The 121896-nt window shown below is 34.1% G+C and overlaps 2 protein-coding genes across 9 annotated transcripts; one reads left to right on the forward strand and one right to left on the reverse strand.

Moving 5' to 3' along the window:
* The first annotated feature begins 8025 nt into the window (after positions 1-8025).
* On the forward strand, positions 8026-30071 carry LOC145670537 (uncharacterized). Of its 8 annotated transcripts, none has more exons than XM_081739331.1 (4): positions 8026-8121; positions 19486-19597; positions 23716-24241; positions 29301-30071. In XM_081739331.1, exons 3-4 carry the CDS (start codon positions 23853-23855, stop codon positions 30031-30033), a joined length of 1122 nt encoding a protein of 373 aa, XP_081595457.1. In that variant the 5' UTR covers positions 8026-8121; positions 19486-19597; positions 23716-23852; the 3' UTR covers positions 30034-30071. The 8 variants fall into 8 exon arrangements, with proteins under 8 accessions (XP_081595457.1, XP_081595462.1, XP_081595459.1 ...); XM_081739336.1 differs by having other exon boundaries at positions 23841-24241; XM_081739332.1 differs by lacking the exon at positions 8026-8121 and adding an exon at positions 8163-8617.
* A 23715-nt stretch (positions 30072-53786) lies between these two features.
* LOC145670536 (uncharacterized) lies at positions 53787-97607 on the reverse strand. Its single transcript, XM_081739327.1, has 3 exons — positions 97283-97607; positions 67759-68305; positions 53787-55384 (listed from the first exon to the last, which is right to left on the reverse strand). Exons 2-3 carry the CDS (start codon positions 68238-68240, stop codon positions 54139-54141), a joined length of 1728 nt encoding a protein of 575 aa, XP_081595453.1. The 5' UTR covers positions 68241-68305; positions 97283-97607; the 3' UTR covers positions 53787-54138.
* Positions 97608-121896: the final 24289 nt, after the last annotated feature.

A 121896-nucleotide genomic window follows, 5' to 3' on the forward strand; every position in this document is an offset into this window, starting at 1 on the left:
ACTCAAAGTTATTCCTTCTTCAGTTCTTTTCTGCTTGGTACAAAATTGAATAGATCGCACAAATTTATCCGTTGCTCTGTTACGAGTTATTTGACCTTTTGACCTCAATAGTCAATATTTTCGTACATGTAGTTGATGATCTGTTACTAAATGAGGAACCAGAGTTTGCTGTGGTGAAAAATAACTGAAATATTGATTTTTAAAAATTTAAGTATTTCTGGACTTTGTCAAAATTCGAGGGGGTGATTTTTAAGTGTTCCTCATAACCGCATGCATGATTGATTATATTTTAAATATACGTTGTGTTGAATATGTTCATGAAAACCAGAGTTCGTTGCGTATGTGGCTTCGTTTACGAGTTTGACCTTTTGATCTCGATGGTCAGCACTTTTGGAACTTGTAGTAGTTGATGGTCTGTTACTAAATGAGGAAACGTCATCTCAATATGTGGCTCCGTTTTCGAGCTATTAGATTTTGAGTATTTTAACCTTTGACCTCGCTGGTCATTATTTTGGAACTTGTGTAGCGCCCCAGCGGGCCCTAATCCCTGGGAAGCCACAGCTAAGTTCAACGCCCAGTGCCGGAGCACCGAGTTAATGATTAAATGAAAGGGGGTCGCCACCTGTGAACTAATAAGAACACAGGGAAAAAATAAAATAAAATTAACATGAAATGAAAAATCAGACAAACTGACTAAATCAAAAACAAACTGAAATTAAAAGCAACGACGAACGAATCCAACCTAAGCGAGACTGCTGCCTGTATACTCTACGAGTATACAGAGAGCAGTCCTTTTCTTGTGCTGTAACCTCTATGTTTACTAACAAACTGAAACTCCAACAATCAATAATAGTTTTGTTAGGTTTGGCTTCTCTAAAAGTAAAGAATGGGATTACTAGGAGTTATGATTTTTATTTAACTATATCACTTAGCATATAAAGTATTTAGTAAGCAAACGTATGTGTATAAGTAAGATTATACAATTCACTTACTCAAAATAACATGGAAATTGATATCGTTATTAATTGTGCATGTTCATGAACGAAACAGATCTATGGTGGTTAATAACATCAAAACACGTTCATTGGATGATACAAATGCGTAAGTGGAACACAAATAAAATAGTAATACATTCCGATTATATTGGTTAAATCACTATTATTCTAATACACACTTATAGAAGCTAGCTTGAGTACTCTTCAGTTAGAAACCACGACTAGTCGGGTGCACATATGATTACCTATATAATTATTGGACATAATATGTAACTGTTACTCAATACAAGTGGGCAAATTGACTTTATATTATTGAAAAAAACATCATGCTTTGGTAATGTCACACACGTGCTGATTGTGACACTCGCAGACGTAGACAACAAAACAAAAAGAGAGGGACAAACGTATAATGTAAATAGAAATAACATTGCAAATTAAAAATACGACAAAAACCCATGTAATCTGTATGATATCTTTCATTCCATTACTGATTCGAGGATGTGGCTAGGATACCCTGCGGAGAGATTAAGTAAAAGGAACTTGAGAGAGATCAAAATAACTTCACCCAGTGAATTGAATCAGCTACGAACCAGCCGACATCAAAACGAGCGGACAAATGAAGCACCAACCTGTGCTAGGCGCAGAATCAAATTGAATGATTGACATACTCGTAACTTAAAAGTAATGAATTACGGGACAAATAAGGATTCTCTGTACTATTTCACGCCTAGTGCATTCGTGAGGCGTTGAACTCACAAGCTTAGTAAACACAACCATCTGCAATAACGATATATTAGTGCCTTACACACACACACACACACACACACACACATATATATATATATATATATATATATATATATATATATATATATATATATATATATATGTCCTCAAATGGACACAAACAATACACACCATAGAGATAACTGAAAGTGTCAGTGAATTAATCATAGCATCTGTGCGAAGCGGAGCGACTGGTCTACTGCGAGGGTAGGCTTCTGCAGACGTTGGGTACTTACCCTGGTGTATAAACAATAACGAAGTATACTTCTTTTTCACACTAAAATTTACACATGATGACAAGATAACAACACTTCTAGGAGAACAAAATAATGCGCACTAAGCACATGCACTAAGGCATCACTCGTTTACCTGCTGCAAAAGACTAAACAGGTGACAGAATTACTGGTGAAGTTCGGATTTCCACGAAAATAAACGGTTTCTGAAAGATTGGATGAACGAAACTCTCGCTGAGAAGAACCTTGCGAGGGCAGGAAAAAGCTGATGCACTACCAACATTCCGAACTGTACAAGATAACTCTGGTAACGCTGCTGCTATACATTGGGTTCTTGTAGCTTAATGTTCCTATTAGGCACATGTAGAAAAACCAAAATCTCAATCAGGATACAAAACAGGTAGCAGGGAATATATACATAAAATCCTGGATGTGGAGAACTATATACACTCCGGGCTGGATGCAGTCTTTCCAACTAGAGATTCCTTACTTCATTCTTACTTTCACTTTACGCACATCTAAGAAAGTCCACTCCACTCATGCGGTTGCATGATAATTTGCTGCTGAGATCCAAACTCATACTTGAATAAGTGGGAGAAGCAGTTCTAAGACAACAGGAGAATGGCAGCACTAAGGCTGATAGAGCAGCCTAGTTTATTCACTGTAGGTACACTCTTCATGACGAGACCATTCACGTTGTTCTGGTAAAATAACCATTGAGTTTTTACCATGGGAGAAGAGATGATTGATGGATGATTGATGTGAGACGTGCCGGATAATCTGGCCATTGCGTTTTAGGTTGATCGTGTCATTGGGTTGGGGGCCACCGACTGGAGTTTAGATGAACATGACAAAGCCTTGAACTTCACTAAAAAATGTGAATTATGAATGCTGTGCCCCCAACACAACCTATTATTCTTCCAAACTACTTCAATCACAACTAACCCAAGGCTGTAAAACGTTCCACATAGTTATATGAATCTTAAACTCACTGTAAAAGCTTCGATGTGCACTCTAAACTAAGATTTGATCGTAATTAGTTGACAAGCGGACTTAACTACATTTTAAAGATCGGACATCTTGCCGTGTAGTACCCAGAGTTCCTTGCGCGCTCCCGCGAGCATGATGCTTTCTCAGGGTTGCCAAATGTGTTTTTCTTACAAGTTGTACCTTGTAAACTTTACTAATTTTACAATTCTACTAGGATGACATAGGGGCGTTACATTTGCAGTGGTTGATGAACTATTACTAAATGTGGAAATACCACCACAATATGTTGCTCTGTTTACGAGTTATTCGGGTTTAAATATTTGACCTTTGTCCTCGATGGTCATTATTTTTGGAACTTGTAGTAGTTGATGAAGTATTACTAAATGTGGAAACACCACCACAATATGTTGATCTGTTTACGAGTTATTCGGGTTTAGATATTTGACCCTTGACCTCGATGGTCATTATTTTTGGAAACTTGTAGTAGTTGATGACCAATGACTAAATGTGGAAACACCATCTCAATATGTGTCTCCGTTTTAGAGTTATTAGGTTTTAAGTATTTTGATCTTTGACTTCGATGGTGATTATTTTTGGAATTTGTAGTAGTTGATGACCAATTACTAAATGTGGAAACACCATCTCAATATGTGGCTCCGTTTCCGAGTTATTAGGTTTTAAGTAGTTTGACCTTTGACCTCGATGGTCATTATTTTTGGAACTTGTAGTAGTTGATGACCAATTACTAAATGTGGCTCCGTTTCCGAGTTATTAGGTTTTAAGTATTTTGACCTTTGACCTCGATGGTCAACACTTTTGGGACATGTGGTCTTTGATGACCAATTACGAAATGTGGCTCCGTTTTTGAGTTTGACCTCTGTTCTCGATGGTCAGTAGTTTGGGGACATGCTTGTGTCATTTCTGCTATGTTAAATTAGGGATTGGGAACGAAATTAGTGCTACGTTAAAAAAGGGGTAAAACGAATACACTCCTGTTATGTGCTAAGTTAACGAGTACACCCTCATTATTGTTACATAGTTGTGTGTTCGTAGTTTCTGTGTAATTTCTGCTATGTTTAAATAGGTGTTGAACGAATACAGCCCTGCTATGTTAAATAGTTGTGTGTTCGTAATCTTATGTACACCCCCTTTGCTATGTTACACAGTTATTCATTGTCTGGGGTTGAAAAAATGCTCATAAAAGGGAATGAATCTTATGTATTCTCTGCTCTGCTATGTGTTCGAAGTCTCAGTGTAATTTCTGCTATTTTAAAATAGGGGTTGAAAAAGTGCTCATAAAAGAGAACGAGCCCACCCCTTAAAATGTACTCATTTTTATAGTTAAAATAGAGTTGAAAAATGCTCATAAAAGGGAATGAATATTATGTATTCTCTGCTCTGTTGTGTGTTCGTAGTCTTATGTAATTTCTGCTATGTTAAAATAGGGGTTGGAAAATAAGCCATACTCTTTTACTAGTTCTGCTATGTTTAAATAGGGGTGGAAAAGTGATCATAAAAGGGAACGAGTCCACCCCTTAAAATGTATTCATAAAAGATTATCTGTTCTGCTATGTGTTCGTGTATTCTCTGCTAAGTTCGAATAGGGGTTGGAAAAGTGATCATAAAAGGGAACGAGTCCTAAATTGTGCTCATAAAAGGGAATGAATACACCCCCAAAAAAGTGCTCATAAAAGGGAACAAATACACCCCTAAAATGGAGGTCGTAAAAGACCGTGGGTGGACGGTCCAAGGTGCTCGATTTCTCGTATCCCCCCCTGTGTCCCCCGGCATAGTGTGTGAGGCGGCACTGGGAAGTTCATTGTCTGCTTCAGGCGGGACTGAGAAAGTGGGTAGAGGGTCAGTGGCGCAGAACGTACATTTTTATACTACTTTTAAAATTAGTTTTCTGAAAATAAATTAAATTTGCAGAAAACAGTAAGTGTAAATTTCCACCCCACTTAAAATAAACAACCAAATTTTGCAAATATCATGCTTAACAATACACTATTACAAATTCATCAAAGATTAAATTTTTGGGTTTATACATATCAGACACCCTTACATGGGATGATCATATATTGTCACTTACCTGGAAGCTAAGTCAAGTGTGCTATGCAATTAAAATACTTTCTAACGTATTAAACCTTTTAATCTGTTTCAATTGATATTGCGTTACGAAATTTTTGGGGGGGGGGGGAAACACGTAAAAGTAAAGCAATATTTAGGTTACAAAAAGGATTGTAAGTATAATTACCAAATCAAAATATAATGAGCATTGTAGGCCAATATTTAAAAAAAACTCAATATACTGCCGCTATCTTCTCTGTACGTTTTCCATCTGCTGTTGGGGGGCGCGGTGGCTCAGTGGTAGAGCGTTCACCTCTGGTGCGTGGGGTCCCGGGTTCGATCCCCGCTCCCGCTAAGTGAACTTTGTGGTGGACAAACACCGTGCTCGTGGGTTTTCTCGGGGCTCTCCCGTTTCCTCCCACTTTCTTCATTCCACCACTTCACTCATCTCTCATCATCACCGTCTCCTTTAGCCTAACCGGCATAAGCGTGGGACGTAAAACTCAAAGATTTCATTTCATTTTCATTTTTTCCATCTGCTGTTATTTGTAAAGAAAAACCTAGGCCATATCCTCACTCGACATAGCGATCGGCACGAGTACAACACCAGAAATACAGAGAATCTTTCCTTAATAGCCCACAATACATGTATTTATGAGAAAGGTCCTAACATGCTGGCATTCTTATGTATAACAAGTTACCAAGGGAAATTAAAATTATAAATCCTGAAACTCATTTTGAAAAAGAACTTTACAATTACGTTATGCAACATTGTTTTTACTTTCAGTCTATGTTCTTCCTGTCCATAGACTGAAAGTATTTGAGAACAGGATCCTGAGAAGAATATTCGGACCCAGGAGGAACGAGAATGGGGAATGGCGGAAGCTTCATAACGAGGAACTACATAGTTTATACGATTTACCCAACATTGTTAGGGTCGTCAAGTCTAGGAGGCTTAGGTGGGCAGGTCATGTAGCTAGAATGGAAGAAAGTAGAAACGCTTTCAAAGTCTTGACTGGTAGACCCATAGGAAAACGACCATTAGGAAGACCTAGGCGCAAATGGGAGAATAATATTAAGATGGATCTCGCAGAGAGAGCAATACAAAGTAGAAACTGGATCCAATTAGCTAAGGATAGAAGTCAGTGGAGAGCTTTTGTGAACGCGGCACTGAACCTCCGGGTTCCATAGGCCATAGAGTGAGTGTGTGTGTGAACATTATTTTTATTCAGCAGACGAATATTTAAACAATAGTTAAACTAAAATAGTAAAGTAAATAGTTACATCAGTTTATACAAGTTTCTCGAGCATACTACGATAGATTGTACAAACTGCAGGTACCAAAATCAATGTCAAGGTAGCATATGGTGGAAGTACAGTACTCAATATTTATTTAAAGTTTGCTGGAAAATATGTATTCAACAAATTTGTAATTACTTTAATGCATAAGTAACATCCATATATATGTAACACTTATTATATCGACTTCATGACAAGTCCTATATTAACCTATACTCTGTATAATGAAAAGGATGCAAATAAATACAAATACAAATACCAATAATCAAACGCCTGCTGATGTTGGTCCTCGTGTGCGAGTGTGCTAGCGCAACTGGGTAGTAATGATAATCCCTTTTTGTGTAGGTTCAAGCCCGGCCCAACGAAAGTTATTAATTTTCTTAATTTTATAACACTTTTATCATCAAAATAAGATAAGAATAATACTAATTTGCCCTTTACGTATTTTATAATACATAAAAAGTAATTTATTTACGTTACGGAACAGCCAGGGGTTAGAAGCCCCGCCGGGCTCCTCTTCAGCTTTAGCCTCATGATAATACCACGTGACATTACGTCTGACTTGGGTGGTCCAACTTCGAACCTCACCCGCTTCCTTGTGACCAAATCGCATATTTTTTAAAGGTTAGTGTTTTGAAATATATATGCCTCATTTTCTTACGAAATGTAACTCAAAGATAATTATATTTTTATTTTTATCAACACACAAAGTGACAATTTTCTTGTATTACTATATTACACAATACATGCACATTAAGGTTTGGATAATCGCAAACTTCAACTAATCAAAAACGTGTATTTTTTTCCTATCGTCGTGCATGAAAAAAAATGCTCGTCGGACATAAGGTCTCATTCCGTAATTTCTTGCGTCAACGCAAAGGAAATTTTCCTTACATTTTATAATTACAGTCAGATGTAATTGATTTTGCATGCTTTTCGTACTGTATAACGGTGTCCGTTGATTTTGGGAGTACTCTGCGTTGTATAGTGTCGAAATTCTCTGGAGTTCTGCAGTGGCTGTTATATTGAGTGCCTCGTGTCTGGTGGTGCCCCGTGAGGAAGAAGATTAAGTGGGCCTTGCTATATACACCTACACTACACTTACACTTTCTGTTACATTTACACGTACATACATTCCCTTCCTTTTTATGCGCTTTCTTTTTTCACTTTATACCTCCCACTTACCTTTAATTTTTTGCCCTGGTTTTTCGCCCTCTTTCCCTGTCTGAACTTCTTTCCCGATTTTGATCTTTCCCTTACTTTGACTATTTTCCTAACTTGTGCCATTTCTTCCCGTTTGTGTCCTGTATTTTATTCTATTTTGATTTTGAATCATAAACCCTCTGTTTGAGGTACTCATTTGACCATTTGGCAATTGTAGCACATATGACTAGTGAGCTGGTGCACCTACCTATTTGACTGATAATATTCATAAGACAAGACAAATTCGCAAAAATCCCAGTAGGAAAGCTATCTTACGTTTGTTAAATTGACACGTGTTTCATAAAAGATAAAATAAATATTGTAGTTTATTGTCTTTAAGGCCTAATACATTATTTTGAAAATTTTTAACCTAAAATTTAATTCTTACTTTACCTACAATAAAACTGCTCAACGGTAGCAGGTGCGCGAAGCAAATACGGTGGGGACTATTTCTCGTTGAATGAGAATTTTTCTATATTTTTGAGGTCTTTTTTTTTTTTCGTCTGTGTCAATAAGCAAGTTTCCTTTCTCCTTAATTGAGAATTATGGTAATTAATATTAGAATAGCAGCAGGAGGCCCTTTAAGACCTTGTTCCCTACTAGTGTTCAAAAAAATATGATGTACAATCAAACGCTAAATTTTGTAAAATCATTGAAGTTACTATGTAAACTATCTAAAACGAAGATTTAGTTTGCGTTGAGGAAACTTATGGAATGGGACCCGCATACTCTAAGTGGGTTGTCTTGCGAACTGTAAATAAACATGAAGGTTTTACCGTGCAGATTTACTGTAGCGATCCGTACATTAATTTGTTGCATATATGATTTGTTTTCCAGTAAATCGACTCTATTTCTTAAACAATTATTTTTAGGAGGTGGGCTTTCCCCTTTGTGGTTTTGCACTTTAGAAGTACTATGCACGGAAATAACTATTGTGCAAAGGACTAAGTTGTGTTAGATGGCCACAAACAACGAATGCTATTTTACCGAGTCAGGGCAGTTGCGCAGGAGGAGTGCGTTAATTTGGAGGAAGCTTCAGGGACGGTGAGATTTTACAGAATCTATATTACACCACAACCATGCTACTTGAACTTTGGAGCACCAGCAGAAGGAATTGTTGAAAAATTATGGCATTACTCGAGCAGACGGTTCTATTAAATTTTCACACATTTATTGGATTTTCCGGTTTCTTGTAGAGCATGCACTAAATGAGGAGCTAATGCATCAAACACGAACCAACTTGTGCTAGGTGGTCATTAAAAGCACGATTGCTATTTAACCGAGTCAGGGCAGGAGCACAGGAGGTTGTCAGACCGGAGTGAGGGGGTGCGTCCGTAGGAAGCAGCCGCGCCTGCAACGGGGGCATACGCATAAACGAGGATACTGGAAAAATACGGAAAATATCCGCAATAATTTTTCATCTTCAAAAACACTTAAATAATCGTAACAACTCTTTACCTTCAAAAGTCTTCACTGCTTTTCCTAGTACAAATGGCCCGCTGCGAGGAGAAATTCCTGCACACTTCGCCTAGTTGATTTTACGTTCCAACATACCATGACTCTGCAAAAACTTTAGCATGTGAGCTCTTTACCACACAATTCTTTCCATTATATCCATCGCAAATATCCATTGCTAATACAAACAGAACATTCCCGCCATTTATTTCCACCTTCTTCGCATTCTTGTATTTTTCCGCTGCAGTAAATTACTCTTAAAATACGTTCACTACCATACAAAATGTATTTCAGTATGATATCTAATGACAGAAATGACTTGTATTCACACTCTACATCTTTTACAAAAAGTGTTTGAGATCGTATTTTACCTATAAATTTTGTTTTTGGGAGTGCCGTCTGGTCAAGTGAAATCAAAGTTATAATTCTTTCACTAATTTCCTTTTTATTGTTCCTTAAAATATTTGCACCGGACATTATGAAAACTCTCACTCGGCATATATAAATTTCAAGGGGACCTTCAGAAGTAATCATTAAAAATTTTCAATTCGTTTGCGATTTTGTTATAAATACGGCTTCTGGATGTGTGGCATAAAAACTACAATGCAAAAAACCCAAACCAATTTGTGCTAGGGGGTTACTGAAAAGCACAAATGCTCTCTAGCCGAGTCAAGGAAGGCGAACCTAGTTGGTTCGCGCCTTAAGCGCGGTGTTCTCACCGAAGGGAGCAGGCGCATAAACGAGGGTAATGATTTTTTTTTTTTTTTTTGGCAATAAGGGTTTCTATAGCATTTGTCATGGTTTCATACTAGTAAAGCTCCACGTGTGAACATAAAATACACCTTTTGTACTTTTGACAGAAATATACCGCCAGGGGAAAATAGGATCTTTCATACAGTCTCATTTAGAGTACTTGTAACGATTTTGCACTAGTAAACCATTTGTAAACAAAAATATAGCTGTATTACTTTGTGTTTAATTCTGCCGGCTGCGGAGATTTGTTCTTTATAAACATGTCTTTTGATACAAAGTATTAAATTTTACCTGTAAATCTTTCAAAATGTGCTGTGTCAAAACTACATCAGCACCTTACACATTGGATTGTGTATTTATACGTTACTATGGACCTTATAGTTAGTATCCCGATATATTTTCATTGGTTGCGTTTTCATATTCGAAAGTAACAACACATGTCTTATTTAAATTTCAAAAATATATCATAATATATATGGTGATTATATATTGTGTTCAAATGTTGAGCATAACGCAAGGACAATTCTGTAGTTGCGCGACATGAGTAAGTAAACTGACTTCAGATATTTCAATGTACTTCACTTGGTATAGCGTAGTGAATGGTATTTTAAGGGCGAATCCATGATAACAGATTAAACTTCCGTTAGTTAATTTTTATGTAGATATGCATCTCCCAGTTAAGAGCATAACATATTTGAAATATTTAAAAACATTTCTATTAACATAGTATTAAAACTTGTTCTGGAAATTGCAAAATTGGTCTACAAAAATGTGGATCCGTGCAGCAAATCAGCACTGGCTTGATTAATAGAGATTCAAATTTGGTAGTCAAATTTCAAATACCTCAAGAGTGGAGATCAAGAATAATCCGTCATTTAAAGGGAATTTTTTATTCGGTTTTTTGTGTTAAATAATGCTTTAAACTTTTCTTAACTATTACTCTATGCGTGTCCAAATAATTTCATCTTTTTCTTGTTCATCTCAATCATAACGTGGGTCGGGGGGTAACGTGGAAATTTTGAAACTTTTCTTTCTCTTGGGAGAGGTGTTTTATAATTTGATAAGGTCTCTTCTTCGTAACTGCATCTAGATGTACTATCCTTGTTCTACCTCTTCCTGGTTTTCTTTCTTCTTTTCCATCTATTAACACAATCGGAGTGCCGATTAAGATGGCCAAGCATGCCATTTCTTCATTTTTCTATTATCTTCATAATCTGTCGTCCTTCACTAGCTTCGTTTAGTATGTTCTTCATTCCTCTTCCTTTGTTTCCATAATATGCGTAGCATTCTGTCCCAACACTACATTTCAAATGCTTCCAGCTTGGATGTTTCAGCTTTTCTCAGTGACCACGTCTCTGATCCGTAAAGTGCCACGCTCCATACCAGTGTCAATAAATCGTTTTCGAAAGTCCAACGAGACATTTCTTGATGTTAGCAGTCGTCTTTTTTTATTTAATGCTTGTTTGGCCTGCGCTAATCTGGAACTTAGATCTCTCTAAATAATTTCATAGAGATCGATAATATGCATGGAAACTGACGTATCTTGGAAACGATTACATGGTATGCAGATATTTCATCATTCTAGTACTTCAGAAATTGTTTCTGAGGATAGAAATTACATTCATAGATGCAAATTGAAAAACAACTTTTTCAGCAGATTGTTGCAATATTTTTATTGAAATGGCATAACCGTGTTTCAGACCTATATAATAATTAAGCTCAGTTGCTTTATTTAAACTCCAAAGTGGAAATGAATTTGTAAGTTTGTTTTTCAGTTTTTCAGCCTAGTACACAATTTTTGTACTATAAATGGAAACTTTATTAATTATTTCAAGATGTGCAAAAACAACGAGTCTTCATATATTCATTATTCTTTGAAAAAGAAAAAACAACAATAATCTGCGTTTGATGCAAGAGGTAAGAAATGTAAACTACGTTTTGTTTATGATCTGCGTGTAAATATTTTGCATTCGATTACTGTATGTGGATATTACCAAACCAGGCCCTCATATTGTAATAATTTGTCTTCCAATTTCGACTTCATATGATTACAAGCATATGTGAAGAAGGCGTTGATAAATAACATTGAAACACATGGTAACTTTTAAGATTGTATTTACGTAAAAGACCTAAGTGCATAAGGTATGGATACAGGGAAATGAATCAGTGTAATGTAGTTCTTCTAGAAATTTTTCTGGAAGAAGTTGTGCTAAGGATAGGGTTGCCGGATCTTGCGTCTTTTATCGAAAGTTTTGTTTTCCAGATGCCTATTACGTTTTTTGTATATTTCCCTCAAAACGATTTCTTGCAATAAACGAAGGAAGTCTTACACTTAAGTCCAAAATGTTTTATAAGTTTGTGGTATTTTTTTTTTTTATTGGACAGAGGGACTCATTTTCAGAATACTAGGCTGTTTAGTTTTATCGAAAATATAAAATCCCGCATGGCTTTATTATGTTAACCGGTGTTAAAAGGAGGATTATGCTTGTTTTCCTATGTATCTGTATCTTTCCATCCGATAGTACTGTTAAAGTTATTTCCGTAGTTTAGGGCTTTCGGAGAAGTTTTGAGACTAATGACAGAGTTTATAGGCGTGCCCACCAAAAATTTTCTAGGGTGTACACTATCCTTCTCTCAACATTGTGAGCCAAATTTAAAGAAAGGCTAATGGCATTGCACCCCCCCTCCTATTTTCAAAATGTCATAACATGAATTAAAGTGCTGCAATTTAGGATAGATAAACCCTATCAATGGTGATAACAGGTTCTATTCCAGCGATTCGAAAAATTCTATTTATAATACTGTTGACAATATTTATAAAAATTAATGGGGTTTTCAGGGTGATTATATTGATCTGTAGGTTTCATGACAATACAATGAACTTATGATCAGTGGCTAAATATATTACTCAAGTTCATGTTTTCATTTATGATTTGTATTATTTCCCATTTTGACACTGAAATTTGGTCTTTGTGTCCTGTTAAGAAGCTCCAACCTGCTGATAATATACATATCTTGCCATAAGAGTCCAAGAAACGTAGATCCTTCTTAAAAAAGCCGCAAAAGCCCAGTTGCTGATCCTGAAGATGTGTTGACATTTCCGTCAGTCTTCATCTTTTTCAACGTAAAGGGAATTTCTTCATGATGTTAAACAACTCCCATTATTAGACTGAGTCTACAAACTCACCTAGCGGTACACAAGGGTTTAATGTTTACAGTGTCTGAGACGAGACCACCAGCATTAGCCTCGATTAGAGCAGAAAATCTTGACCTCACTGAAAATGACTGCGAAAAGAGTACTCCTAGTCCATGCACCCACTGCAAAGAGTTTCTCACTTCCTCTGACGCACTACAGGCACCCTTAATAACAAGATTAGTACTGTGAGCTTCACAATGAACGTACAAGGCAAGAAGTTGCTCTTTACATATGATAGATGGAACACGTATGTTTGCACCACTCGTATTTCCATGGCCATCGTAAGCTTGTCCTCTGAGTTGAACAATGGGAAGATGGAGTTCCCATCCAAAATAACTGAAGTTATAAGCTCATCAGTAGTTTTCCTTATATAATGTAGAGCCCAAAAAACTTTCATGAGAACAGAGATCTTCATTAACTCACCTGGCACAAATACTTAATTATTCTTCACCATTCACATCAGGGGAACCATCAGACACGATAGAGATCAGAGGAGGGTTTGAGATTTGATTTTGTTCTGAATTTTGACATCCATGAAATTACATCTCTTTGTGTTTACCTTTATTCAGCTCTTCAATTGTCGAAAATCTTCAAACCGAAGGCTCATCAACTGAAAGAAATTCCTGAACGGGGAGTCATATCCTCTAAATGCAAGTCCTCGTCTTGCAAGATAACGTAGGAATATACTTGAGATTACATTTCTTCCGGGAATTTCCTGACTTTCAGTTGTTCATCTAAAATTTGTCTGTTTAGTTGGTTTTCTATTGTATTTGTTATATACGCCTAGCGCAGTGCAGTCAGTTTATGGTATTCTGAAGTTTCGTGTATACGGAATTTCTCTCTAGCCTTCTTCCAGTTGCAAAATCCTACAGTAGAGAAGTCGTTTTCCGTGATTTTAGTAAGAACTTTTCAAAATTGTTTTTCAAGATGTCCATGCAGTAAAAACAGAAAACGACGTTAATTTTGTTTGGATCGACGTGCAGCCACGGATGAAACGAATTTGGCATAAATTTCAATGTTCGACCTTTCAGAGACTGTTGTGGAAAATTTGCAGGTAATGCTAAAATCTAATTGGGCTTTGAAACTTTGAAGGGATGGGGAGAATCTGAACCACTTGGTAGATGTGGAGAGAGATTTCTTCTATAGACACTGACGATGATGGTGACCGATACAAGATTTGAATCTCCATTGTCAGTTTGAGGTTGTAATCCATCAGCTCAACTATCATTTGAATTATTTTTTCTCTCCTTCAATAATTTCACTGCTTTGGCCCACATGCTGTTTTGTTTTCTTTTTCTTATGACAAATTGAGCCATTTCAAACAATAAAACAACACTAAACAAAATACAACAGATGAAAAATTTCATATCAACGTTATTTTCACAGTAACACTCATGAACACAGCTGTCTAAATAAGTTACTTTTGGAGAAAAGATGCTGCAAAACATGTCCTTTCAAAAACAGTGGCGCACTCGAGCACAGCGCAATTGGCGAAGTTTAACAGTAGATTAGAACACTCAAACAGACCTACGTTGCCCGCACACAAAGAAAAAGGTCTTTTTAGGCGGTTTTGAGTTTTATTTCCGAAGATTGCCCAGATTGGAGGAATAATTGTGGTATTTTTAAGTGAAGCCGATGCATCAAGAGTCAGTATATTATATAAACATATTTTCACTTTTCTGTTTGTAATGCTACAAGTATAGAGGAAAAGGAATGTTTTTAGATACTTAGAAAGCGACATTTTATTCCTTGCAGCTACCGCTTTCTTGGAAGACCAGAGATAAAATCTAAAGGCAGAAATATTTGAAACAGCGTGAAACTTGTGATAAATACTAATGAAATTCGAATTATGTTTTCTTTAGAAGCAAGTTGTAAATCTTTCACAAAGCGGTAGCTGTTCAAAATAAAGGAACACACTAAGGATTGCGTACTTTTAATTATAATCTACAGTTTTCATAAAGATACTAGCTCAGCCTGCGCTCACTATACAGCGCATCATTCACATATGAGCAAAGATCTCCTTGTCATTCCTCACCACCACATCTGTCCCTCTGTAGACACAAGTGAAGGACGTCTTCATAAAAATCGGGAAGGGGCGTCATAGATGGGAGATTTTTTGATTATTTTTTCAATATCTTGCACCGTTTGCAAGATTTGAGCTTACATCCGGTTGGAGTTTCTAATTCATGTATCATATGGTCAGTGTTTTCTTTCTTCTTGCATGCAATATATAATGAGCAAACACATATCAGAATTAATTACAATATCAGTGGTAGGCTATATGATGTTCATTGGGCCAAACACTCCAAACAATAAAGATTTATCTTACACTGGGGAAATAGTTATGCTTCGTTTTTCATTATTGTTTAACCATGAAGCAAACTCCGAGGAGATATATTAACCTCGTCTAGAAATAGGCTGTGTTGGGATGTGTAACTCGTAGGATATAATGCTTTACTTTTCAAAGTTTCAATACTTCTGTGTTCTTCTTAAAAATGCAATAAAGAAATAACGTCCATGTAAAAAAATATTCAGTTAGAACTCAACAATCTTCACAAAATTTGCAATCGATCAGTGAAAACAGCAACTTTGTAGAGCTCGTGGTTTCCGACATATCATTGTTAAAAGAATTGCCACAAACATATAAATTTTCCTTGACCACAAACATATAAACGTAGCATTTTAATATATAAATATTTCAAAATTTTCTTTTTGCTGCAAATGAATTTGTGCACGCTTTATGGTAGTTTTCGATGTAGCTAATGCAGTGTCGCTACATACTGTACATCATTTATGTACCCTGGTAGTTTTTACAGAATTTTCTTCAGGGAAACTAATTCCTGTCAATTCCAGGAATAACTAATTGACAATCGACGTTCCGATTCCAGTATTTCACCATTTTTGAAGAGATATTTTGGAAATAATTCCTCCTATACAATTTTCTGGGGGCGGGAACAATCCCCTCCTGGAAAATTTTGGGGGACGCGTCCCCCTCATCCCCCTGGCCGGCATGTCCATGCAGAGTTAATAAAATATAAGTAATTGTCTAAATACACTAATTCATGTATTTTAATACTGTTTTATATTTATTTTGATTATTCAGATATTGATTATTTCTTTCTCATTTTCACATATTCAGTAGCTAATGTTGGTTTTATTGCTATCACAAGTTCACTCGGGATTTTATTTCAAGACCTTCACTAATGCATATATATATATAAGTAATTGTTGAATTATCAACTATGAATATTATCATTGCCATGTGTAATGTACTTAAATGATTATTTCAGTTCTGTATTAAAAGTCATGCATTATATCGAAAGGCTATTATGTTCAAAATCTATATGTTAAGAGATGTGTAACCGATCTATGTAGCTAAATATGTGGAGAGAAAATGCAACATGTTGCATTTTTATCTCCTATGTAATAAGCACCCTTATGTTTAAAGGAAGTTAGTTGTAGCATCTTAGTCTATGCCTGTGAATTTGGTCTCGATCATATGGCAGTTTTGATCGATCTAATATGCTGATGTCAGGAACAGTACCTAGTTTCAGCTAATAAAAGCAAAACTTCAACTGGTTGTGAAATTTGATATATCCTGCAAGGATATTTTTACGATATCAAAGCATTTAAAACTGTTAACAGATGCAGTCTTTATTAAAATCAATTAAAACCAACAAAGATTTTTGTAGTATATTTGGTTGGTTAAATTTCGATGAATGTCTCTTTTAGCACCATGGCTATATGAGACGAAATCGTACAACTTAACCCATATCTTCCCAAATTTTTTTTTTCTTGATTTTTTGGGTAGATTTTCGCTTTACTTTGTCTATTTAGAGTCGGACTAACATAAAAGAAGTGACAATTTATTTTTCTGACCGCTTACCTGTGCGTAATAGACCGCTCCAAAAATGAGGCAATTTGCACTGGAGGGTAGGTGACATGAAAAGTACCAGTAAAGGCTAGCAGCATTTTCACTATATAGTTACAAGCAAAGAAACAGTGAATTTGTACGTTTTGTTTTATTTAGCACATTATGTCTTATATTTTATAATCTGGAATAAAGAAACATTAAAAATTGAAAAAAAAAAGCATATTTATAATTGAGCTGTTTTTGTACCTTTTGATACTTTCATCAATTTTCTCATTATGTTAGGTCCTTTCTTATTAAAAATCAATATATATTTTGTATGAATGTTATAGCTGTATATCGTTAACTGACATAAAACTCAGATACCTCAATAATAGGAACTCTAGTCATGGTGGCAGTAGAATTTTATCGGATATTGCAATATGCAATATGGATGCATATAGATAAGGACATTTACAATATTTGATTATTGTATCTGCGTTACCCACGTTTAAGATAACTTTAGACCCATACACACACATATATATAACGGACAACATTCCGTATCAGTGAACGCAAAAGTTGCGGATTGGAACGCAACGCAAAAAATACAAGAAGTAATTATGGCTGGTAGTCGATTACCGGGATCAAAAACAAAATTTATGTTGAGTTGATGCAAACGCTACCGAATAAGACTAACAGAACAGGCCGGTAACCAGCTAAAAATGTAGTGAGAGATGAAGTTAGGGGGTGCCGATCCACCATATTATAGTTCATTAGCAAGCCTACTATGAAAATTTTAAGGGGCCACCAAAAATTTAGGGAAGGCCCGACCTCCCAGACCCTCCTGGTTACGGGCCTGTCACGGGCGGCAATATGTAAAAAGTACATTGCAATATAAAATCTACCTAACAAAATAGTGAATTGCACCCGTGGAATGAATACTGTTTACATGAAGTCGAAACAAATTAATTAGAAGTTGAAAGATTAATGGTTTAGAACGAAAAAAGACCCTATTAATCAAATTGGGGGCATTTAATAGTAGTTTCTGCTTTTGTTTCGATAATTGATATAGATATAATTCCTTTTCTCAGCTTTTCGTTGCGTTGCAACACAAAACTTTTGCGTTGGCTGATACGGAATATTGTCCATTATTTCATTTGTGTGTGTGCGTCTTTAGTTATCCTGAACGTGGATAATGCAGATACAAGAAGCATAGATTGAGAAAATATCGTTTTCTATTTACATCCAGATTGCAAGTATCAGGTAAAGTTATGTAAACCAACATAATTCCATCATGCCTACAGTTCCCATTGCCCCATTATTGGGGCGCTTGAATTTTATGTCAATTAACCATATAAACTATAATATTCGTACATGTTTATATATTGTTTTTGAATAGAAAAGGACCTAATGTAATAAGTAAATGAAATTGAACAAAATTAAAATACTAAAAGGTAGAATAAAACCTCACCTTTTCCGAGTCCACATTTTGTTGAAATTCCGCCAAATTCATTTATTTCCATAAGCACTTAATAAACAAATAACAAGCTGAAATTGCGGGTCTAGTGTTGCTAGATACCAAAGCCATCTATTCATAAAATAATTACTATTAAATAACATAGTAGGTAAAAGAGAAAAAAGTAGACCGCCCCATTTTTGGGACAATGGGAAGATATCGGTTAACGTATGATCTGAGCAACAAGAATTTTCAGCGGAGATTCTATTTTTTGTGTGTGTTTTATTTCTTGTAAGTATTTTTAATAAGACAGCCAGTTTGGTATTAAAATTGTTCTACATTACTATTTGAAATCATATAGGTACTTGTTATATGTAAATTCTGATTATGACCTATTTTTCTGATTGTTCTTCCTAAAAATCAAAATTCTTCCTATCTCTCTCTCTTTGAAAAGTTAGCACTCCTAGCTGAGGATGACAGCAACCATTTGCGGAGACGTGTACTCTGAATCAAGAGTAGGGTGTTTTTAAATAAGTACAATTTTAATGGGTATTTGTGTTGAATCAAGATGCAATTCTACCATAAGTTATTTACGTAACACAATGTGTTTGGTTTGGTCATGTTTTATTTTATTCAAGTTATACGTAGTTGCAAAGCTAGAATTAGCAATATTCAGACATTGACACCTTTTTATCACGAACTTTGACGGTAGCTATTACGTACAAATTGATTCTGCGTTTTGGGTTGTGCTTGTGCTTATAATAACTTTAAGGTAGAAATCATTGTATTTGATTTTAGGTTATCATCCCTTTTCAGCACTGATGCCACATGTGACTGGTATTTGGACTTTTCACTTTAAATATGAAGACAGTGTTCTTTTATGCTTGACCTAGAATGGAAGAGTATGGGATGGCCAGCAGAGGAGGGTGGGATACCAATTATTACACTCTGTAAATACTTATATTATTTGGAGAGTAAAACAGAAGCAGATTCCATACTTATGAATTGAATCACGTGAGCTAGAAATTGTGTTAAAGCTGTATCGCTACTATTTGGAGATTATAACCAGAAACAGATTCCATAGTTAAGAATGTAATTACGTGAACTAAAAATAGTGTTAATGCTGTATCACATTTATTCAGTGTTGCATAGAATAATTTTATTATTATTATTATTATTATTATTATTATTATTCACAGATACAGCAAGATCTACTTCGTGGCTAAGCGGTTAGCGTACGCACCTTTGGTGTAGGAGGCCTGGGTTCAATTTCCGGTGGGAGCTCATGTGGTTCGTATTCCACGTTAATCAGTAAGTACCGTCTTATATACCCTCGTTGCTGAAAGGGGCGTTAATCACAAAATCAACAGAACACAGTATATAGCAAGTAAATAAAGGGTGAGACAAGTTATAAATATAATCCAATATTTGAATACTGTACTCACTTCAAATTACTGGGGTTCAGTGGAAATAGCCTCTCAAAAAGTATCGTTTAGTTGATATGTATGTACTACGTGTGACAATTTTCTTCAAGTACATGAGATCCCTGTAAGAAATTCTTAATTCGTACATGACTACCTAAAACAAAGCAATAACAATAAGGAACATTATTATTAAATACTAAAAATGTAGATGAGTTGTTTGCAGCGTACATCCTGCGGAGATCAGTTTCTATTGCAAACTTTCTGCACTGTGTAGTATGCAATGTTTATCACGTGCTCAATTTTCACATTGTAGACAGTTCTTTATGTGTATCAATTCTGAAGCATTTTTGTCCTTTAGGAAGAGGTTACTGAAACGTCGGGGGAAGACTTCTTGTCCGTAAACAAGAGAGTTCTGTTCATTGGCATATAAAGACCAAGAGTTTCTATTTTTCTATTATAGTGATTGAATTCCTTTCTTCTCTGGTTTTTAGAGTTTATTTACTTATTTATTTATTGAAGTTTAGTGCCTCTTTTTAGCACTTAATCTATATGGGACGTGGACCATACAGTTTGAATTAAAACCTGAACTACTGTAGTGCGTTCAAAATCCAGTGAGATCCTACCGGGAATCGAATGCGGGATCACCTATTCGAACTCGTTTTAAGGTTAAAACAGAGTGAAATTAGTATACGACATACAGTCTCTCAAGGACTTTCTTAGATGGAACGATCCGGAAAAAGTATAATAGTGTCACAAAATCGCGCGCAATATATATACAAAAATATAAATGTGTACGCGCAATAGGTATGTATGTATACGCGCAATAGGCATTTGTTTATATATATATATATATATATAAGGTGCACCATGTATAACATCCAATCTTGATGACGGAGAATCCAAAAGAGGGAAAAAATGAAATTGCACGAAGGAGTAAGTTTACTGAAGTTTGCATCACTGCTTAAATCATATAGTAAATTGCGAGAATTTCTTGTAATTACAGCTGCTAAAAGCTATTGCTGTAATGCTATAAAAGAGAAGGAAAACAACAATCGTTTTAAAAATTTTCCACAAATACTCCATTTCCAGCAGTGTTGCGAATTAACAATATTTATGATATATCAGGAACGGTTTAGATATCGAAATGCTGTAAACGGCAGAATAATTTGTACGGCCATTGCAAATCATACAAGTAACTAGTTATATTATTTATCTAAGCATTTTTCGATATAAAGCCTTTCAAAAATGTGATATTTTAAAGCCCTAGTAACTTAGTTCCTATTCATTCGAAGCAAGTCATATTATACCATGATATCCAGTGCTGAGATACTTTCGATGTGCATTGTGCTGTTCATTTCTGTTGTGCTGTATATGTGATAGAGGCTACCAAATGTGGGATGTGTGATACTATAACCCTTAGTTTGCAACACAATAATAAATGTCGTATATTAGGTTCTCGTTTTACATGTTGATTTAAAATATGTAATAATCTGCAGTAGTACAGTTTGAAGAAACATAATTTTATATTGGCTTGGCAATTTGTTGGGTGTTTCTGTTTAATATGTGCAAAATGTCATCCTCCTTATAGTTGCTTTATGCAAAGTTTCAATTTTCTCCCTCTTTTGGTTTCTACGTTATTAATTTTGAACATTATAAATGGTGCCCCCTATATATATATATATATATATATATATATATATATATATATACAGACTTGTGAAAATTATTAGACTAAAGTTTGAAAAATGAAGAGCCTTAAATACAATTTTAAATAAATCCTGTATTGCTGCATTCTTTCACCATGTTCCAAGCTGTTAGTATTTTGTATGTTTTCTTTCTGATTTTATTACCATTTCTATATGCTTTGACATATTTTTCATTAACTTTATACAATTATTTTTCACTTCCTCATCGCGATCCCATATTCTGATAAGTGCTTAAATGAGATCAATCGTGGTGGTTATCCTTTCTCTTCTCTTTTTAACAATAGCATACAAGTTTTCGATAGTGTTTAAGTCGGGACTATTTTCTGGCCGTTGAAGAACCTGAATACATTTTTTCCCTAGAAAATTAGTTACAGTCCTTGCTTTATGGCATGGGACCCAATCGTACATAAAAACAAAGTTCCCATCCGGAAACTATTCCTTTATTTGTGGGATAAGTTTGGTTTGTAGCACCTTTTGATATTGTTTTGTGTTCATCATTCCTTTGACGAGATACAGTCTGTCAGGACCATACACTGGCATACAGCTCCAGCCCATGACAGACGTTGGGTGCTTCAGTGTTTGGGAAACAGTTTGGAGAAAATATTTTATCTTAAGATTTCTCGAACATATTGGTTACTTTCCCCATTTATGGAAAATATTGATTTATGTGAGAAAAATACCTGGAAATAATATAATGCATCTCAGTGTATTTATTTTAAATTTTATCACAATTTCATACACCAAACATCATATCAGAGGGGCAACTGCTCTCTTAAACCCTTGTACAATGAAGTTAAAAATTATTCAGGTGTACCACACCACCCCAAAGATGCCCAAATTGACAAAATATACAGGATAAATACGTTTATTCAAGTGTACCACACCACCCCAAAGATGCCCAAATTGACAAAATATACAGGATAAATACGTTATGTTTGGTGCCTTACTTTGTTCCAGTCATCCTTGAGTCAATTTTTCTTTTCCTGTGCCCATTCCAACCTGTTCTTTGCCTTGTTTGGGGGCTTCGCGCTGGTAAGCCCGCTGCACATAATCGTTTCTTAGTGTAGACGGAGATATGTTACTTACGTACGCCTTTAACTGATTTGACAAATCCTTGCTAGTATCTCTTCTATTGAATTTGACCACCTGTAATACTTTCCTTTGAACACGAGGGCTGATTTTCGGTTTACGACTACGTTTATTTGAGCTTATTTTGTGTGTATGACTCACCTAGCTTCAAGGCCAAACTTATTCAATTGACTGTTTTTAGAGAAATAGGCAGTTTTCTAGCTATTTCTTGCTGTGTGTAACGTTTTTCTTTCGCAAGACATTCAGTTAATGCATTTTTTTGTGTCGATAAGTATTTAGTTTTGCTCATAATTGACACCTCCACTAAACCTCCGAATACAGATTAAAAGAAATTTTAATACTCTTTTTGCACAGAACTTCAACTACAAGTAACACTTAAGAAAGCAAAACTTCACGTGTTTTGCACCTAATACACATTAAAATATTATTTGGAATACTAAAAACATAATAAAATGCAAAAGCAAACTTGGTACAACGTATATAGAAAGGACAAACTCCAGTTCATGTACTAATAGAAGTATACAATGATGCAATTGTTTGCCACTATTGAAAGTAAGAAACAAAAAGAATCATTACTTTCTATTGCCAAGGTGCACATAAAGTCCAGAACATGCTTTAGCTTTAAAAATGTCAACTGTACATAATACAAATGTGGAAAAACTAAACATTTATAGAAAATTCTGAAAAATCGACGTTTAGTCTAATAATTTTCATACGTCTGTACATATATATATATATATATATATATATATATATATATATATATATATATATATATATATATATATATATATATATATATATATGCGTGTGTGTGTGTCTTATCGTTACTTAACTGATAGGAGATTCTATTGTCTGTCACTCTCTTTTAGTGAGTACTAACCATTGAATTAATACTAATATTGCAGCAGGAAGCAAATTTATAAATATGCAGGACATTTTCATACCGTCTTACGACTTTTTAGTCTAGAAGTACGCTATCAGTTCCCAACGTTTGTGGGTTTGATTTTGTACCACCCTGTACATACTAAAAAGTGATTTAGTGTAAAAGGTGAGTAGTTTTATCTAAAAATTTAACTCGAAACGATATCCACTGTGATAGCTTTTACTTTGATGATCCGATAATTGTACTTAAAACTTTTACTTGACTTTATTTTTTCAGTGATATATTTAGTAAATATTTCTTTATTTTATTTTTTTTTTTTTTTAGGTTCTGTTAAAATGAATATCTCACTAAAAGGTGACTAAGGCAGTGGTAGATTTGAAGTTAACGTTTTGCTAAAAATTAAACAAACTATTGGGTATTATTTACCTATAATACTTGGTTTGTTGCAGTTTGATGTAATAATGGGTGACGAATATCAGACGGAAGACGAATCACGTTTAATGGACTCTAATAAAATATTCATTAAAGTTGAATCTAATGAGTCGTATTTTGAAGAAGATATGGAGGAAAGAGAGGTTATGACATTCACAGAAATCAGTGAATCGAAAGAACCATTATCGAAAGAAGATTATTGTGTTATGGGTGAAAGCGTGTTATGTGACACGATATGCAATTTGGATTGTTTAGTAAAACCAGAGCCTGAAATTAAAGAAGAGGACGTCCAGTTAAATGATTGTGACGTCGAGTTGAAGGTAGAAGGTTGGGATGTATTTACACAATCACCTGAGTCTTCCTTAAGTGAGAGTATCAAAGAAGAAATAAATGATACATTCGGATCTCAATTTGAAAGGTAGTTTACATATTTTGTATAATTTATTTATTTAGGTGTATAATATATATATATATATATAAGGTGTATAATATATATAAATATTTATCAATTTCTTTCTTTTTATATATATTGAGCTGAAAAATGTATACTCTGTTAAACTGTGAATAACTTTCAAATGAATTGAGGATCATCCTTTATAAGTTTTCTCCATCGTTCAACATGTTTTTTGACGCCTTGAGATTAGAAATATTCAGATTTTTGTCTCGAAGTCGTCTTCTAGCCATGCCTTAAATTTTACGTCAGTAAAAAGCGATAACCGTGTAAAGTGATTGAAAGAGAGAGAAATTTGGCTGCTCCAGGTCTGTAGAATGTATAGGATGTGGTAGCATTTTCGATTAAAGTTCTTAAATCGTGAATATTTTTTACATACTGGCGGTGTGAAGACGAATATTGTTATATTGCTACTTTGCCTTTGCAATTTTATTTTCTGAATTACTTCGTTAAATTAATACAGTGTTAAACGTATAGCTGCGCATTAAGTTTTTAGTTGTGCTCAACCAGTTTGTAATGAATTGTTCCTTCTCAGTCGCACGTATACAGAACTTTGTCTTCCGAGAATGAAGGTCTTGTTTTGCTTGTTTCTCGGTGTTAATACTTCCTTTTGGCTGGTTCATTGACATAAAGGTATAACTTTTCTTTAGCAGTGATAATGCAGAAAAGAAAACGCTCTTCGTGACCATATTGTAGGGTACAATATATACCGTATTGTTTCTTCCAGAATGAATTAGCTCTAAGGAAAGCAGTCTACAGAATATTCTCTCTTTACGTAGAACACAACCAATATCAAATAGTTTTACATGAACAGCTTAATGCCATCTAAGATACTATAATAACGATAGAACTCAATCCTTCAGCACTATTTTTTATACTATTTATGCTTCTGTATGTTGCTTATAGATCCACCGAACAAACAAACGTACGTGATCCCACGATTAATATTCACAGAAAAAAAAACTACACTTGTAATCACCATTGACTGCGCAAGATCACTGATGATCTATTACCAAACAAATTACAAACAAAACCCATAGCACCTTGTCCGATATTTCAGTGAATTGGTCCATCCAATTATTTTACTAAGACATGTATTGAGTGATGTCGAGCGAGCAAAGCATTGACGAGCGTGCAGCATTGATTTTCGTTGCTTTCGTCTCAAGTTCGTGGCACCGAAGCGCAGTTTTAGAATCTTCTCCATTGAATTATGGTAGTACACCAGTGTTTTGCTCACAATCCGCCTGCTGCACTAATTCTCTGGTAGTTTGACATGGATTTTTTAAATCGGTGATTTAATGGCCCTTAATTGATCTTAAATAGCCATCCAGTATATAGTTCGTCCTTCAAGTCAAAAGTCTCATTTTCGACGGGCGAAAATTAACGGGGAGCAATACTTTTAATGCATTAGTCATTTTTTTTTTATACACAACACACATCTCACACAAAGCTTCGGTGAGCTTAACACCTCAATTAAATGCAAAAGTCGCGTTGTTTCGAAAATGTTCAGTTTTATCCATTTGACATTCCAATGCTCTCAAAAGACAAAAGTTAATAAAATTTAAAACTGGAGACATAGTGTTTTGTACAGGAAGCAATTTGCTCCTAAAGAAGATAAAATAATTTTCCTATGCGTTTAATTTCTGTGCATTTTAAAATTATTCCCGAGCCCAGTATTTTTATCAGTTATAATTTATTATCGCTACTTTAGAAATCTGAAAGTGATTTATTGTTCTTAAAGTTATTTAATGACGTGACACTATGTATATTAAAAATTAAAAATTGAAGTTATAGTATCGTCAATTTGCTGTCAGCATTTGAGTGCTTCAGCTGGTATAGTTTCGATTTTTGAAATTGATTGTTTTGTTCCACAATAAAATGTAATTTTGAATATCAAATTATTAATTTATTGATTGAACCCCTCGTTATTTGTCTGCAGAGAATGCTTATTAGTGTTTTATTTCTAGTTACAACATGGTGCAAATCGTTCTTCGAAAATCCCAGAAGACTTTTGTTAAAATGTTTCTTTCTCCTTCTTTCTTCGGACATTCTTCTTAGAACGATTTAGGCGATTTTGTTTCTATTTCATAGAAAAATATACAAGTAGCAACCGTGCAATATAGCGTAAAATTTTCTTTAGTAAAAAAATCCAGAAAGGAAGTTTGTTGGTGTGTCATTTTTTTAAAAATGTTTTCCTACAAGATATTTCATGATTAAATACTTTACTAACTACCTTAGAATATAATATAAGGTTTTCTTTCCCATTGGGAAAGAATACTTTTCCCTATTGATTGTTCTGACATTTTTTTAAAGAAAATGCTTAGTAACTTCAGGTCGTATTTTATAAATAGGTATTTCCAGTCCTGCAATATGATAAATACATTTGTTTCGATAATAGTTCAGAAGAGATTGTGTATTTGTAGGGTGAATTTTTCTCGGTCGACTTACGGAAACTGTTCAACGGAGTTCCTTATTATGCCAACTGAGTTTCTTATTAGTTTACAAACTACTCTGTTTCCACAGTATATTATTGGCTAAAGTTACACTTAGAGACGTCAACAAGGCAATTTTCAATAGGAAAGGTATGTCCTTTGTCTGCATCGTCATCTTTAATTACAAGGTCGTGAAACTTAAAATCAAAATGTTTCGATCATATTTGTTTTGTTCCATTATTATTATCTTTATTAGTCCGGAAATAACATGCCTTGCTTTCCTCTAAGATAAACACATATTATGGTTGGTATTATTCTCTGGAATGTATGCTTTGAGAATTGTACGAAGTTTTTTTTTCTTTCTGTGTTGAATCCTTCAGGAGATGTTCTTACTCACACAGACGGTTGATACATGCTAACTGTATTCTCAGATTACTTGTTTTCTGATCTCTTTCTTCCTAGCAATGTTCATTTCAATTGGAGCACTTCAATGTCCCTTGACCTTATAAATAGCATAATATCATTTTTTCCCTCTTTTTCTTCAGATGTTTTTGTGTTAACATGTTCCGAATATAGGTGATTTTCTTACTCCGTTACTACGGTAAGTGGTTTGGGATGATGACAGGCCTTTGTTTCCCAGAATTGACCAGAATATTGTTGCTAGAATGCGGTTGAGTGCACGTGTTTAAAAAATTCTTCATTACCGAATAATTGTATGCAATTGTGTCTAGCAATTCAGATCAGAAACCATTTTTGTTTTTAATCCGGGAAGCGTATTTGCCATGGCTACAATAAGAAAAACTTGTAGCGAACTGCTGAGATGTATGCTTTATGAAAACAGTTTTCTTTAGATAACAAACGTCTTAATGTAAATAATGCGGAAGTGCATCCCTTTTCCTGAATTTTGCCATCCACCAGCTTGCGGTGTTAATCGGTATTTTCTTGTAGGTAGAAATTTTCTTGTTTTCGCTTTGCTATTAAATAGTTTCATTATTTTTAAAATTATGCTATAAAATACTGGCCACGAAAACCGTCTGAATTTGCAACCAAATAGTTTTGTTTAAAATAAAATTAAGATGTTTCCTTCTAATGAAAGCTATAATTAGTGAGATTCCACAAAGCTTAATGTTTCATATTATAAAGAGTAGATGTTTCTAAGTAAAATTTTGAATTTGCCCAGTCGGAACTTTTCTTGGAATGACTAACGAAGATATATATTGATCCGTCATTGCAGAAAATGTTCCGACAGGACGAATTCAATATTTGATTAGAAACATTGACTCTTTATAATATGAACCGTTAAGCTTTGTTGAATCTTACAAATCCTGACTTTCATTGAAAGGAAACTTCTTAATTTTATACACATGCAATAAGTTCAAATTGCATCAAAAGAAACACTGCTTATCATTAATTTTGGTCCATAAAATATAGTGTATACTTAAAATAGATTAAAGTCAAATTTTCTGAAGTTTTTACTTGTTTCCACGGTCTTAACTTTCCTGGAAACACAATATGATATCTGAACAACAGAGTGATCAAAATGAAATCGCATAACTGCGAGCTTGTTTATCTAACCCGCTCGCAGAGCGTAAATTCAATCTAATTTTGTTAAGCTTTTGCTTTTCACGGTCTGAAAACTTTTAAAGATTCTATTTGGGACCGCAGTAATAGATTAACTGGAAGTGACATACCACTGACCCTTTTATCCGTCGACTATAAACGATACACCCTTATAATTTGATCTAATCTCTGAGTTATCCAGTTAGAACGACAGCATGTATTATTCGGCATGCATGTATTATTCTTTACCTGCACCATTTAGATATTTTAATCAAAGGTGTTATAAACTAGCCAACTATTTAATTATTTTATATAGGTTAGAAGAAGAAGTTATATATATTTTTAAGAAGTTATTATTATATAAATGTTTTGTATCTTAGAATGTTGATTCTGTAACTATAGCAACGATATAACGTATGGTATTAGGATGGCTGTAAGCAGCCTAGTTTTAACTATACAATGAATACATTTGAATAAGCAATATTTGCTGTTTTTGTGCTAATTTAATACATGTGCAACTCACTTATTCGAACTAGGGCTCAACGATTACGTTGTACAGTGTCTGAAATTTTCTGTACATACTAATTTGGACCTTAGAAATACATTGTGGTGAAATTTGTATCGAGAAACTACAATTTCTTTTTTCTCCGTTTGGCTAATACAAATCATAGATGAATTTTTCGGTAGTTCTATTTTATGTTTCTCGTATCATATATAATAATTCCGTAGTTTCTGCCTTCATCACCAGGTGCATATCGTATACGTAATTCAGTTTTAAGATGGAAAAATAACTATTCCAAAATATTTTTTTGAAGTACATCACTCGCAAATGATTGGAATCTAAAACATATTAGATCATAAATCTAACGCACTTCGCTGTCAAAACAAGATTTTTAAAATTATTTATTTTTTATTTGGTAGAATACTCAATATATTTCCTTATGTCTTTGGATGCTGCCCTAGCTCGGCTCCTGGATCTTCTAGATGTTTGTTTCTTTATTTTCTTACGAATTCCATAAACATTTTCTTTCCAGGAAAGGGAATACTCTTCTTTCACAAAAGGAATCATATTTTCAATCATGTGGGAAATCAAATACTTCGGTGGAGTGTCCGAAAGAAATTGCAGTAAGTTCAAATTTGGCAAAAAACCTAAGAAATACCACTGAAAAATCTCTTATTTGCCAGGAGTGTGGTAAAGGATTTAGACGTAAATCACATCTGGTAAGGCACAAATTAACACATACGGATGAGAAACCTCATACATGTGAAAAGTGTGGGAAGAAAGTTAAGTATAAATTAAATTTGAGATACCACATGTTAACACACACAGACAATAATCCTTATACATGTCAGGAGTGTGGGAGAGGATTTAGTCTAAGATCAAATTTAACAAGACATATGATAACTCATACCGATCAGAAACCTCATATATGCCCAGAGTGCGGAAAGAGATATAAGGATGTATCAACTTTGAAAAAGCATATGTTAACTCATATACGTGCTAAACCTCATATTTGTAAGGAATGTGGAAATAGGTTTAACGATAAATCACATTTAAAAACTCACATGTTAACACATACGGATGACAAAGATTATGTGTGTGAAGAGTGTGGGAAAGGATTTAGACGAAGAACAGATTTGAAGAGACATTTGGTAACTCATACAGATGAAAAACCTTTTATGTGCAAAAATTGCGAGAAAGGGTTTAATGATAAATCAAATTTCAGAAGGCATATGATAACGCTTCCATGTAAAAAAGTCCTATAAATTTGAGAAATGTGGAAGTAGATTTGATCAAATTAAAATTTAATAGTTTTTTTTAACAAGTACAATTGATATTGTTGTGTTTCATTTTCGAGTGTAATGTCTGGTATAATAGATAAGGCTAATGTAGCTTATAAGCGTGTCAGAGAACCTAATTTTATACCAAACTCAGGAACCAGATGCTAATAGATGCAGGTAAAAATTCTTATACTTATCAGGAATTTGGAGGACAATTTAGTGGGGAAAGATCAGTTGTCGCCATATTAGCTTATACAGATGAAGGACTTATCAATAGTATGGAAACAAATATAGTCAAATTTGAATAAAACATATGGTATCACAATCTAGGGAAGCTGATACTTGTGAGCAATATAAAAAAATCGGTCATTGATTACATTTAGAAAACCATATGTTCACTCACCTGAGTGGAATTTGATACCTACGATGTGTTTTTGGAACACATTTAGAGGAAAATGTTATTGAAAGCCCACTTATTTACATATGCTCATAATAGACTTGTCTTCGGTATGCGTACGGTTAAGTCGAATATGCAGATCTAACCGTAGCTGACGTGTGTAGACAGGGAAATATTAAATCTCATATATGGCAAAAATGTTTAAGATTCCATCAGGTTTGGAAACCCACGTTTGCATAACCAGGAGAAAAATCTAGATTGACCATCCTGGTCTATTAGTTAAAATTTCCTTTCGTTGAAAGAAGTTCGGATTTAATTCACATTGGGACAGAAAAGAACGCACCACCGGTATTGAAATTATATCATATTATAAAAATGTTTTTGCATAATGTCGCTAAAAAAAATAAAAATTTATCATTAAGTCTGGTAGATCGTGAACTTTTGGCTATTGTTCCAATTTTTGAGGAAAATCCCTTTTGAGATATGTTGTGGATGTTCAGTTAATAACGTGTTAATTTATGAAAGGAGAGATTTCCATTTTTTTCGAGTATATTATTAAACTTTTCATACATAAATCGTTCCGGTGTGTATCTTATACCATCAAGTTAAACTACAAAAGCTTTTATGAATATTTGAGTAGCAATCATTGTAAAATACCTAATAATCGACAGCTAAATCAATCTATGTAAGACGCTATACGAGTTGCACGATGAAATAACATTAAACACATGATGTGGAAAACAAATGTTAATTTGCTAGTACTGAGCTATGGTTAGAATTATGCTTTCACTACACCTTTAAATTTCTAATAAAAGTTTCCCAAGCATACGGTAGTAAAATACGCTGTCACAGGTAAGAAACAAGACCATGAAATTCCAAAACAATCCGAGTCAAATCCCATTTAACAAGGTGGTTTTAAGAGAAGTGGGTGCTGGAAACAAAGTAGGCATCAGGCTCCCAGCTGACTTCCAATCTGTTGTTCAATGTACTTAACAAGCTGATTGTATATTACAATTTAACGCGGACCTAATTCGGTGCATCGAGTTACGGCTGGCATTGCTATTTAATAATAAGAATGCCAAGTGCTGCAGGTAGAAAGTCATTTTTTTAAATAAGGCGAAACCTTTTTTTGCCAATGCCAACTTCATTTTTTATGTTTTGTAGACACGTTTTATAAGCCAAATCGAAGTTTCAAAAACGGCAACAAAACTAAAAAAGAGGAAATAAGGGGTAGCGTGTTATTAAAATTAATCTCAGTGTTCCTTTATTATCGCCGTTGGAATCTTTAGTATTGTTTTGTAGTGGATACATATTCGCTTCCTCGATACAAATGCAAAAACACCAACCAACAGCAAAACTTACTGAGTACATGTATTACTTTGTTTCTGTACATACAGTGCATGCATAGTGTTTTGAAAATGTGATAAACTAGTACAATTTACGTGTGAGCATAATATCTTATTTTCTCAATAATATTTCGCGAAGTACTAAATCGAAGGCTTTAGTTTGGTTATTCGGTCTTTATTTTAAAAAATATTTGTGTGCATAATTATCAATTACACGGTTATAGAGATTTTTTCCGTGGAACTTATTCACTGATTGTAGTAGTATTTTGTCTTCTGGTTTTAAAAGCATAAATCGTTCATTTGTATCAGTTTTCGTTTTCCGGAAAATGGGGAAAACATTTTTTTATAATAAATTTTCCCTATTTAATTTGGCGACATTTTCTGCTGCGTAGTTGCAACATTGTGTAAATATTTTAATAAGTGGATTTGTATTCATTGTTATGACTTTTATTTATGATTTTGCTGCACTTGGAAGGTGTGGGAGTTTATGCTCAGGAAATATACAGTTCTTATTGTTGACAGACAAAGATAAAAGTCTGTTGGGGGAGTTTATGCACAGGAAATATACAGTTCTTATTGTTGACAGACAAAGATAAAAGTCTGTTGCTAGATATTACTTAAAGATTTCTTCTTTAGAAAGTACTTGTGTGAGTATTGTGTGCTTTTAGTCATGTCGAGAAATTGCCTGAATAACTGTAAAAGATTCTATTACATATGTGTGTGGAGTGACTTTTAATGCGAATATTACATATAAGACCGGTTGTGAAAATATTGTAAATTTACTTTGAGTGCAAAGTGGGGTATCAGGATAAAAATCTGCTGCTCATGTGAGTTGTAGATTTTGCGTAGTGAATCTTCGGAGGTGGTTCAATGGAACACAACGCAATGCGATTTGTTGTGCCAATGGTGTGGCGTGAGGAGAAATACCACACGTTAGGCTTAGTTTTGTTTAATAAACGTAGGTCGGATAACCTCAAAAACCAATAAGTCAATCATATACCAAGATTTGCCTTACGCTGTTCGATGTGTTACCCACAGCAATAAGTTACCTGTACCTTTCCACCGAGAAAATAGTTGGATGATTCTGATGAATGTACTACTTCCGTAGATAATGATTTCAAAATTGAAGAAGAGCTAGATCCTAACTATACTGAAAAATCGTCGAAACCGCAATTAATATCTAAAAGTGAATTAAAGGATCTTGTTAGGGATTTGCACTTGTCCAAGTCCGAGATTGAACTACTATCTTCGAGACTGCATGAGTCGAACCTTTTTGAGAAGAAGACAAAAGTAACTTACGTATCGCTTTTATGAATGTGATATAGTTTAGTTTTTTGGCTCTCAGGAAGGTTAGATGTTCTGTACAGATGTTTGAAGACTCATGTCTACGTTGAACGTTTATTACGATGTGAATGATTGGCGATTATTCATTGATTTTTCTAAATTCACTCTGTAAAAGCCATGTTATTACACAATGAAAATAGCTACCCTGATATTCAGGTTGATTATGCTGTAGGTATTAAGGGAACATACCGTCGTCTATGATTTAATATGACTTAAGTAACATTTCACCAATTTTACAGGAGAGACACAAAACTGTTTAAAAAAATAACTTCAGCCTCAATATACGCGGTATTACTTTGAGGGAATAACAGAGCCATTTTCGTGATATAGGTGTACTACAGATTGTGCGCCATCCTATACTAATTCTAATAGTATCAAAAACTCAAATTTGTCAAAAGTGGAGATACACACTGTTGAATGTCAGACGACGATACGCAAATATGAAGCTTTTAACATTCATGGCACGTTTGTGGTGATATTAAAGTTGTTCTCGGTCTGCTTCTGGTGATGCAATCAAGGTATACGAAATAACCTGCGAGGGAGTTGTTTACTCGTAGACAGAAAAGAGTTACGAACCTCTTGTCAAACCGCAGAATGTGTACTTACCACCATTACATAAAATTTAGGATTGATGAAGGTTTTCGTCAAGGTTCTGGATAAGGAGAGTGATGGCTTCCGTTACCTGAGAGTACTATTTTCTCGCATCACAGATGAAGAAGTTAACAAATATTCGTTAGACCAGAAATAAGAAAAGTGATGAAAGATTCACAATTCGATGAAACCTTGAGCGAAAACAAGAGACCTGCATGGGTTGCGCTGAGGAATGTGGTAAGTTCTTTTCCGAGAAACAGAAAATCTTTACAGCATGCCCAAATTGTTGAAAAACAGGTACTGAGTTTTCAAGAAATGGGTTACAAAATCTCTTTGAAACTTCATTTCGTCGACAACCACTTAGACTTCCTTCCCCAGAATTTAGGTGTAGTGTCAGATTAACACGGTGAAAGATTTCATCAAACAATTCATGTGCTGGAAGGTGGATACTCGCGGAAACGTAAGGGGTCTGTACAAACGAAAACGCCCATAAGAACATTTACCAGTTTGTGAAGCAAGACAGAGAATATGAGAGTGCGTACAAAAGGTAACACCGATAAGATCATTTTGTGAAGTAATACAGTATTCTTACTTTATTTCACTCTGTATGTTGTCTTTCACTAATTTAATTTTAATTACATACTTTTATGTGCATTTTAAGGTAATGTTTACATGGACATTTAGGTCTTTGACTCATTGTAAGTAAGGGGTGCGCGGTGACTCTACTCCCTCTTTGTGCATCAAACACACACAAAATTATCAGGCGCATGCACGTCCATAGGACGTTCCAGGAGAACGAACCTCTGAAAATACTATAATTCAAGATGTCACGAACGAACTCCTAACGTATTAAATACTTAAACTAGTTAATGTGACTGGGGTTGTGATAACCTACCTTTATGCAGCAGATCAAGTATGATTACAAACAAGTCTTAGATGTATCAATGGCGAAGCATATAGCGAATAAAGTTAAGCTCCTCTTAAAACCGATTTGGAGAGCCAAACAACACATACCTTATGCACTACATTGTTCGTTCTGATCAAAACTAGCGCTACAATATACAGAAAAATATGAATAAAATATTGAATGAGTTGTGAATCTCATTGCATACAGGGTTCTGATTGGAGCCTATGCTCTAACCCCGCTTATTCATTACAAATAAGTGTTGATCCTTTAAATGATTTCAACATGTAATGCAGCTACACACGTCAACCTAAGTGCATTCAATATAAGAAAGATGTTTTCAATATACGAAATGACAATCGATGTTTGCTCTGGTCTGTTGTACGCCCCTGTCGGGAAAGCGATACTCTCGAAAGTAAGTTGTTTCGTGCGCTACCCTAACCAGCTGTTTTAAGTTGGTCACAAAATTTATATCATGGGGGTCAAGGTGGAACAAAATGAGCCCTTCGGGGCTTCTAACCCGTTTCTACTACTACTACTACTTGTAATACTACAATTTATCTGCACAAAAGTAAGTAAATTACTTTTTTGAGTATTATTTTTATCTTAGTTTAATGAAAAAGTGTTATGAAAATATAAAAAATAAAGAAACTCCTTCGACTTGTTTGAACCCATGCCAAAAGCGATTTCCGTTACTAACCGATAGCGCTAGCACCGTCGGCCACAAAGACCAACAGCAACAGGCGTTCGATTTCTGCTATATGTGAGCTATGTGGCAAGAAACGGAGAACGCCAACAAATCGAAACCGTGTATTTAGTTCCTACTTTCGGGAGTATTATTCTCCCGAGATAGTCCTTCTGTTTTGTCCACACTGAGACCAATTGCTAAGTACCAAACTGCTAATCAAGTTAGTTACTATGTTCTACTTTGAGAAAATTTTGCCTACATTTCAAGGTAAGGCATTTGCTGTTATAGATAAGTATATAGACAACTTACATCCTGACAAAATCACATCAGTACATGTATTCAGTGTTCATAATGAAACCGAAAGCATTATTTCTGGTTATGGGTAAGTAATATAGATGTAAGTGAATGTAGTGCGTTACTCATTGATCTTTTCTACTCATTGATGGAGAATACTATTCACCTTGGTATTTGATTCATAATTTGTTGCCCTTAATTAGCACACAAGTTACCAAGTATAAATGTAGAATATCTATTTGTAGACGATGATTACTACGTTTCTACAGCAAACTTTAGCTGAAAAAGCATATATCATTGTGTAAACGACATCAGGGTACAGATCTGATTATGCCTACACCAGGCGAACAGATTAAATACAACAAATATAAGGCGTTATTAAAGCGTGATGTTACAATAGTTGCTGACTTTGTATGCTTTCTGAAACCTTTAGTGGTTGTGAATCAAACTCAAGAACTTCATTTACACTTCAGAAACAACTTCACGAAGCATGTAGCTATACTTATATAATTTTTTGCTCGAACGACGATGCTGTAGATCGATAGCGTATGAGGCTAATTATATATGGACGAAACAGTGAGCACTCTCCAAAAATACCCCAACATGGAAAATGAGCTGCGAAATGACGTGGGCAAGCTTCGCCAGACTATTCCATTATATAAACCAGTGAATGGGAAACGAACGAATACAAAGTGTTAACTCATTGCAGATTACTCAACGAAGAATTTGCAGAAAATAACCCAAAAGTAAAGCATCACTACCATTTAACAGGTGAATATATTGATATTATCTGTAACAGCGTCATGTCGTGACTTGAAGATACAGAAAAGGCGTCATGTCGTGACAATTTTCTTACACAATTTGAGTCAGGAGACACGGATCTATTCATTAAGAAACTAGGGTTCACACAGGATGAAATCAAGTGATAACCTGGAATGAGATGTCGTATATAAGGTTATCGAGAAAGTTTGAGTTTGAAAATCAGAATGATAATTGAATTGAGTTGCGTTTCCTTGATTTATATTAGTTTTTAACCAGACAGTCTTGACAATTTTGTAAGCAGTTTGGATATCAACGATCTAGAAATGACAGTTGCTTTGATGTAGATAAGTTAGATTTAGTCAACTACAAAGGAAAATTTTGGTATGACTATCTCAGGGAAGATAGGCCAATATCTCCGCATGAGTTAATTGGAAAAGGATTGCCATATTTTTCAGAACGCAGTGAATTTATTTCGTATATATATAGAGTACTGCCTACAGTATAAAAATACACTATGAACTATCAGATCTGTACATTTAAGACTGAATCATGAGACTACTAACTATTTACACTAAACAGGTTAGTCTCATGGGGTTCTATAGCATATGTTTGATTCCAAATGTAACACCTAAAAGCAACACATTTAAGTACATAGGACGAAAATATATTGTTCCACCAGGCATCAACTATAGACACAAACTTAACATCCGAGGTGTTGGTGAATAAAATATCATTCATAAAATGGAAGTAACTCCATTAGATAGCGAGATTAATTTGGGAGATTGCTAGGGTTCAACGATGATGTAGAACATGCTACAGAATAAACACGCATGTTGGACAGTATCTCCCTAAAATCGTAGTGATTGAGACATTGAATGTACACTTAATATACCTCATGCCGTAAGCGTCGGTGTATCAACAATGGGCAACTAGCGACATCTCGCCAAAGATTAGCAGCAACGATCAACGATGGCCCCACTTCCGTCTTGAAAATTGTATCACCAACAGCAGACGCGAAGAAATGCCAATCAACCACAAAATTATTCAACCAAATATGTTAAATCGCCAATATGCGTGATTTGTTTATATCAAGGTGAGTCTAGAAAACACTTTTAAAAAAATGTACCCCGGGGTGGGCGCAAACCACCAACCCTATCATTAATTGGCGCGTGTTCTTTCATTTTGCCACGCAGGCGATGACTACCTGCCTTGTAAGGGGATAAATTATGCTTTTTTTTAAAATTTGGCTAATAAGAGTGGTCCTCTAACCGTTTATATTCGACGATAACAGTTTGGGATCAGGTAAAATGCGTTCGGAATAATTTTATAACAAAATGACGCGCGTCTGTTTACTTTATTTCATAGTCTTCCCATATTTACTTTATGATGATCGGCGACAGTTGCCATCAAAATCCATACAATTATACACGATCATCTCAAGATTTTTCACTTCATAATGTAAAGGCAGGGGTTACCCTTGACCCCGGAGCTCACTTTAGAAACAATTTTGCAGGAAAACATAATATATAATAATAACTGCATGCACATGACTGGCGATAGTTCGTGTTGGATACTTCGCGATTATCCGCGACGAATCGAAGGAACACGGACCAAAATGAAGTCCTCGCTGCTAGGCTGTCGTAACGTCAACACTGCGACTCTAGATAATTGTTTCGACTCGACGAAACCATGCCGCTAATAGAAAACTAGCGGTAATCCTTCGACGTGTCGATATATCGACGATCGACATTTACCAGCAAGTGGACCAATAGGCGTTGGTGTCGTTTACGGCATGGGGTAGCTTGAGGAGTGCTTATATCAAGATATGAATACATATGTAAAGAAAGTACATCACAGCTACGTTTAAACCTCTCACTGATTTTCTGAACCCATTGTACACAAGCCGCGTTTTCTATTGTCCTTTCCGATTCAGGACAGTCATACGTGACACTTCCTCTTACGATATCTATTTCCCAACTGGGTTTTCAACGTATTTTTGTCTCCAGTTGTAAATCTAATTTTACTTTTCGCATACGTTCATCAACTGATCGTTCAAGCGGTTGATTTGAAACCACTACACTAATCACATTTGCACTGGACTTTAATAATTGACGCACTCAGAATTAGAAGTTGTTAAGTTTGGGAAGAAATGTTAAGTTCACGAGAGATAACCTGCAATACAGGACTATACCAGTATTAAATATTAAATGAATCAGAATACGTTAAGTCGTTCAAATGATATACCTACCCTTGGGAAAGGAGTATTGAATTCGGAAGAGAAATTGTTAAGTTCATATTTGGGTAGATGTTGTTAAGTCAAACTCGTTCCGCGCCTACTAAATGAGCAGCGCTGCTGCTTTGCCACCAGGGGGCTTACTGCTTAGTGAAAAGATGGTTGACGCCAAGAAAGATTCGTGTGACGATGTCACAAGTGAATATTCATATGAAGATACTGGTTCTGAATATACCTCTTCTGGTGACTAAATATGTAGGGGAGTTAGGATTAACAAGTAGCAATGATCGCGATGGTGAGGGTGCACCTTCCGCATCAGCTACAGGTGTAGGTCCAGCGGAACAAACATACCATGTCTAATCTGACACCAGGGTCTTCTGGACTGTCGAAAGCAACATGTGGTAAAATGAATACTCCCGTCCATGGAAAGAAGACACGAAGAGCTTCGGGAAAATGTTCGCAAAAAGTTAAAATCAGCTGGCAAAGCGTACATAGGATAGAAAGGGAACGTTGTGGGAACGCGTGTGCAAATTCAAGATTTTCAATGTAGGTGTGATGTGCAAAGAAGTCTCTGGGGATCAGAAAGACAGGATATTCACCTATTTCAATTAACTGGGGAGTCACAAGCAGTAGAATGTTTATCTCTAGGGTGCCTTTGGCAAAAGCCTGTCAAGACTCGTCATCCTCGAAAGCCGGATACCAAGAAGCGAAAAAGCACGTACGAATACTACTTCACATGTGATGCTGTGCAAGTTAAAGTGTGAGCGAAGGCATTTCATGCGGTGCATGAATTAAAGCAAGGAAGACTGAATCGGAAAGTTCGAAGTTTTGGGTTATTCGCCAACTGATGAGAGAGAAGGAAGCATCCGCCGAAACATAAAGAGCCCGTATATGTGCGCCAAAATGTTGAAACAAATATTCACGCAAAGGAAAGTCACTAGTGCTGGAGGAACAAGAAAAAATGTATTATTTAAATAAGTGAAGCAGCACCCTTTTAGCTAGCTCAGAATATTATACTTTTTGTACTATTCAGATAAACGAAGGAATAAATTTGGGTGGCCTATTTAAATTTGTACCAACCATAGACAAAATGTTATTTAAATAAGCGAAGAAGGGCCAGTTTTAACTAGCTCAGAACTTCATACCTTTTGTACTATTCAGATAAACGAAGGCATAAGTTTGGGTGGCCTTTTTAAATTTGCACCAACCATAGAAAAAATGTTATTTAAATAAGCAAAGGACCATTTTTAACTAGCTCAAAATTTTACACCTTTGTGCTATTCAAATAAACGAAGGAATAAAATTTTTGTGGCCTATTTAATTTTCTAGCAACCAAAAAATTGTATTATTTAAATAAGCGAAGAAACGACATTTTAACTAACTCGGAATTTTGTATCTTTTGTACTATCCAAATAAACGAAGGAATAAATTTGGGTGGACTATCTTACTTTTGTATCAACCAAAAATACGTATTATTTAAATAATCGAAGAAGGACAAGTTTAACTAGTGATCTTTTGTATTCAACCTAACCTACATAGTAGAACATTTTATAAATGGCTATGAACTATTTTTCTATAATGAAAAAAGCTATGATCAGGAAATTTATACAGCAGCCAATGGGCTTTATTACTAACATTCCCTAATTGAAAGTTGGTTAATTATGAGCCCATTTGGTTATAGTGTAACATTTTTAAATTTCAGTTTAACTAGCTTAGAACTGTTCTATTTTGTAGCTTTTGTATTGACCAGAACAATTTCAAAATTTAACTAGCTTAGAATTTTGTATCCTTTTATACAACTTAAATAAATCAAAGATAATTATTTTAAAATTTCTGTGGCCGATCTATTTTCTATCAACGAGAAAAATTGTATTATTTAAACAAGTGAAGAGATGCCATTTTAACTAGCTCAGAATGTTATACTTTTTGTACTTTTCAAATAAATGAAGAAATAGATATGTATGGCCTATTTTTTTGAGTCCACCAGAAAAATGTATTATTTAAATAAGAGAAATAATGTCATTTTAATTAGCTGAGAATATTATACCTTTGTGCTATTCAAATAAACGGATGAATAAAATGTGTGTTGCCTATTTAATTTTGTAGCGACCGACCAGAAACTTAAATAAGCGAAGAAAGGTCATTTTAACTAGCTGAGAATTTTATACCTTTGTGCCATTCAAACAAACGAAGGGATAAATTTGGGTGGCTTATTTCAATTTCAATTTGTTAAAGTAAAGATGGTCCATTTTAACTAGCTTAGAATTGTATACCTTTTTGTGCTATTCAAGTAAACAAAGGAATAAATTGGTGTCGTATTTTAATTTTCTATCAATACGAAAAAATATTTAGAAAAGTGAAGGTCCACTTTAACTAGCTTAGAATGTTATACCTTTTTGTACTATTCAGATAAACGAGTAAATAAATTTGGGTTGCCTATTCATTTTTGTCAACAAGAAAATAATGTACTATTTAAATAAACGAAGAAATGTCATTTTAGAAACTCTTAATTTTATACCTTTGGTACTATTTAAATAAACGAAGGAATAAAATATGGGTGTGAAGTGTGTTTGTACCAACCAGAACAAAATGCATTACTTAAAAAGTGAAGAAGATCCATATTAAATAGCTTAGAATGGTATACCTTTTTGATCAATTCAAATAAACAAAACCATAAATTAGGATATTCTATTTAGTTGTGATGCAGCATTTTCTAATTAGAATTTTTTACTGTTTTGTATACTTTTGTACCAAGCAGAAAAAATTTATTATTTAAATGAGCGAAGAAATAGAATTTTAAATAACTCAGAATTGTATACCTTTTGTACTGTTGAAATAAGCTGAGGAATAAATTCGGGTTTGCACTAGCTGGGAATTTTATATCTTTTGTACTATTGAAATAAACAAGGCATTACATTTGGGTGGCGTATTTAATTTTGTACCAACCAGAAAAAATGTATTATTCAAATAACAGAAAAAATGCCACTTTAGCTAGCTGAGAATTTTAAACTTTCTACTATTCAAACAGACGAACGAATTAACTTGAGTTGCCTATTTTAATATTGTAAACCCGAAAAAGTATTTAGAAAAGTGAAGAAATGCAATTTTAACTAGCTCGGAGTTTTACACTCTTTTATAGCATTTAAATAAACGAAGACATAAATTTGGGTGTTCTATTTAATTTTATACCAACCAGAAAAATGTATTATTTAAAGGACTATTTTAACTAGCTCAGAACTTTTTACTTTTTATACAATTCAAAAAAACGAAGGAATAAATGTGGGTGGCCAATTTGATTTTGTCAACCAGAAAAATAATAAAATAAGCGAAGGAGAGCCATTTTAACTAACTCGGAATTTGTACTTTTTTACGATTTAAATATTCGAAGGCTAATCTATCTATTAAAATGCTACAATTGCAATTAAAAGCGCCAGAGCTCCAACCTATAACTTTGACTTCCAAATCTTTCATTTCCGGTTATGTGTGATTTCACGTTTAACAGAGACAAACATTTTAAATACGAGTGCTTTAAACAAACTAGATCTTTTTCATAAAGTTTATGATATAAAATTATTGTTCAAAACCTTTGTATTTTAATAAGATTTCTTTAAAATCAATGCACGTGGATAGTGTTTCCACCTTCCGAGTTCTTTTAAAATATATGTCGTGGACGTTTATATGTTTGTGGTCAATCCTTTCGACAACGAGATTTCGGAAACTACAGACTCTAGAAAGGTGACGTTTCACTGATCGATTAAAAAATTGAGTAGATTGTCCAGTTCTAATTGAATATTTAAGAAACATGGCCATTATTTCTTCATTACCTATTTTAGGGTACACTGGAAGCGTTGAAATTTAAAGAAAAGTATCATATCCTACGCGTTATACATTCCAACACAACACTGTTGTATATAAGGGTTGAATATGTCTCAGGTGTTTGTTTCATGGCCAAAAAATAATGAAAAAGGAACGATAACCATTTCTACAGTCTAAACAGTAAGATGAATCCTTATTTTTGGAGTGATTTGCCCAATGAACACCATATATAATTGCCATTATAATTAATTGTGTATATAATGTACTTGCTTATTGCATACTGCATGCAAGAAGAAAGAAAACACTGGTCATGCATTAGTTAGAAATTCCAACCGGAAGTAGGCCCAAATCTTGCAAACGGTGCGAGATATTGAGAAAAAATAATCGATAAAATCTCCCCTTTATGATAAACCTTGCCGATTTTTTAAAACTTCTTTCACCTATGTCCTTAAAGGGACATGTACAGATGTGAGAAATGAGAAGGATATTTATGCTCATATGCGAATGATGCGCTGTGTAGAAAGCGCAGGTTCAATTAGTCTATTAAAATGCTACAATAGCGATAAAAACGCCTGAACTCCAACCTCTAACTTTGAATTTCAACCCTTTGGTTTACGATTATTTGTGGTTTCACGTTCAATAAGGTCAAATGTTTAATAGGGTATGTGTACTTTAAATAAATTATTTAAGTATATCTTTTTTTTTATAAAATTTATCTTTTAAAACTATTGTTGAAAGCCTATGTATTTTAATAATTCTCCAAAATCAATGCAAGTGAATTATGCTGCCATCTTTGGAGTTCTCTGAAAACTATACGTTTGTGGAGGTTTATATGTGTGGCCAATCCTTTCGACACTGAGATCTCGTAAACTACAGGCTCTAGGAAGCTGACGTTTTCACCCAACGATTGCAAATTTTGCGTAGATAGTCCAGTTCTGATTGAATACTTAAAAACATGGCAATTATTTCTTTATTACATTTTTTAGTTTACATTGAAAGTGTTGAAATTAAAAAAAACTAAAGCATCATATCGTACGAATTATACATTCCAACACTACCTTATTGTATACGGAGGGGTTGCATATCTCTCAGACGTTTCTTTCACGGTCAAATTATAATGAAAAACGATGGATAACCATTTCTCCGATCTAAGTTGAATCTTTATTCTTTGGAGTGTTTTGCCCAATTAACATTATATATCACTGGCATTATAATTAATTTTCTGTGTAATATAATTGCTTATTACATACTGCATGCAAGAAGAGAAAACATTTATCATACATGAATTAAAAACTCCAACCGGAAGTAGGTTCAAATCTTGCAAACGGTGAAAGATGTTGAAAAAGTAATCGAAAAGAATCTCCTCTTTACGGTATATCTTGCTGATTTTTATCAAGACGTCTTTCACTTGTGTCTGTAAAGCGACATGTACAGATGTGAGAAATAACAAGGAGATTCATGTTCATATGTGAATGATGCGCTGTGTATAGAGCGCAGGTTCAGCTACTTATTTTAAAATTTGGGTGGACTATTTATTTTTTGTACCAACCAAAAATTGTATTGTTTAAATAAGCAAAGAAGGACCATTATAACTACTTCAGAATTTTGTAACTTTTTGTGCTATTCAAGTAAACGAAGGAATAAATTTATGTGCCCTATTTTAATTTTGTACCAACCGGGAAAATGTAATATTTAAAGAGGTAAAGGACGTCCATTTTAACTAACTCAGAATTTTATATAATATTTTGTGCTATTTAAACAAACAAAGAAATAAATATTGATAGCCTATTTAATTTTGTACTTACCAGGAAAGATATATTATTTAAATAAACGAGGAAGGGTCATTTTAACTGAGAATTTTATTCCTTTTTGCGATATTGAAATGAACGAAGGAGTAAATTTGAATGTCCTGTTTAGTTGTGAAGAATTTTGTACTATTTTGTATATTTTTGTAATAACCAGAAAAATATATTTTACTGACCTATAATTAATCATAGAATTTAAACCACAAGTGCTTTTAATGGTAATTGAATTCAGACTATAATCGAAAAATATGTAAATAGGGGAAAGTAATTTTATATATTCAATTTTACTTAATTCTGTATAACAGAGTTAATTCTGTATACTATGAAATGTTGCATTGTTAGCTGCAAACAGTCTCGTTTAACTCTTAAAGGTATATTATTATTATGTTTTTGTGTGTAATAAAAATTCAATTGCGGCAGTCATTTAAGCGACGTGTTGAATGTATTAGATTGTTTAAACAAAACACTGCCACGAATGGTTATTTAACATTTTTGTTGTCAATATAGTGAACACCTTAAGCTACAGCCTGATGAGTGCTACTTCGTTCCTTTATTTAACATGAGGCTCCTTACTAGAGTGGAAGACATCAGGCCTTCATGGTATTTTTCTTTTTATTCGCTTTGCTTTAATGTGTAATTTCATCAGGAAAAAGCTGTATAATGAAAAGCAATGGAAATATTAAACTAATTAATTACTTGTGTAGTACATTATTTTGTGTTCTAATATTCAGTGTTCGGGGAAAATTTGGACTTTTGCGTGTATTCTGTCAACCTACAATTGAACGTAAGATTTAAACCGCTAAACACGTATCCATTAACCATTTAACTATAAGCCTTACTAAGTAACTGGAGAGGCAGTTAAATTTTAAAGTGGTTCTCTTCTTATCTTTTATGTAGCAGTTTTGCTCATAACGAAATTGGCGTATGAGCCAGTTTTTTTTGGTCACAAGGAATATCACAACAATGCATTGTTTATTTAAATAACATTTTTCGTGGTACAAAAATTCGAATTTGAAAATGTAGTACCATAAGCTAATGAACCGCAGGACTTTTAAATTCTTTTTTGTATATTAGAATGGTACAAATATTTTCTTAGTGTTAGAAAATAATACAAAATTCAGTGTTAATAATGTCCCACCGTAACTAAATGACTCTTCTTTGTTTCATTTGAATGGTAGATATTTCCTTGGTAATAAAAAGTGTAGAAACAGCAAAAATTCTCATTTAAAATTCGTATTTCAGAATGTGATACCAGGGCTAAATAATTGCACAAAGTTTTAATAAGATTTCTCCTTGAGGAAAAGCTACAAAAATGGCCCAAAATTTGAGCTAGTAAAATTTTGATTTAAAAATTTACATAAGAATTGGTCTGCAAATTTCAAAATGGTCCTTCTTCGCTTATTTCAATAATACATTTTTCTAGGTAATACAAAAATATACAAAACAGTACAAAATGCTGCACGACAACTAAATAGGCCACCCAAATTTATTTTTTCTTTTATTTGAAAAGCACGAAACGGTATAAAATTCTGAGCTAGTTAGTTCTTCGTTTATTGCAATAAGACATTTTTAGTTGGTACAAACTAATAGGCCACCTAAATTTTAAAATACTTCTCCGTTTATTTAAATGGTACAAAAATATACAATTCGGAGGTAGTCGAAATGGCTCTTCTTCGTTCATTTAATAATACAATTATTTTTGTAGTTGGTACAAGGTATATAATAGGCCACAAAAGTTTATTCCTTCGTTCATTTAAATAGTAGAGAAGGTTTAAAATTCGGAGTTATTTAAAAAGGCATTTCATCGTTTATTTAAATAACACAATTTTTCTTGTTGACGCAAATGTAAATAGGTAACCCAAATTTATTTATTCGTTTATTTGAATAGTACGAAAAGGCATAGCATATTAAGCTAGTTAAAATAGACACTTTTTGAAATAATAATTGTTTTTGGGTTGGGAGAAAATAAAAATAGGACACTCAAATTTATTCCTTCGTTTATTTAAAGATAAAAAACCTAAAATATTCCGAGCTACTTAAAATGGCCCATCTTTACTTTTTAAAAATAAAGCATTTTTCTGATTGGCACAAAATTCTGAGCTAGTAAAAATTGCATTTTTTTGCTTTTTTAATAATACTTTTCTGGTTGGTACAAAATTAAATTAGGACACTCAAATTTATTGGTTCGTTTATTTGAATAGCACAAAAGGTATAAAATTCTGAACTAGTTAAAATTGTATTTCTTCTCTTATTTAAACAATACAATTTTTGGTTGTTACAAGAAATAAATTACTGCACCCAAGTTTTAAGAAAATATAAAGCGTGTTCACTTAAATGGTAAAAAGGATACAAATTCTGAGTTAGACCCAAAATTTAAAATAATTATCCTCTGTTTGTTTAAATGGGAAAACAGTACATACCCTGAGTTAGTTAAAGTGGCTTTCTTTCGCTTATTTAACCCCTTCAGTGCGTAATTTTCAGATGCGATCCGCTCTAAAAAGTTTTTTTTGAGGACTTTGGATGTTGATTCTAAATCTATTTCAAAATCACTTATATCAGAGACACTAATTAATAACTCTTTCTCGATGTCAGCATCGTTGAAATATCGTTTTGAACCCATTACTGTGCTGTCTGCTCTCAAACAAAACAAAGAATGAAAACTGTATTTGACGAAGCCCAAACTCTATTTTAATTTCTTTCTTCTTCCTCTTCTTCTTTTAATTAAGCAACAATTGAAAGTAGCTGAGCGCAAACTCGCTAAATATTGTCGGGATAACATTACTCATAGTATGGGCAAGTATATTTGCCATACGTAATACAAAATAACCAAAGCAAAATGAAAGCGTATATGTACGCCATCCGCACAGCAAATGCGTTTTGAAGATACGAGTTAACTCGCCACCCACACTAAAGGAGTTAAATAATATAATTTTTTTCTGCTTGGTACAAAATTAAACAGGCGACCGCCATATATTCCTTCGTTTATTTGAATAGTACACAGAGGTAGAAAATTCTGGGCTAGTTAGAATAGCCCTTTTTCGTCTATTTAAAAATACATTTTTGTGCTTGGTACAAAATTAAATAGCACACCCAAATAATTCCTTCGTTTATGTAAATGGTACAAAACGGTATAAAATTCTGAGCTAGTTAAAATGGCATTTCTTCGCTTTTTAAACAATACTTTTCTGGTTGGTACAAAATTAAATAGGCCACCGAAATTTTTTGCTTCGTTTATTTGAATAGTACAAAAGGCAGAAAATTCTTAGTTAGTTAAGATGACCTTTTTTGTTTATTTAAATAATAAAATTTTCTGGTAGATACAAATACAAATAGTCAACTGAAATTTATTTCTTCGTTTATTTGAATAGCAGAAAATAATATAAAACCTTGAAGTAGTTAAATACCTCTTTTCGGTTATTTAAATAATGTATTTTTTTCTGGTTGGTAAAAAATTAAATAGACCATCGAAATTTATTCCTTCATTTATTTGAATGATACAAAATATATAAAATTCTGAGCTAGTTATAATAGCATTTTTCACTTTTTTATATAATAAAATTTTATTCTGGTTTGTACAATTTAAAATAGGCCACAGAAATTCTATTCCTTCGTTTATTTGAATATCACAAATGTTTTAAATTTTGAGCTAGCTAAAGTGGTCCTACTTCGCTTATTTAAATAATACAATTTTTCGAGTTGGTACAAAATTAAATAGTATACCCAAATTTATTCTTTCGTCTATTTGAATAGTGCAAAAAACTAAGGTAGTGAAATTTTGAATATGGTCTGGTTAGAAAAATCTACAAAACAGAACAATCTTGTCACAGTATAACTAAATGAGCTCATATTAAAGCAACTTCCAGTTAGGGAATGTTAAGAAAGATAAGGTACATTGGTTGCTATATAAAGACCGTAATCACCGGTTTTTTCATTATAAAAGTGATTCACATTCTTGTATAAAATGGTCTACTATGTAGGTTACGTTGAATACGGATCGCCGCATTTCAATGCTCTCGTACCAAATATATATTGTTCTGTTTACGAATTATACACAACTAAATATTTGACCTTTGACCTCTGATCTATATAAAGCATATCCAAAAAAAGATCTCTAAAATATTCTTTGTAAGGGGAAGAAATCCAAATCGATTATTTTTTAAAAGGGAAATACAACATAAACTATAAAACCTAGGTATTATATAATATTGGTAATCAGCATGTTCTGAAACCCCTATGTTCTGAGTTTCATACAAATTCGTTAAATTTTTGTAAAAGGACTTGACTCACCTAAACTACAAGGCCTAGGTAAAAACATATATATTATTGGTAATCTGCATGTTCGAACAATTTCATACAAATACTTTAAATTTGTTTTCAAAGAGCGTATCCCACAGAAATTAAGAAACCTAGATAAAATGAATATTATATTCGTAATTAGCATTTTCGAAAATCTCTATATGGTGAGTTTTATGTAAATTAGTTAAAATTGTTAAAAGGGCGTAACCCATATAAACAAATATCATGTTCGTAATAAGCATTTTCGAAAACTAGTATATACTGATTTTCATACAAATCAGTTAAATGGGCGTATTTCTCTTTAATAGAATATTCGTAATTAGCATGTTCAAAGAACTTGTGTAAAATAAGTGTTGTGAAAAAACGATGTCTCTGCTTCTGGGTTAAAAAACAGTGCTTGTAGTGTTTGGTACTAGGAGTTGAGAAAAAGACCATAATGTTTTATAATCTCTGCTATGTTAATTAGGGATTGAAAATGGTACCATAAACGAGAACGGCCCTGTTATGTGTTCGTAATCTTTGTTATGTTAAATAGTGCTTACGAAAAAGAGGACGAGTGGTACACCCTTATATGCTTAATAGGGGTTTAAAGGATACTGTGTTGGAATATATGTTCGTACTCATTACTCTCTACTATGCTGCATAGGGATTGGAATAAATACCAAGTGTGTTAAAAGCAGAATTTTACCTTCAACTTTTATTGTATTGCCAAGCCCTGAGGCTCATTCATTGTCATGCTCTGTAGATAATAGCTGTGTATCCGAAAATATGCTTCAAAACCATACTTGTAAATTGTTTTCAGTGTTTTATCAAAATACTTTTGGCTTACGATCCAAAGCCCTAGAATTCTATACAAATGTCTTATCAAATAATTATGATGTAATCACAATCACCGAACGTTTTTTAACAGAATGTCATACGGATGGAGAATTTTTCGATAAAAGATAACAAGATTTTCGTCAAGACAGGAACCTTGAACTATCAAAAAATTGTAAGGGAGGGGGTGTAATAATAGCAGTACATCAAAATTACAATGTCTCCTATATAAACTCGTGTGATCTAAATTTTGAATGTGTAATTGTCAAACTCTCCAGTCACTCACTAAAGGTGTTTATTTGTGCAATATACATTCCTCCGGATTCAACTGTAACGACATATGAATTTTTTTATGAATTTATTGAGAGTAATGTTCCAATAGGAAGCACCGTTCTTTGCATAGGGGACTTTAATATAAGTCAAATAACGTGTTCTAATTTTTACCTCCTACTTTCAACGAATAAATGTAAAGACTTAAATAACTTCATGTCCCTGTATGACTTAATTTCCCATAATGACATTCAAAATAATAATGGCCGAACCTTAGACTCAGTATTCTCAAATCTTAATGACGTTTCCGTAATAAAAGAGTGTTCCCTTGTTACTAATAAAGACAGGCATCACCCAGCTTTACTTATCTCTTTCCCATTTCAACACCTGCAGAAATCTAAGAAAGAAATTAAGGAACCCGGTTTTAATTTTAGAAAAACAGATTTCCAAAAGATGTACATAGAACTCTCTAAAGTAAACTGGGATTGCCTTTCGCAATCGGATGATGTAAATATAGCATTAACAAACTTTTATCAAATGATTAACAACATATTTTCTATATGTGTTCCACTTAAAAGACATATCAGCAGAAGTTATCAATGTTGGTTTACTTATAATATAATTAAGAAAATAAAATCCAAGACATACCACCATAACAAATGGAAAAATGGATCAACAAATATACTTTATCATCGCGATCAATTTGAGAGACTGCGTAAAGAAATAAAATCTGACATAAAATTAGCCTACAAAACTTTTATTTTAAACTCAGAATGCTCTATCGAGAAAGACCCAAACCAGATCTGGAGCTTTGTTAAAAGCAAAACACAGCATTTGTCGTCAAACTCCCTTACATACAATGGTCATGATATCCAACATGTCAGTGAAATAGCACAGGCATTTGCACATTATTTCCATTCTGTGTAAAACAATGTACCCGCCACATACGACGTTGACTCTTTTCTCGCTAATCGAACCGAATGTAATATATTAGACAACTTTCAATTATATGAAATAAAACTCGAAGAAATAGAAAATGCTATACGAGCGTTGAAACCAAAAGCATCTTGTGGTCCTGATAACATTCCCCCTTATGTTGTGAAAGGTTGCAGTGATATATTTAAATATCCACTTCGCACTATATTTAACATTTCTATTAGAACAAACACTTTCCCAGAAAAATGGAAAGAAAGTTTAGTCTGTCCATTACTAAAATCTGGAAAAAAAAAGAGAAATAGAAAATTTCAGGCCAATTGCTATTCTATCGCCCTTTGCAAAGATTCTTGAAAGTATATTATATGCGCGAATTTTAAATCATGTAAAACCTGTTCTTTCAACTTATCAACACGGCTTCTTACGTAATAGGTCTACTTCGAAAAACTTATCAATTCTAACAAATTTTATAGTAACAGAATTAGATAGAGGCGGTCAAGTAGATGTCGTTTATACTGATTTTAGCAAGGCATTTGATGTCGTTGATCATGACTGAAAGTAGCATCTCTGAACTTTTCGAAACAAGCAATGGAGTATCTTGTATCATATTTGCATAACCGAAAACAATATGTTTCATACAAAGATTTGTTACTGAAAAATTTAATACTCTATCAGGAGTCCCTCAAGGATCTAATCTAGGTCCTCTGTTGTTTCTTCTTGTTATTAATGATATTCCTCTATGTATTAAAACTTCTCAAATTCTTCTTTTTGCCGACGATCTCAAATTGTACTCCAAAGTAAGTTTAATTGATGACTGCGTGAAACTTCAACAAGATCTAGACAGTATTCAAATGTGGTGTGATAAGAATAAATTAGTCCTGAATGTTTCCAAATGTAAATCTGCATCTTTCACGAGGAAAGAAAATCAAATTAACTTTACGTATACAATAAATGGTGCTTCCTTGTCTACCCCAAATACTATCAAAGATCTGGGAGTTATATTTGATAGCAAATTAACCTTTACTTAACACATTGACGCGATAACGAGTAATGCATATAGAAACCTAGGTTTAATTTATAGGATAAGACAGGATTTCTGCAAACAATCAACATTTATAAGGTTATATTTTTCATATGTGAGGTCAAAATTAGAATACTGTTGTACTGTTTGGACACCAAATGTTATTAAATACACTGATGCAATAGAAAGTATACAATTTAAATTCTTAAAAATGCTTACATGCAAGAAAACCGGTTTCTATCCAAAGTATGTCTCCTATGAAGACTTGGTAAGGAGTTTTAATTTTCAAACATTAGAAAAAAGGAGATGTGTTTTTGATTTGTTGTTCTTACATAAATTATTAAATGGTAAAATTGATTGTCCAGAATTAGTTTCAGAAGTATTATTACGTGTCCCAACAGGTAAGACTAGAACAGCAAACGCTGGGACATTCTATTGTAGAAAAGCGAGAACAAAAATATTACATAATTCTCCTCTATGGAGAATGTGTTCTCCATATAATGAAATGATTAGACTTCATGTAATAGATGTGTTTAGTATGTCAGAGAACAAGTTCAAAATAATTATTATGCAATAACTTATGTATAACTAGATAACGTATATTTGTATATGTATAATAGTGTATGTTAAATAATTCTGTATACGACACTATAACTGGACATTAAGCCTGTTGTGTTGTCCTTATGAAATAAATAAATAAATTTCTATTATATGCAGTACTGTAAGACTTGAAGACTGTAAGACTGTAAGATTGTAATACTTTGCACATGAAGGGTTACTTCGCACAAAATACAAAAAGAGTTTCAGACCCGTCTGTCCAGTGAACCATGAACAGAAAAGAGGAAGTTTCAACTGCCACCGTAAGATAGAACATCTAATTGTATTTTGGCTATAATGTTGGCGGTTAACTTCAGTTCTAATTACTGGGAGGGTTGTAGTCACTGTAAACGTCGCCAAATTTGAAAGATATCACGTACAAGATGTTCCGTCAAAGTTAAGTCAGTTTCGTAGAATACTACTGTGTATAATGCGACTTTGATGCAATAGTTGAAATTGAAATGTGAAACTTTTAAAATCATAAAAAAGTAAAACTGGGAGAAGGCGGTTTCAGCCTATGCTTGGGGATACGTTGCACCGGTCCAAAATACCGCTTAGATAAGAAATTATTACTACTGGAACCTCCTGCATTCTAAATTTAGGTAATTTCGTACTTAGGAAGATGCCGGAATGAATTTCTTATTGGAAAATAAATTATGAATAGTGGTGGATCCAGAAAAGTAGGTTGAGAGAGGCTTCACTCACAAAGACCTCGTTTTATTTAAAAAGAAATCAGTGACTTTTTTCTGACGCGGAGGGTGGGGGGGATTGCATCCTATACGCATAAGAATGACTAACATTAGATTTAAAAGATTAGATCATGCAATTTGAGTGGGTTTCAGCCTGAAAATAAAAAAAAACCGTAAATCTTCCTCTAATTACGGTTGGGGTGATATTCTTGGACATAAGGAATAACCACGGCAAATCAGTTCACGGGGGTTTATGTTCCTGAGTTGGCATTTTCGTGGGACATATGCTCAACTATTAGAATGTGGTTCCTGTGCCGGTACCAGAAAATACATAATTTTCTTTACAAATATCGATAATTCAAACTAAGTACTGATACCAGTACCATCATTGTAATTTGAATATTTGTAGACTGCATGCAGTTTTGTGTAGAAAGTAAAATGTATAAATACTGAAGGGAAAAAAGTGCACAGAAACATTATGTTCGCATGTTGAACATACATTTTTGTATGTTGTGCAAAGTAACCCCAGCTATGGGGTTACTTTGCACCAGAGTTTATATTGCAATAACTATGGTTATACTGAATGTTTACTAATGAACTTGCACTAATGTTTTCCTTATATATCTAGCTATTATAGTTTAAAATGCAGTGTTCTAAATCATTACGTTTTTAAGTTACATGCGATTTTCTTTAAAATTGTTTAAATCTTGTGCAAAGTAGCCCCGTCTTACGGTAACCGTATGTAGTCTCTGATATGTTAAATAGTGGTTAAAAAAAAAGAGAACGAGTACGCCACTGCTATGTGTTCATAGTCTGTTAAGATCTTATGCAATTTTTGCTACATTACACAAGGGTTTAAAAGGTGGTCATGCTCTTTTGTAGCTATGCTATGTTTCATATGCGGTTACAAAAATATGTCATAGCGTTATGTAATAGTTGTTCGTAATCTTTGTGTAATTTCTGATTCAGATATGCGTTCATAGTCTCGTAGTATTTATATCTCGTTAAAGAAAGGTTAAAAAAGTAATATAAAAGAGAGCGAGTACACCTGCAAAATAGGGTCGTAAAAGAGAATACAGTTGCAGATGCAATATTTTAAGAAATGTGACTGTATTGTACATTCAACTTCACTGAAGAATGTGAATTTTTGTCGGTATTCTGGAGTATATATTTCTCTGCTTGTTCTTGTTTTTGGCAATAACGTTAGTTGAACAAAAAAAAGTACTTTTATTCGGATGTGCCCCTTAGTAGGATTTTTTCAGTACTGAATTGAACGTGTCCTCTGAGATTAATGGCTTAATATGTGGGACCGTAAGTTACATTTGTGACGAAAAAACTTACCACACTCATCACAAGAGAACTTTTTCTTAGTATGGATTAACATATGCCTGCTTAAAGACACTTTGGTACGGAAGTTCTTAAAACATTTTTCACAGGAATATGGCTTCTCATCGCTGTGTGTTGTTATATGATATGTCAAGTGAGCTCTCTGACGGAAGAATTTACCACATTCTTCACACGAAAATCTCTTTTCAGCTGAATGCATTAACATATGGTTGTCCAATGTAACTTTGTGACGAAATTTCTTGCCACATATATTACAAAAATGTGGCTTTTCGTTCACATGAATTAAGACATGTGATCGTAAGTGAACTCTTTGACGGAACGTTTTGTTACAATAGTCACAGGAATACGGCTTTTCACCAGTATGCAACATAAGGTGTTTTTTGAAACTAGTGTTGTAACGGAACATCTTACCGCATTCTTTACAGACATAATGTTTCACAGCTGAATGTGTTAGTAAATGGCTTCTCATATTAATTTTGGTACGAAAAGGTTTATAACACACGTTACAAGAATATGGTTTAATATGTGAATGTATAAGCAAATGATTTTTTAACTTACTTTTTTCGTGAAAACTTTTTCCACATTCATGACACACATGACACTTCTTCGGAGCACCATGGATAATCATGTGGTTTCTGAACGATGTTTCATGCCGAAAAGTCTTAGTACAATTCTTGCAAGAAAATGGTTTATGATCTGAATGTAACCGAATATGAATTTTTAACACACCCTTTTCTCGAAAAGTTCTACTACATTGATCACATGAAAATGGTTTTTGACCTGTATGCATAAACATATGTTTTTTTAAGGTTGATTGGTGACGGAAGATTTTACAGCATTCTTTACAAGAATGCGGTTTCTCACCGGAATGTATCAGTTTGTGCAGCTTCAGCTTACTGTTTTCTGCAAAAGCTTTACCACATTGATTACATGAATATGCCTTTTCTTGTGTATGCGTCAACATATGTTTTTCTATTGATTGCTTGTAACGAAATTGTTTAGCACAAAGCGCACAAGAGTAAGGCTTCTCAGCTGTATGAATTAAGGTGTGCACTTTCAAATGTGCCTTTTGCTTGGAACTCTTACCACATATGTCACACAAATATACCTTTCTATTTCCACTCCACAACACGTTAGGTTCCAATTTTCTTATTTCACATGTCGAGGTGCTTCTATTAATGCGTTTACTAGAATAAAAGAGAATATAGTTTGAGGATTGGTAATTAGTACAACCATTCAACTTATGAAAGGTGAGTATCTCTAACTTGATACTGCAAATTATCTGGAGATACAATTATCGAATGAAAAAAAAAGATCCTACATATTTACGAAGAAGAAGAATGGTGAGCTGTGATAAAATCTTGGTAGCCAACCACGATTAGCACAGTACGGTGAACATAATTTACTGCTATATTTGAACAACCTGAATTCATATTGAACAATCTTGCACGCAACCTATCACGAGTAGACCAAATCTTTAAAGCAAATGGTCGTTCTCTTCATAGTAGATTTATTCTGGAGCGAAACGTGGTGGGTTCGAATTGAAAACATCTTAACGAAACAAGATTTCGGTGTTTACAAAGCCATCTTTCATGAATCGGCAAAACTGTTTTGAATAAAACTAACTTAATTCTCTCCTAAAATCCGAGAGTGGAATAAAAGAATGTGGGACTCCCTCGCATTTCAGTTTCTATATTGGCGTCCACCACAAATTTTGGTGGACTAATTATAGCAAAGGTGAATTTCCTCTTCAAATTTTTCTCACCTCAACTATAGGTTGGTTCGTAACATGGAAATTTTAAAATCTGTCTCTCCCTTGGGAGAGCTGTTTTATAATTTCATAGGATCTCTTCGTAACTGGATCTAGATGTTCTATCTTTGGTCTTCCTCTTCTGGTTTTCCTTCTGCCTTTCAATCCATCAACGTGGTGATCCAATCGGAGTGTGCAATAAGATGGCCGAGCATATTGTTTCTTCTTTGGCTATCATCTTCATGCTCTGTCGTCCTTCCTTAGCTTGGCGTGGGAGACCTGGGTTCGATTCCCCGCGGGAGCTCATGTGGTTCGGATTTCACGTTAATCAGTAGGTCCACGTCTCATATAGCCTCGTTGCTGAAAGGGACGCTAAACTAAAGTCAACTCAACTCCTTTCTTAGCTTTCCTTAATACGTCTTCGTTCCTTCTGCTTTCGGCCCATGATATGCACAGCGTTCTGCGCCAGCACCACACTTCAGGTGCTTCCGGCTTGGATATTTAAGCTTTCCTCAATGTCCACATCTCTGATCCGTAAAGAGCCACACTCCATGCTAATCTTAATATATCGTTTTCGAACTTATAGTGACACATTTCTTGATGTTAGTAGTCCTTTTTTCCCATTGAACGCTTGTTTAGCCTGAGCTATTCTTGAACTTAGGCTTTTTTACTTCCTTCGTCCGAGGATATTAGATTTCCTAAATAGTAGAACATCTTAATGTTTTCGAATTTCTCTCTCTCTAGCCATAAGTTTGCCCTTTCCTGTCCTGCTCTTGTGCAATTTATCACTTTGGTTTTCTTCTTATTTATTTACATTTTGCATGCTTTTTTCCAGTTGATTATTCAAGTTTGCAAGTGCTTCCTGTAAGTCCTTTTCATTCTCAGCTATCACTGCTATGTCATCGGCAAACCTTATTGTGCTGAAAACCTGGCCATTTAGGTTCACGCCTTTCTTGATTTTACCAAACTATTCTTTCATAGCCTCTTCTATATAGACCATGAACAGGACAGATGAAAGTCCACACGCTTTCCTTATTTTTGATTTCCTTTGATCTCTTCCTATAACAGCTGTTTCGTTTATGTAAAGTTGGTATATTATTCTTCTGTCTCTGTAATCCATTCTCAGATTCTTCAATGTTCTGAACAATGATATTCCAATCTACGTTATCAAAAGCTTTTTCTATAAGTGCAAATCCTATCACAATCGTTTTGTATATTCTGATGTGCTGTTCAATGATCAACCATAGACTCAGTATTGCTTCCCTTGTTCCACTTTTTCTGCTGATTCCGAACTGGTCCTTCGATAGCCGTTCTTTGATTTCCCCTTTCATTCTTTGTGCGATAATTTTGCGCAGTACTTTTGATGCATGGGTAAGCAAATTAACGTTCTGTGTTCTTTGCATTTCCGAGCGCCTTTTCTCTTCGGGATAGGGATCAATGTTTTTCTCGAAGTCTCTTGGTAATCATCTTGGGATGTACATTTCAATAATAAAATTAAATAGTTACTTCTTTGTTGCTATTCCGAGATTCTTAATTACTTCTGTTGGTAGTTGGTCCATCCTTGGGGTTGCATTTTCTCCAAAACACTTGTCAAATTTCCACCGTGAAATTGATGGCACACGGTGCAAATTTGACAATAAGTCCTCTTCCTTCTCTATCTCTTATTCGTTCACTCTGTCTCCTTCTAGAGTTCTTCAATGTATTCCTTGCATCTTCGGTTATCTGCTTCTCTTTTATTAGCGCTGTCGCGTCCTTATCTATGATAATGTCTGTGCGCTTCTTTTTCTCACCGAACTGTTTTCTAACCTTTCTGTATGCCGTTTCTGTATTGCCTTTGACTATATTTTCCTCAATGTCCTTGCACAAGTTGTTTATTCAGTTTTCCCTGGCCCTCTTTACTTCTTTGTTGATGTAATTCCTGCATTTTTTTATATATTCCTCTTCTTTGTTTGTTACCTTAACCTGTCTTTTTTAGTCCATTATTTCCAATTTTTCTGTTGTTATTCAGAGTTTATATTGGGTTCTCGATTCTCTTCCTATATGCTTGTCGGCTGGTTAATATACCCCCTGGTTTCATGGCTTTCCATTTCAAGTTAATGTTGCTACCCGCTAAAGCTACCTTAGATATATCTTTAACGTCACAGTTGCAAATGCCCTTTTCGTGTTTTAGTCTCATGTCAGCTTGATTGTGTTCTATCTTTTGTTTGGTGCTATCACTCTTTTCTTCTTTAGTGGGCGTTCGGTCTTCATCAAAACTAAATTATGGTCCGAGTCTACCTGTGCACTTGAGTAAATTGCACTGTTCTTTACTTGATTTCTAAATGCTTGTCGGACTAGTATATAATCTATTTGGTATCTTTCTTTGTCTACTGGTCTTGTGCATGTGTATCATCTTCTTAGTGGTTGTTTGAAGAGAGTGTTTGTTACAGTCAGATTATGGCTTTGCAAAACTTAAGTAGTCGCGCACTTCTCGCATTCGTTTCCCCTAGGCCGAAATTCCCAATTACATTTCCTTTGCCTTCGCCGACTACTACGTTCCAGTTACCTATGATGATTAAATTGTCCTGGTCTTGAACTTTCATCAATACTTCTACTTGCTTCTTTCTTCTGCTTCGTCATCTGTGTAACTTTATTCAGACATATATAATCGGATTATCGTCACATTCCTCAGTTCTCTTCCTATCTTCAACATTACTATCCTTTCATTGTATCACCATCTGCTTATTATTGCCCGCCTTATTCAAGACAAAACCGACTCCTGCTATACCTTTTACAGGTCTTGAATACACTATTCTGAAGTCCCCGATCCACATGTCTTTTCCATCAGGCCACGTACCTTCGCTGATTCCCAAGATATCTATCTTCATTGTTCCATTTCTTTCTTCAGGTTTTCCAGTTTTCCACACTGTAGCAGCGATCGCACATTCCAGGTTCCTATTCTGCAGGGCTTTCGTTTGATGACGACCGAGGAAGCTCTGCTTTATTTCCCTCCACTGCCAGGGACGACTTTCCGTAAAACATTAGTGTCGTATTTCCTTCAAAATATAACTTTATATGTCGAACAGTTTTTCGTCCGATGCTTATTTCGCCAGACATTTCACATTTTCATTTTTTTAGAGAAAAACGTCCCCTTATATATTTAGTTTATTTTCAATGAAACTGATTAAAAATGGGGTAGTACAAATGAAATAACTGAAGTTCTCATAGGCAAAACTTGGTATTTTAGTTATTAGTTTCCTGTTTTATTCACTGAAAAAGGGTTTTAATATACAAGGGTTGTTTAAATTCTTCAAGCGATGTCAAAATGTTATAGTTTGAAAAGTGTCCTATTTGCACAAAACAATTAACATTCGAAAGAACAATTGTCGGGAGGTACGCAGGTGGATTTACTAGTGTGAAGGAGCAACGTTTGTTGTCTCATAGACTATCACGTTAGTAGCAAGCTCCATTCAAAGCCGAGACATGGAAGTTGAGGAAAGTGTTTCTACGAAAACTGCAACAAATTCTGAAATGTCTTTTCTTCTTGTAGTTTAACTAACTACAATTGAAATTTCAAGCCAACCTTTAAACTAAGAAATCACCCCTTGGATTGATTACTTATAGTGTCGAATGTTTTTGGTATATATTACTATTTTTTGGTATTTACTACATGATTTGTTTTATTGTCCTACAACAAAAGCTCATTGGTGATTTTCCCTAAAATATAATCTATTCTCCCAAAATATACATTTTTACATTATCCTTTGCCTGTTCCTCGATAAGCCACAGCTCTTAATTTCCCTCAAAAATTTTATTCTTACAACTCCACACACCCAGGCGCAGCTTTGGTACAGTAAACCAAAATCATAACAAATATACATAGCTGCATTTGTTTCTTCACGAATAATGTTACTGTTATACGTCTCAGTTGAAAAACTACATATTAAATGACGCATAAAGTAATTTACAATTAGTCTGTTATTAAGGGCTGCAAAAACAAATTTATTAAATACAAATACGAAATGATTGGCACATCACACAGGGTTTTATTTTTACGCCAATCATGATTTCAATAATGATTATACGTTATCATAATTGAGATTAACATAAATCAGTTCTTTTAATGGGAGTATTTCTACCGAGTATTATTACAACAATCCTAGTATTATTGACAAAATAATGATAACTACCAAATTATACTGACATTTGAAATAATATCAATAGCTTCAGACTTTTTTTTTAGAGGTGTCACGTTAAAGGAAAATATTCTAGTATTTCATGTGAAAAGAAACAACAGAGGACTGGAGTTCGCTCCGTTGTAGCGTGAAACTTAAGAAATAAATATATAATCACAATAACGCCATAATGCGATTTCATGTTTGAAACAAAAGTGCACTGCGCTGTCTGTCTCTAGCTATACAAAGCGAAATTTAAGTACATAAAAGGATTTAGGATTTTACTTCTGGGCTTTCGGCATCTATGGTCATTTAGCCCGTCATGTATGAGGGATGACGTCCCTCAGCGAGCACACTATCCGGAAAAAGGGAAAGAAAGGATTGGGGAAGTAAGGAAGCGGCCTGGGACCGATAAGTTACGTACCAACTCGGCATTTGGCTGGTGTGAATGAGAAAAACCCAGGAAAACCTCATTCACGGTGGTTGTTAAGTGCATAGAACACCACGAATGAGGGAAGACAATAGAAATTCTAATCTGAGCAACTAAAGTTATTGTGTTGCTGTTTTTCCATTTGAAAGAAATGTATTGTAACTAATATTAATATTAAACTTCTAGAATTCGCATGTCCTTCCGCTTCTTCTGTTCTAACTAGTAGAGATAAATTTACAAGGGACGACGTGTGTAGCATACCATCGATACTTATGCACAATGTAGTCTTGAAAACTTTGTCTTTCAAGAAAATTCTACCCTACTTAAATAAATATAACGGAATTCAAATGAGATGATTATTTTATATTGTAAGAAATGGTGGAAATTAATAAAAATGACCAGTATATTTATTAATTTCGGGATACGCATGATATTTCTTCGTCATATATTTATGTGATTACAATTAATCAAACTATTTGAAAGTGAAAGAAAGTTTATATGAAGGCATAATATTACGCGTACTGTAATAATGTATCTCTTGTAACACTATTAAACATTCAAGTTTATTCTACAGACTAAAGAGTTCTCCTAAACTTCGCTTCAGTACATAAACCAAAGAATCAGATCAGCCTTCTTTTTCTTCCAATCCATATTATTAATAAAAAAGCTTCTATTTACGCTTACTGATAGTGGTTGTTCCTTATTTTCGGATTATCTATTTTCTAAGAAAGTTTTTTGAATCTGATTTGAGTTTAGCATCCTGTTCAGCACCGAGGCTATACGAGATCATAACGTGTGATCCGAACCACATGGGCGTTCCCAGGAAATTGAACCCTAGGTAAACTGACCATTTCCCAATAAATAAATATCATGCGGAAAATTGATTAATATGCATAAAAGGTTAGCTACGGTTTCGATTGATTACGAAGCTATATCCAATAGCATGTATAACATTTTTCCATGTACAACCAGCCGCTGAGAGGATTATAAAGTGCTAGAGCAAGAAAAATTTCAAACCCATTATCTACACGCCGACCAATATATTTTCTACTGTAATTATATATTGAGTATTTGGACTATAGTTGAATATTTATAAGGTGAATCAACACCCGGAAATCAGTACATATTTTAGCTCATTGTCTTAACTACTGCGCAACGAAACGTTATATACATATTATAGATATTGTACTATAAGATGTAGTAATATTTGAGCTACAGCACAAGACACTGATTCATTTGGTTGTCTTTCCTGTTATCGAAAAAGATAACAAATAAAAGAAAATATTTCATTCTTTTTATAATGAGCACACAAGATGGCACTTGCTGTAAGATCTTACTTGAAGTGCTCAGTTTTACGAAATGTTTCTTTGTATGTGTAAAATATTTTAAAGTAACGATCTTATTACGAAATAGATATATTGTTGGACCGTTTTTCGTGTTATGTTTCATATTTTATTTAAATATTAATTTACATTTAAGGAAATAGATTTAAAGACGAAAGTTGTGCAGAACGCCATAATGCGTTATTGTCAAATTTGTACGTTTACTGTAGTAGTCACAATAAGAAAATTCCTGGATTCTAGCGTTGCAGTTCGAGAATTGGAATTGCGGTAAGAGTCTAAAACTAATTTTTCTAGTAAGTATCCCAGCAGAATTCCATGATTACTTCCTTTATTAGTTGGCATCAGTAAACACTCAACACTATCTGGCAACGCCACAATATGCAAGCAACGTTTAGCATAGCACTGGGAACACCTAGTGATCCACCTTAACTATATAGTACTGAAAGAACTCATAAAATCGGAAATTTTGAAAAACAAAGAAATAGAAGAAATTCAACGGACAAACCTTTATTGAGAGAAATTGAACCACAAAAACTTGCTGCCTAAGAGATAGTAATCCAAGTTGTGAATGGATGAATACCACCTTTGAACTGCGTCCTGCTCTATGTAGGCCTTTTTCTATTCTGTGCTCATATTCTGTATTCATACAAGTTTCGTCCGATTGGAAACATTTTTTTGGAGAAGACCTTAGGAATCAGACATTGATAATTTTCTAACATTGATAACTTGGGTTAGAGTCTCTCAAAGAGAAAGCGTTATTGTTTCATCTCCTGCTAATAAAATTTATTTATTTGATTTTTCAATCTTTGGGAAGCTTTCGAAAAATTCACGTTAATTTAGATATTAAATTTTAGTGAAACTAAGACTTACAAAATGAAATAAATCCAATTAAATAATGAAATGCTGAATTAAAATATGAGTCCTGGGCTTCATGAGCCAGAAGTAATGTAGCAGGTGCACCTCCTCTTACTGGGCCTGCTCCTCGTTACAAATATTAAAACGAGAATAACTTTGGTTCTCGCTTCAATTATGTAGAAAAACATCTCTATCCTATATATATGACTACTACAGAACGAATTACTAAGTTTACAATTAATGATGTCCTTGTCTCGAAATTCTAGTTTTAGTAATGGTCGATTTGGACTGGTATGGAATGCCGGTAGTGAAATGATGCCGAAAATCATACCAGATGTAAAAAATCAAGTTGATTACTAAAATAATGCTCAAATGTACCTTCTTTCGTAGTTCAGAATATATGAATGAAGTGGGGTTTTATTAAATAATTTTTACACGATCGTCTTATTTCAATTGGTTACTTTCCTTATTTTTTAGTATACTGGTAGTAATATCCAATTCAACCACTGAGTTTGTTATTTGTTTCCTTTCATGTTCAGTGGATCCGAGTATCTCTTTTGAACCTTATAAATTTTTAAAGAACTTCGGAAACTAAGAAGACTTAACTGATCTCCTTGTAATCAGTAAGGTAAACAGTTATTATCATTTAAAATTCACGCAGAAGAAAGGTAACCCTTGTATGCCAAGTGATGATTCCATAAAATATGTGCCCATAATATTTTGTTCCGTACAGAGGTTTTTCTCAGACTAGAGAAATGTTCAGAAAGACAACACAAAATATTAAAAATGTGACCTATTGTGCACAAAACAATGGAAAAATTGCATTGGGAGTGGTAGTACAAATCCTATAGACAATTCTAATTATTATTATTGTTTATATACAATGTACACAGCCATTCGCCGCTACTCTTTTTTAATGCATGCACTTCTGACTGAACAAATGTATGAAGTTGATATAGTGCTGCTGTACCTTAGCTGGTCGCTACACTTAGCACTTCAAATACGGATTTTTCTCCATATTATTATCATCGGTAATGGTAATTATTCCTTGATCTGTAGAAATCAGTTTCTTTCTTCGTTTTGACCTTCAATAATTTCAATCGACCTTTTCTAAAGAACATATTATTTCTTTAATGAAAATCAGACCTAGTTTCTTAAATTAACCTGCAACATGATGTTAATTTCCGACCACATAGATCTATTGTTAGTGTGCAAGGCAGATGGTCTTTTCTAAACTTATCTTCGTATTAGAAGAGATGAAGCAGGAAAGCACGTTTCCATGAATTACAAATATCCGTTTTTAATACTCGCTATATATTCCTGGCGGATGGAAATATTAATCAAAAGGCTTAATATTCAGGCCCTAGTATTAAGAAGATTAGAAAATGAAAAAATAGCACTTCAGGTGCTCAGATAAGAATTTTTATTTCGTTCCCTAATTCTCTGTTGTATTACACAATTGAATTTCGGTTTGTATTACTGAAGACAGACAATGCAATTCAATTTTGTTTACTTTGCATCTTTATTTGAGTTTGGAGCAGAGCATTTCTTCACATACAATAATGAATCGAATATCAATCCATTACACATCGTTTTAGGCTTTCATTCTTTTAATCGTTTAACTACTACAAACCTTTCCTACACATTTTAACAATTTACATACTGTTGATATTATTTAGAAATATTATTGGAAGTAATTATATATTTTATAATAAAATATTGGCAATATTTCATAGTGCTGTATGTGGAAGTTAGCGTTCATTATAGCGACGAGGCTACATGAAACGTGGAACTGCAGCGTGAGAATAGGATCCAGATGTCCTACTACCAGGAATTATTCTTCTTTTTATTATTATTAATATAATAGCACCAGTAGTAGTGGTGTTGCAAATAATAAAATATTAATTTCATTAGTGACTAACCTATATCAGTACAATAATAATAATTTTTGATCATTACGATGTCAGTTGTGAAAATATCGTTTCAGGTGTTAAGTATCTCTTGATTTTTTTTTTAAATATCTTTTGGCAAGATTATTTACATTCCAATTGGAAATTATTTCACAGGCGAAAAGGAAACAGTATAAATGAGGTTTATAATAGTGCCTCATTATTCGTAAGAAAATATGCGTCTGTATATGAATTTCTTTTAAAAATTCTATTCAGTTCAAAGTTATAGGAGACTAGTCAAGATACTTGGACTATTAGTTCGAATATCTTCGGTTGAAAGACCTTTACTTACCAAGAAACAGGAAGCAAATAACGTAAATTATGAAGACGCGATGAATTATAATAATCATAAAATAGATTGTCTTCACATATTTTATGAAGATTATAAGTGTGGCAGAGAACATTCAACATAGGTATGTTTTTACAATATATTTGCAAAACATAAACATTTCAGATAAAGTACAAGGGTCGTTCAAGTTTGACCGGAACATTTATTTCTTCAGAGGAAACAGCATAAGAAGCACCGAACTATCTCAGCTTTTCAAAGTAATCTACGTGCGGGTCGAGTCACCGTTGCCATCGTTGTGGCAGCTCCCTGATTCCTTTGGCGTAGAAAGAATTTGGTTGTACTAGCCACTCTATGCTGCTTCTTTAGGTCTCTGGGGTTGAAGTGTGCAACCATGTTTCATCACACGTGATGATGGATTGCAACAGTTCATCACTTTCGGCTCGAAACCGATTCAGAAGCTGTTCACAGACCGTCGTACGTGTCCACTCGTGATCAAATGTCAGCTGGCGGGAAACCACCTTGCCCAGATTTTGCGAAAGCGTAAGTGGTCCTGAATGATGGTCTCAACACATCCGATACTGATATTCACCTCGGCAGCAATATCCCGCACTGTTCCCGGTTCTCAAGAATCTTTTGCTCAACACGTGCGATATTCACGTGTGACTACAGTCGGGCGAATGTGTCCATGAGCTTCATTTGTCACCAGCTCCCATCCTTCGCGAAACTGTCCACACCATTCGTACACTCTTGTCCATGACAATTTTTGTTCACCATACTGCGCTTGCAATCTTCTGAAAATCTCAGCTGGTTTCACTTTCTCCTTCAAAAGAAATTTGATTACACACCGCTGCTCCACAGCCAGACACACTGCTTGCCGCCATGTTCGCTGCAAATGCTGCGCATCCTCCAAGTACGTCATGCCGGGCGCTAGTTCTCGAGAAGGAATACATTACGTCACTCGCAAATTTCATTATGATCCGTCCATTCATAGATTATTTATGTACGAAAATTCCGGTCAACCTTGAACGACCCTTGTACATCAATTTATACATAGATATTATTGATTAATTTGAAAATCTTATGGTGTGGGTAGAAATGTGGTACATTTCCAGGTTCAGGTTTTTACAGTGATACGGAAAGCAGACGTGTGAAGGGCAGGCATTTGTAAAAGGTCAGGAATGCGTACTTCTTTATACAAAGTCACCCATACTTGAACTGTTAGTGCAGTTTATTTTACAGGTTTCTGCTAAACAGTTTTGGCTACAAACCATGTATTTCTTCGTGTATATAACACAATTATTTCAATTTTTCTTAATTACTTTTCTGAGTTGTGGTATCAACATTTAATTTTCCTTTGTTGTTCTATAATCTCTGTTAAAAATCATTTCTTAAGGTGGGTGTGAACAGCCAATCTTTCGTTTTGTCAGCTTAGTCTCTCCAACGATTTATCTTCCTCAAGTATTTCTGTTGGGACTAATAAGAATCATCAGCCCATTTCGTTTGGACCGATCTCTCAATGTTGATCGCAAGGTACTAACATTTCCTTGTAGGTTATACCCTTTTACGATGTTGATAGTGGAAGAGTATTTACATGATTCAGATCTTCTGGTTCTAGTTTGACTATTTTATGCTAAGATTGAATTCAAATTTTGAAAATATGCTTGTTAGTGATCTTTTCTCATGTTGAAACCTTCAGAAATATCGAATTTATGCAAAGAATGTTTTTTCAATAAGAACTTACCCGACATATTTGTTGCCTATCGCTGTATATAGCAAATAATATTGAATAAATTCAACTAAGTGAGTATTACAAATTTTTCGTAAGTATGAAGACGCACTACGGGAAATAAGTTGTCGAAACTGCAACATAAACAGTGGCATTTGTAGAGAAATCCTAAGTTTTCAAGTAGAGAAATTTATAAGTAACATACCACATCTTTAATTGAAAGAATTAATGAATGGAAGAAACGTTTTGTGGCCTTTCGTTTGGTTTGATTTAGTTTAGCGTCTTACGATTATGCCTGCTAGGCTAAAGGAGAAGTGGATCTACTGATTATAGTGGAATCCGAAACACTGTAGTCGTTTAGCTATACCCCCACCGGGAATCGAACTCGGGACAACGCGAACCAAAGTCAAGGGTGCTAGCCACTAGACCAAGTGGGGTTCCAGTTGCCGTTTGTTCTAGAGGAATCGCCACTTCTGTTCCTCAATCGCAATGCTCAAGTGGTTTCCCATTTTTTATACTGGGCTCGCGCACTCTTGAACTCAGCTTCTGTTTCGTTATCTACTAGTGCTCGGGTCTACTACCGCTGAGTGATAAGTGAATGCAACGCCTTTGGTACATCAGGGGGAGTGGAGATGTACATTGAGACGGGAATATGGTGGTGATGTAAAATGATAATTTTGAGTATGCGGTTAGATTGCACAGGCAAATCTGTAAAATTTTTACTATCTTAGTTCTGGAAACTATTTTAGAAGCAAAATTTTGATTTTTTAAAATTTTGAAGTCCTATTTTTCTCGCAATTCAACCCACTATTCGGGAACCATATTTTTTACATTCCGTACTAGGTGTCTGCTTTCACTACCATAATTAAAATTAAGCGTATATATTAAAATTAAACAAAAAAGAAAAAAGTCGATATTTTCCTTTTGTATTTGCAGTTTTTTGGAATCGCATTATATGGTCTTTAAGGAGTGGGAAAGCCTTAATTAAGGAAATTTTGCTAACTCAATAACACAATTGGAGATTTTTATTAAACGCAACTAGGATGATATAAAAATGCACCGTACCTGTTTTCTCTAGACTCCCCACTAGTATATTGACTTTCGTAGGTATTACCATCTTTCTTGGAATATCCAATAACGTCATAGGTGTCTGTGGACTCACTGCCTCTTGTCTTGAGGAACTTTACATTGCTGCATGTACGATAAACATTTTGAGGTAAAAATGATGTTGGTAAGCGTTCAACCAAACATATTGCTTTTGAGTTTAATTTCCAATCTAATACTTCCTTATGTTCATTATCTTCTGTACTAAGTTTTATTTTTGATACCAAAATTCCTGTTTTCATGAACACTTTCATCTCATGGCATCCTTTTATTTCATTTTCTCGAAGTCTGTCAGATTTCGAAGAGGATACAGAACATGTAATAGTATTATTGTATGTCAGTTCATTCAGATTACTTAGTTTAAAACTACTTTCACGAACTAAATCTTTCTCTCTTTTTGTCTCAACTTCACTCGGAGAATTTCTAAAGCAATTGAAAGCCATTCTGAATTTGTTCACTTTTCGGATTGAAATGCTTTCCACTCAACATTTGTGTGAAATGTACAAACCTGAAAGAATTTGGAAAAGAAAAAACTATGAGTTCATTTATATTTTGAACACAGTAAGAAAGAAACCAATACAAATGAAACTATATCACAGCATTGAAAAATATATTTAATTCCCAAGTATAGTGGGAAGGAATTTATATATTGATGAAAGAGCTCAAAATTAATAAGTTTCACTACAACAGACAAATAAGGAAATTATGTATACAACATGAAAACTATAATGCTGATCTTATGACTGAGAAAAAGCTAAAGAAAGCGAGTATCACTTTCTTACAACACGTTGCAGTGATCTATCACAGTTTAAAATACTACCTGACTCATTTCTACACCTCTATTTCATTTACGACTTTAGTCGAAAACAACACAAAAATTTGATACGTTTATAAACACTGCTTTATTTTGAATCCTACTTTTAACCTGTAGAGGTACACGGTGGCTACGTAGCAATGTTCATCTCTGGGGCCAGAGGATCCGTCAGCAGATCTCAGGCCATTTGTTTCTGGTGCATAAGACTGTTTCTTGTCGGGGTTCTCCTGTTTCCTCTTAAATTTTCATTACAGAAATTGCTTCAGATTCATTCACTTTCAATAATGATTTCTCTTATTTAATCAACAGAGCATAACATGGGACGTTACATTGTGCATTTCATTTTGAACTGAAAACATTTTGATGTTTTGAATTACCTTATATCTAGTTATTATTGACTACCGGTACATCAATTTCTAGACTCTAATCTTTGCTTACACCGCGCCTATTGATAATAGAAATCCTAAACTAACATAGCAAAATAAGTTTCCTTAATCGAATGTAACCAAAAATAATAGAAGCTTTACGTAACCCATTATAGGGGACAAGAAAATTGCATACATTATATTAGTAAGAAAAACAGCCTATATTAAAAACTTACACTTTATTTCATACTTTCTTTTCCGTGAAAAACATCAATATATATTTGTTTGTTTCGTTATTTCTAATTTTATTATAAATATAAATATTTCATAACTGAATTGAACGTTAGTCACATTAGACCTTAAGACACAGTGTATAACTGTTAGTAAACTAGAATTACACAGACTTCAAACTCCGAAAAAAATATGTATACACTTGGATTGTTCTGGATCTTTATTCGTAATCTGTGCCTACCGTAACATAGCTATCTATCGCAATCATACTCCACAAGTGCACTCATCTTGTTACACATTAATCTCATAATCTATCACTTCATAAACTATATCTCATAATCACTACAATTATAATCTGATTGCTGCAGAGTCGTATCACTTGTAGTATTCCTTGACAACCCACTTAACGACACTTTTTTAAATTTCTTTTTAGAAGGTACTGGAGAACGTTCTATGCTTCCAAGGAAGTGGTATCTAGCAATCTGACGTAATTACGTGGGCTGACTTTGACTCATTTGTATTCTCCTTGCACCTTCTCTCTTTTTTGTTTACTTGAAGGATAGTTTCCGGGTAACTTTGATTTTCAATTAGTATCCGTCCATTAGTCTGCTGATTGTGAGATGTCGTTAGCCCAGGAGCGTCAGTGTTCTTGCTTGCCCGTTACAATTTGAAGTTGGGATTTAATCGATTTGCAAAACATGCCTTAGCAAGATGGCCTAGAAGGAGGCATCGACAACCCTCTTGGTTTTAGCTGGGCAAATCTTACCATTGTGAAATCGCAGACATCTTTCACAGACTTCGGAAAATCCAGCTACACTTGGTAGCACTGTTGATTGCTAATTATTTTTCAATGTTAGCGAAGATTCAGAATGGTTCTACTGAAGTTGACGTTTTAAAAAAAAAAATTCTTCCTTTAACAGAAGCCAACTGTTGATGTCTGTGGTTTCATTCATATGCAATCCATATTTTAACATCTGTGTGTAGGCAATTCTTGAGTTTTCCCATGAGGATGAGAGTGTAAAATCCTTTTAATTAAACTGTGCCATTGGTGGAACGTAGCTTTCTTTTAATTCGACTGCGCCAATGTTATTAAACTCAAATCTACAATCATCCACACTTAAATTCCTCTGTGTTTTTACTCTTAACCCTAGAAAGACCATGCTCGCGACAGATACGTGAAGTACCAACGGGGGGTCAAATTTGCCCGCGCTCAATTCAAGTAATTTGCAGACCTTATTTATTGACTCATGGTTAAACTGTTGAACAAATTTCAAAACCGAGAATATTTCCAGCACTAGTAGTGTATATATACCAAAAATGCGTGAAATCACTGATATATTATACGAAAATGCTTGTTTTATTTATTAAAATATAAAGTTCATGTTATATAAGGTTAGGCAAAAATTTAAAATTATTGAGATGTAAGTTACTCTCGTTTTTATGGTGTCCCATTCATACTTTTGGCGTACTTCTGAACATTTATCTATTAGTCTTTCTCACTATATAACAAAGGATCAATATATATACTTTATATTGCGTATTTTAGACGTAAACACAGTATTCTTTTCTAGATTTTGCCCTTAGGCCTTTTACATATGCACTGTTGTGTGTGTATGTGTTACAAATAAGAAAAGTAATTTGTATGTGTCATCACCAGCATCACATTTCAAACACAAGATGTTATGGGTACAATGGGATTCACAAATAAAATGTTCACACCGTTCACATCTTGTTTTTACTTTCTTGAGATTGTCCTTCTCTTTCTTGGTCTGAGTTTCCCGAACACACAGATCACGTTTCCTTGAAGGAAGCTCAGTTGGGGCAATTCTTTTCCTAAATTCTTTAGGACGGACATTCCTTCCCAGAACGCTTTCCATTGCTGATACTACTGGCTTTTTGAGGCCGTCTATGTTTAAGACCCGTTCTTCAATGTACGGTTTTAAAAGAGATTCCCCAAGTTGTAGCAGAGACAGTCGTCTTGTTTCCATTTTGCTGCTATTCCATTCGGGGAAATTTAGTAGAAATAGTGTGTAGTTATTTAGAGCAGCAACATCCACGAGTGTGTAAGAAAGCGAGAGAGGCCATCTTGTTCCCCGCTTCGATGAATACTGTCGAACCATTTGGTCAATGATGTCCACCCCACCCCTTGTTTCATTATAGTAAATAATTATATCAGGTTTGTTGGATTCACTTGGGTTCACTTGATAGTCGTTATGCTGGGTGGAAAGCATAAGTATGTTTCGTAGTGGTTTTTTCGAAGCAAGATATGACACTAGCGTAACAAGTGGCTTACCGGTAGAAGGGTCAGTGAACGCAAACTTTGAACGAATGTTCTGCACGATCTCTAGTGTCGTTCAGTTCATTTGGTATGACTTTCCTATTTAGTTCGAGAGTTCCAACGACTGTCAGATTGTTGTTGGTGTATAATTCGTCAGCTAATTTAATGGAAGTATAGTATCGGTCCATTGTGATATTGTAAGTAATGTATCACTTTATATAAAAGCGATACTTACTTTCATGACCATTTGGTTATCTTATCCAATCAGAAAGATATCATGGTATTTTAGGGCCGGCTCTATGTAAGGATAAATGTTTATATAGAGGAAAATTCAATATAATTTAAAAGAATTAAATTTTGGACATAAAAAATCAAATTTAAGAAATCATCGAAAAATAAAAGAATGGGTAGCACCTATGACCAAGGGAGGGGGGTCAAATCAGCCCGCGCAACATGTATATTTTTTATATAAAACCACACTGTTTTAAACATAGGTGGAAAAGTTCCAAAATGATCTTCTAATCAAAAGTAACAATAACAAAAAAAGACGCGCTGGCAAAATTGACCCCCCTTGGTATTTCTAGGGTTAATCTGTGCTATTTTATAATACATTTATCTCTTCGTAAATTATATGTCGTAATCACTACAATTATAATCTGCTTTCTATTATAATCTGACTCCTCTCATATTCTGACTTGCATCATAATCTAACTACAATATTTTCACATGCTACATTACTTAATATACCATAACAGCCTATGTTTTATTTTTAAAAACTTTGTGCCCCAATCCCATATCCTATAATAACTTTCTAGATATAAATACGTGTGTATACTGCTTGTGGTACCAGCAGTTCGTCAGTGGAATTGACGTTTTTAAATTGTAGCTGAAAATTATTTGGAAATGAAAGCTTAGTTCCTTGGTTTGATTTTTGCTTTCTTTACAGCCTCGAAGCTATGTGTTATGTGGACTGAGTGCAACAGCAGTACATGGAAAGAGGTATCCATCGCAGTAAGAATGCTCTAATAATACCAGGGATTATATTACTAGTCAAAGTTCTTTTGAATTTCAACAAAATTATTTAGAAAAGGAAGTAGAGAAAAACAGACATTCGAAAAGAGGTACTGAATTAGTAGATCTCCTTAAATATTCGTACGTTCCCGACACTCCAGCAGAAATAAAAGATTCACAACTGAATGTTCTACTTCATTCGAAATGATAAGTTACCTCAAGAAATCAACATGTTAATGTGTCTACATCGCACTCGAAACTCCAGAGGGCCTGGTTTGATCCCCGACCAAGCAGCGGCGCAAATTTGTCAACAACATTTGGGGAGGGAGATGGGTAAGACCGTCCCCATTTTCTTTTAGCGATGTTCAAAATATTTCTGAAGTTGAAAAACAATACTGTGAAGGATCAGGGGGAGCAGAGTTGTCTTCAACATTGGGAGGCGGGCAGATTTGTGTCTAATTCTCGGGGAATATAAATTTCATGTCACTTTCCTTTGTGGCAATCGGGCACAAATCATCACATTACTCTCCCCCCCAAAAAAAACACAATTCAAATCAAATTATTGGGGGGAACAGTTTACCCAATTCCAAGATTGGAGGGGATATATCCTTTTCATTCCCCGGGACTTGCGCCAGTGCGACCAAGTGAACTTGTGTCAAACGATATCGTGTCCGTGGGTTTTTCGGGTACTCCTCTTTCCTCACACGTTCTCATTCGAACAATTCTTCCATCATTCACTTGCCATCATCGTCTCTCTTAGCCTAAACGCTATAATCGTGGGACGTTAAACTGATAGATTTTTCCAATTCGAGAGGATATTAAATATTTGCAAGTGTCAAGGGAACAACAACCTATAAACCGCATAGTAAATCGTCTTACACATCACTTAAGAAGCAAAATATTTGAATATGATGGCATTTATATCTTACTGGAGATCTTTTATATCCGTATTTTTTAAATATATACTCTAAATGCCTTTTCTGCAATTATTACCGACTTACAAGTCTCAGTTTTTCAATTTGCTATTCTTAAAATTGTTTTCTACATCAATATCGAAAGTCGAGTGTTGGTAAGTTTTACCTCTAAATATATATAATTTCAGCGAACAGCCAAACTGTAATATCATATTTATTGTATCATTTATTTTGATACGCTCTTGTAACTTTTAAATTAATAAACAAAATACTAAAAAATTTGAACCATGAGAATATCGGCAGGAGGACATACTCTATGGTATCACAAAGTTAACAGTGTTGCCATCCTAACATATTAAGGTTTATCCTATTTCAAAAGGAAAATACAATACATACAAAAGAAGTACAACAGTAGAAGCAAAGAAAAACGCGATGCCACTTGTCATGCAGTATTGCAAACTAACTCCACTACAATATTACAAACACTGTAAACAACCAAAGTTTGGAGGAGTGTACAAACAGTAATAATGTAACTGAGGTGGAAGGATAATAGAGACTCAAATTACTATAATGTTGAATAATGTAGTAATTGTATGATATATTTTGAACGAGTAGAAACGAAGTTACAATCAATTCAGAATTTGATTTCCTTCAAAAGACTATTTCGAAAAAGTATTCAGACAAATATCAAATCGAATTACGTAGATTGTTACCAATAGACATAAGATTTTAGTGCCGTTTACAGGATTTTACTTATTTCAAACCATTCAGGAGATAAGAAGAAAGAAAATTTGATATGTTACTTAAAATGACGTATTTAAGGATCTTTTTAAATATTTGGTTTACTTTGCTTTTATAACAGCAGGAGGATACTTTTTGGTAGATGTAATTGCAAGAACTTCTGAGTATCCTGTTACATTTTAATACTGTTCTAGACTTTAACAGTTTTTAATTTAACAGACTCGAAATCTGTTAATCATGATCATAGTTTAAGTCACTTAAGTATTTTGAATATTCATTGTCCTGTATGTCTCATGAGCGTTATCAACTGTGCACAGGCCACCAAAATTTGATTTTTTTTAAAAAAAAGATACGCTTATTTGTATAATATTACAATAGTTTTTGTTGTTATAATAACATGGTCTCGCAATTATACAATTTCAAGAAGAATTCTAAACTTGACCAATATTTATCATATATTTGGAATGGATTGAAATTTCGTACTATGATCTTTAGATCTACTTAATCCCATCCACGACATTAATGCGAAATTCAGCTTCGGATTTTTCTGAGATAAATTCGTTTCAACAAGTCAAACTTCAATTCCTTGTAACTGTCAAAATTTACTTAAAATGTGATATACCATGACCATACTATTCGTCTTTAATGAACTTAGGATGTGCGCTGCATCGCCAGTCCCACTTGGAGCATTCACGATTTTTAAAATTATTTCGTCATACACATAATTTAGTACAAATGAGTAGCGTCCATAGTTTATAATATTAGAAGATTTGGTTTCGTATGTACATGTGGAATATATATCCTGAGATAGTCCTATTTGAACGAAAGAAAACAATATCCAGCTGTCGATATTTGCATGGGAAATGTTTGAGCTTCCTTATCTGATATTTCAAAAGTTACAAGGGTGTTTAAACATAAATTGTACATCCTGCATATCTCCTCTATATATAACTGAAGAAGTACTTAGTGAATACTGATCAACGTTACAACGACTTACCAAAATGATAGTCGTAAACCTGGTTCGTTTGCTAAAATAAAAATTTGAAGTGGTAGTATTTCTTCCTCATGTAAAAATTAGCTTCGATATGTAAATACCATTAATCTCACCTTTTTTTAATAAATATGACAACGTCTATAAATGGTGTTAAACTGGTTTATTATTTTGATATAACTTAAGTATCCTTTTCTTTAAACTGTTAAATACACAAAGTCACTGACTAGGTAACCATAAAACATGTCCATATCAACAACTATCCCATAATAATCACTTACATATATTAAAAACATTCTTCTTTTGTTAATATGAAATGAACATTCTACTAAGCATAGTGCATATGTATGAGTACTTTCTGCCCAAGGTACAGGTAAATATTACTCAAGCCAAAGTATTTTGTTGTATAAAATGTCGCTCGACAAAGGGACTGAATATAAAAGTCATGAGTAGGCTTGGCTTTTATCTTCAAGAACCACTGGTCCGTTAACATTAGTGTTCTTATATTACATATGTCCATCTTATTTTGATCGCACCTTGTATATCTATTCGTTACACTTTACATATATACATTAAACAAATCTTACATTTCATCAATATTTATCTTTAATTACATTAATTATATTTATTTCATTATTATTCACTATATTATCAATATATCTTCTTATTAAAAATATCGTCGCTCATTTAATTAGTCGTCGACGGGTGCGATTTCAAAAATCGTAAAGGACAAACGTGGGTTACAAATAGTTCGAGCGCATTATATAATAAATAAGTTAGATGTTGTATTTAAAGGTATACATCGTAGCACTAAGATGTTATAATAAAGAAGAATCTCATTCAAGGTAGTCGTTGAATAATTGATTTTATAGAATGGATCTTATTCTTAACATAATCTTTGACAATTAAGTTTTCAACACAAATCAATCTAATATAAATAATATTTGCTCTTAATCAATTATAAATCGAATTATAATTCCTCATTTTGCTTGTATAGCGAAGTTATGAAGATTGTTTTCATTATTGATATTTACACATAAACTTAAAAATGAAAATTCACAAGAATCTATAACTGATATGAATTTAACCTAATTTCATTGACGGTAATCATGTTACATTCGTACTTGCATACGATTCTAATAAAGTACATTGTACTGCACAATCATGATTAGGTTCTACATTGTGTTGTACATGTCTTTCATCGTGGTTCTGACTTTGATATGAAGTGCCATCTCTTGATCTCCAATTACGTCTATCCACATAGTTCGCTGTATTCCTGGAATTTCGCCAAATGTTTCGTCTATTTTGCAACCTATTTCGATTAGGGGATCTGACATAATAATTACCATGATTAGTTAGGTTAGGCGGATTCCCTACATAACTTTGCCTATTTTGCTCACTTTGATTGCTAGAGTATACTCGGCTTAGGTTAGGTTCTGTATTATTCACACTCCGAATATTTAAATTCCGAACAGGCACCAAATGATCTGAATTATTCTTATTTTTACCTATTCCTGATTGTGAATTCATGGCATGATATTGAGTTTCGTAGCATTGGACAAGCATCAATAAATGGCTGAAACTCATACACTGTGTGGAAAATAAGATCTGTTGCAGTTTAAATGGAAGCAAATTTCGAATCGATGCTATTATTCTCGATTCCGATTGCAAAGGATTAACGACCTTTAATTCGTTGTAGACATTTACAACAAACTCTACAAGAGATTTGTGCAATCGAGGATTGAAGTGTTGATTTCTAAGGGTGGCATCTCTATTTGCCAGCAAAAAGTCATTTTCATAATTTGCGATCAATGCCGCTTTGAATTCCTCATATGTACTAATATGATCACGTATTGCCTTAAACCATAAGGAACAAGGTGGGAGTAATACATGGGGTATTAATTTCATATATTGTGATCGATCGATAGACATTATATTACATTCGTCTTGGAATTTCTCTAAGAAAGAAGTAGCATTCTCATTACACTTACCACTGAATTTGCTCATAGCTCGAATTTCACACATCTTAACACTTAATTTTACCTTCCCTTTCTCATTCCTTGTTCTTGTTGAGTGATAGTTCCTATCCGTGACGTGCTGTGTCGTGACACCATCTAAGTTTCGCTCATCAGTACTCTTCGGATAACTTTCTTCTAGGATAATATCCTCATCAGATCCGGGCGAAGGCGAGATCATCTCTGGTGAGTGGGGCAACTCAAAGCGATCACTACCCAAGTTATTACGGAAAGTGTTGTCTTTAGCCTGTAACGTTCTAATCTCTTCCTGAATAGTGGCTAACAACTGTGTATTTACACGTATGTTATTAGAATTGTTGCTAACCTGGATCTTTTGCTGTTTAATGGAAGATTCTATTACTTCTAAATCTTTTTTTACTGCACTAAGTTCATGGTTTTGGTGATTGTGCCTTTCTTGACAATCATCGGATATCTTTTTTAACTTTTCCTCGAACTGTGAGGATATGTCGTTCACCACGTGAACAATTGTTTGTTTCGTTTCATCTGATTTCTGTTCTATCCGTCTACTTAATTCTTCATATTGCTTATTAGATTCGTCGAACTTCTGGTCCATTCGTCTACTTAATTCTTCATATTGCTTATTAGATTCGTCGAACTTCTGGTCCATTCGTCTACTTAATTCTTCATTCTGCTTGTTAGCTTGGTCAAACTTCTGTTCCATTTCGTTAAACTTCTGTTCCATGGTCGTGTTAGATTCGTTGAACTTCTGTTCCATTCGTCTACTTAATTCTTCATTTCGCTTGTTAGCTTCGTCAGACTTCTGCTCTATGGTCTGCTTTATCTCGGTAGACATTTGCATCATTTGTCGCTGTAAAGCTAACAAGAGTCGATCCTCTGATGACAAACCTGGTGTTACACTAGTTTCACCTTGGTCACTAGTATTTGATTCCTGCTGCATGGCTTCGTTGTCCATTTTTCTTATGATTACCTTACCACTTCGCAATATGGTTAAGTTCTTATTCATAAAAGTAAATTCAACCTTACTCTTCTTCTTCGGGAACTGAATTTACAAAGTCCCGGGTGAGGTAAACCAAATTTTTATAACGACTTACCAAAATGATAGTCGTAAACCTGGTTCGTTTGCTAAAATAAAAATTTGAAGTGGTAGTATTTCTTCCTCATGTAAAAATTAGCTTCGATATGTAAATACCATTAATCTCACCTTTTTTTAATAAATATGACAACGTCTATAAATGGTGTTAAACTGGTTTATTATTTTGATATAACTTAAGTATCCTTTTCTTTAAACTGTTAAATACACAAAGTCACTGACTAGGTAACCATAAAACATGTCCATATCAACAACTATCCCATAATAATCACTTACATATATTAAAAACATTCTTCTTTTGTTAATATGAAATGAACATTCTACTAAGCATAGTGCATATGTATGAGTACTTTCTGCCCAAGGTACAGGTAAATATTACTCAAGCCAAAGTATTTTGTTGTAACGTTCAGGAGAAACTGCTTAACCCATTTCTACACAAATGACTTTTTCGGAATATTTACAAATACACACCATGTTACATGGAGCGGGATGTCGCTGACCTTATCGTAGGCAGTGATACCAAATAACACTAAAAAAAAGCGTACCGTTTACTCTGACTTTTATTTCAGCTCCAGAGGTTCCGAAACGTCACGTCTACAAATGTCGGTTTTAAGGTAGAAACTATATATTTTAACTCTAGATGGGATTTGTGAATTCAATGTGTAAGGTACATTCAAATGTGCATACATCGGGATCGCTAGAAGACTTGGTATTTGTACTTCTCATATAAGATAGCTAGACATGCTTTATAGCGTTTTTCAATATTTGACCTACAAAGAGAAAAAACAGGAAGTAGAAATGGATGCGAATTACAAACTGTACTACAAGTATAAGATAAAGAAGAAGAGAACCATTCATTACCGTCTTTGTCACATAACTATAGGAAGAAACGTGAAATTTAGACAGAATATTTGTGGTCACAAAACCAAGGGATGAGGAAAAAAATATATACGGTACCGTAAGTAGAGTAAAGAGGAGTTCAAAATATTTCCCAGAATAATGCAGCTAACAAATCCCTGAAGTCAGAGCGATGAAGCTCGTTATATAAACTCTTTATTAAAAATGAGGGAAAACATGTTTTAGTGTTTTAAAAGAGAAAGAAAGAATTCCAAAATACTACAATTTCTTTTTTTGAAAGCGTAGACTGTGAGGATTCGCTAAAGTTGGAGATGTGAAATTCGGTATATAAAGCAACTAACTAATTAACTAACGAAATAAATAAATAAATGGAAATTTCAGCCTTTCGAAAATGTCGGAGTTGAAGGGAGAAAGAGCCATATTTCTAAAATATCAAGACTTTCCTTTCTTCAACGAGAAATTGTTCAATAGTATGGCTCACTGACGTTCAAATATTGAAACTCGGTGCACAAACTCTTAAAAAGAAAAGAAAATACGTGTTTTAGTGCTTTCAAGGACTTTTCTCCTGAGGAGAAAAGAAAGGGAATCTATAAAATCAGAATTTCCGTTTATTTATTCACGAAACGTCGAATGTAGTGATTTGGTTTGAATTGTGTAATGCGGTATACAAGCTTTTAAATAAAAATAAAAAGAAATGAATATTTTCCTTTTTGGAATTTCAGCCCCTAATGGGTAAAAGAGGGTCATTTCTTATATATATCCAAATTTCTTTTTATTCAGGAACTTCTGAATGCACGCCTTCGCTTAGGTTGAAATCGTTGAAATCGATGCATAAACTCTTAAATACAAATAATAGGATGCGTGCTTTTGCTGTTTAGAAAATTCCGCTCCGAAGTGGAATCATTTTCTACAATACATAAATCTCTCTTTTCTTTGATTTATTGAGAAATTGCCAATATGAGAAAGTTGAAGTTGTGACGATCACCATATAGATTCTTAAATAGAAATAAGAGAAAACGTGTTACAGCCTTTCCACTAATCCCTCTGCTAACAGTGAAAGAGGAAAATTACCTACAAATTGAAATTTTCCTTTATTTATTCATGAAGCGGCGGATGTGGCGATTTCTTTAAGTTGGAGATATGAATTACTTACCCGGAAAACCATATTTCATATGCAAGGTGAACTATAAACACTCACTGGTAATACTCAGTAGTGTTTGCTGAAACTTAATATACATAAATCAATACAAATAAATTAACACATATGCACGGAAGTTAAACTTAATATATATAAGTTAATTTGACAGGTAAAAAAAAAAAATGTCATCTTCATACATAAACTTGATCAGATGAAACAAATTTCATTATAATAACAAAAAGAAAAAACGCTTAAATACACTATTTTATAAATAGTTATAAGTTTAGTTTTACATAGGCTATATCACTACTGAGCTTTTCATTCTTACGCTATAGCATGAAATGCACATTCTACCAAGAAGCATATATAATGCACAAACAGTAATGTTTTACGTACCTAGTAATGGTTTATCAAAATAACAACACTGTTCCGTAAAACGCATCTATAGCGCCTCTGACATGAGTTATTACTAATAGCTACAATTATCCGGTTGACTCAATTGATCCAAATATTTACGTGTGAATTTTTGAACTTGGATGTTAAACGAAAATTACTTAAAGAAATAGGATATATATCATGTGGTAGTAGCGTCAGGCTTCCTGCAGTAGTACTTTATTTTGTGAAAGTCTTAGTGGATTTTCTGAAGTTACCTTTGATGTTGTCAAAAGATTATACTATATATTGACTTTTGAAACTGTGTAGCTATCGACACGAGCTTGCAGGTTTAATCATATTAACTTACGCAATTTTCAACAGATTCAATCATCTATAAGAAACCGCGGCTTGTTTGATGTATTACACTGCACAGATAGTATAAAATAACTAAGAACGTTATGTCTCATTTTCACCCACCACCTTCGAATATCGATATGTTATCTAAAACGTACCTGGAAGATCAAATCCCGGTCTCCGTCAGCATCAACAACCTTCTGCCAACGTTCCGAAAGGCCATGGGTTTAATTGCGTTGGTGGGCAGTGAAGCGAAGAAGGTATCAATTGCATTTTGCATCTCTACTAGGGGTTTGAACTGGCGTCCTCGAAAATGATTGCCCAAGGAATGAAAAAGGCGGTAATCGGACTATACAAAATCCGGGCAGGATGTTGGATGCAATAGTGTCTCCCATCCAAGGTGTAGAATGGTGTCCCGAGTCATTCTAGGTACGTGGGGCTTAGCGTTATGCTGTAATGGAGGATCACTTTGCGATTCAGAAGTACTGGCTCCAGAGTTTCGAGTTTTTCTTGAACACGGCTCAAATGCTGAGAGTACACAGTCGCATTGATGCTCTGACAGCTGCACAGTGGACAAAAATGGCAATCTAATAGGAAAGAAATCCAAAAACTGTTTTTAATGATTCGAATGTAATACATTTCGTGATGATGTCACATATGTCTTTTTGTTTTCAATGCCCTTGGTCATGAGAAATAAACAAAGGCTCAATTAGGACCCTCTAATATTGACCTTTCTGTTTGAATGTTTTATATGCTTTTAAAAGCTGCGTATCAGTGTTTCTTTTCAACTGTATACGATGGACGAAACTACATGAAAGAATACATTTTCTCACGTTATTATTTCTCATACATATATTTACAATGAATGTAGTTCATATACGATCATCACTTTAGCTTTAGTGTCTACAACATACATCAACTTTGTCTGCCCTGAAATAAACCTTAAAACGAAGCTTCTCTCTCTCTTTATGTAGTTATAATTGCAATGACACGGAATGGCACTGTGAATGTTACATAATGGTTTTGCTGAAGTGTTTACTTTTAAGTTGTGGAAATAAATATTTGCCCCTAACTGACCCTTTTCCTGATATTTCATTACAGATCCAACAATCTCCATCAGTGATGACTTCGGTGACACGACGTGAGCTGTTCAACTTACAAAACAACATTGAGGCCAAGGATGCATTTGGAACTTACGTCTGCAAGAAACTTGGAATAGAAAATGCTGCAGAGGACATGCTGATTTGTGCACATGTAGTTGTGCGGACATTCTATAATGATTTTAGCAAGTGATGGAAGAAATGTTCCGGAACAAAACACCGATTTCTTAAGGCGTATAGTGATTGGCTTGAAAAAACGTTAAAATTTTCTCCAAACGTTAGTCTTATTCGAATATTCAAGTAGTACACCTGGCCTGTCAACATCAAAGGTAGGAAGACACAAAAAAATATTTGGGCAATGTACAGAGAGAGGAAAGCAAATGAAAGTGAAGCCGTTAGTAGAATCACATAGCCAGGAATAAATAATGTACGCAGCAAAATATTCTCTCCAAACTTCGGGTGAGAGGAACGCGGCCTCCATTCTAAAAGAAGTTACACAAACCAGCCGTCAGCGAGCCACAAAAATTAAAAGAGCTTATAAATCCCCTGTACTTCCTCCAGTGCCATACAGGGGAGGAAGCGCTCACGTTTTACGTTGACATATTAAGGAAGCAACAATATAAAAACGTTCAGAGAGATGCCAAAGAAAGAAGATGCAACATTTACCCGCCATATTATGTTATCCAAGAAAAGAAACGTGAATGCTATTCTCCAACTGGCCGCATGACAATTACTGAAATCTCGGCAGAAGTGTCAATACAAGCGCTATTTGATTATACAGTTCAACGAATTGCATATATTCAAAGTGACCTGGTGCAACAAACTCGTCGTGGTGGTAAAATTACAAAACTTATCTGCAAATGGGGCTGTGATGGTAGTTCTGGCCGAAGTGAGTACATACAGACATTTACAAATAATATTGTTCAAAGTGATGCTAACATTTTTTTCAATGATACCGTTGCAGATTTATTGTGACCAAGAAGATAACAAAAGGCTGATATTGTGGTAAAACCCACGCCCTTCTTCAACAAGATTCTGTCGTCCAATCAAACTAATGTATAAGGAGACGAAAGAATTAGCAAGACAAGAAATATACATAATTAAACGACAAGTATCAGAACTTCACCCAACAACAGTGACTGTGAATGAAATGGACATATCTGTGGTAACACATATGGTGATGACTATGGTGGATGGAAAGATATGCAATATTTTGACAGACACTTTTCACAAAATTGCTGTGTGTGGTGCTCAGCCATCTAAAATGAACAATTTGGAGTTGGCAAACAAACAAATGGAACATAACCCGAAAAGTATCGTTTTGGCGTATCCGTGTTGCATGCCTGGATACGATTTTTCGAGTGTATTATCCACATTTCGTAAAGGCTTGAGGTTAGGGATGCTCACGAGACAAGATTTGAGACTGTCTCCTCTCGAAAATGTGCTGTAAAAGTGATGTCTCGACTCGAAAAATGTATATTTTTCTATTGGAAGAGCCGTGTCTCGACTCGAATTTTCTCAGGAAAATTCTGTCTCGACTTGTCTCGTGCGCATCCCTACTTGGGGTGAGAAAATGGCAAAAGAGAAGCTTACCTGACAAGAACGCCTATGAAACACGAAAACGGGATGTTACCCAACACTTACGCCAAATGATGGGTGTGCTCGTCGATAAACCTAAACCGGAAATAGCGGGTCCACGAATGACGGTAAGACAGCTCGGTTTTTCTTTTTTAAGAATGTTCAGTTGGCCTCGGTATTTACAGGTGCGGATAGTGAGCTTATCAAACGATTTTCAGTTATCTTAAAAGCAATTTCAAGTGGTTTACCTATCAACACAAGTGCTCTTCGCAAATACAGTCTCGATACCGTCAAACTTTATGTGCAACTGTATCCCTGGTTCTACATGCCAACAAGTGTTCATAAAATTCTAATGAATGGGGCGAACATAATTGAATGTGCTATTCTTCCGATTGGACAACTGTCTGAAGAGGCCCAAGAGGCGAAAGACAGAGACTTCAAGAGATTCAGGTCTGGTCATGCAAGGAAAACATCAATACAGGTGAACATGGAAGATGCTTTCAGTCTGTTACTTGTGTCATCAGATCCTTTGATTTCGTCTATGAGCTGCAAACGTTACAAGAGGGCAAGGTGTTTGTCCAATGAAGTTTTGAGTTCGATTAAGAATTCTTATAAATCGATCATAGTAGCACCAGTAGTGATGAAGACAATTGTGAAGACTTATATTTAGAGCAAGACTTCAGTATTAGTTGTGTTTTATGTTTTAATGCTACTACTTGTATAGTATTTCCTACTTGGCATAAGGTCAATTAAATAAATCATTTTATGTCTGTGAAGTGCATTACTATATTTACAGCAAGGTCCATTTGCTCAATTCGAGTGAACCTGAGATATTAGAACTGATTTTTTTTCTCAAGACATGGACTTTACCTTAGTTTGGTTTCATTTGTATTAATTGTTGAGTATATAATTTCTTCTTGATTAACGAGATGCTCAGAAATATGTTCCAAGAGTTGTACATTTCATAGGTTAGGTGTTTCTTCAGTGTGTTTCCTTGATACTTAAAGAGTATGAAGTTGAGTTTTACGTCTAGCCTATTAATTTCATTTGTTCATGTCTGTGTACAATGTTCATCGCGTAATTTATTGATAAGAATATATCACTATGTTCTTATTATTCTTTAGTAGCAGCCGTATATTATTCTTTAAATGTATTTTCAATGTCATATATAATAATCTAGTTTGGATTACTATGCCTGTATTACATTTGTGCCTACATTCATCTTTGTTCCATTACGTTTCTAATTACATGGAGTACGACAATAAAACAATTGCAATACGTTTGGCATAACTTCTGTCACTTTGTTGACTCAGAGAAAGACTTTCCATATATTTTCCAACACAATTCAAAATTCACCAGTAGTACAAGGTATTATGTTATGGTCGCAGTATAGGGCACTGTAGACGCGTAGATAAAATCATATATTCAATTGCGTACGAATTACATAATTGGTTTGTTGCCAGCCCATTTATTGTGCACATCAGACTTTTTCCCGGCTACATCCCTATTTTTGTCCACTGTGAACTGGTAGCAGTACCCGACCTTTGGTGTCGCGAGCAGTCCACCAAACATACAGGAAGATCTTTTTCTTTGCAGTGCTAGTTTAGACTGATTTGGAACCGGTTCATGGGACATTAACCAATGACGGCGGCGTGGAGCTTTGTACGGGATCCACTACTCGTCACATGTGAACACGCTGTCCAGAAATGGCTTCTTCCTCAGAACAGACAGCAAAGAAACACAGGTGTTTCCTCGGTTGTCTTCTGGCCCGAAGTCAAATGATGTGGGACCCATCGACCTAATTTGCAGTGCTTCCCAAGTTGATGGAGGTGCTGCCGAATGGCTATTCCACTTTCAATGAATTGTAATCCCAGTTCCTCACATGTGTGGCCACGGCTCACCTCAATTGCTACCTGAAGATCTTCATTTTGTACATATGTTCGTCTTCTGGCACGTGCTGGGTGGGTCTTTCAGTGTTTCGTCACCGTTCTTAAACTTGTTAAAGCACCACGGACTGTCAGCGTACTCAGGGCAGCCTCACCAAAAGCCTGGCATATACACGCCCTTATGACACTCTGTGGAAGTTCCGTGTTCACTCTGTTCTTACGCAGGTTTACAGTGTGACTCAACTGCCACAACCAGGTAGTATGTTTTATATACCCACATGAACAACTGACCTTTGCCTTATGATTTGCATTCAACTCACGATGTGAGGGCCAATTCAAAACACCTCTATAGAAACGACATAACTTTCTTTGTTACGCTTATAGCAAAGAAAATAAATATTCACTCTTACGCAAGTAGTGGCAGGTAAGAAATGCGCAATGTAAGCAAAAATATATATATATTGCGACTTTTACCACAATAGAATTTAAGGTATATGGTGGTGAAATTTACGGACTTCGAAGTATTTTTTACTGTTAACGTTATACTTTTCTCTATTTTCTCTTAGTATCATTTAATTTTCGATTTAATTTTGTATAGTGTAAATTTATTTCATATAACATAGCGATGTTTTCCTTTGTATCTTATTTATTGAGGTGTCCGATTGATACGCTCGTTTTCCTTCGAGCTTCATGTATGACTTATCGATGAAAATAAAATGATTACATTATTTAACTTAGAATGTAATGGCAAATAGTTCACATTGTATGAATCTAGTTCACAGCAGTCATGTTCACATAATTTATATCTAAAGGGCGAAGTTTAGGAAATATCTTTTTTTTTTTTTTTTTTTTTTGGTATCGCGGACAAAATATCCATCACATATACACAATATTACACTTCGTTATGAAACAAAAATGGTAATTTTTAAGTGAATAGTTTTCATATTTTCCCAAATATTTTTTGTTGTTTTTACTATCAGTGATTTTTTCGTCAGTCTTGGTGCGTTTTCATATCATTTTAATTATTTTCTTATTCTTTTCATTTTAACATGCGCAATACTATGCAAGGAAGTAAACAGGTTTTGCAGATGATAATTTAACAGCAAAACAAGATGTGAACCACAGGTATTACTCCTTGTGTTATCAGTACAACAGTGGTGTGTTGGAACTAGATGTAAGGTAAGCGGAAAAAACATGAGTTTTCAATTTCATTAAATATTTCCATAATTGTGCATGTAAAGAATTCTGACGTATAAAATTTTTACTTTTTCAACGGTTTGTATCTTGGCGGAAAGGGGTAATGCGACTAGGAAGTCCCCCATGCCCCAAATATGTTCGTGATTTTGACTTTACGGTTTTTCATATACAGTTTGTTAATTAAAAACAATAATTAAACGGCTGACATGGAGGCAAAATCTCTACCTTTGCAGTAACACGTAGGACATGAAAACATACCTCGCTATATTATAGCTGGAGCTGCAAAGCTCACTTTATGCTGCATGATTTGCTGTATTTGTCTTAATCACTTATTTTATTTGGCTATTTTCATATAAAATCAAACTTAAGTATTTGAACTGAAGAAGCTACTTTATTTCTTCTGGTATCGCAGACACGATGCCGATCATTTGGTATATTTGTAGTATTCATTTAAAATTACAGTTGCTTTATTTAATCGTCATTTTCATAATTTTTAAATTATTTTTTGAAGTTTCTAGAACATTTTTTTCATGTCTTTGAGGAAATTTTATAGATTATACAGAGCGAACCCGGAAAGCGAGCGGAGCGAGCGTGCAGAAAGTCGTGACATCAAAAGAACAGAAAAAAGTCTTCTCGCATTTTGTCGAATTCCGCGTCATGCACGCCGGTATGTGCATATCTTTCTGTTTCGTTCCAGTGGTCAGGACTCGAATTTCGATTACAAGTTAGCACCCCTGTTATCCTTACACGACGCGGAATTCGACAACTTGCGAGAGGACTTTTTGTCTTCCTTTGATGTCACGAATCATTTCCCGGAGTTCGTTCCCATCTTTCAGGTTCATTTAGGTGATGAATTTCCGCCCGCTATTTATATCGATGTTTGTGCACATTAAAAATTTGTGGGCTACTTCATAAAATTTTCTTACATCGCCTTTTTTTCTTAACATAATATTCTAAGATATTCTGGAGTCTTATTCACTTGACACATGTTTAAACACAGCGTACTGATTGATTATATACCGGCAAATTTATGGCATAAATGAATATAGTGAAAGTAAATACCAATCTGCTGTATGTGGTTACAAAATTTGTCCTAGCTGCCGCTTAACAATGTGTCTGTTAAGAAAGCTATGTGTAAGGATAAACTAAGATTTTCTCATAAATTCGGTGTGTATTATTACAGAAGTTCACCAAACATTTATTCTCCCTCTTCCGTGTTCATTTTATCCAACATTAGAAAAATTCAGCTATAACTCAATTGGAAGTATTAACGGCATGTCTCCGTTATGTTTACTACAAATTGCAAGATTTGTCAGTAGGAAAGGTTTAAAGAAAACTTAACTAAGTTTCTTCAGGCTATCGGCCAGGGAAAGATATTTAACTCCGACGTTTCGAATTCATTCATTCATTTTGAGGGATTGTTAAAGAGAACAAATATACATTAACACACACACACACACACACACACACACACATATATATATATATATATATATATATCTAGTGGTATGGTACACAAATGTATTTTATAATTCTTTGGAAAACATATTTCCAGCGCTAATGCATATATGATCATTTAAAATCAAGATACCACCTCACATTCAAGTTTAAATTTATGCTACGAGCTATTACATAGATCTAATATCATTTTCCCGATGATTTTGAAGTAAGGGGATCTGTTTCATTTATTTATGAAATTTGATGTAGAAAAGGAATTACTTCTAATTCACTGTACATAGATTTTGATAAAATGTGTTTAACATCTAGGGTTTCTATGAAATACATTAGAATGTCAAATCAAAGTTCTAAGCCATTTTGAAAGAAACTTTCTGCGACGTACTTAAATGCTCCTTGGTACAGTACATAGTGTCCAATTCACTGACTACGTAGACACTACACCTTAACCTTTAGTTCTCTTTTAATACAACTTCAAACACAAAGCAAACAGACATCCTTTGTCATGTGCTAATAGAAAACTCACAAGCCCAAAACACCTAAATGGTTTTCTTTGGGTATAATCGCCACTGCCCGTCTTGACTCCTCTCTCTTGATTCCACTAGTTTTGAAAATTAAAATTCATCGAATTAAAATTTAGTCAACATTTTCTATGTAATTTAAACTCCCACTATGAATTAGAATCCGCAGATAAAGTTCTGGACCCTCCCCAAAAACAATTTGTGGGTACGTGCCTATCAATCACTTGTGAATCATTTAACAAGGTAAGTTTATTTTAAAAAACAAATAATACTCTCAGGAAAGCAATAATAAACATCAAATTAAATAAATTACAACAGAAAAAATTAACGCCAAAATTTCCATGCTAATGAGGAAAATGCATTTAATCGAGCTTGTACAACAACCCATTCCACAAATTATTAAATACATTACTTGAATACCTTAAGTTCCTAAAGTATTAATTTACAGAAACAATATTGCACTGATTTAATAAATAATTTGATTTCCACAGTCTCCACACTATTGACAATTTTTTTGCCACCTTGCCGGAAAATCATACAAATACTTATGTAATGTCTATCTTGGCAACAGTTTCCGTCCAACTGCACTGACCAACAAATGACACACGAAAACCATTCTAGTCGCACGATTGCCAGGTCATATTTCTCTTTCCACCGAACGGCATGTCGATTTAAAATGCGCCTTTGCTGACGACTGCAGAAATGGTTACAACATTTTAAATTCTGTAAAATAAGAATACATTAAGACTCGGAACTATATTTGAACCCCAGTAGACTTGAACATCGCCTAAAAGTTGTCGCTTAATATCAAAGGAGTACGGATACAAACTTCTTTATAAGAACAAAAAACCGTGAAAATCTAGTTGGTTAAAGCAAGCTAATGACAATTTCAAATTTCGTACCTAGCTATTTTTTTTACAAATAGTACATTTTGAGGAAGAAATTTACATGGCATTGTTGAAGGAACTGAATTACAAATATATTTCAATTTTTGAGCAATTAGTGTCCTTGATTTGAAAAATATTAACTGGAGACAGCATTTTTCCTCTATTTTGAGAACTGTCCGGATATATATATATAGTGACCAGTTTTTTCTTTTGTTGAAGAAGGACAACCTGATAGTCGATTGCGTTAAAATCCATTGTCGCTGATGTGATACGATTATGGCTTTCCTTGCTATTCTGTCGCAGAAAGTATTGCATTAGGTTCTATGATGGTATTTATAAAACTGTCATTATACACTGTCTTCCAGGTATGTTCTGCCAGTCTTGATTCTTCGAATTGCTGGTGTTCGTGTTAGGATTTAGATTTCTGGGTTTTTAGCATCTATGTCCATTTTGCCTGTCCGTTTGATGAAAGACGTCCCTCGGCGAGCACACTATCCTGGGATTAAAGGAAGAGGCCTGGGACCTATAAGGTAGGTACCACCCCGACATTTGCCTAGTGTGAATGGGGAAAATCTCATTCAGGACGGCTGGCCTGAAACAGGTTTTTACACTTTCTCGACCGAGTGTTCCCATCAGGAATCGAGCCCCGGGGCGCTCGCACTGAAGGCGACAGCGTTAGCGTTTACGCTACCCGGGGCCAATGAAGTCTATATAGCTGTTTTCCTTTTTGCATCGTTATTCTATGGTAACTTCAGTCTGCTCTAGGTACAATATACATTCAGATGGAATACAATATACTACAGGAGAGCGTGGATGGTTTTCACTGGTTTGAATAACGATCTGATGTTAGCTGGAGGTTTGTGAATAACTCTTACGTAATATTTGGCAAGTATTCTTCTTAGCTTACCAGAGGTGCGGCCGATGAAGTGTAGTGCTGTAGTCCTAGCAATAGAGAACTTTCAATCTTTACTCTTGGATCACTTTGTATCAGGAAATAATGATCCTCTTTATGGCCATGTTGACGACTGTAATAACCGTTTTCGTATAGGTCGATCGCAGGCGGGTGAATATCTTTTGTAAAATTTCTTGAGTGACATAGGAAACTGCTTCGTCAAGTAGATTTAACATTATAACATGTTGGGACATTTCATGACAACTGCTTGCATTGAGCGAAATATCCGTATAGGTTAACTTTGTATATACACTGTGTCCTGAAGTTCCGTCAGTTTTTCGGCGGAAAGAAACATGACGAAAAAGCAGAAATTAATTTCTCTCTAATCCCATAATGATTTTGATCTAAAGGTGACAACTGTTAAGAAATTCCATAAAATCCTGTAGTGTTTCAGGTGCAACTATCGTGATAGAAAATATATCTTCGTACTAAAAAAAAAAAAAAGCTTAAGCATCGTTGCATCAAGCTTTATGTTTAATGCATTTTATGTAGAAGTTGGCAATGGCTGCAGAGGGAGAAGACCCCATAGCTATTCCATGCTTTTGTTCAAAGCAAAATCTGCTATACAAAAAGAACGTGAAGGTCACTGTATGGTGCGGTAAAAAAAATGCAGTAACAAAAAGTATCATGCTTAATTCGATGGGACAAATTAATGGTGAAAAATGGATTTTACAGAGTACCGTGATATTAATTACGTATACCCTGCCTTGACCAGATGAACTCTGAATACCTTTAGAACTTGTGATTTATAGGTAAAGTTGCATTGATCGTTGCTGGATAATTTGTAACTGTTATTGCTATAAATATATTGTTTTGTTCGGAAACTTTGACGAGAGCCGACTAAATGTTGCACTCAATAACAATATACTAATTTATAAGATGCGTGTAAAATTCCATCGCATGAAATGACTTTTCTTGCTCATGAAATGTTTCTTTCATGTCCGACCTTTATGTCATGAAGGTTAAAGATGATGGCGATAATGAGAAATCAATGAAAACGCTGAGATAAAGTGGTATAAGACAAGAGAATCCCGACAAAAGATATACACCATAAATCCCGCTTGAGGCAATATCATTTTTGCAGAAGACTCTCATAGTACTGTGTTAAATGATCACCAGAACATAGCAACTCATATATTCTTGTTTCAGACAAGCTAGTGTTTGATCTCACATGCTATAGCAGAAGGTTCAGTCCAAGATTAGAGAAAAAGCGAGATAGTGATTGTAGGTATATGACTGGTTGTTTCCTATGTGGTCATTACAAGCTACCTTTAGAACATATTATATTTGGAGATAGCTTTCTTATTTATTGTGTACAGAAATAATATCTTTTAGCATTACTGTTCTTTCTATTAGTCAACGTTCTGCAATTTCCCAAGTACATGCTTTTAATAATAATATATTGAGGCAATCAAAAGGTTATTATAATTGTTGTTTTCTTTTTTAGTTCTTTCTTCATGTTGATGTAAAGTTTATCATATTGAGTGGCAAGCTAGTAGTTTTAAATAGACGGAGGTGGTATTTATGTTTCTGTAAATTATTATAATTAAGAAGTGCACAATGAATCATTTCCACAGTCTCGGCTTTTGTCTGTTAATAGCAGAAAACACTATATTTCCTAATATTAGTACAGTTAATAGTTTGTTTTCACTCCCCAGTTATCCTCAGACTACTGCCATTAAGTATTTTTATTTATCAAGTAATATAAATCTCTGTTTTCAATTAACAAAGCTAAAATTATACGTATCATATTTATCTTAGCCGCCGAGAACTAGTTTGTTTGCAACCAGGTAGCTCAACGGGAAAGGAAATGACGTTTTCAGGACCAGCGTATTTTAATTTCTTCTCTTATTTCGCCCTCCAATTTCTGCGCTCCCAAATCTTTTCAACCTAGGCACATGCCTAGCGTACCTAAGCGGAAAAGCGACCCTGATGCCAAGTAAAATAAGAAACAGAGACACTGCATTAGTGGCGGATCCAGGGGGATCGCTCCTTCCCAGGAGAGGTAACTTTTCTTTAATTTTCTATATAAATGAAACCCATTCCAGAATTCGGAGCTCTTAAAAGTAGCTCTAAGTACCAGTATTGCAACCCCTTCCCCGAGAAGTCCGTCCGGGATCCGCTTCTGCACTGCAAACTAGTGATCGGCAAATCCCGGGAAGATAAGGGATGAGAATTTTTCAGAAATTTATGTACAATCACAAAGAAAATTGCATTCTAATACTATATGATTTGAAAATTAAATTCGTACTTTTTATCATAGTATATTATTACTGTTGCCCACCGAGGATTTTTAAAATAAATATTGTGAACGGTATTATGTTATTTTGTTAAAATTTTATTATATTTACCCAGTACGCATAAATGTACATTTACTTACAAGTTTTATGTAAGTAAATATGCGGATAAAGTTATATAGTAAGTTCACATACTTTTACACCGCTAAAAAACTTGACTCTAGTACTATTATTATAATCATATCACATTTTTTAATGTTATGAACACATTAGGTTGGGTAACTGTCAGAAGGCACATGTCTCACCATTTCATCAACATTTAAGCGTACATATTTATGTTCACAATATTTGCAAGATGCCGACTTGTCTTTATAAGTTTGCACGTAACATTGCCACAAACGAACTTTCTTCCTACCTATTTCTCGAAATTTCATGCGTTAACTCACGTGTAAGAGAAGTCCGAGCACCTCTTCAGAAATTGGGTAAGGGACAGGAAACAGACTAACGTCTATTACTAACGGTGGTTCGGGCTGTATAAATAGCACTTCATCTCTATTTCTACATAATTTCTAATTTACTTTACAAAATGGTTCCTTTTCATCATTTGTAAATTAGTACTTTGCTATTTTAGTGCAAATCAGGGTTGGCAGAAACCTTGGTTTTTATTGAAAAAAAGAAAAAACCCGGTTTTATTGGTTTAAACCAGACTTTCTTGGTTTAAACGATTTACTCTATGTATTTATATTAGATATGGACAGAAATTAGTTTGTTTCGCCTTCGTGTTATTATGCAACAAGGTTATGCTGGAAGGGGTTACATAAGCTTAAAGCGGAATCCAAACCGCTTCTCGACTAACATCCAAGAGAAATTGTCCATTTGGACACGAAACCGGGACTAATTGGTCACAAATGCGATTGCCGACTCACTCACGAAAGACTCCTGATAAAAATACGTTGTACTGATCTTTACATAGAGGTACTTGTTAATGTAATTGTCAAGAGTAATTTCAAAAGGACAAAAACAGTTACACAAGTAGAAGTACATACATATCGGGAAACTCCCGCTTTAGCCATTGGGAAAATTCTGTTATTACTCTAAATGTATTTGTATGAAAAAATTTTAAGGTCAACATATCATAATCACTACGCTAAAACTGAGGTATTAAATTACAAATTTGGTATGTAGATATCATTCAATAAAATTAAAACGAAGTCAAATTCTAGTTGATGTCTGAAGCTACGTAGAGCAGTTGATAAATTTTGCCAATTTCTATCAATAAGAGGCAAGCTTGGCTTCTTTATAAAAGAACAAGCATTCATTCAGGTAGAAATATATAATTTGGTTTCATTTCATATGCTTAGGCTTAACATCCTTATGAAATATCAAGGTTATCACGGAGAAGACTTTCGCTTAAAGGGACACCTCGAATCGCTACTTGGTTTACACTTGAAAGATGGGTTGTGGTTCGACCGAGAATTGAACACTGGTCCCCTTGATTAAAAGCCGAAAAGTAGATAAACGTAATGCGGATGGTTTGATATGTGGAAACGTCACCATTAAGTTCACACGATTTAAAGCATTTTTTTCGTTCTTTGGGGGGGATTAAACCAGCTTTTTTTTTAAAAAAAAAAAAAAAAAAAAAACAGCTACTTTAAACCATTTTGATCTAAACCAGCCAAGCCTGGTGCAAATGCTAATGGAACTCAAACAATCATATTATAAATTAGTTACAGAAAGTACAGTCAACGAATTTTAATCTTTTTAACCTCAAATTATTTAAAACCTGGAAGTAATTCATAATAAATTAAAATAAAGGAATGAAGTCATATGGCTTTTATCATTTGGATTATAAAGTAAAGAAATGGAAACATTCCTTCCGGGGACTTTATATGCCAGGGACAAAACCCGGGTGTATCCCCATTTTTTTATTTTCCTTCCCAGCGGGAATATTACCACTGCCCATCACTATGCAGAACGTTCTTATCTGATTGAAGAATGTATAATATAGATCCTTCATTCCTACTCCATATTCCTTCATTATTACTTTTCTTACACTCATATCTTTTGTATACCTTAATGACTTACAGACTACACTGTACGGTACAGATATACTGTACGGGTGCATATATTTTTAAAAATTACAAAATAAATTTGTAATAGTATTTTAATGGACGATTATATAAGTGATCGAAATATGTTGCGTTCTTTCTTGTAGGATGCATTTCAACATAGAAATAGATTATGCAAACCATAACCTATTAAGCATGGATTTATCCATAAGGTATCTATGAAGCACAATATGGAGATAACGTTGATTCAAGGTATGCGAAGTTGAAGACAGAATATGAAATTAAAAACATAAACTATGGAAGTGCTGGTGAAGTAGGAAGTGTACAGTGAAATATTATTTATTGTGCTTATACTGGAATCGTGAATAGCGACAGAGATGCCTTATAGCGTTCCTGCTGGATCAGTAATAGCGGATATGTCGTATATTTATTTATTTATAATAGGTTTCATATACAGCACTAGGCCATTTTACACTGAGACATTTTAACAATAATGTAACATAACAATAAAATAACAATTTGAAATCAAAATAGTACAGTACAATGGCAACATTATAAAGTTTATTTATATATGATTTGAAGGTATGCTCATTTGAAAAAACGTCAACAGTTTCTGGTAACTTATTATACGTGCTAACAATTCGGTTTAGAAGGGACCTTTGTACAATATTAACTCTCGCAGCACGAGTGTAAAAGAGATTACTAGATCGTGTTATTCTAGTGGGTACGCAAAAATTGATCTGACTTAATAATTGTTCACTATGTCCATTTACAATTTTATGCAAAAATATTAGATCAGAAATTTTGTTTCTCACTAGGGGAGGTTTGATATTGAGAAATGTTAAAACATCATTTTTAGGAAGTGATCGACAATGAGGTACTCGGTAGGATACAATGACTAAAAAGAAATTAATTACAGAATTTAATTTTTTGAGACGAGTAGTGCAGGTCATAAACCAGATAGGAGAACAGTACTCAATAGTGGGAGCAACATATGACTTATAGAACAAGCTTAAGGAATTAGGTTTTTTATTTCAGTGAAGCGATAAAAGAGTCCTAGTTTTCTCATAGCAGTACAAAATATTGTGCTTATATGATCCACAAAAGTAAGCTTACTGTCAATGATAACAGCAAGATCTCTGAAAGAGGTGACAGGATTTATGTTCTGATGACCAATTTTGTAGATGTAAAATATTGCGTTTGATTGTGTACAAATATCGAATAGTAACTTATTGCGCCTTCCGAGATCCACTGAATTGAACTAATTACATTCGTACTTTAGTGATAATCTGGCACAAGATGGTTAGTTATGTTTTAAAATCCCTCATGAAGTAAATCTGCACCGAGGAGTGCAAGTTGTGACTGAAAATGATCTGCAGTTTTACTATAGGGACCCACAGATTGTAAAATGTACAGAAAAAATTGAATGAGTATTTAATTTACCTATTCGACGTCGAGAACAAAACCCAGCCGAACCCTGCGGGGCTTCTAGCTCGTTCCTGCTACTACTACTCATACTATGGATCGGTGTAGTAGAGCTACATGGAAAAGGAGTTTATGAGGTACAGTCCGCAGCTAAAAACCTGCAACATGAGCATGTAAGTTTATTGTGGAACTACGCCTAACAGCGCAGGGAAGCAACAGAACGTCTAAGTGGCACGAATAACGCCATGAGAAACCTCGGCGTCCTCCCGTGCAAAAGACTGCGTCGTTTCATAACAAATTTACATGCTCATGTTGCAGTTTTTTTCTTTTGCTTCGGACTGTACATACAGTCGATTCAGTGAATGCAAAATATATGTTCAATGAATTTATGTGTGAATCTTTACAATACATCTGCACCTTCTGTGGCTCTGATATAACACATTTCACTGTCTTTAGAATAATAGTGTCATTAATTTTGTATCTTCCACATAAAATATATGTTCGAGGAGAAAGAAGAAATACAATGAAAATTGTTTGCTCATAAAAGAACGAATTATTAATTTGTGTTTTGTGACTTCTTCACCATTACCACTTGACTATATTTTGGGATTTGTTCTCCTTAAAGGTATGGTGCATGCAAAATAATGCCTTCACCTGATAGGTATGTTGCATGCAAAGTAATCCCTAACTAGTTATTCTTAACATATAACCCATATATTTTTGACAAAGTCGACCATCAGTACCTTCAAAAATTCTAATTGGTAGCAGATGTTGCATTCCTTGATGTATGTTAATATTACGAAGGGAATCGCTAAATATTCATTTTTAACCGTCTACCGAGATGTTGTATAATAACCACATTTGAATTTTTATGAGCCTACATTCCCACGCTACAGACTATACTTTGAAAAGCATGTGCTAGGTGGTCATGATTCACAAAGCCTAATCTGCAGTAAATGGCGGCTCACCTACATGTACCTGTTTTCAACATTGTTCTGCTGTTTACTTTAATATACGTTACCTAGAACTCTGCTCTTTCATTTCCACTGTTCAGCCATAACTGTTAATTACAAATTTCTTTATGTACATGGTTCTCTTGGTCTTCAGTAGATACGTATTCGTCTGTATTGTATTACTTCGCAAAATAACTGCTTTCCAAGTGATCCGTGTTACAAAACACGCACTATTTAGAAATAACGAAAATAGTGCATTCCCCAGCTCATGTTCCCAATCACTACTACAGCAACACCCTACTACAGTAGGCCTATTATCTAAATAATCTCTTGGTGGAAATTTTCGGGCCAAACCCGTGGCAAACACAGGTCTTTTCTGTTCTGTTGCTTACTTGCCGGCAAACACAGGTCTTGTAGACCATTATCGATCAAATAGGTAGGTGCACCGGCTCATTAGTCATATGTGCTACTATTGCAAAAATGGTCAAATGTGTACCTCAAAGAGAGGATTTATGATTCAAAAGCAAAATGGAATAAAATACAGGACACAATTGGGAAAAGGACACAAGTCGGGAAAAGAGTCAAAATCGGGAAGGGAGTTCAGATAGTTAAAGAGGACGAAAAGCCAAGTTGAACAGGGCAAAAAAAGTAGATGAAAGTGGGAAGTATAAAATGAAAATAGAAAAGCGAAAGAGTGTAAAATAGAAGGGAATGTATGTACGTGTAAATGGATTAGAAAGTGTAAGTGTAGTGTAGGTGTATCACAGGGCCCACTTAATCTCCTTCCTCACGGAGCATCACCAGCCATGAGGCACTCACTAGCACAGCCACTGTCGAACTCCCCCACACAGACAATACAGACCTCAAACTCCGCGGCAAACTGGAACTTTCGGGAACAGTAGCGCCTCCGCACCAACGACGACGGAACTAATCAGTCGTTCTGACGCCACCTTCGAGGCGAGCACAGGTGTTTAGTCATTCTGTTGCTGCAAGTATTTGCTTGCTCACATCTGTTGGAGCACTGCCTTCCGAGGCAGCCTTTACAGCCGAATTTTGTGGCGAGATGGATGAGCTGTGGGACTCATTCAACAGTCGCACTTTACATCACGCCAAAGAAATGGCAAGAGGTGTAACTGAAAAGTCGCCCCATGTTGATGTATGGCGTAAGAAGTGTCATTGGATCGAATCATGGCTATTTGTGAAATCGGATGGAAGTAAAGTTACGCTACCTTGTAAAAAGGGTTGGTTGTTAACGCTTAGTGCTGGTATTCAGCTTTGGGAGAGATTGAGGGAAGAGGGCCAGTTTTTGCTGACCGGACGCCTTACTCAGTATTCTCTTGAAAACACCTTTTCTTCAGTTGTAACACGATTGGATCGTGTTCCTGTTCGGGAAGGCCATTTCTGTAACAGGTAGGAGTTCGATTCTTGTTTGTCCCTGTTCGGCAAAGCCATTTCTGTAACAGGATTGGGTTTGAACCTCATTTGTCCCTGGGAAAGCCATTTCTGTAACCGGTCTGGGTTCGAATCTTGTTCGGTACGCCTTTGTTGTAACATTACTGGGTTCGATCCTTATATGTGTGCGTTGTCTGAATAAAGCCTTTAACAACATTACATAGTTAGGATTCTACAGTGGCCTAGGTGGGCTTGGACGTTTACAATGGTCCGGGATTTGATTCCCTACAATTTGTATGTCTCCTTTAGTATTTATTAACAATTCGGATCATCCATCTAAGCCTACTATATAGCTACTGGACACATGATACGGAATTCGAACCAGAACGTTTTAGAGAACCAGCATAAAAGTAGATACCAATTGTATTATCAGCCCTGATGCAATTTATTAATATACGAATTACTAAGTTGCATACGCGCTAATCACTCGTGCTGTAAAAAAAAAGTGAGTTAGATTGTTTCTTAAAATTAACATATATAACTTTAAACCATGATTATTTTGAAAGGATACTCAAATTTTCACTGGTACTTTAATTAACACTTAAACTTCACGAACAAATATTACAAAACTTTCAAGCACTTCAATTGGATAACTGATTATGATTATTATATTTTAATTTACTCCCATTATTATTTAGAACGCGGATGACGCGGTCGTCACGGATTATTGACTATATTTCATTATTGATTTTCTCAATTTCACTAGCATTGTTTACTCACAATGGCACTGAAAGGGAGACTATTTTCGGTGATTCCAGGGGATGTCCTGAAGGTTGTGGGTGTTGTTCCTTTCATCTTCTTTTCGATGCACAAGAAGGTGTTTTACTAGTCCGCCGTTTCCCATTATCGAACAATTTTAGGTATACTATTCATGTTGTAAACACCTTCATTTTGCAAATACTCCTTTGATGTTTTGTGACATTACAATTAACGTTATACGAAGAACATATTGTTATAAGTACAGTAATAGTGTTTGTTCTTTTAATTTAGCCTCCATGGTGAACACAGGCTGCTATCGCACCGAGCACAATTGTCAGACTAAAGCACTTTTTTCTCTCCGTCTCCTCGCGTTGCTAAGCAGTTTGGTGATGTCAAAAGTTAAAAATAGCTATGACAACTTATAGATAGGAATTTTTAGAGACGACGTTTGTCCATTGTGCTGAATTTTAGCTCCTTATTTGGGAAGGCGAGAGGAACTCTACGATCTCCGTCGCAGACGAGCCGCACATACATATATGCATATTCGTTTGTTGGCTGAGAGAAAAATTCTTGAGAGTGCTGTTATGCGAGGTTCATTTAAAAAGTTAAAATTTTCTTCTTAAAAATTGACTGAGCTGGACCGCATTGTTATACAGTTCGAAGACGGGGTGGGTTTAATAACAGTCCTGACTGTATGCAGTTTCAGTTCGCTATACAAGCTGTTGTTGCACACAATTTGTTGAGACGTTTGGACTTGACAAACTGCCAGGCCGACTCTGATGTATTGTTAGCATCTATGTGTCAGAAGCAGTCTCGTGACATCGCAGCTTCTCTGCTTCCAAATTCTCAAACAGCAAACACTGGAACAGGAAGTGCTGATGATGGAGAAGGTTCTAGCAGTCAAGCTATCAATGCTGTATTTTCCGAATTCCCATCTGTTACTGATTGCGAGTACAATCCATTTGAGCAAAATGCCATGGTTTATATTGCTGGATACTTTGTATACAAAATATCAGCGATTACGAAGAAATGCACTACTAGCCTCTAGTTGTTAACAAGCCCTAAAGAAGACTTATTATCGTCTGGTCTACTCATTAGCTTTAAGGAATATACAGGGTGTAAACTCCAGTGCCCATCGCTCAATCTAGTGCAAACTGTAGAAGAGTTTGCAAGGAGAGCACATGGGGCAGACATCATTTTGAGTAGACCTGGTGTTGGTAAGGCATTGTATGGAGTCTTGTCTCAGATTGATACTCCATGGCTTGACTCTAATTCCTGCCACAACATTAAGAGGTATTTATTAGGTCTTTTTGTGAAATTGTATATTTCAAAGAAAGTTAAGGACATAAACAATAGTATTAGAACAACACAGTCCATGGCGAAGCGGCAATGTAAGCAATTAAAGAATGTCAGGCACATGTAAAGAAAATCTTGTTATTTATTTATATTGCTATTTATATATAATATAGTATTTACGTTTAACCTCGATTACCAAATTTTCATTCATTACGTTATTTAAGATCTATTGTTATTTATTGTTGTATACATGAAAATATTATTATTTATTTAATATTGATTGTTACATTATTTTTTTACCATATTTGTTAATACTATTATAGTTGATATATATATTTATTAATATCGTTGTATTTATTTTATATTTATTAATACCGTTATATTTATTAATTTATTAGTTATATTTATTTATTTATTTTTATTTATTATATTTATATATTTATTTATTTATTTTATATTTATTATATTTATATAATATTTATTTATTTTATATTTATTATATTTATACTTTATTTATTTATTTATTTTATATTTATTATATTTATATATTTATTTATTTCTTTATACCGTTATATTAGTTACCACTTTCTTTTATTTTGGATAACAGTGATATGGATAGGCAGCTGGCACTTATTTTTATTTACTATTATTCCTTTGTTATACCCTACTGCTTAATTTATATTAGTATTTTATTATTTTGTTTCAATTTTTCTTTATTTATTGCTTAATAGAATCTGTTTTTTTTCGAGTCTTAAAACAATGTAACCATGGTTGACTTGTAGATTATTAGTGAAATTACTATTTCCTGCATTGTGACTTAGTGTTATCGGATTGTAAAGAGGGATTGCCATGTTCGAAAAAAAAATACGTGTGTTTCTGATCTTTTCAGATCTTTTCATTACTATATTATTGGTACAACCAAGCTCTGTTGCATTTTTAATACATGAACATGTGAAATAACACGAAATTCTCATTTTAAAAAAAAACTAAAATTGGTTCGAGCATTTTGGGTTTAGTTTCATTTTCAGTTTAGCGTTCCTTTCAGGAGCAAGGCTATATGACACATGGACCTACAGCCTAACATAGGATCCGAACTACATGAGCTCTCGCCGGGAATCAAAACCAGGTATTCCACTTCAATGGCGAAGTTACGCCTTTGGCGTTTAACATTATCAATAATAGTACAGGGTACAGGACGGGAGGAAGGCTGAACTACGATTCAATATGAGCAACAACATAAAAACGGTTTGCTCAATTTGCACATGGTCACAGTTTCAGAGAAAAAAGTTTCATATGTAGACAGCTTGACAAAGAGACATGGAGTTGGGGGAAATTAAAATTTTATTGCTTTAACATAGCGTCAATTTAAAGTTTGAAACTGACGAACTCTTCAATTAAACCTTTTAGGTTCTACAGCCTATTCTTAGGTACTAAAGTAGCGTCTTTATTACTCGATTAAAGAAAGTACCAATAAAGCTTTTTACTTCTCTTTTTTCTTTCCAAGCATAGAGGCATTGTAGAAGACATTACCTGTGGTTGCACGCCTTTCTGCGTCGAGACATAATGATGACGTCATAACTTTATAAAAAATATTTTCCCGTTAGGCCTTTTTTTCTTATTTTTGCTGGGCTTACTTTTTCACCTAGCGGATAGAAATTTTACACGAACATTCAGTCTACCGAGTACTGTTTATCAGATCTTTTTAACATCTGTGCGTAAGGCAGAGGGGTTCAAGAGAGGCAAAAAAAGGTAAAGGCGACTTTTTACAAAAATATCCTTTTCTACTCGATTTTGACGCCTCAGATGTATGATGGAGACGAGGAATGATATCATTTGAGAGGCTCTTTTATTCTAAAGATACGAACCATGATACTAGGATTAATGGGGATGTCTTTACCTGAAATCCTGTTTTATAGGGGATTCTGGGGTATTGTCGGGTATTTCTTCGCGGGCTTACTTTAGCACCTAGAAGATTGAAATTTTCTATAATCATTCAGTCCACCGAGTAGTATTTACCAGACATTCTTTTTCAAGATCTATACGTTAACACAGAGAAGTGCAGACGGGCAAAGGGTACAGAAAAGGGATATTTTAACATTAAATCCTTCTTCGCGATTTTCCCGCCTCAGATACACGATGTAGAAATGTGAATAGTGCCACTTCAAAGGATGTTCCTTTCTGAAGAGAATGATGTACGAACTATGGTTCTAGGGTAAATAGGATGTGTCTGATTTTTTTTGTTTTTTTTTCCTTTTAAGCTTATTTTTAACATTTTATAGTGGGCTTACTTCTGCACCTAGAGGATTGAAACTTTCCACAAACATGCAGTTTAGCGAGTAGAATTTTTGAGGTCTCTGAGTTAACACAGAAGGAGGGAAGTACAGAGGGCAAAAATGTAAAAAAAGGGAGATTTTAACCAAAATTTCCATTTTTTCGCGATATTTACGTTTCATATACATGATGGAGGCATGAGAATGGTACCGTTTGAAAGGTTGTACTATTATGAAGAGAATGAGGTAAAAAACATAAAATCCCTAGGATAAATAGGGATTTCCCAGGAATTTTTTCCCCTGAGACCAGGGTCTATTCCGGTAATGTGGGGCACTGTGAGGATTATTTGTGAGTATTTTCCCCAGCCTTACTATTCAAGATAGAAGCTTGAAATTTTGTACACTCTTAGTATTTTTCAGCTGATTTTCAGATCTCTGCTTTAACACAGTGGGGTCCAGAGGGGCTCAGAGTTTAGAAAAAGAATCGGGGAAAAATTTCGATTTCTGTCAGTTTCCCGCTTCATGGACATGATAGGCAAATGTGAATGGTACCGTTTGAAAGGCGGCTGTATTTTGAAGAATGCGAGGTATCAACCATGATCCTACGACAAATAGGGATGATGCTGTAGCCTCTTGATTGAAAGTCTATAATTTACCTTTAAAAAGGCCAGAACCTAAAAGGGTTAATTTAATTATTGTTAATTTCTTTATTGGTATAGTTCGTTTCGTGTTATATGCATCGTATCCATCTAAGGTAATTTGCATGCATATTGTGCTCACTTATAATTTATGGTCGTGAAATCCCATTTAAGATGCTAAAATACGGTATAATATATGTGTTTGGTATCATTAAATATAACCTTAGTGGTGACATCTAAAAGCTTATAGAGTTTTTCAACAGCTTTTTTCTTTTGTGTGTGTGTGTGTGTTGGGCGCTGGGGGGGGTATGAAGAACTAAATTAAATGCTTGATTCTGCTACTTGTTTCCGGTGATCGCTACTGTCATCTTTTGAACTACGATGGTGGGATATGAGAAAAGCTTGTTTGACAAGATTAGAAATTCGTTGTGTACCTGCACCTACATTCAAACTCGCTTTACAAAGTAAATGCGGATATGTCTCTCTGTTGGCACGAATAATTTTTTAAAGATTTTACATAACACTGGTTACAATTGATGAGTTGTATATACATTTCAAACTATTTTAATGTGTGTTATGTATTTACTAACATTGTAATTACTGTATATAGAAAAAAGTGCAGAAGAGTGAAAGAATGTCATTCCTCTTTGAAATTGGATCAGTAGATTAAATACCTTCCAAATACGATAAAATGTAATTTTTCACCTTTATTTGTGTATTCATATTAAAAATATTGTGCAATAAAAATGGATACTTAATGTAAAATTGAATAATTATTACTGTAATCATCCACAATAAATGTACAGGATTATATTTTATGTATTGTTTTTTAAAATTTCATACCTTCATTTTTCTTTCAATTTGTTATGCAGAAATATAGGATAGTGGAATTGAGATAGTTTTACGGATAAACAGTTTATTTTTTAATTATATACGATAACTGGAGAGACTAATCAATTGTATGTTACGCTAAATATACGTGATCTAAAATTAGTTACTTCCTCCATTTATCATAAGTAGCATGTTGACCTAACTACGAGCGCACTTTCCCCCCTCCCAATATTTTTGACCAGCGCAGAAGGAACCAACTAATTATTCAAAGTTACACGGCGCAAAGTATTCCCATAACTACAATGCTAAAGTGAGATCGCATATGCTTTTATGACATTTAAAATCATAAAAACTTACATCTAAAATTTTACAAAGGATTCCTACACAAAATATATTTACCGCATCTTAATCTCCAGTTTATAAGCTTTCATTTGACACTTGAATCATGAAAATCTGTTAATAATTAGCTTTAAAAACTCAATGAGAAGGAATACATACAACTCCGGAACACATGATCTGTCACTGATTCATTTTGAACGATTCCAATACCAGCACAGGACTGTCTAATCCGATTCTCTTTCCTTCTCCTCATGCCAACATACATATATGCACTTAGCAACTCTCTTCCTTCAACACAGCTTCTAGCTAGCGGTGGACAGAGGGCGCTGTATATCAATGACGTAGTCTCCTTCGGGGAGAATACATCATACATGACGTCATTGAATCCGTGACGTAGTCTCCTTCGAGTTTCTTTTTCTCTTTCCTACCCATTGACACTCAGCGATACCAGAATATCAGAACTAAATCCTAAGTTGCAAGACAAAAAAGAAAAAGTCAGTGTATCCAACTCAATATATTTTTTCAGAACGTTCCAGGATTTTAATTTTTCAAGATATCGCTTTAAAATATATCGGGATGAATTCACCCCACTACTAATAAATATGATAATTGTTAAAAATGAGTTGGCAACACTGGCAGTCACACCTCCAAATAACGTTAATATTCAATAACTCGGTCCCTAATTAACCGATTTTCAAAATTCAAACGACATTCAACAGAGAAATAAATTTACCATCTTTTGAATGTATTGCGGGTTGCATACCTCTAAGGATACTATTCCGATTTTGTTATATCTCCGTTGTTTATTAACCGATTTTCAAAATTCAAACGGTAATCAATAGACAAATAAATTTCCTATCTATCGAACGTTTTGTAGGTTGCATAACTCTAAGGATATAATTACAAAAACTCAAAATAATTTTCTTATTTATACAGGTATCTTTAAAATTTAAATGACATTATGTTCTATATATCCAATGGTCTTAGTTTTTATAGTCTTGATACTATAAAAACACTTATACACTTAGAACATACTTAAAATTACAAGTTCGGATATTGATAATGGAATCTTCTGTTAACCTCGTTCTCTATAGGAAACAATGACTTCTTAAACTCTGTCCACTGATCATAATTCAAGCTGAATAGACAACCGTTAATATCAAAAACTACTTGAACTTCGGTTTGCACATTTTTCACAATTACATTGAAATTGTTAGTAAGAATGAACTTCTTTTGGGGATCCATTTCTAACCACTCCATTTTTTACTTCAGACAACATATTTTTGTTCATTTTTGTTCATTTTTTTGGATTCACATACAGAACTTAACAGTTGGATAGTTATCTTTTAAACCAGTGTATTTGATTTTTAATCCATCTTTAACGATCTCATCAAACATTTTATCTGTTAAGTGTTTTGTAAATCTAGGTGGAAGAAAGACCTTAAACTTCTCACACTCGGCCAAAATGCTCTTTCCAAACTTAGTTTTAATCTTTTCCATTTTCACAATCTTATATTCTATATTCAATTCTAATTCTCTTAATCCAATAACTTCTTTTTGCTCAAGACTTCCAAGCTTGTTTAAAAGTTCAATGTGACTCGCCATCGTATTTATTATATAGAAAATCAAAAGTATTTTATTCATTTTTTGCCAATTTTGTTTATGGAAAACCTCCATAAACAACACAAACATACATGTAACTATCTAAAACTCTTCTACTACTTTCTCATTCTTGGGATCATATGTAAAGTTCTTTTGTCCAATTAAAATCGCATACCATATAGTATTGGCAGCCACAGCTTCTGCAAAGTCTACCACAATCTTTATGTTTGTTCTCTCATTTACCGATACCTTCTTCCTCTTACTACAATTAATCACATACATTGGTCTGTTATCTATAAACTCTTTTGGGGTCATAGTACATTTCAGTGTTACCACATGTTATTCTCTTAAATGCAGTATAGTCTTCGTACATCTTAAAATAATCTTGTTAGCAATATCTAAGTTTCTTGATTCTTTTGGAAATACCTCATTCCTTCCATTCTTAAGATAGATATTCTTTACCTTACAATGATCAAACTTACTTGCATCTGCTGTTTGTTTACCACTTCTATCAGTTTGGAACATTACAACTACAAAATCAGGCATATCAAATTGTCTAGAATTAAATTGAGTAGTAACATCAAACTCTAAGAAAGAACCTGCAACATTCTTCTGAACACATTGATAAGTATGGAATGAAAACATGATTTTAGGCTCCTTAAGAATATTCAACTTTAACTTGTTTTCATAATTAGATTCGTATTCAACAATAGGCATTCTTATCTCCATACTTTTTATTGTTATTTTTCCATCATGAGGAGCTGCTCCTGATCCAGTCCATTTGTACAAGACATCGTTATTGTTGTTAGCTTTTGTAAATGTTATTCTCAATCCACCTTTAAACATAACCTCTTTATAATCACTTAAAAAGCCTGGAATTAATCTTAATGGGTACAAAACGCTAAAGTCCTTTCTCAGACCAAGTTTATCATCTGTTTCAAATCCTGCTTGTTTTAGATATTCAACTTCTGGCTTGGAAATCTTTAATGTTCCAACAGCTGTAGATGTTATTCCTGGTAGTTCAATCTTATCTATAACAACTCCATACTTTCTAACCTCAATTTGAGAAAAGAGGAATGGGAAGAAGTTATCTACAAGTTTTATAGTATCATTTGCACCAAATGTTCCTCCAACTGATGCACCAACAACTTCAAAAGTCATATGACAATCTGCTTTGTGTGGATGTACGAACCCATCGCCCACATTGAAATCGAACTCAATATCTTTGTTAGCTTCATTCAAATTATTAAATGTTTTTGTGTTAGCCTTAAAGCTCTGTAACTCGTAACTCTCAACACTATCCATTTATTATAAAGAAAATCTTGAAACAGCGCTTTTATGGGGCGTATCCATAAAAGACTCATACATAATAACAATTAAAAACTTATAATCCCCATCCCAACTTAACCTTAGCATTCATAGCAGTACCAACTCCAAAAGCAGCTAATCGTTCACCAATTGACGCATCACTATTAAATGCTCTCTTCCATGCTTTAGTTTCTAGTTCCTTATCTGCAATATGTCTTGACTCTGTATCTCTATTGTCTCTGTAGTATATATCGTGTTCTTTACAAGCCTCATCTAATTGGTTAATACCTTTATCGCCTCTTTCTAACCTTTCTTGAAGCTTAGTCCCAGGCCCGCAAAATCTGAAACCTGGAATATGTAATTCAAATGGGAGTTTATTAATCAAATCATTTACTAATCCTTTCCCAAGCTTCTCATCATTCCAGAATCGTGGTGGTAATGTATTTAAGATCTTAATCAAATACCCTATACCTTTGGATCATTAGGAATAAACTGTGAAAACTTATTATTAATCATACTCACTATACCTACTTTCTCATTGTAAAAGTTATAATTTCCAGCCTTTTCTTCTCCATCTATAACTATTAACCTATCTATAAGTTTTCTCACGTCATCCATCCATACATACTCTTTAGGTATCTCTGTATATTGTTTAATTCCTTCACCAGACTTTGGTGTTTTCTTTCTTGGTGGTGTTGGAGGTAAAGATGGTTTAATATAATTATCCCAAATAGGCTTGATAATATTAATGTACTTAGAACCTCTACTAGATGCTACTTTTTTATCTCGATTATATTTTTTGGAAGGCAGCATCTGATTCTATTATTATTTCCTTGTACTGTTCAAAATCGGCATCGTCATAATCTTCAATGGTTTTATTAGTATTTATCGTTAACAATTCCCATAGACCTTCTGTTCCTTTATAAGTTTTACCATTAATTATCAAATCATCACCATTCACTTTAACTTCAGAATTTCCTATCTTATTTATTATTTTCCCATCTTCTTCTACAGTTCTTATTCCAAACACACTATCATTTCTTTTACTATAATATTTCGTTGCAATCTTACCAAATGATTGTGCTGTTGTTAAAGGCTCTACTCCTTCCACTTTGTCTCTAATTTGTTTTCTCATTTGTTTTATTTCTCCGGTTATAGGCGTATCGCTACTACTTGGAGAACTATCATAAGTTACTTTTTTAGGTGTTTCTAGTAGACTAGGATCTATTGAAGCCGTCTTATGTGCAACTGGAACAAGCTCAGTTATTAGATTTTTATTTTGTTCTGCTACTTCTTTGATCTCACTTCCCAAGTTTTGAATAGCATCAATTACAGGTTGTTCTTGTGTCTTAAATTTATCGTATATACCTGCTCTTTCTTTCTTCCAAGATTTGAAGCCCTTTATCAAGAACTCCTTTAACTTGATATTCTTATCAATTTCTTTCTCATCCATTTATTGTATAGAAAACGAACAAACGCCAATAAACGTCAAACGTTAAAGAACGTCAAAGAACGTCAATAAACGTCAAAGAACGTCAAACGTTAAAACGTAAAAACGTGAAAAAACATCAAACGTTTAGGAAGTGTTTTATCTTGTTTCTATACTTACCATTGTTTACCTTCCTTGTCATATCAATTACTATAAAACCATAATCTTCTTGCCAACATTTTGAACACATCTTTTTAAATTTATCATAAGACATATCTCCTCCAACAAACTCATTATACACATGTTTAAGATTAGTGTCATCTTGTCTGAATATGCATAAGAAGTTGACGTTATCTCTTATAAGCTGTTTAGGTACTCTTGAATATGTTTGTGCAAGATAGAAACAGTCTAAATGTCTATGCCTACCTCTTGTAAAGTAATTTCTAACAGTATCTTGATTCTCCAAAATGTAATTGTCAAACACAACAACAGAGTATTTTTCACATTCATCAATAGGTACAATAGAATCATTACCGCTTAAGAACGTTGCTATTTGCTTCTTAAACTTTAGTTCTGCCTTTTCAAATCGGTCTTTTAATTGCTCATACTTTGGCTGATTCATGCTTTTAGAATATATGTAGAAGTAATTATTGTTTAACCAACCTGGCTGTAATAAGAAGTTAAATAACAAAAAAGTTTTACCACACGCCGACGGACCCACGATAAGACATCGAACATCATCAGGTATAAGCTCCCCATTTCTTTTCTTAGCTATTGTTTCTTTTATCATCTCTTTTACATCCCAATTAATAGTTTTCTTACTCATTTATTATAGAGAAAATCACCACCTTTTATGATCTTATTTGCCTTAGAGTATTCACAACCTAGAAACGCCATCCAAGATCATGTAGACGAAGAAGATAAGAAAAATTTTTCAGAAGTTAGGGGCATTGATTCAATGCCTCACGTTGGGGTCCACCAGCACTGGACCCCTTTCTGCCTGATATGGTGTTATTGATTACCTGCTAATTTGACTTCATATGATGCTTGTTTAAAAACCCTCAGAATTCCGATGATTAATTTTCTGCTCATAGTACTAGTACAGACCCGGTTCGTTAATGAAGGTTGTGTGAGGTTGTTCATTTGGAAGGGTGTCCGTAATGCGGACGCCCTTTGTAGTCTCCAGGTCTTACGTTGTCTTTAAGGACTTGACTTGTATTTACATAGTCTATCTTATATCTTTAAGTTGTTCTCTGATCTTAAGCAACGTATCTTTTATATATTCGCTATCCATTTCGCCATTTAATGTTATTATCATCTCTAACTGTTCTTTAAATGAGTTAATACAAGTGACAATGGCTTTATATTCATCCTTTCTTTTGCTTATGTTCAACTTAGAAGACAAACCTGTTATTATAGCACTTCCAGTTACAAGAGACGTTGTTAATATTGAGTAAATTGTTACAGGTATAAAAATATTAATAAACCCAGTTGTTGCAGAAAGCATAACCGACAACGTGATCAAAGTGTAGTATGCATATTTAACAATTCGTAGTTTTCTCTTTTTCTTCTTTAAACTGTATTCTAACTTTTGAATGATATCTTCTATTAGCTTGATTACTTTCTCTCTTGGAATATCTCTAGGTAAATCAAACTCATTCATTTATTATATAATAAATGGCTAAGGTATTCAAGTTAACGAGTGATACTTCTGTGTTAAAGAAGAAACTTCATTACGAATTAGACAACAGTAACAACTACTTAAGCATAGGATTAGTTGGGTTCTATAGTACATATCTAACTCCAAACGTTACACATAACACGATGTTTAAGTATGGGGATGAAACTGTTCATATACCAAATGGACAATACAGCTTAAACAGTCTTAATGATTATTTAAAATCTCGCTCCATAAACATAACGTTAAAAGAGGATCATATAACAAATAGAGTAAAAATAGAAACAGGTGATATTGATATTATGATGGGAAATTTAAGTACTGTTCTTGGATTTGAGTTTTATGAAGTTTTAGGAAAGAACAAAACACATATTGGAAGTAACTTACCAAAGTTTCACCCATTCGATACTATAAATGTTCACTGTAATATAGCAGATGGTATGTTTGTAAAGATACAGAATACACACATAGAGAAACAGGGATTATAGCGTCATTCAAAACAGATGCTGAGTTTAAACATAGTATTGTTTACGAGCCTACTTATCCATTATTTTTCCCTATATCCAAAGACAAGGTTGACAATTTTGAGATAAGGATAACAGATGAGAATGATTCCTTAATTGATTTTGGTGGAGCTACAACAACTATACTTTTACAAACTAAGATTTTCTCTTAAATAAATAGGAAGATGTGTTCTATTAAAGGTTGTATGTTTAGTGTTCCTTACAGTGAACTAAAGGATTTAAATATCGATCATGTATTAACAAAGAAACAACTTAGTGATAAATCTAAGAAAATTAAAGAAGGTAAAGGAATGAATTTAATTTTAACTACTGCACAAATGAAAAAGATTAAGAAAGAGCATATGGGTGGTTTTATTTTTACAATTCCAGCCATTTTAGCAGCTTTAGGGGCAGTTGGCTCATTAGCAGGTGGTGCAGCAGCGATTACTAAAACTGTACTGAATGCTAAGAAGAATAAACAAGAACTCGAAGAACAAAAAAGACACAATATGGCTATGGAAGAAAAGCAGGGAGCAGGTAAACCAAAGAAGTCAAAAAACTAAAACCATTGACCAACTTCGATATAGAGAGGTTGGCTAAAGAATTAAAGATAAAACGATTTAGAGGTGTATTTATGAGTGATGAACTTCCACAAAAACCTTATGTAAATGAGTGTGGTGTAGTTAACCTCGATAAATCAGAAAACATTGGTACTCATTGGATATGCTATTGGAAAGATAACAACATAAAGTACGTGTTCGATTCTTATGGCGGTGTTCCTCCTAAACAACTGGTACAATATCTTGGTACCGAAAACTTCTTTTACAATGACGAACGAATACAAGACTTTAATTCAGTTATATGTGGTCATCTTTGTGTTAAGGTTTTAAATCTTCTAAATCAAGGGTATTCTTTTAGTGATGTTATGTATATGATTAAAAATGATTAAGTTTAAGTGCTTTTATGGTTTGTATCCATAAAAATTTTGTAGTCAAGACCAAGAGCTTCTAACTGTAATTGATGATGGCGGAGCGATATGGTTCAAGGGTAAGGACGTTGCTAAAATTTTAGAGTATGAGAACACAAACAAAGCTATCGGGGATCATGTAAGAGAGAAATACCAACAAAAATATACAAATATAAGTGGGGGTAACGATTCGTTACCCCTTCAGCCACATACAATTTTCATCAACGAACCCGGTCTCTACTCATTCTTAACAAGCTCCAAAAAGCCTAAAGCAGAACCGTTTCAAGATTGAGTGTTCGAGGGATGGACATTTTCTGTATAATAAATGAGTATGGATATATTTTGTAATGTTAAAGATAGAAAAGATCATGTTGATATTAGTGAAGAAAAATTAAAATTGTTGGAGAATTTAAATGATGTTGTTAGCGTAAGTCAGCTTAGATCGATAGAAGCCCAATTAGAGAACGATAGAAAACGATTTGAAGATGTATTAGAAACGTTACAAGACACATACGTCAAGAAAGAAGATATTGAAAAGGTTAGGATGGATACTACTAAATTGGTTATGCAGAAAGAAACCATGCCTCTACTATATTGACTAAGAGCTAAAAACGTTAAGGAGCCAATCTTTAGAATATTTAATCTTTCTAATGGTTACAAATTTGTCTATAATGGGAAAATAATGCACATGGAATTAAGTTTGGATAAATACTTTCTAGATATATATTTGGGTGATACTTTGATTAAAGAGATACCTTCTGACTTTAAGAAGAACGATATAATTACGATTAAACCAAATAAAAATTCTGCTATGGAAGAAGGACAATTATTGTTTGGTGTAATGTACATAGAAAGAGCTTTCCTAAAGACATTTGCTATATAATAAATATGGATATCTTTGGTAATGTTAAAATGACATCAGAGTTAGATAATACAGTTGTGAGAAAAGATATTGCTATGTTGAAAGAAGAGCTTAACTTCATCAAACGGAGTTATGTTATAGAGCTTCATAGTCGATTGATATCAGAAAATGTTGAAACTCCGTTCTTTTTAATACATAATCTATCTATCGCATACAAATTTCTTTATAAAGGTAGGTTAATGCATATAGAATCATCTTACAATACGTATTATATAGATATATATTTAAATGATTCTCTAGTTGAAACTTTTCCATTGCACTTTAATACAAATGATAAATTAGCAATTAGACCATCTAAAGATTCTGATCTGAAACATGGTAAATTACTATTGCTTCTTATGCATGTAGAAAGAGAAGACGAACATAGTGATGATGATGGTGAGAATGTTGATAGCATAATATTAAACAGCGATAGTTATTGATTTTCTATATAATAAACAGGATGTACTGTGTTAAGTGTAAGAAATCGACAGATACGAAGAAAGATACCATTAGAATTGGACAAACAAAGAATGGAAGATATCTAAAGAAAGGTATTTGTTCTGTATGTGGTGTTACTAAAACTCAATTCGTTAAAAAGCCTGATTGACTGGAAGAAGGTAAAGGTGTTAGAGAAGACATTATAGAAGAAATTCACAAACCATCTAGAAAAAACTTTGACAGATTAAGTGTAGTTATAAAAGGTATCGATGATCTTTGGCAAGCTGATCTTGTGGAAATGGATAGTGGTGTGTTAAAAGGTGTTTCCAAATTAAATAAAGGGTATAAGTATCTGCTAACGATTATAGATGTGTTCTCGGAATATGCGTTTGCTGTTCCTGTTAAAGATAAGAGTGGGAAGAATGTTACAGAAGCATTCGGATCCATATTAAGAACGAGAAAACCTAGAAACTTACAAACTGATCAAGGTAAAGAGTTTTACAATAAAGAGTTTAAGAAGTTAATGGAGGAAAATCAGATTAATCATTACTCAACCTATAGTGGTAAGAAAGCTTCTGTTGTTGAGAGATTTAATCGAACACTTAAACAGAACATGTGGAAAAGGTTTACAACACAAGGAAATTACAAATGGATAGAGATATTACCAACATTGGTTAGTGAGTATAATGATAGAGTGCATAGAACAATTGGTTTAAAGCCTAAAGAAGTTAATAAGAAGAATGAGCAAACAATATTGGAGAAAGTGTATCAAAAAGAATATAAGCGTGTTAAGCCCAAATACAAATTAGGCGATCATGTTCGTATAAGTAAATCGAAAGGGTTATTTGAGAAAGGATATACACCTAATTGGTCAACAGAAGTATTTGTTATTAGTGAAGTTATTCCATCCAATCCGCCTACCTATAGAATTAAAGATTTAGAAGAAGAGGATGTGCAAGGTAGATTTTACGAACCAGAACTATTAAAGACGAAGCATAAAGATGAATACTTGGTGGAAAAGGTGTTAAGAAAGAAAGGTGACAAAGTATACGTTAAATGGCTAGGGTTTGATGATTCACATAATAGTTGGATAGATAAGAGTAATGTTGTAGTGTAAATATAAATGTTTGTCTTTTATGGTTTTTCCATAAAGGCTGGTTTGAATGAGGTAGGGGGTAACGAAGCGATACCCCCATAGCACATATTTCCAGAGCTCGAATACGAGGGGATGAAATTATCAAAAAAGTAGCAGGTGGTAAAGGAGAAATATGGAATGATAGTCGATAATGTGTCAGTATTTTGGACACTCGTAGTTTCCAGGTCTTCAAATCTACTCTGAAGATCAAAAAATAACCAACTCCTCATATACGAGGGGTTGCTCTAAGTATCTAGTGTCTGGGGCTTCTTAGATAAAAACACAAGTGAGTAAAGTCCAGACTCGTTGATAAAAACTGTTTGAGGATGAACGTTCTGTAAGGGTGGTAAAAACTCCCCCTTGTCCATATTAGTAAAGTTTTGTTTATCGAGTATTATTCCAAAAAATTAGCTAGTCTTAATATAGGCCAGCAAAACTCAACGTATTATATAGATAAGCAGTCTAGATATAGACCACTTCAAAGAAACGACTTACGCATGTTTGAAATGGGTTCAGTGATGGTGGACCCTATGAAAATGAAGTTAAAAATAAAGATTTTCTATATAATAAATATGGGTACTATGGATAGTTCTCTTAGTTTAATCGATATTTGCTACGAACAGATTAAAGACAACTATTGGTACGGCGTCTTTGGTGATTTCAAGCTGATTATATATAAGAACACTGGGTACTTCAATGCTACTAAGTTGTGTCAAAATGGGGGAAAACAATTTAAACATTGGACAAGGTTAGATAAATCAAAAGATCTCCTGCGATATTACAAGAAATTAGGTGGGCCAGATCTGTACCACTAAAACCCAATTTACATAGTTGAGTCAAAAGGAACAAATAAACAAGATCTATTAGTATCAGGAACATATGTAAGAAAAGAATTAATATTGAGTATCTCGTTTTGGATTTCAAATGAGTTTTATGATAAGTGTTACAATATAATCGAAGATTACTTCACACAAGACTTCAAACAGATTCATGAAGACCAAAAAGAGTTGCAAAGAAGAGTAGAAGAGATAGAACAACAAATGGAGCAATTACGATTGTACAATCAAGAACTAGAAAGCAAAGTTGATTATCTTAAAACAGTTGCAGCACCATATACAGAAGATCCAGGAAAGATACATAGGCTATTCATTATCAAGAAAAACCTTACTAAAGAACAACTTGAAAATATACTCTTTTACTATGATGAAGAAGAACGAGATCAAAAAGAAAGAATAGAACGATATAAGTATTGGGTTGGAAGAGTACAAACATGCAATTGTGAAAGTAGGATTAAACAACTCAAACTTAAGTATCCAAGTATGAGTATTGTGCTTAACATCGACGATCCAATCTCTATCAACTTATACAACAGAGCTAAAGAACGCTATGATGTTAAGATAACTTGGCACGGTTCACATATGAACACAGATTTAATTGATATAGATCTTGTTGACAGGTTTATTCAGTTAAGAGACAATTAAGTACGAAAAACTAAATATGCTATTGCTTTTATGGTTTAATCCATCAAAGTACAATTTCAAGCGTTAAACAAACCATCTGTTGTAACATCGAATGGTAAATTCAATATACTACCTAAATCAGGATTATTATGATATTTTCTTATTATAACTCTCCAATCTACGTAATGTCTAAATAAATATATAAACCCTACAGAGAGGTGCTGATATATTGAAATGTTATGCCAATGAACTTTGTCTTTAAACTTCTCAATAAATCCTTCTGTTAAATTTTGAGACATTGAAATCATTTCCCAATCTACTTTGTCAGCGTAATCTCTTATAAGGTTTTCTGATAATTGTTGAGTTCCAGATAAGCCCCACCAAGAAACTTTATCTGCGTGTTCTCGTATAAAGGCTTCAGAGAGTTTGTTTCTATAAGATATAGCATCAAAATCAACTTTATCTATAAACTCACTAATAAATTCTTCAGATAGGTTTTTATACGATACTTCTTTCCAATCAACTCTATCTGCAAATTCTCTTATAAAGTCTTCTGATAAGTCTTGGCTTCCTGAAATAATCTCCCAATCAACTTTATCAGCTAATTCTCTTATAAACTCTTCTGATAACTTTTTCCATAAACATATTTCGCTCAAATTAACTTTCTCCTGATATTTGCGTATGAAGTCTTCTGTAATGTGATCGTAGTTGTATTCCTCCTCATAATCATCATAACCTATAGATAACCATTGCTCATCTGTCAGTGAATTTAAGATCTCATCGGACAAGTCCATAACGGTTGCATAGAGAATGTTTTGTATGAGAAATGAGTTGTTTTCTTTAGTGGCTTTCTTGAACAAATGATCTAACATACCTATGGACACGCTAAAATTTATTTTGTCTTCATCATTATAACCACCAATATCTAAATGTTTGCATACACAATTAAATATAGGCTTGTAAGATAATATTTCCTTAGCACTAGTCATGTTCGTTTTCATTCTTAGATTTTTAAAATTTATTTCATTTTTGTTGGTTTTCTATATAACAAATATGGAGAAAGAATTTGATTTATTACATGATAGACTTAAATTAATTCATGAAGATCTTAAGCTTTTAGCAGCACTACTAGAGAAGCAAATACTATTAAAGGAAAAAGAATTATTAATAGCACAACAAAAAACATCTGATTTGAGTAGTGATGATGAATATAAATATGGTAGTGATGATTATGATGATGATGATGAGTAAGTTTACAAAAATGATTTAATTTTAAATGTGTATGTGCAACTTTGATGGGTTATTCCCATGAAAGTCCTGTTCTACTACAACGCGTAATATTTAGACAATGGCAGGAGTGTACAATGTTAAGCGTTGTATTAGGACAAATGAAAATGAATTGAAATAATCCGATGAAGATAAAAATTGAAGAGTAAGAAAGATTTTCTATAGAATAAATAAGATGAGTAATTATAGTAAATTTACTGTAGTAGAGTTAAGACGCCAATGTAAAGAGAGGGGAATCAGAAGGTATTCCCGATTAAGAAAAGCAGAACTGATAGACCTTCTTAAACAATATGACGATGAACAAAGCAGAAGACGAATTAAAATATATTCCCATTTAAACAAGAAGTATTTGAAGAACCAAGAATCAAAGTTGAATCACAACCAATCGATGTAAAACTTAAAAGCACAGCATTCAAATCAAGATTAGAAACATGGAGATAAATAACTTATAAAGAGCATGATCCTCTAGAACAATATATCAATGCAACATCAAAAGCTTTAATAAATAGATTGAACATCAGCTTACAAAAACATGGATCGTTAAAGGCTAATCTCCTAATAAGCTGTCAATATAAGAAAGGTAAAGAGATTCAAGACATTTATTTCAACATTAATAACAAAGAGGTATTCCAATCAACCAATCTAAAAGAATTCATAAGTGATGCTAAACAAATATTGCGAGCAAGAATGGATGAGTTCCAAGCTAGAGGTTCTGGATGGACTCTTACAAATATAAACTACTTGGAGTTAGCTCTTAATAAATATGCACCATATAGAGGTTCATCATATATAGAACTACCAAATGAAATCAAAAGGAAACAAGCTGTTATCAATGTAAAGAACAAAGATGAAAAATGTTTGTTGTATTCAATTGCCTCTGCATTACATCCTGTTGAAAAAGACCCACAACGACGACCAAAGTACAAGCATATCGTTATAGACTTAGAAGAAAAATTAAAAGATATTCATTTTCCTGTCAAACTAAGTGACATCCCAAAAATTGAAAGACGACTCAATATATCATTTAACGTTTATACATATAATGATGATGGAAAGTATATAGTGTACGTTTTATATCATACCAAAAACAAAAAAGACACCCATGTGAATTTATTATATGTAAAAGATGAAAATAAAACCCACTATTGTTGGATTAAAGATCTAAGTAGATTAGTAAACAGCCAAATAACTAAATGGAGAGCTCGAAAATACTTATGTGATAGATGCGTGTTATATTTTTACTCACAAAGTGCATTAGATAAACACGAAAAAGATTGTTCTACTCACGAAGCTGTTAAGATAGAAATGCCACCAAAAGGTACATACGTTGAATTTAAAAACTATCAATTTACGATGAAGTTGCCATTTGTGATTTACGCTGATTTTGAATGTTTGCAACATAAAGTTATGGGTTGTAAAGAATGTTATCCGGATAACGAGCCATATACCAAAAAATATCAACAGCACAAACCATCTGGGTTCTGTTACTATATTGTAAAAAGTGATGGAAGTAAAACTAATCCTGTTGTGTATAGAGGTAAAGATGCGGCAAAAAAGTTCATAAGAATGTTAGAGAAAGAAGCTAAACAAATATCAAACATATATAAAGAAAACAACGAATTACCATTAACAAAAAGTCAGAGAAAAGAGTTCAACAAATCCGAATCCTGCTCTTACTGTAAAGTAAAATATACACCAGAAAACCACGAAGTTAAACATCACGATCATATAACAGGAGAGTTTGTAGCCGCATTATGTAACAACTGTAACTTAAAAGTTAAAATGCCTAAGTTTGTACCAGTGATTATACATAACTTATCAGGATATGACTCTCACTTGTTTATAAAAGAGCTTGGATGTAATAAAGAACAAATAGAATTAATACCTAATAACGAGCAACGCTACATATCATTCAGTAAAAAAGTTGGAACTATCAAATTAAAATTCGTAGATTCATTTAGATTTAAGGCATGTAGTTTAGACAAATTATCATCAAACCTAACGAGAGAACAAATGATTCACACACAACACTTCTATCCTGATGAAGAACAATTTAATCTTGTAAAAAGAAAAGGTGTTTACCTGTACGAGTATGTTAATAATTGGGATAGGTTTAGAGAAAGAAAATTACCACCAAAGGAAGCATTCTACAACAAGCTTAACCACACATATATAAGCGATGAGGATTATAAGCATGCAAAGAAAGTGTGGAAAACATTTAAAATTAAAAATCTCGGACAATACCATGACCTATATCTAAAAACCGATGTGTTGTTATTAGCAGATGTGTTTGAGAACTTTAGAGAAACATGTCTTGAAGCTTATGGTCTCGATCCAGCTTGGTATATGACAGCACCAGGTTTAGCTTGGGATGCAATGTTAAAGATGACAACTATAAAACTAGAGTTATTAACTGATTACGATATGGTATTGATGATAGAGAAAGGTATAAGAGGTGGGATTAGTCAATGCTCAAAAAGATATGTGAAAGCAAACAATAAGTATATGGAAGATTATGATAAGAATAAAGAAGATTCTTACTTAATGTATCTAGATGCCAATAACTTGTATGGGTGGGCAATGAGTCAATATTTACCGTATAAGGGATTTAGATGGCTAAGTGAAGATGAGATTGAAGAAATAGATTTTACAAGCATAACAGATGATTCTGATACTGGTTATATATTAGAAGTTGATTTTGAATATCCTAAAGAATTGCATGACTATCACAAAGACTACCCATTAGCACCTCAAAACATGTGTCCACCTGGTTCAAAACAATCAAAACTCTTAACAACCCTATATGACAAAGAAAAATATGTAATTCACTATCGAAACCTAAAACAATGTCTTTCACTTGGATTGAAACTTAACAAGATACACCGAGTAATAGAGTTCGAACAATCAGATTGGTTAAAGAAATATATTGATTTAAACGCGCAGATGAGAACTAGAGCAACAAATGACTTTGAAAAAGACTTTTATAAGCTCATGAACAATTCAGTTTTTGGAAAGACTATGGAAAATATTAGAAAGAGATGTAAACCTATAAAAATAGAATGTGATCCAACAAGAGTAGAAAAACTAATTGCTAAACCAAATTTTAAAGATAGAATTATTTATACTGAGAATCTATGTGCGATCATAATGAATAAAACAAAATTAACTTTCAATAAACCAATATATGTTGGAATGAGTATCTTAGATCTATCGAAATATTTAATGTACGACTTCCATTACAATGTGATGAAGCCAAAATACCAAGACAAAATAGAAGTATGTTATACAGATACTGATAGCTATATATACCATATTCAAACAGAAGATGTGTACGAGGACATGAAAAACTACATTGATTACTTCGATACCAGTGACTATCCTAAAGATAACAAATATAAGATACCACAAATCAATAAGAAAATACTTGGTAAGATGAAGGATGAGATTAAAGGTACAATCATAGAAGAGTTTGTGGGTTTAAGAAGTAAGATGTACAGTATAAAAGCACCTCAAATAGATTTAACAGATAAAGACTTTAAAGGTAAGTTCGATAAAGAAAAGTTGTAAGAAAGCTAAAGGTGTTAAGAAGAGTGTCGTGTATAAAGAACTTACATTTAACGAGTATAAGGACTGTTTGATTAATCAAAGAGAATATTATAAGAAGATGAATTTGATTAGAAGTTATAAGCACGATTTGTACAGTATAGAAGTAAATAAGTAGCTTTAAGTTGTGTGGATGATAAGAGATGTGTTTTAAAGAATGGGATAAATACTCTACCATGGGGTCATTATAAGTTAGAAGAGTTGTAGTTTTAGATGTAAGATTTTAGATTGTAAGTTTTTATGATTTTAAATGTCATAAAAGCATATTCAATCTCACTTTAGCATTGTAGTTATGGGAATACTTTGCGCCGTGTAACTTTGAATAATTAGTTGGTTCCTTCTGCACTAGTCAAAAATATTGGGAGGGGGAAAAGTGCGCTCGTAGTTAGGTCAACATGCTACTATCATATATAAAGCCAACTATCAGAGGTATTCAGTAGTGTAGGTACTGGTTGTCAAAGTAGTACACAAGTTGCGGTACAGTCAATACAGTCTCATGTTTTAACACAGACTTCGAGTGATAGAATGTATGACTGTTCGGGAACAGTGAGTAGCGTTGTGGTTAATGCATCAATAGAGTAAATTTGCGAATCAGGTTCAAATTTTAGTCTAGTCCTGCATTCTCTCACCTTTTGTATACAATTTGACTTGTAAATTTTAGTCGGTATTAAACTATGTCATGCTAATATGGAAGTAGTATAAAGTGCTTTGACATTTTCTTGGTACAATAGTTACCCTCCGGGTTTTCTTTCTCAACTTTGAATCGTGTTTTCATACAGGATATATGAGCTTTGGACACCAACATAATGTAGTTTTGGGGGAATAAATAATAAGTGCTTGTAC

This window comes from Thermobia domestica, chromosome 14, assembly GCF_964235325.1.
Source record: "Thermobia domestica chromosome 14, izTheDome1.hap1.1, whole genome shotgun sequence".
NCBI classification, from domain to species: Eukaryota; Metazoa; Arthropoda; class Insecta; order Zygentoma; family Lepismatidae; genus Thermobia; species Thermobia domestica.

Excerpts from the sequence above, each read along its gene's own strand:
- LOC145670537 (XM_081739329.1), top strand. Across the intron at positions 24,242-29,300 it reads TTCGGATCTCAATTTGAAAG|GAAAGGGAATACTCTTCTTT; the intron begins GTAGTTTACATA and ends TTTTCTTTCCAG.
- LOC145670536 (XM_081739327.1), bottom strand. The coding sequence starts at position 68,240 with ATGGCTTTCAATTGCTTTAGAAATTCTCCGAGTGAAGTTGAGACAAAA. Across the intron at positions 55,385-67,758 it reads GGGGAGTCTAGAGAAAACAG|TAAACGCATTAATAGAAGCA; the intron begins GTACGGTGCATT and ends CTTTTATTCTAG.